This window comes from Gouania willdenowi, chromosome 9 (genome assembly GCF_900634775.1).
Source record: "Gouania willdenowi chromosome 9, fGouWil2.1, whole genome shotgun sequence".
Taxonomy (NCBI): Eukaryota; Metazoa; Chordata; class Actinopteri; order Blenniiformes; family Gobiesocidae; genus Gouania; species Gouania willdenowi.
This window is the reverse complement of record NC_041052.1, coordinates 41054101-41174020: the sequence shown is the minus strand read 5'-3', so window position 1 is coordinate 41174020 and position 119920 is coordinate 41054101. Positions and strand designations below refer to the sequence as shown.

Sequence of the window (119920 nt, the reverse complement as noted above, 5' to 3'; positions counted from 1 at the left end):
GACTTGTAGAGATAAGTTTATTTGCAAACCTTCCACTTTTGTCACAATATTGTATTTTGAGTTTATTTTCGACATTTCAACTTCATTCTTGATTTGCCCAAATTTATGATTTTCTCCATCAAAATTGGCCCTAATCCACTTCCGTACTTCAATCAATTTATCGTGCAGCCTTATTTTGTAATAATAAAATGTAAAAATGTTCAACGTGCAGTGTAGATATTCCTCTCCTGACTAAATGGAGTTTGACTAACTACACATTCTTATATAGTTTTAATACTTTGTGAGTATTTTGAAAACAAGTTTCTCTCATAGTTTTATAAAGCATCACAATATTGGACCATGTTTTAACCTGGCTGCAGGTCTGTGGGCTTTTAAAGAAGATCAAATGTTCCAGAACAACCTAAAACAGATTTATTTTATTTTATTTCATTTTCTGGCTCAAATAAGACTCAGAAATAAATGAAGATATTTGGGAAACCTGTGTCTATCCCTGTTTCTCCACCAGGTGGCAGCAGATATTCATGTAGGTTAGTTTTTTTTATAATTGACAAAATAAATACGCAAATGTGTAAAAAAATATTCAGGATTTAAAAAAAAGCTGTTATATATCTTATAGCAAAATAAAACATAAAAAAACAGAATTGAAACAAAAAATGAGAAACCAAGTAAAATGTCTGTATGATGAATAAAACTCAGATAATATATTTTTCACAGAGTTTTTGTTTTGGTCGCTTTGTGGCTTAAGTTTTTTCAATACCTTTTAAAAAAGATCGTAATATGAATTAAAAAACTATAGTATTTGGTCGTTGGTTAGAAAATTTGTTCCAGTGAATATGAAAGTTTTGCTAGAGAACAATCCCCAAAATAATCTATAATCATCTATAATAACACAAAAAGAGCAAAGTGTGACATTTATCTTATATTTGATTAGATTGTGTCGTGTCATGTTCTTCATTGTTTCTGTTTTTTTCCCTAGAAAGAAAAATAGAAAAAAAATGAAAAAACATCACATCTTACAAATAAAGAAACATAACCTTTACAAAGATATTCATTAATTTGCGATTTGTTGACGAAAGTGCAAATTATACCAGGAAGTAGAATACAGAAATCTAAACCTAAATGTTATATATATATATATATATATAGACGAAACAAGGTGCAGCACTTCTCTAGAAAGTTCCCTAACAGCCTCTGTCTACAACTTTTGTCCATTTACTCAGAGTCATTCGACACAGAAGCAGTGTGAGAACATGAGTTTGAGCTGAAACAACAATTGAAAAAATCACACAGTGTCTTTACTTTTCTGTCTCGAATGATATAAATGACTACAAAGATGGTGTCCGGGTTTTTGATATATATATATATATATATATATATATATTAAGTCTTTCATATATACTGTATATTAAGTCTTTCATACATATATATTAAGACTTTCATATATATATATTAAGTCTCATATATATAAATCTTTCATATATATTAAGTATTTCATATATATATATAAGTCTTTCATACATATAGATATAATAAGTCTTTCATATATATATATTAAGACTTTCATATACAGTATATATATTAAGTCTTTCATATATATATATTAAGACTTTCATATACAGTATATATATTAAGTCTTTCATACATATGTATATATTAAGTCTTTCATACATATATATATATATTAAGTCTTTCATATAATATATAAGTCTTTCATATATATATAAATATATATATTAAGTCTTTCATATACATATAAATATATATATTAAGTCTTTCATATATATATATATAATAAGTCTTTCATATAATATATAAGTCTTTCATATATATATAAATATATATATTAAGTCTTTCATATATATATATATATATATATATAATAAGTCTTTCATATATATATTAAGACTTTCATATACAGTATATATATTAACTATTTCATATATATATTAGGTCTTTCATATATATATAAGACTTTCATATATATATACAGTATATTAAGTCTTTTATATATATATTAAGTCTTTCATATATACATATTAAGACAAGGCAAATTTATTTGTATAGCGCATTTCATACTCAAGGCAACTCAATGTGCTTTACATGATAAAACATTCAATTGTTTAAAATCAATAAGAACATTTAAAATCATCAGTAAAATCAATTAAAATCATCAGTAAAATCATCATTACATCAACAACATGACCATAAATCTCTCTCTCAATCATATGCAGTAGAGAAAAAAAGTTCCTTTAACTTTGATTTAAAAATGTTCACATGTGATGCTGATTTCAGCTCTGCTGCAGTTTGTTCCACTTCTTTGCAGCATAACAACTAAACACAGCATCACCATGGTTACTGTGAGCTCTGGGCTCCACTATCTGACCTGTGTCCATAGATCTCAGAGACCTGCTGGGTTCATACCTGACTAACATCTCACTGATGTATTCTGGACCAAACCCATTCACACATTTATACACCATTCATACATATTTGTATATTAAGTCTTTCATATACATATATATAAGTCTTTCATATATATATATTAAGTCTTTCATATATATATTAAGTCTTTCATATACATATGTATATAATAAGTCTTTCATATGTATATTAAGACTTTCATACATATATATATTAAGTCTTTCATATACATATATAAGTCTTTCATTGTCAAGTCCTCCTTAATTTTGTGCTGTTCCTGACTTGATGGAACCTCTCTTTACTGGATGTTTGCCCCGGATTTCACTCAAGAACCAGACGTTCATTTACTTCTTTCTTTTTTATTTCGAAGTAATGGCTTTAGGTTTGCACATCAGCTTAGCCTTAGCTTTAACTTCAGCCTTAGCTTTAACTTCAGCCTTAGCTTTAACTTCAGCCTTAGGTGTGCTCACTCACCGGTGGGAAGGACTTCTATGGGCCCTCCCCTGCCTAGCAGGAGGGTGAGAGGCAGCTCACATGCAGTTTAGCAGAACACCTCCCACTCGGTCTTCATGCAGGCACTGTCGGGAAGGCCGCACTAAACAGCAACTGGAAAACTGCTCATTATAATCCCTTGTTGGAGCTCCCGAAGTCTCCACCTTGTTCCTCGACCGGCAGAAGAACCACCAACCGCCGGACTTCTCTATGAAGTATTGTACTTTGGCAATCCTTTCCCGTGGGTCTAGGTTCTTTGGCGAAAGGTTTCAGAGTCTTTGATGCACACACACTTGGGGAGACCTTTACGTGGACGTCCCGGACGATGCCTTTAGGATCCGCATTCACGCTGACAACTCTTGCTAGTTTGAACCGGCCTCTTAGTGCATTCTGGTCGCAAAGCCAAACCACATCTCCACTGGCAACGTTTCTTTCAGTGGTATGCCATTTACTGCGAACAGGTTTGGACCTGCAAGTTGACTCCAGGACTTCCAAAAGTAGTTAACTTGATTTTGCACTTCTTGCAGCCTTTTGAATGGGTAGGTGGCATAGTTGAACGTTTTGAAGTCTCCACTCTGCGTGGCTCGACCAAGCAACAGGGTGTTCGGCGTGATGTACAGGACGCGATCCTCACGACTCTGTACTCTGGCATCGATAGGCCTCTCATTTGCTAGGTTGGCAGCTAGTTTGAGTGCAGTCAGGAATTCGCTGAAAGTAAGACCTTCTCCTTTACCAAGACTTTTAAGTGCTCTTTTGGTGACCTTAACAGCAGCCTCAGCAGCGCCATTTCGGTGAGGTGAATCGGCTGGAAGGATTCGCCACATCCAGTCGTTCCCACTCTTGGCAGCATATTCTTCAAGCGACTCTTTGTTCTGCTGGCTGAGGTAGGTGTACATCTCCTCCAGGACCGGTTTCGCTCCAATAAAATTTGTGCCTGGATCTGACCAGATTTTCTGGGGATGACCTCGCACAGAAGTGAACCTCTGGTACGCAAGTAGAAAACTTTCCGTTGTTAGTGTGTTTGCTAGTTCAACATGGATGGCTCGGCTTGACATACAGCAGAAGATCACGCCCCAAACTTTCATGCTTACTCTTCTCTTGATATCGTCCTTTACTTGGTATGGCCCGAACAGGTCAACAGACGTGAATTGAAAGGGTGCAGTTGATCCAAACCTCTCTTCGGGCAAGTCTCCCATCACTTGTCTGCAGGTTCTTGCATTTGCCTTTCTGCAAACAACACACTTGTTGACAACTTTTCGGGCTATTATTCTTCCTTTGATGACCCATGCTTTCTTTTGCATCCGTAGCAAAGTTCCTGCTACCCCATCATGTCCCTCATTGTGTGCCTCTCGGGCCAGGAGGGTGGAGATCCAGGCATGGAAAGGGAGCAAGGGGACAGCTTTGCGGTCCTTTTTGAAGGTTTGGATCCTGCCGCCACACATCAGGAGCCCATTTGCTGGATCTCTGTAGACAACCAGCCTGTCAGTTGTTGTGTTCGGAAAATGCACACCATTCTGTTCTGCCAGGCACAGGTTTAGAAACACATCTTTTCTTTCTCTCACTGTGATGACACCAGAGGAAGGTACTACCTCCCACTTTTCTTTGTCTTTAATCTTACCATGCAGGAACTTTTTTGCGGCTCTCCAGGTCCACGCTATTGTCCCGACCAGCCGCCTTAGGTTGCTGAAGCGCTTTACATCCAATAGCTCTCGGACCGCTACTGCTGCCGGTGCATTATTTGAATTGGCCGCTGCCTTCTGGTCACTGTTTGGACTTTGTGTTTTGAGTTGCAGCATAGCAACAAAGGTTTTCTTCTGCATTTTGGTGATCTTGTCTTTAGCTTGAGCAGCGACATTTCTGGCTGATTTCCTTGGCCACTCATCCTCAGGAAGCTGAAGAAACTTTGGACCCATCTGCCACTCGGATTCCTCAGTAAGGTCATTCGGGCTGGCCCCTCTAGTGACAATATCAGCTATGTTTACCGAACCCGGAATCCACCACCAATCTTGAATGTCAGTACTGTTCTGGATCTCTCCAACTCTATTAGCGTAAAAGGTTTGGTAGCCATAACTCTCACGTTGTATTGCGCCTAAAACGGTTTGACTATCAACCAAGTGCTACCATTTCTCAACTTCAATACGGCAGTGTCTCTGGAAGTAGTTTCTTAGCCGGGGTGCAAAGACTGCACCGCACATCTCTGCTTTCACGGGGTCGCCCTTGTGATCAAGAGGGGTCAGCTTGGCCTTAGACTCCACTAGCCTCACGACAACACCATGGCTGCAGCTCCAACGCAAGTACAGTACAGCACTGTATGCATGCTCACTGCCGTCAGAGAAAGTGATGCCACTTGCTTTTGCACATGGATCATTTGGTGTCAGGGGTCTGGTGAATCTGAGTTGGCTCAAGTCTGCATACTCTTCGAGGAGTTTTATGGCGTCTTCTCTGAGTTCTTTTGACAAAGCAGCATCCCAGGTGTCCTCTCTGTGATACATTACTTTTGCTTCTTGAAAAGCCCTTCTGATCAGGATGGCCCCTTTCTGCTTGGCAGGGGCTACCAGGCCAAGTGGATCATAGAGACCAGAAACTTGGCTTAACAGTTCCCTTCTAGTGAGTGGGTCGGGGGTTTGTCTCCTCACTTCCTCCCTCCATAAGTCCAGACCAAGTCGTATCTTCCTCTTCTTCCTGGAGAAATTAACTGCAACCATGACATGCAGTTTGTCACCTCCAATTGTGTAACCCACACCAAGGGCCTTGTTGTCCCCTTCTTTAAGCTGGTTTGGCAGGATCATAGTCTTTGAGTCCATCTTGGTACCTCCCTGAGCCTTCCTCCCACTTTGATCGGAGTAGGCCCAAGGTTTCATGATGAACCCTCCAGCTTTAAGGATCTGCTCCACATTTGAGGTGAGGACTTTCAAGTGGTCAAGGTTATTATGGGAGGTCAGGATGTCGTCGACGTATGTGTCTTCCTCCAGCACACGTTTTTCTTCCTTGAAGTGACTGAATGGGGTCAAGTTGGCAGTCTCTCGCATGGCGACTTGGGCTATGCAACCTGAGGGTGATAATGGCACAAACCAGTGACTGTGTGTGAAGCTGAGGCAGTAGCAGTGCTTAGCTCCAGTGGGAAAGTGTTCTGTCCCCTCACCTGGGACTGAACTTACTGTGAGGTGCAAAAGACTCTTTAAATGATTGGATGGGCAGCTGGTTTTTCACTGTCAAGTCCTCCTTAATTTTGTGCTGTTCCTGACTTGATGGAACCTCTCTTTACTGGATGTTTGCCCCAGATTTCACTCAAGAACCAGACGTTCATTTACTTCTTTCTTTTTTATTTCGAAGTAATGGCTTTAGGTTTGCACATCAGCTTAGCCTTAGCTTTAACTTCAGCCTTAGCTTTAACTTCAGCCTTAGCTTTAACTTCAGCCTTAGCTTTAACTTCAGCCTTAGGTGTGCTCACTCACCGGTGGGAAGGACTTCTATGGGCCCTCCCCTGCCTAGCAGGAGGGTGAGAGGCAGCTCACATGCAGTTTAGCAGAACATTCATATATATATTAAAACTTTCATCTACAGTATATATATTAAGTATTTCATATATATATTAGGTCTTTCATATATATATATATGAAAGACTTTTTATATCTATATGTATGAAAAACTTATTTTATCTACAGTATATGTATGAAAGACTTATATATACATATGAAAGACTTATTATACATATATGTATGAAAAACTTAATATATATACATGAAAGTCTTAATATATATATGAAAGACTTAATATATATATTTATATGTATATGAAAGACTTATTATATCTATATGTAGGAAAGATTTATATATATATATGAAAGACTTAATATATATATATATATATATATATATGAAAGATTTATATATATATGAAAGACTTAATATATATATATATATGAAAGACTTAATATATATATGAAAGACTTATTATATCTATATGTATGAAAGATTTATATATATATATGAAAGACTTAATATATATATGAAAGACTTAATATACTGTATATATATATGAAAGTCTTAATATATATATGAAAGACTATATATATATGAAATACTTAATATATATACTGTATATGAAAGACTTAATATATATATTTATATGTATATGAAAGACTTATTATATCTATATGTATGAAAGACTTAATATATATGAAAGACTTAATATATATATATGTATATGAAAGACTTAATATATATATATATATGAAAGACTTATTATACATATATGTATGAAAGACTTAATATATATATATATGTATATGAAAGACTTAATATACTGTATATATATATGAAAGTCTTAATATATATATGAAAGACTTAATATATATATGAAAGACTTAATATATATACTGTATATGAAAGTCTTATATATATATGAAAGACTTAATATATATATGAAAGACTTAATATATATACTGTATATGAAAGTCTTAATATATATATGAAAGACTTAATATATATATGAAAGACTTAATATATATATTTATATGTATATGAAAGACTTATATATATATGAAAGACTTAATATATATATTTATATGTATATGAAAGACTTATTATATCTATATGTATGAAATACTTAATATATATATGTATGAAAGTCTTAATATATATGAAAGACTTATATATATACTGTATATGTATATGAAAGACTTAATATATATATATGTATATGAAAGACTTAATATATATATTTATATGTATATGAAAGACTTATTATATCTATATGTATGAAAGACTTATATATAAATCCATCAATGTGTGCTGCAGCAGTGGTTTCTGAAGTTCCTGAGGTTAAATCAGAATTAAAATCTTATCTACCGTTCATTACTCAGGGGTATGTCTCTCTTTCCGGTAGTACTGAGCGTGTGCCCGTTAAGATATTGCGGGACACTGGTGCAGTGGATTCATTTATTTTGGCCTCAGTGTTGCCATTTTCTGATGAATCTTATTTGGGCACATGTATACCAGTGGTAGGGATGGGGATGTGTGTGTTGGAAGTTCCACAGCACAAGGTAATACTGTGTTGTGATTTTTTTCAGGGTGAAGTGGCCATTGGCGTACGTCCAGCTTTACCAGTGGATGGTGTCACTATGATCTTGGGCAATGACATCGCAGGGAGTCGGGTCTGGGCTGAGGTTCCCCCACCTGCAGAGGTGATTAATGAGCCTGGGTTGTGCGGTAGGCATGATAAGAACATACCGGTACCTGATGTGTTTGGTGTTTGTGCAGTTACTCGTTCTAAAGGTAAACATGCTACTAATAGCGAAGATGTTGGCATTTCTAACTGTGGGTTTATAGAGCCTGCTACTCCCTGGTCTGTTTCCCATGTAGAGCTGGTGAAGGAACAGAAGGTTGATAACACTTTGAAAGCACTCATGGATGTCATTTGCTCTTTCCCTGAGGTTAGAAATCATTCTCAATGTTATTTTCTGCACAATGATGTCTTAATGAGGAAATGGACACCTCAGTTGGGGTGTTCAGTGGGTGAACCCGTGTTCCAGGTGCCGGAGCATTTTCGTAATCTTGTGTTACAGATTTCTCACGATCAGTGTGGACATCTGGGTGTCAGGAAGACGTATGATCGGGTTATGAGATATTTTTTTTGGCCACGGTTGAAGAGGGACGTGTCGTTGTACTGCAAGTCCTGTCACACGTGTCAGTTGACTGGTAAACCAAACCAGACGCTCAGGCCAGTACCACTTAATCCTATACCAGCAATTGGGCAACCTTTTGAGCATTTGCTCATTGACTGTGTTGGTCCGTTACCTAAGGCTAAGTCAGGGGCTAGTTACTTGCTGACTGTGATGTGTCAGACCACACGATATCCGTCTGCATATCCGTTGCACAGTATTACTGCTAGGTCTGTGGTCCGTGCCTTATCGCAGTTTATTTCTGTTTTTGGAGTTCCTAGGGTCATTCAATCGGATCAAGGGTCAAATTTTTGTTCGAAATTATTTGCACAAGTCCTTAAACAGATAAAGATAAAACATAATTTTTTATCTGCCTATCATGCTCAAAGTCAAGGTGCTTTGGAGAGGTTTCACCAAACACTTAAATCAATGCTGCGTTCTTTTTGTGTTCAGATGCAAGGTGATTGGGAGGAGGCCTTGCCTTGGATGCTGTTGGCTGCACGTGAGGTGGTTCAGGAAAGCACCGGGTTTAGTCCAAATGACCTTGTTTTTGGTCATAAAGTCCGTGACCCTTTGGCACTAGTACACGATGGATGGACTGATGTTGACCCTCCTAGTAATTTAATTGATTTTGTGAATGGGTTTAGGTACAGATTGTATATGGCTCAGAAGTTGGTGAAGGAGAAGCTATTGTGTGTACAGCATAAAATGAAGAAGCACTATGACCTACAGGCTGTGCATAGAGAATTTTTGCCTGGAGACCAGGTTCTGGCCTTGTTGCCGGTGGTTACATCTCCTTTTCAGGCAAAGTTTTCTGGGCCATATTCTGTTGTGGAGAAATTGTCTGAGCTAAATTACTTGATATCAACTCCTGCACGTAGATCGAAAACGCAGCTGTCATGTTAACTTGCTAAAGCCTTATTTTTCCCGAGACACTGTGTTGGATGTTGTAGTGGATCCATTTAATGTTCGTCCTCAGTGTGCTGTTGTGCAGGCTCTGGTGGGGGGAGAATGTGATGACCCACCAGAGCCCGATGAAGCTATAGTGTCTGGTCGGTTGAAGAATAGTGAGTCGTTGAAATGTCTGAATACTTCTCTGCAATATTTAGACCCCTTAAAACGTGCCCAGTTAGTCAATGTAATTGAAGAATTTCTGTGTCTTTTTGGCGATACGCCTTCGCGAACCACTCTGGTTAAGCACGGCATAGACGTTGGTGATTCACTGCCAATCAAGCAGAGGTTTCACAGAGTACACCCCGACAAACGAAAGCTGCTAGACTCTGAGGTGAAGTATATGGTTGAAAATAAAATTGCTGAACCCTCCGATTCTAGTTGGGCTTCGCCTTGTATTTTAGTGCCAAAGCCTGATAACAGTCCACGTTTCTGCACAGATTTTCGCAAAGTGAATGCAGTGTCGAAGGCAGATTCTTTTCCACTTCCTCGAATGGAGGATTGCGTGGATCAGGTGGGGGGTGCGAGCTTTGTGACCAAACTGGACCTGTTAAAAGGGTATTGGCAGGTGCCACTTACAGAGCGGGCTAAACAGATTGCAGCGTTCATTACACCAAGCGGGTTGTTCTTGTATAGTGTGATGCCTTTTGGGTTGAGGAACGAGCCAGCAACCTTTCAGTGCCTAATGAATCGGGTTGTTGGGGGTCTGGAGGCTTGTGCTGTTTACCTTGATGATTTGGTTGTATTTTCTGATACCTGGGAAGAACATTTGTCACGTGTGAGAGCGACGTTTACTCGGTTAGCAGAAGCTAATTTAACAATAAATTTGGCTAAATGTGAGTTTGCTAAGGCCACTGTGGTTTATCTGGGGTGCATTGTTGGACAGGGCAGCGTTCGGCCTGTACGGGCCAAGGTTGAGGCGATTGATCAATTCCCACAGCCCAGGACCAAAAAGGAACTAATGCGTTTCTTAGGTATGGTGGGCTATTATCGTTGTTTTTGCCCAAATTTTTCCACAGTGGTGACACCGCTAACAGACCTGTTGAAAACTAGCCGCAAGTATATTTGGTCGCCTCTCTGTCAGAGCGCTTTTGAGAGAGTAAAGGGATTGATCTCTAATGCTTTGGTCCTGGCCGCTCCTCAGTGGGACAGGGAGTTTCAGGTGGAGGTTGATGCCAGTTTGGTTGGAGCTGGGGCTGTGTTGTTACAGGCAGATCAGTCAGGGGTTAACTGCCCAGTTTGCTTCTTTTCTAAGAAGTTCAACCGTCACCAGTTTAAGTACTCAGTGATTGAAAAGGAGGCACTGGCATTGATTTGGGGCCTGCAACATTTCCAGGTCTATTTTGGTAATGGTCCTGTGGTGGTCTTTTCTGACCATAACCCATTAACGTTTCTCAGCAGTCTGCAGTCACCAAGCCAGTGGCTAGTGCGCTGGGCCCTTTTTCTCCAGTCTTACAGCCTGGAAATACGACACCAAGGGATTGAACAACGTTGTTGCAGACACAGAGTCGAGATCCCCGCTGGACCATGCCTCATTGACATCCGTTCCAGCTGATGGGACTAAAGTGACATCTGCTGCCCAAGCTACTCCAACTGCTGAGCTGAGGGTTCCTGCTGGTGCTGCGAGTCGCATCTTGGGCTTTGCTGAAACGTGCTGACAATGATGTTTGTGCTGAACACATTGTCTTGCCTACCAGAGGTAAATTAGATCGGCTGCCCGTAATTTTGAAATTCTACCAAGAGCCCTAGCTTGGTTTATTAGAAGGCTCTGTGTGAGCCTCTTTTTGTAAAGGGGGAGGTGTTACGGCCCTGTCCTGTACTGTGGGGAGTCTGCTTGTTCTTTCTCCTATTGACTCTTTCATATATATATATAAGTCTTTCATTCATATATATATATATATATATATATATATATATATATATATATATATATATTAAGTCTTTCATACATATATAAATATAATAAGTCTTTCATATATATATATTAAGTCTTTCATATATATATATTAAGTCTTTCATATATAAATATTAAGTCTTTCATAAATACATATATATTAAGTCTTTCATATATATATATATTGTCTTTCATATATATATATATGTTAAGTCTTTCAAATATATTAAGTCTTTCATACATATATATATTAAGTATTTCATATATATATATATTAAGTCTTTCATATATAAATATTAAGTCTTTCATAAATACATATATATTAAGTCTTTCATATATATATTAAGTCTTTCATATATATACATTAAGTCTCATATATATATTTATATAATTTCCTGAAAGGCGTGCCACATAGATATATCACTGAAACCAACGAGCTGATATACTCCACAGCAGCAGTGATCCTAGAGACGCTTGGCTATCGTAAGAGCAACCATGAGATGAAATACCCACCATGGAAAAGAAGGCTGGAGGCAAACATCAAGGCAGCACGGAGAGAAGTGAGTCAATTGACAGAGGCCTTGAAAGGTGCAATGAAAAAGCAAGTATCCAAAAGGTACAGCCAGATGCCCATACCTGAAGCATTGGAAACTGCCAAACAAAGGCTCCAAGCCTTGGCCAGCCGCCTAAAGAGATACACGAGGGACAACGAAGCCAGACGAGTAAATCGTCTGTTCGCAACTTAACCAGCGAAAGTGTACACTCAGTGGCAGGGTAACAATAACAGAGCAGACCCACCAAGGCTGGAAACTGAATAGTACTGGAAAGGCATATGGGAGAAGGAGGCAACACACAACAGTGATGCACAGTGGCTGGTGGCTCTGAGAGAGGACCACAGCAACCTCCCTGAACAGAATCCAGTTACCATCACAGTGGCAGACATCCAAGAAAGAGCCTCAGGTATGAAAAACTGGACAGCACCAGGCCCTGACATGATACACGCCTATTGGCTTAAGAAACTCACGGCACTCCATGAGCGCTTGGCAGCACAAATGAACCAGCTGCTGAGAGATGGGAATCACTCTGAATGGTTAACCAAAGGGCGCACAATCCTGATCCTGAAGGATTCCTCAAAGGGTACAGTCCCATCCAACTATCGACCAATAACCTGCCTCTCCACAACGTGGAAGCTCATGTCCGGCACCATAGCGGCTAAAATAAGCGGGAACATGGATCAATACATGAGCACAGCTCAGAAGGGAATCGGTAAAGATACCAGAGGTGCCAAACACCAGCTCCTGGTAGACAGAACAGTCGCTCGAGACTGCAGAACCCGACATACTAACCTGAGCACTGCCTGGATTGATTACAAGAAGGCCGACGACTCAATGCCACATACTTGGATCATTGAAAGCCTTGAGCTATACAACATCAACAGGACTCTAAGAACCTTCATTGCAAACTCAATGAGGCTGTGGAAAACCACCCTTGAAGCCAATGGCAAGCCACTTGCACAAGTCTCCATCAAATGTGGCATATTCCAAGGAGACGCCCTGTCCCCACTGCTGTTCTGCATAGGTCTGAACCCCCTCCCCCCTCAGCCAAGTAATCAACAAGACTGGCTATGGATACCGACTCAGGAACGGGGCCACCATCAGTCACCTCCTCTCCATGGATGACATCAAGCTGTACGCAAAGAATGAGCGAGACATCGACTCACTGATCCATACCACCCGGATATACAGTGCAGACATTGGGATGTCATTCGGACTAGAGAAGTGTGGTCGGATGGTGACTAAGAGAGGGAAGGTAGTCCACACAGAAGGGGTCTCACTCCCAGAAGGAACAATAGCAGACATTGAGGACAGTTACAAGTACCTCGGAATCCCACAAGCAAATGGCAACCTCGAAGTGATGACAAGGATAGTGGCTACGGCCAAATACCTCCAACGAGTAAGACAGGTCGTAAGAAGCCAGCTCAATGGCAAGAACAAGACCCGGGCAATAAACAGCTACGCCCTGCCTGTAATCAGATACCCCTGCAGGAATAATAAGCTGGCCAAAGGATGAGATACAGACCACAGATGTTAAGACGCGAAAGCTCCTAACCATGCACGGAGGGTTCCACCCCAAATCCAGCACTCTGAGACTGTACGCTAGCCGGAAGGAAGGAGGACGAGGTCTAGTGAGTGTGAGAGCCACTATCCAGGATGAAACATCCAAGATCCATAAGTTCATCAAGGACAAGGCTCCAACTGATGACGTGCTCAGTGAATGTCTCAGACAATGGAGAACAGAAGATGAGGTGCTGGAGGTTCCATCATGGGAGGACAAGCCCCTACACGGGATGTACCACCGAAACATAACTGAAGTGGCGGATATCAAGAAATCCAACCAATGGCTAGACAGAGCCGGACTAAAGGACAGCACAGAGATACTCATCATGGCTGCACAGGTGCAGGCCTTGAGCACCAGAGCAATAGAGGCCCAGATCTACCACACCAGACAAGACCCCAGGTGTAGACTGTGCAAAGAGGCCAATGAGACAATCCAGCACATAACTGCAGGGTGTAAGATGCTGGCAGGGAAAGCTTACATGGAGCACCATAACCAAGTGGCTGGTATAGTGTACAGGAACATCTGTGCAGACTATGGGCTGGAAACCCCAAGGTCAAAGTGGGAAACACCTCCAAAGGTGGTAGAGAATGACCGAGCCAAGATCCTGTAGGACTTCCAGATACAGACGGACAGAATGGTAATGGCGAACCAACCAGACATTGTGGTGGTGGACAAAGAACAGAGGAAAGCCGTTGTGGTCGACATAGCAATACCAAGCGACTTCAACATCAGGAAAAAGGAACATGAGAAACTAGAGAAATGCCAGGGGCTCAGAGAAGAGTTGGAGAAAACCTGGAGGGTGAAGGCATCAGTGGTGCCCGTGGTCATTGGGGCACTCGGGGCAGTGACCCCCAAACTGGAGGAGTGGCTCCAGCAGATCCCAGGAAATACATCAGACATCTCGGTCCAGAAAAGTGCAGTTCTAGGAACAGCAAAGATACTGCGCAGAACCCTCAAGCTCCCAGGCCTCTGGTTGAGGACCCGAGCTTGGAGGAAAAAAGAGAGACCGCCCGCGGAGGGTGAGGAAGAGATTTTTTTTTTATGTTATGAAGCCCATTCCCGCTAGTGAAAACAAAAACAAAAAAACAACGAGGAAATGTAAAATAAAAATAAAAAATCTAAGTCATAATTATGACCTTATCTAATCAATGTTTTTTGTTCTCCTTATCTATTTATGATCATATATTAATGTATAAAGTCCATGATGAAGTTGATCTGAGACAAAGGACAAGTTGACGATGGATGCAGAAGACTTTAGAGATGTTCCAGGTCTAACAGAGATAATCAGCTGAAGTTTGATTGATTTCTACTTCTTTCTTTTTGTCTCTACGGTTAAAGAATGAGAGTCTCACACACACACACACACACACACACACACACACTTGATAAAAAGGCCACATGCATTATTGAAAAGTTGATGCCCTCGCACTAAGGAACGACTAATTAGCTTGTCATCATTAGTGGAGGCGTTTGTGTGTGTGTGCGTGTGTGTGTGTGTGTGTGTGTGTGTGTGTGTGTGTGTGCGTGTGACAGTGGTAAAGCCATTGATCTGGTCAACAATCCCTTGGGGTCAATGATTGACAGGATGAGGGGTCAGCCTCTCCATGGCTCAAGGCTTAGGGTGGGGGGGGGACGCTCAATAATCCTTCATCTACGAGTCACAGGATTTTACACAAGAGCTGCTGTATAGTTAGTATAGTATGGTGTACCATATACCACAATCATCAACTTTGTGAGGAAATTAAAAACCTGGAGATAAACAACAGGTCGTCAGACACTCGCAAATCAAGAAAAACACAATTAAATTACAGTACATTACACTATTCAATTCAACTTTATTTGTATAGCGCAGTTTACAACAAAGTAATCTCAATGCACTTATCAAAGTATAAAATTCATAATAAGAAAGAAAAAACCCAACAAGATCCACATGAACAAGCATTTAGCGACAGTGAGAAGAAACAACTTCCTTTTAACAGGAAGAAATCTCTGTTAGAACCAGGTTCAGAGGTGGCAGCCATCTGCGTGGACTGGTTGGGGTTAGTGGACAGAAGGACCAACAGAACAGGATAGAGAGATAGAACATCAGAATGTTCCAGACTAGTTAAGCCGCTGACAACATGTCTGACTCCGCCGATGGCAACTCTCTGGCTGGTTGCCATCGGCGGAGTCAGACATGTTGTCCGCGAGTCGCGCTATCAACAGTTGATGGGATTAGGCGCACCGATGACGTTGACGGCAGCGCGGATTGATGGAAACGGAAGAGAAAATAGTGCCGATTAAAACTGGAGGTATGAATTTTTTTGTGGGCGGTTTTGTGATGTAAATGAATCAAGCTTTCAAACGCATATCTCTTTTTTTATTAACCAACTTCAAAAGGCCAGAACTCGGACCAGGGAGGTGACCACTGAGTGAAACAATGTGTATGCACTATAGTGATGATGAGGATTGCATACAACGTCATGTCTAAAATAGGCAAACTATCCCTTTAATTTACTGTAAGAGCTCACACTCATCTTCCACTCACAAATCAACATGAATCTAAAGTAAGTAGGATTTTATGAAATTGTTACATTTTAAGAAGAAAAGAAATAAAACAACTGTACATAATGTTGTAGACAAACACATGTACAATCATACAAAGCATTCTGTCATGCCCTCCACCTCTAGCGTCACTTAGGGGCGCTGTTTCCCTGCTTTTCTTTTCTTTTTAGTGGTGCTGTGAGTGAGTGGCCTGATTGCCAACGAGTTCCACCTGCAGGAGACAATCAGCAGCCCATAAAGGCAGCACCCTGGTCTTCAGTCTTTGCCAGATCGTTGAAACACTCACCTCACCCTCGGCCCCGCCTCCCAAGACACTCAGTTGAGCCGCGCTCTTTCTAGCGGACCCCAGGTTTGTTTCCATCCGTTGCTTAGTCCATCACTACCGATTCATATTTGCTAAACCCTTTCAGTGAATCCCTCTCTCCTCTCTTCCACCAGGTATTGCCAACTTCCTCAGTTTATTTAATGAAACAGTTACATTCAGTTCTGCCTCTGTGTGTTTGTCGTCTGCACCTGAGCTTTTACCCATCCCGTAACACATTCCTAGGTGAATGAAATATGTTGAATGAAGTCTGTTTTATGTCAGGTATAATCTGATAATATGTCTGCATATCATAAGATATGGGTTTTAGATGATTTAAAGTTGATCAAGGCATATTATTGCATTGGTAACCTACATGCAGTGTTGGGTAAGTTACTTTGTTACAAAGGACTAGGGTTATTTTCACATTCAGTGCAAATTAAGTCTGTAAGATACATGTAAAATAAATACATGTTTAAAAATAATTGAGGATTATTTTCTGCCTCAGCCTGTTTTGTGTTTTTGTTATTTTATGTCTTAATAGAGTCATTTTGTGCTTCAGTTGTTTATTGTGCAAATTTAGTTGTTTTGTTCTTTTTATTTACATTATTTATCATGAAATAAGCTCACAGGAAATGAGCCTATGACATCATCAACAGTCGGCCTTTGATGTGTATGTTCTGTGATGTTAATGAGGATCTTTGTTGTCCTAATTTATCTGTCACCATGTTTGGCTGTGTGAGGAAACTTTTCAAAAAAAAACATTAATAGAAATAATGATAGCAATAATAAGCCCTCATTTTTACATAGGGCTATTTTTAGCACTAAAAGACACTTTAGGAAGTTTTTCCAAAAGTTTAAAAAGGACAAATCCAAAGATGTGGAGCGGAGCTGCATCCCACAGCAGATACCACAGCAGGAGGATGATGAGCACCATGAGGGAGACACTGAAGACAAAGAAATATTCAGTCAGGACATCTTGTTTCCAAACTTGTCAAACATATCTTCAGACTCATCAGGGTTTGGTTGTAGTAGGACCATCATAAATCCAAAGAGTTGGACCTGGGAAACTATACCGTCTTTACCTTCATCCTCCACTGGTTCAAACTCTAATGTATCTTCAACAACCTTGAATGACTCTTTCCTTAAAGTGCTGGAATATTCTTGTCATCACCCTGATGCCATACAAACAACATTCCACCGCAATTCAGCTGTCCTGAGGAGCAGCGAGGAGTTCACAAGCAGGTACAAAGAAGAGAAACTGCTCGGTGAAGGTGGATTTTCACAGGTTTACGCTGGAGAACGTCGGTCCACTTCTACACCTGTGGCCATTAAACACATCCGCAAAAAGGATGTGCAGCTTGTGAAAGTGAACTGTCAGGGTAATGTTTATGATGAGATCTTGGAGGTGTTCCTCATGGAGCAGGCGGCCGGTCGTCTCTGTGACGGCAGCTTTGTAAACCCCGCCGTGATTGGCCTCATGGACGTCTTTCACCTGGAGACGGAGGTGATTATCGTCATGGAACGACCGCCGGACACAGTGGACGGGTTAGGTTACTTATTTGAAGTAAAACATATACCAGATGACCTGGCCAAGGTCATCTTCAAACAGATCATCAACACTGCATTGCTAATGCACAAAAATGGCGTCTTCCACCGGGACTTGAAGCCTGAAAACTTCCTGGTTAATAGGAGCAAAGGAACTCCTGAGATCAGAGTCATAGACATCGGCTGTGGGGATTTTGTAGAAAACGAGCCCTTCAGTAGGTTCTATGGAACTCCAGAATATGGACCACCAGAACATATTCGTGGGGAAACTTACATGGCCGAGGCTACAACGGTATGGCAAATCGGAGTCATGCTTCATATGACCTGTACTAGGGTCAATTTTGATACATCAGATTACATGAAAAAAGACAAAGAGGTGCTGAAGAATGTATCAAAAGAATGCAATGACTTCTTGAGCCAGTGTCTGGCCTTGGACCCAAATCAACGTCCAACCTTAGAGGATCTACTTCTACATCCCTGGCTGGAGTGAACTGGTCCCCACAAACCTAAAAGTTGTTTGCAACGTGGCAGACACCGAGGGTGCTCCGTCATGTAAATCATAACACCACCAAGGAGGTGGAGTTATGATTTAAGCAAAAGACACTTTTAAATGTAATGAAATAAAAGTCACAAATGACAATAAATTGGAATTTCTTTGCTTAAATGTAACCATGTCACTGCAAATGTCTTTTACTTTAGTTATTTACATTAAATGTTGATTTTTATGAGAAACTAGAATTGTTACTAAAACAATGAAATCATAGCAAAGAGGTAATAATTATGGGTGACTTAGACATAAATTGGGATGTTAACCAAGGAAGGAGAAGTTTGAAAAAGGTTGTGGATGAAATGAACATGACTCAGGTAATTAATGGCCCAACAAGAATTACAAAGTCACTCAAACTGACTTAGCTTTTACTAATAGGCCAGAAAGGATCATGAAGTCATTTAATATGCTCACTGGATTGTCTGATCACAATTTTATAATGGTGTCTAGAAAATTAAATGACCACTGGCTGCTACTGAATTTTTAAGAATACCTAAACATGAACAAAAAAACTTCAAAAATGAAATCCAACAAACAAATTGGGATGAATTGATCAATGGATTCAATTTAGACCATGACTGTTCAAATTTTTCAGACAAAATTCATGAAATTATTACCAAATTTACCCAAAAAATTCAATTAAAGGCCAAGAAGAACTGTCTTCCTTGGTTAAATGAATATTTTCTAAATGTATTGAAAGAACGGGACAAGGCCTTAAAGGTGGCTGTCAGAACTGGATCCAGGCTTTAGTTTGTCTCACTGAGAAACAAGGTGGTGAAAGAAATGAGAAAAGCCAATTTATTTATTGCAGCATTGAATTCTGTGCGAGGAAATTCTAAAATGATTTGGGACCAAATAAAAAAAATGACAGGTGATCACCACAAGAATAAATGTAAACAAATGGAAATGAATTTCAATTGAAACTTCTTAAGGAAGCCAAAGTTAATCTGTAACACAATCCCTTTCCATTTCAAACATAACTGAGACCAAAAGTTAAAAACATTATCAGGGCCCTTAGATCATCTAAAGCTAAGGACGTCTTTGGGATCGATACCAGCGTGCTTAAAGAGCTTGGTTCAGCTTTAGCTGGTCCCATTGCCTCCATTATAAATATCTCTGGACAGTTTAAATGGACAGTTTCCCAATGCATGTTTCCCAATGCATGGAAATCGGCAATAGTTACACCAATATTTAAATCTTACTAACTTAAGCTCGTTAAATGACTATCGACCCATAAGCATTCTCCCAGCCATCTCTAAAATAGCAGAGAAATGGGTATCAGAGCACATAGTCCAACATTTAAACAGCAGCTCCCCCTCTCTCCACCACATGCAGTTTGGCTTTAGAGCCAAACACTCAACAAAGATGGCCACTTGCCTATTTATTGAGAAAATAAAATCTTTTCTGGACATGGGTGGTGTCGTAGGGGCGGTGTTCTTGGACCTCAGGAAAGCTTTCGATACTGTAAATCATGCTGTCCTCTGCTCAAAACTCTTAGATTTCAATTTCTCTGATATTATGGTGAATTGGGTGGAATCTTATCTGCGTGGTCGTACTCAGTGTGTGGCAATTAATAACTGTAAGTCTGAGCCACTTTTGATTGCCACAGGAGTACCACAGGGATCAATTTTAGGTCCCCTTTTGTTCAGCCTTTACATTAATGATCTGCCCCGAAGTCGAGTGCATAATGTACGCAGACGATACGGTTCTATTTTGTCATGGTCGCTCCAAAGATCTTGTTGCAGCCAAACTCACCAAATCAATGGAACACGTTACATCTTGGCTGAAAAAGTGCTGCTTGCAGCTTCATGTTTCCAAAACCGTTTCCATGTTTTTAGTAAAACCAAGAATTCTTGCCATGATCCTGAAATTTATGCTGCGGGGGAAAAACTACTGACGGTCCCCAAATATAAATATCTTGGACTGGTGATTGATTCACATCTCACCTTTAAAGCGCACGTTGATAAGATATGCAAAACAATCAAACTTAATCTTTCAAATTTTAGATCAATCAGGTATGAAGTGTCAACTGAAGACTAAAAAATGTTTTTACACTCAATGATTTTTAGCCATTTTAATTATTGTCTAACAAGCTGGTCCCAAGCTAATCAGAATACTTTAAGGCCATTAGAAACCTTATATAAGCAAGCTATCAAAGTAATGGACAAAAAAACTAAATATCACCACCACTGCTTGATTCTGGAAAAGTTCTGGCCAGATCTTCACAAATTTGCAAATCTATGCTTGATGTTCAAAGCAACACATAGTTTGGCTCCTGTTCCCCTGTGCAGGTCTCATCAGTCAGAGGAACTGGGCTGGTACTGTTTACATTACATTACATTACATTACAATATACTACGCTGCACTACACTACATTACATTATATTACACTACATTACATTAAACTACATTACATTACACCTCATTACATTACTCTAAATTACTCTACATTACATTATATTACACTACACTACATTACATTACATTACATTACATTACACTACACTACATTACATTACACCACATTACATTACACTTAATTATTCTACATTACATTATATTGCATTACTTTACACTTCAGGAAATACCAACAATCACATGTTCAAATAGTCATCAGCAGCTACAGCACGGGTTTTAAACCTTGGTGTCGTGGCTCATAATTCATTGATTTGGGTCAATTAGTATTGAAATTTTGAATTGTTTTTTTTTTTTTTTTTTTTTTAAATAAAATAAAAATAAAACTTTTTTAATTTAAAATAAAAATAAAACCTAAATGAAAAAAGAAATTACATTTTTTTAAATTTCATTTAAAAATTTAAAATGTTTATTTTATTTCAGGAATTTTAATTTTATTTTGAAAATTAAAATTATAATTTAAAATTTAATTTAAACATTTGAAAAATTTAATTTATTTAAAATGTTTAAATTTATAATTGTAAAACTTTAAATTGTATTTTTGTTTCCATTGATCTATTTTACAAATTAAATAAAAAATACAATACATAATATCACAGATATAGCTTTACAGTGCAGGAAGAGGCAGTACGGAGCCCCTAAAGGGACATAGAAAAAAAAAGTTAAAATACATGTTTCTAGAATCTCACCTGTGCTCATGAAAAAGTATCTGTGTTTTTTTTTGTATTTACTTTTTTTTGTGGTAGTTTTGTTGGTTGTAAGTATAAACATTATTATTCTGTCATATTGTGCCTTTTCTTTGGGGGCTGCACAAAATTCAACCAAAAGACACATGTGGTCCATGTCTGCACCAGATGATGTGCCATTGGTCAGAAGATCCAGTTTCTGATACAGGTGGTGTTGGAAAATCTTTCATAAATCTGTTTACAGGATTATGAGATCATTCAGACCTTCATCAAGCCTTCATCAAGCCTTCATCAGACCTTCATCAAGCCTTCATCAAGCCTTCATCAGACCTTCATCAGACCTTCATCAGACCTTCATCAAGCCTTCATCAGACCTTCATCAAGCCTTCATCAAGCCTTCATCAGACCTTCATCAGACCTTCATCAGACCTTCATCAGACCTTCATCAGACCTTCATCAAGCCTTCATCAAGCCTTCATCAGACCTTCATCAGACCTTCATCAGACCTTCATCAAGCCTTCATCAGACCTTCATCAAGCCTTCATCAAGCCTTCATCAGACCTTCATCAGACCTTCATCAGACCTTCATCAAGCCTTCATCAGACCTTCATCAAGCCTTCATCAAGCCTTCATCAAGCCTTCATCAGACCTTCATCAGACCTTCATCACGCTAACTTCTGGGACTTATTCTGCTGTACTATGACTTTGGTTAACTTTTTACTAGGGTAAATCTCCATGGTAACTTCAGCTGAACCTCTAACCTGGTCATAAGTAGGTTAATTGATAGGATAAGATTGGAGTCAGCATAAAGCTCCGCCTCCTGACCAATCAATTAGAATAAATGGATCATTCTGAGAACATGTCACTGCACGATCTGATGTTACAGCTGAATATTTATGAATTGATTTACCCCATGACATCCTATAGGAAACATATATTTTTATATCTGATGGACTGACTTACATTAGTCAGCTGATAAAACCTGTGAGTTTCAGACCCATTCATTCATTCATTCATTCATTATTTCATTATTTCATTATTTCATTGCTCATTTCATATCATTTCAACACATTTTCAGTACATCCCACACACTTCAGTCTCAAAAAATTGTACCTTAATATTTCAATATTGCTAATGTTTAGTTTGATCTGATTAATACTTTTTCAGATATGGACAAATTAGTGAGGGTTTGTACTGTATGTGTCCTTATTTTTCTTCCATGTTCATCTTCCAATATATCAGGATCTCCATCACATATAAAGGTAAATATGGTATAGTAATAAGCTCCACCTACTCTCTCAGAATATAGAAATAGATCTGCTATACATCCTATCTGATGGACATGTCAGCTCCTCTAAATAGTCACAAAGTCAGTGTGTGTTTGGGTCTGGAACATGTTTGGGCCTTTAGTAAACTACTTAGCATATGTCTCAGCTCCCTGTAATGTGATCAGCTTAGAGCTATGAACATAGACTGTTCACATCACTAATGATTAGTCACAAATATGCATTGGTTTTTGGGTCACACGCTCTGTAAATTTGAAAAAATACTATTTTTATTGGCCCATAACTGCATGTGGGAATGTAGGAAAACAAATCTGATCTCTGTTTTATTTTATAGTATAAAGGTTACTTATTTTACATTTAACATTAAGATTTAACATCAAACATTTAGATTTACATGTTTTATTTGGATTCATATTGAACTTTTACATTAATATTAAACATTCACATTAAGATTTTTTTTTCATGTTTACACATTTTTAACAGAGATATGGAACATGCTGTTTTACATTAATTAGTTTCAAATGAAAGAAAAAGAGATAAATGTTCAAAATATGTCAGTTATGAAACAATGAGTTTTTTTTTCTTTTGGCACCCCATAAAGTATCTGGTCAATAAATTCATGAATGAATTCATGTCTACAGTATGGAAAACACCCGACACAACTGACTAATGTAGGTCAGTCCATCCAATAAAAATCTATATGTGTCTATATGATGTCATTGGTAAATAGAAAGGATTGAATCTACCCATTAATATCATGTCAGATCAGAAAGAAATGGTCTGGTTTTTAGAGGTTTGTCCATGTTTTGTGCAGCCTTACTTACTTATTTGTCCTCCTAAAAAGACAATCCCTTATTTATTTTCTTAAATTATTATAATGAATTAATAAATGGGCCTGAATAAAAATAAACAAGTGAACTGTAAACAAACATTGTGTGACTGTCAGTGAGAAAAGAACAGCAGAGACAAAGACAGTAGAGTGAACTGCTGCAGAAGCTGGGTTGCCAGGTTGGCTTTAGAGTGTCAGAAGGAGGCAGCATAGGCTACGTTTTTCAACCATGGGGTCGTGACCCAATGTGGGGTCGCCTGGAATGTGTCAAAAAATAATTACTGATTGAAAATATATATAATTAAAATAAAAATAAAAACCATTATTCCCTTTTCAAATTACAGCACAACACACGATTAAACAAGTGTTTTTCTATACTTTCACTTTCTGAAATATAAATCTTTTCATTTTGATAAACCTTTTATTTTATACAGATGTCTTTGTGTAAAATAAATGAAGTTCCAATTGTGGTAGATTTGGTTTCTTCCTTTTTAAATTTCTACATGAGATGTTTACTGTATGTAAGGAAACCGTACCAAGATTTATTACCAAAAATAAATGTGGGGGTGAAAATAACTAGTAACTTATACTTTGATTATTATTTAATTGAGCTACTTTTTACTTGTACTTAAAAAAAAGAAGCTCCATTTATGCCCTTTTTATCCCACGCTACAAAATGTGGAAGGGGGATATAAGTTTGAGCTCTGTCCGTCCGTGCGTCCGGGTATCAATACCTTGATGGAGTTCGAAAATGAGAAGCGCCCAATTATTTTTTCCGGAGTTATTGCCCTTGTTCTGTTTTTTTTTTGTCTCTGTTCGAAGTATCTTCAAAGTGAAAAGCTTTTCTGAGAAAACGTTTAAGATCGTTAGTAATTTTATATTCTGATATAATCATATTTTCTTATGTATACATTTACATTCTTAGATTTAGGACATTTAGGAAAAGGTTGTGAGTTATAATGACAACCAATCTGGCGGGGAATGTTGTTTAATCTGTTTAATCTGATTGGTCGGCTATGATGTGATGCATTTGATTGTTGTCTGGTCATTTCATTTTTTTTTTGTAGTTTGACAATGTTGATCATTTTAAAACAAATATAATAATTCACTCAGTAACGGTTGGGTGTAGAAATGTAACTAATTACTTCAGTAAAATTACTGATTTAGAAATATATTTAAAAAAAAAAAGTACCCATAAAAGCAACTCAATTACAGTAACGTTAGAACATGTAATCCATTACTTTTACCTCTGAGTGCAATAAACTTTCAGCTAAAAGTCATAGAGGACTGATGTAGTTTAACAAGGTCTGATGTGCTTCACTGACACCTAGTGGCCGAGAGTTTACGTGCTTAATTTTTTTGCTTGTTAAAAAACATTTTAAAAAATGGATTTGCACATTTTTTTTTTTTTTTTTTTTGGATTGATATGATAATTGTGATGTGAAATATTGCAATATATTTCTTACACCCTCACTGGATCATGTGATGTCACCACAACAAAAACAAGTTTAAAGGGCACAAATGTGTAATAAATACAGTTTGTGCTGAGCCTGGGCTGTAGGGCTGGGCGATATATCGATATTTAAGATATATCGAGTTTTCTATTTTGGTGATATAGAAAAGTACAATATCGCCTATATCAATAAATACTGTTATGTACGTGCTCTGCTTTTTGTCTGCCATCCTCCTGTCCCAGAAGGCCACGCCCCTTTTCCCCACCCAGCTGAGGCAGGTGCAGCTGATCATCCATTGATCAGCTGATCATCCATTGATCAGCTGGTCTTCAAACGCTCACTAGAAACCACAGATGAGCAAAGATGCATCACGTGCAAAAGTGAACATACTTCATTTTAGTGTTTGAATTATTTTATTAATGCTTAAAGAATATATTTTACATTGTTTTGTACAAAAAAAAAACACATTTTTGATTGACAAATAATTGTGATTTCAATTATGACTAAAATAATAGTGATGTAATAGTTATTTTGAATATTTAACATTGAACATTTATGACCAAAATTGTTATTATTTTAATGTTGACTGTGCATGTGTGGAATTTTGCATCAGCAAATAATTTAACCCTGAATTATCTTTGTGGTCAAACTTTATTTGAATTAAACTTATAGAGATTTATATCGTATATCTGAATTTTGAGAAAAAATATTGAGATATGACATGAGTTTTGGTCCGTATTGCCCAGCCCTAGTGGGTTGTCCTGCACCGAGGGTGGAGGTGGAGGTGAAGGGTGTAGGGGTGGAGGTGGAGGAGGAGGAGGAGGTGGTGAAGGGTGTAGGGGGTGGAGGTGGAGGGTGCAGAGGGTGGAGGTGGAGGAGGAGGAGGAGGAGGAGGAGGAGGAGGTGAAGGGTGTAGGGGGTGGAGGTGGAGGAGGAGGAGGTGTAGGGGGTGGAGGTGGAGGTGGAGGTGTGCCCTCCTGCTCTCTGCCTCCAGAGGTCATTCTCAGCTCAGTTCCCACTTGTTGCTGCAGCAGAGACACAGAGAGGATCTATCTGATGTGGATCAGCTCTGAGAGCCTGGATCATTGTGCTCTCTAACTTCATCATCATCATCATCATCATCATCATGGTGGACAACACGATAGTCAAGTCTGCTCTGGTAAGACCTGCTGCTGCTGTTTATTGGTTTTTCCTTGTTTTAGTGAGTGTGTCACTGTCAGTGGGACACGAAACTTTCTCAGGTTGTTCCAACATCTCTGAGATTCTTCTTGTTCTTCTCCTCCTTCTTCTCTGCCCTCCAGCTCGGCTCATTCCCCCCCCGGACCCTCCCGCTCTCCGCTCCGGTCCCCGCCTCCTCCCTCGCCTCGTTCCCCGGGACACAGGCTCCTCCGGCGGGCAGCGGCGGAGGGCTGAGGCTGGAGGCGGTCATGGAGAACCTGCAGCGGCAGCAGGCGGCCCGGCTGGCCCTGGAGGAGAAGCAGAAGGACCTCCGCTCCATGGTGGAGTCTCACATCCACCAACACGCCCTGGCGTTCAGACACTACCAGGCTATGGCCATGGCCCCCGGCACACACAGGACCCCCAGGACCGGCACCGACCACCTGGAGGACCGGGACGAGGAGGAGGAGGAGGAGGAAGAGGAGGAAGAGGAGCAAGACTACCGGCGGCCACAGGCTCCGACCCCCGGGGCTCGGCTGTCCCCGCACACCGCGGCTCTGAGCCTCATGGCCCGGGTTCCACCGGGGGTCACCTCGGGTCGGACGGCGGAGACCCCCCCAGGGCCAGGGAACCCCCAGAACCAGAACCATGAGTGGACCTATGAGGAGCAGTTCAAACAGGTAGGACCACAGCTTTAAAACCATCCATTTAAAGCTAAAGTAGCGCAGAAAAGTTTATAAACCACACAAACTACAGCACTAATTATATTAGAATTTATAGACGTATATGTAGAGCCAATATACTATTTATTTACCCTAAAAAACCCTAAAAACTAGAAGTATTTTATTTATTTTTTTGGGGGGAAAGAATCTTAAGAGATTCTTTGTCATAATTATATATATAGTTTAATTACACTTATATCACCTAAACTATTATTATGGAAGCCCATTCCTGCCAGTAAAAAATAAAATAAAATGAAAGTAAATAAAAAAAATCTTAAGTCATAATTATGAGATGCTTAGTCAGTGGTTCCCAACTTTTTTGGATCAAGACCCCCATTTTGATATCAATGATTTCCCGGTGACCCTAAAGACAGAATTAATTTTTGATCATTTGTTATAATGTATTAAAAAATGCAGAGTAGCCAGGATTGCATTTTCAATTTATTATTATTATTATTATTATTATTATTATTATTATTATTATTATTATTATTATTATTATTATTATCTAGATTCATATTTGACAAAGTGAAAGTACAGAATAGTTGTTTAAGATTGTATGTTGTTTTAATTTGAAAAAGAATGATATATTTATTTATGTTTTTAATTTTAAACCATATGTATTTATTTTTTTACATTTTTATCAATTACTAGACAATCCAGGTGACCCCACATGGGGTCCCAGTCCCAAGGTTGAAAAACACTGCACTAAACCATAATTATGAGATACTAAGTCATAATTATGACTTTAGATTCCTGTGGGGTGCTAAAATATCTACACACTCCCAGTGAGAGTCAGTGTTTCAAAAACAGCTTGTGAGCGTGCACGGTCACCTATGTCATAATTATGAGATTATGACTTAGATTTTTTCAATTATTATTATTACTTTACTTTTCCTTGTTTGTTTTTTTTGTTTTTTTTACTGGCATAAAAGGGCTTCAGGATGAGAAACGTTCTAGAAATTTTGCAATAGAACTCATATATATGTGTATATATATAGTGTGGCTCAGCGATGTCAAACTCATGATCTGATCTGAAGTGAGCCACAGATTTAATGCTGAAAAATGAGTAATTTCAGCATTATTGTGTCTTAGTTTACACTTCTATGTATACATAAAATACAAAATATGTGAAGAAACTGACCATACAGTATCTAAGGAATAAGTGACTCATATCAGTCACAACCAGATCTACACTTTAAATTTCACAGATTTTTGACCAATTTCTATTTAAGTAAGGGAAATATTATGTCATAATTTAAGAATTTTGTAAGACTTTTGAGTTTTTTCAAATTAAAATAACCTGGGAAAACTGTGAACGCCTGAAAATATTGTTGGTTTTCATTCACACAATGATTTATGTTTTCTCTGTCATTTTTACTTTCTCCTGTGAACCGAATATGATGCTCCAAAGGGCCGGATTTGGCCCCCAGGCCTTGAGTTGGACACTAGTGTTCTAGCTGTATCTCTGTTTCTGCACAACTTCATCTACTTTAACACTGATAACTATTACATTTCAAATCAAAGTGAATTCATGGATATTTCTGATTAATGAAAGTCAAATTTGAACTTTGATGATTTTGAGAATACTTATCTTGGTGATTCTGCAGTAATATATTTAAAATACACTGAGAAATATTAATCAGAAGAATTACAATCTTTATTTTGACCGAGGGACAGAATAAAGGTAAATAATGCATTTAAAAGCTACATATTCATTGGTAATGATTACATTCTGTCTGTAGTTTAGGTTCTGTCAGTTTATTTGATGCACCAGGCAGAGAAATACATGCCTAAACATCTCAGTTGGTTCATCAGCTGGTTTTATGATGGAGTTGACCCGTGTGTTAGCGTTTGGTCACTTCTCTATGAATGATACTGATGCTCTGCTTCATCTCTTATTCATGACGGATCCTCCTCTGACTTTCCTAAACGTGATGTGTACATTAGTGACTGCATTAGTGCTGCACATTAAAGCAAAGAACATAGAAAGCAACATAAATACTGGATAAAACCAGCTGATGATGATGATGATGATGATGCATCAGCTCCTGAGTAGGGCTGGGCAATATATCAAGATTCAAAATATATCAACTTTTTTATTTTGGCGATATAGAAAATTACAATATCGCCTATATTGATATATATATATATATATATATATATATATATATATATATATTATTTATTTATTTTATAGCAGCCACACTACAGAACTCACTCACACATGCTGTCCCTTAGAGGAGAAAAAGCCCAAAGTGTCACATTTTGTGCAGCTGTTTGTTAATAAATCTGCAAATTTAACCCAGAATTGTCTTTCTGATAATTATATTGTATATCATCAACTAAAATTAGAAAAATAACAGAAAAATACACAAAGTGACCTCGAAAATATAATAAATGTCAACAAAATGACAGAAAAATTCACTAAACAACAAAAAGAAAAAATTACAGAAAGACCAAAAAAATGGCCCAAAGACATAAAAAAATGTCAACCAAATGAGAGTAAGCAAAATTACAAAAAAAATACATCAAACAACTACAGAACTCACTCACATGTGCTGTCCCTCAGAGGATGAAAAATCTAAAGTGTTACATATCGTGCAGCTGTTTGTTAATAAATGTGTCTGTGCATCAGCAAATTGAACCCAGAATTGTCTTTCTGATAATGATATTGTATATCATCATCTAAAATGAGAAAAATAACAGAAAAATACACAATTTGACCTTGAAAACATAATAAATATCAACAAAATTACAGAAAAATTCACAAAACAACAAAAAGAAAATATAAAATTACAGAAAAAGACAACAAAATGACCCGAAAATGTTAACGAAATGACAGAAAAGTACGCAAAATTATAAAGACTACGTTAAAACGACAACAGAACTAACTCACACGTGCTGTCTTTTAGAGGAGAAAGAGCCTAAAAGTGCCACATATTGTGCAACTGTTTGTTAATAAATGTGTCTGTGTGGAATTTTGCATCAGCAAATTTAACCCTGAATTGTCTTTTTGGTTCTACTTTATAGTTAAAAATATTGAGATTTATATCATATATTGTCATTTGGAGGAAAAATACAGAGATAAGAGTTTTGGTCCATATCGCCCAGCCCTAGTCCATATTGTTTGATCTGCTCAGGTTTTCTTCATGATCGTTGATATCAGAACTTTCACTTTATTCTGAACCTTTTCTGACTGGAACCTCTCGTGTTCAGAAAGACGTGACGTGTGTAAAAGCGGGAATACGACACACTTGAAGGATTCCTGAGGATGTGCAGCAGTGATTGTGAAGGCCATTTGTGTGTAGTCATTGAGTGTAATGGTCACAGGACAATAAAAGGATGCTTATGGCGCTGTAGGCAGACAGAGCGGAGCCAGCATGGTAAGCAGCCAAAACAAAACCACATTTGAAGGCAGTAAATGCATCTTTGGAAATAGGAACAAGATGTGTGCTAAATATAAAAAGGAAGGCCCGTGTGAGGCGCACACAAACACAGCAGCTGGTGTTTACAGCAGAGTGATACAGTTTATTTACCTTCAGGCTCGTATTAATCATATTTTAGAATAAAAAAGAAGAAGAAGTGAAAAGGAGTTGGAACTAAAAACCTCCTTCAGACTGAATTAGGGCTGGGCAATATATTATGATTCAAGATATATTGAGTTTTCTATTATGGCGATACAGAAAATTACATTATTGGCTATATAAATATATATTTTTATTTTATATCTCATTTTGTATTGAAATACATGTTTTAGGAGTCGCTGCTTTCGCTACGTCTCAGAACAGCATAAAAAAGCATAGTTAGATGGTTTACTGAGTGTTCTAACCCAGACCTTCATCTAAACAAGCCACTCTACAGAACTCACTCACACGTGCTGTCCCTTAGAGAAGAACATAATAATATAGATTCATTTTATTTAAAAAAATAAGGACACTTTACAATAAAAAACAATGCAATACATTAAAATCTGTGTAATACAAAAAATAAGACAAAAGAAAAGCAATGTAGGACATTTTGTTAATAAATGTGTCTGTGTGGCATTTTGCATCAGGAAATTTAACCCAGAATTGTCTTTCTGAGAATTATGTCGTATATCAAATAAATTAGCAGAAAAATACATAAACTGACCTCAAAAACACAATAAATGTCAACAAAATGACGAAAAAAACGAAAAATGACAGAAAAATACCAAATTGACCCAAAAACATACAAAATGTCAACGAAAAGTCTGCAAAATATACAAAAAATATGTAAAACAACTACAGAACTCACTCACATGTGCTGTCCCTTGTGTGTGTGTGCGTGTGCGTGCGTGAGCACAAAAGAGCTTGAATAAGAAAAAGAAGGCGTTTTTTCATTTTGGTTTTGGAAACAAATGTCAAATAATGAGTGTTTTTTTTTTCTCGTGTTTTTGTTACATAATGAAAAACTAACGAATGAATGAATGATACACGGATTGAGAGTAAGTGGTAACTAACTTCACTTATCAAAAACAAGTGGTATGTTTTTCAAACTGTCAAATTACATTTTTCAAAACAGTTTCCATTCTGTTAAGTTTTTAAAATAAATAAATCATTGAGGACTGTGGTACATCATGTACATGAACATCTATAGATCATAATGATGGAATGAATGAGTGATACACATTTTAAAGAATATCATTTAGTGAAATAAAACAGTATTTAGTTCAGTGGTTCCCAATCTGTTTTGATATTTAGAACATTTTTTTTCTAGAAGTAATTTTTGATCATGTTTGAGCTCAGATACTTGGTTTTTTATATTTCACAAAGGTAAAGTATAGAAATACAGTTTAAGATCATCTGTTGTTTTAATTAAATTAAAAAAAACTGCCATACATGTAACACTTGGGTGACCAGATTTTTCAAACTCAAAACCGGGACAATCATTTAACCAAAGAAGAAAAAATAATATTTGCATCTGATTTTATTTGTAATAAAAAAGTTAACATAAATTACATTTCTTATTTCTTTCTTTTGGATGAAATGTATTATTGCAACGACTGAACCAGATTTAAAGTAAAATTTGAAGTTAACATAAAATTGTTTTGAATAATCAAAAAACGTTTTTTTTTGTCATGTAAGCATGAGAGGAAGCAAACGAGTAATATTGTCAATGCCATCGACCAATCAGCATCGAGATGCCAACGCGTGGAAGACTTTTGAGCTTTTTAAATTGTTTATATTGAAAGCGTTACTGTGGCAACTGTTGTGATTGACAGCTCACAGTCCATGAACAGAGATCACGTTTTGAAGCTAAATGTGCTGCTGTTTATTAATAAACTGGACAAATGGGGCTGAGGTTGTGAAAAATTGGGACAAATCAATGTTTTGGGGGAAACTGACTGTGAGGCGGGACGTAACTCTGAAAACCAGGACTGTCCCAGGTAAACCAGGACGTCTGGTCGCTCTATAACATACAGCAAATGCTTCTTTTTGTCTGATTTTTTCAGAGGAAATGCAGTAAATAATAATAGTTCCTTGTGTATCTCATGCTGGTTTCACCTCTGGGTGTGGGGGTGTGTAGCCGCTCCGCGCAGTCTGGATGACAGTGTGGTGGGACTCTGGTTGGCTGTGGATACAATGCTCTATTGAGACATCCATGTTTTTTACTGAAAGCTTCTTCCCTTCTTCTCATTAGCACCACCACTGGGCTAGCCTATTCAAACACCCCCCCTCGTCCTATAGGTGGGTGTTACTTTTTAATCGCAGGGGCCTGGAATTTCTGCAGCTGCTTGCAACCCCACCACACCCCCCCCACCCCCATATTTACGAGATCCAACTGTTGGACAAACATTGGCTCACCGCTATGTTTCCATTCCACTATTGTTGGGGGGGGCCCCAGGATCCCCCACCCTGTACATGGTGGTGTTTTTATCGTTGGTGAAAAGTGAAACACTGAAACATCTTTAAAGACACATGAACCCAATTAATGTATCTATGGTTTTAAAAGGTAGAAAAGATGCTGGATTTTCTAATATTGTCTCATACTGTGGTCATGATTATTTATGATAGAAAGCAACTGTTTGGATGTGTTTTCATTCTCAGTTACAGAACATTAGAGGAACGTTAGGAATATGTTGGAGCACATTAGAAAATACACAGCAGAGCTTGTCCCAACCTTCACAGTATTTATGCAGACAATTTATGGCAGGGGTTCTCAACCTTGGGGTCACAAGACACAGAGTGTAGGTCGCCAGATGCCTTCAAGAAACTAAGAATATTTTTTCAACAATTTGAGCCCATTTTTGCTTATTTTTTTATTTTTTGTACCCTTTTTCTACAACTACACCAAACTTGCCACATTTTATCTTATTTTCATCACTTTTTCTTGCCATATTTTTGCTTTTTTTTTAATGTATTTTTGCGACATTACTCCCATTTCTGACACTACTTATAGACCTTTTCCACACATTATTTGTCACATATGTTGACCCATTATCATCACCTATTTTCACCATATTTCATGATTATTTTTTGCCAATTTCACCACATTCATCATTTTTCATGTCCATTATTTGCCAGATTAAACTAATTGTTCCAATATTGACACTTTTAACCACTTTTTCTGCCAATTTTTGTCCACTCTAATTTATAACTTTTAACTAATTTCTGTGTTTTTTTAAAATCCCATTTCACCTCCTTTTCCACCATTTTTGCTCACTTTGAACCCATTTTATTTGTGATTAAAACCAGGATTTCCATCTTTCAGATGACTATAATAATAATAAACGTTCCTGGATAACAGTGGATATTATTCAGATGAATAAATAAATGTGGTTATCACAGATTCATAGAACAATGGACCATCATTTTACTGACTTTATGGATGGACCCCAAAAATCTCTCCCCTTTATTCCCCCTTATAGATGGTCCTGTCTCCACATGACTGTTCTTCAATGTTCATGTCTGTGTTCAACCACCTTCAGCTACAGTGGGGGTCCCTGCTCTCTGGGACCTTTATTTTAGGGGTTGCAACCTGAAAAGGTTGAGAACCACTGATTTATGGTATTGATATGAATGAATAAACTTCCATGACATTTGATAAAATATAATCCCTGTTAGAAGACACTCAGTCTCAGCCCTTAAACAACAAACACCTACTTTACTATTAAGAGAAGAGATAAAAGGCTGAATTGTTACCAAACCTTTAGAATTAAAATGGCGATAATTGCACTTTTCTATAAAGTTTGATTGTTCCCAACATTTAACAGTCATTACAAAGACCAGTTGTTTTCTGAAGGGAGATGATGTTACACATGTGAAAAGTGTAAAAACCTGTAAAAAACATCTCAAAGTTGTACCGGATCCTTCACAGAGCCTTTGTAGGACCTAAAGCTCAACACGTTGGATTGCTGCTCATCATTCTGTCATGGTCTTTGTTTCTATGATGGATGAATTTCATTTTTCATGATTTAATACTAGTAAACTTTTATTCAAACAGGCAATATTTTAGGAGATAATATTCACAGATACACCACAGCATGTGATTAAGTGATAAAAAGACATCTTTACGGTTCGTTCTTTCTCATTTTGTGTGTGTGTGTGTGTGTGTGTGTGTGTGTGTGTGTGCGCGTGTGTGTGTGTGTGTGTGCATTCACACAATGACTACAATCCCATTGAAGTTGAGTAATTGAGGTTTCTTATATTCTGTTGCTAGCCAACACAGCCACAGTGTGTTTGAGTGTTTATGCCTTAGCTCCAGATTGAAGGGTTAATCTGGACTTGTCCATGTTGATCTGTTCAGTTTAACAGGCCACAAAGCTCAGGTGTAACCGTAGATAATCAACCTCTCACTAATCCTGCTCACGGGGGACTTCTTTATTTACATAGAGCTGAACTACAATCTCTAGCCGTGAAAACACAAAGATGGACCAAACCATGTGAACCAGTGAGACCTTCACTTGGTTTTTTGTCTGTCGTCTAACATGGCTGCTTTGCATCAACTTTGCACACCGTTGATGTTTTGCATAAATTTTGTATATCAGTTTTTTGCTGTGAGCACATTTGTGTTGCATAAATATAACCTCAGCTCTTTTTGTGTAAGAGAAGCTCAAAGCCTTACTGACATGTAAATCAGTCAGTCACTGTTACTAGGGTTAGAGTCAATTATATTATAATTGTGTAATTGATAATTAAATAAATGTATGGTGTAATTGTAATTGTATTTATAAATATTGACACATATGATTGATCTATTGTTGGTCATTGTCAATCGCTACATGAGCCAGGCTAGGGGCGGGGCCTCATGGGCGGGACGGGCATAGACAGGTGGCAAAAAATGGTCCAAAAGCAGTCGAGTCGCAAAAATATGGGCAAAAAAAGGAAAGCCGTGGTATGTAATAGCAAAAGGTAGTTTAAATGAGCAAAATGCAGGAAACAATAGTTAGAAAAGATAAAAATGTGAAACAAAAAGAGGAAAAATGTAGGGAAAGAGTATTAGTTAGATTGGAAAGGTATTTATTTGGCAAAAGGTAACTTATTTGGAGGAAAAGTGGCCAAAAAAAAGGACAAAAATTAGGTAAAAGTGTCAAAAAGAACTTGCAAAATTTGACAAAAAATAGGAAAAAGGTGAAATTTATTGGCAAAAGATTGTTAAAATCTAAAAAAAGTGTCAAAATGGGACAAAGAAAGTTCATCTCTGCAGAAAGTCTCATAATTACCTAACTGATGGCTTCCTATTGGTGCATTCTTGAAATACAGTAGCGTTGCATACAGTGCTTAAAACACTTGTTTTCCAGAAATTAAAAGTTAAAACAATAGATATCTGCTTCCTCGTAAAGGAAATATTTATTTATAGGAAGCAATTTGAAGAAATATTCAACCTATGTTGTTGTTTAATATACATTAGCTGGAACAGAGTTGCTTATACATTCCATTCATATTGCCACGGCACAATAAACTGATTCAGCTAAAAACACAATGTATTGTGATTAACTCAGAAAAATCAAGATTAAAACTTTGAATCGGTTGACAGCACTAGTTCAGGGTTATTATATTTTGATTTCCAAAAAAGATGGACGCATGGGCCGACCTCTTCATACTCAAAGTAGTCAAGGTTTTCTTGAATCTACCTTGTAACAGTTTTTTTCCATAAGGTTTAAAAATCATAAAAACAATGTACACATGTAAAGACTAGCTACAGAAAAGCAGAACAACATTTATTCATCCAGAAATGGAACTTGTTTTACCTCTAACTTCTTACATTCTTCCAGGTTTTATCATTCAGGAGGATCTTCATGATAATATGTTTTCATTAAATCCACTAGTATTTGGCCTCTTTCAGTCTATCTAGGACTTTAGTGTCCTTTAGTGTCTCGTCAAAACAAAGCAGCATATTTCATGATTTTGTCAAGTGTGAGTAAAATTACTTTAATGACACGATATCAGCTTTAAGTAGCAACTCCTTAGCTTTCAGAAACTGGTGGAATTGCTCAGATAGAGCAAATATTAGTGGAGTTACAGTCTTTAACAAGTTCCAGAGATGGGTTTTCACAATCTGGCCGGACGATTCAGACGAGACGTAAAAAGAAGACATGTCCTGATAAAACCGGACGTATGATCACCTTACGCTAGTTTAAACTCTTCAAACCTGCAGAACAGGAGCTCATTTCTGTGAAAAACGGGAGAATTCAACGCGTCGGATGCTGAGCTTTTAGCCGTAGGTGTAAATAGAAGCTTGTAGGTGAATTATTTTGATCTTTTCTCTCTTCATCACATTGAGTTTTATCTCTCACGGTTATGTGGACAATCAACGAGGTCAGAGACTTTCAGCTTTTCTTGAGAGTCGAGCACCACAGGTTTGAAATGCTAATGACATCAACAGTCTTTAGTCAACAGTGTGTTGATCTGCTGTCTACCCAACCTTCACTAGACAATGGACTGTAGAGTGGCTTCAGTGACCTTCAGTGGCTGTGATTTCACTCATCAAAGCAGCTTCTATACCTTTGAATGTAATCATGAAGAACTTTTTGTTCAGGCAGCTCTCTGAACACCTTGACTGTCTGCAGGGGTCAGGGACGCTCGTTCAGATTAACCCTCAGGTTTCATGGCTTTTCTCAGCTCATAGTGTTCTAGATCAGGGGTTACATGAGAACATTACAGGGGTTATATACCACACAGTAACAAAATATTAGCATCTCTCTTTAATAATCTTTATCTTTGTCTGTCAATATTTTATTTTATACATGGACTAAAGAATCTTTCCATCAGACCAACGACAAATCTGTTCTTCCTCTGTGGAGACACTTATTTTTCTTAAAGAAAATAACAATGAATTTAGAAAAAATGACCAATAGATTTGCTGTCGACTGCTTGTAGGTGATAAAGTAATGCCATCTGCAGACACTATATTTACCTCCTTATATACAGTAATGGAGGCTTTGTTAAAGCAGGACAATCTAGAGTCCAGCGGTAATCATGTTTGTTAGACATGTAGTTTACTCACTCAGTGATGTAATCACTTTATTTTACCATCTTAAATCACAACACACACACACACACACGCGCACACACACACACACACACACACACACACACACACACACACACACACACACACACACACACACACACACACACACACACAGATATGCTGGTGTCCTGTTTCTCTTTATGTCCAACCACATGCAGAGTCATGGAGGCTGTGATCATTGGAGTCTGTTTTGAATTTACGCGCCTCACAACCTCACACACACATCCCCATCACGTGGTCATGAGGCCATGTGACCCATCTATCCTCTTGTCCCACATGCACAAACACACTGTAGACGTGGACCGGGACAAAAATTCAGCCCTGGCATTTTGTGTCTAGACTAGCCCACTATATAAATATTATCAACAGACACCATGTCAGTGATGCTCAACATATGGCTCTTTATGTCTTCATTTTAATTATTATTCCCCCAGAAAACCTTAAGAGGGGGAACTTTTTAACCCCTTTTTACATATTTCCTTTGGCCATTTTGAAACTTCCTTTGTCTCATTTTCAAAAAGTTCTGACACTTTTTAGGCCGGGCTACTGGACTCAAAACGCCACTCACTTTGTTGTCGTGTACACTAGTTAAAATCGCTACTTCTCTGTTATTCGTTAACAAATCGGGCTGAAATTTGGTAGGTATAATCTATAGATGTGTACACATTGACGCTTGGAGCCCGATTTTTTATTTGGGGCCCCCCCCCAAAAAAAAACAAAAGTCGATTTCTCATTTATTTGCCCGTCAAATATTACGATAGTTGGTGGTACCGAATCAATGACACATACCAATATGTAGATGGGGTTCATTACCCCATACGTGTCACGGGGGCGCCAGGGGCCTCATTTTTCAATTGACTACTCCTTCGTTAATGCTCGTTGAATTGGGTTGTAATTTGACATGGATATTCTGAGAGGATGTCAAGAGCCTCTTTGTCCATTTTTGCAAGTTTTTTTTGACACCTTTATTCAATTTTTTTTTTTGGCCATTTTTCTTCCAAGTAAGTTATAAATACCACTTTTTTTCTTTTTGTCCTTCATTTTGCCTCCTTTTGGAATGTTCCTCTTTATTTACCCATTTTCTGGCCACTCTTGACTGCTTTTGGCCTATTTTAGTCACTTTTCACTTTTTTCTTGCCATGTTTTGGCCACTTTTAGACAATTTTTGGTCACCTGTTACCATGTCTGAGTCCAATCTCTCGTCAAAAAATAAAACGTAGCGGACCAGACTGGCCCGCTTTGGGTCGACAGCCCACTGGGCCGATGCCCGGCATGCCAGATGGCCAGTCCACCCTCTTATAATTAGTGCTTTTTATTGTTTTAATAAATCGTTGTTAACCTTTGTTGTTTCATGTCGAATGTGGCACTAAAAATTTTTGAGGCCAATGTTAAGAAATGTCTGGGTCTCCTCTTCTGTCCATACAGACCACATTGTGTTTTCTCACAGAGAGGTGGTCATGTGACCAGGTACGTCAAAAAGTGTTTCCATAGCGCTTTTGCGATACATTTCAATATGGAAATTTTTGGATTTGTTTTTAACACAAATGTACACAAAGGTATCATCAGCAAAGAGCTTGATTCTCTAGCTGTGTTTCCATTACACTTTTTCGTAAAAGCATTATTTCTAAAGTTTCCACAAAGTCTAATGTCTCTTTGAACGTGTTTCCTTTGAACGTTGATGAGGAATTGCGTAAAAAGTGTTTCCCATTATGCTTTTGTCATACATTTTAATATGGAAATGTCTGGAAAAACCCTAAACACAAAAGTTAACATTAAAATAAATTAGTAAATTCTATACATTTTGGTTATTGATTCTTGGCTTTAGCAAGTTGTGCCCTGTAATGATTAATTAGTCAATACCTAATTCAAGCATAACACTATTTTCTATTGATTTATGAGTTTGTGCATTTTTTAAAGATTCACTTACTATTTATCAACCTAATATTGGAGATTATTAATGTTTTAAATGCACACAGAGAGATTTGAAGTCATCAAAGCATAAAACCACAAGTTAACTTTGGTTCTGATTGGATTTCGTCCCATGTGACGAAATTTTAGGTTTGTTTTTATTAGTCGTCAAAAATATAAATATATTTTTATATAGTTTTAATTAGCATGTATGTTTTTTCAAATAGTCATAGTCTTGTTATTGTCACATAAAACAATGCAGCCAAGGTTTTTGCCTTATTCCCACACTGTAGAAAACACACTGGTAGGCTACAGTTGGCAGTATTAGTCAGGTCTATGTAAAATACTGTCTAATCCTCAGTGTCCTACTGCGTATTAGCCTCGTATTTAAGCCATTAACACCTTGTGATCTTAGCAGAAAGAAACACAAACACTGGAGCGTAAACGCTGGACAAACAGGTCCCTCTGTGTTATTTTAACTGTGGATGACTCGCGCCATGAATGATTTGAGTTTACAGCATCAAAAAGCAATTCACTGAATTCATGCTGGAGTGGAACTGAAATCAATACAAAGCAGATATGGTTGGTAAGGTGCTTATGGACTCCACGGTGCGAAAAAAGGAAACGCTTGTGCTTCCCGTCATTGTTTCTTTCTGTTGAGATTACTTGAGAAAACATGCTGTACAAACAGTGGAAAGAGCGTAGAGAAGCTTTAATTTATGGTGTGCTTAGTGCGGCGGCCATGGGGAAATAAGTGGGTCACTTTGATTCGGCCCACAATAAGAGCGCTAATGAAAATGTAGCTCTTTATTAAGGTTGTCCCTTATCTATAAAGAGAATTCACACAAACAGCTGCTGCTTACAATTGTTTCCTATATTCTCTCCAAAGTAGGAAACAAAATCAACTTTTTATTCTTTGCTCATCAAAGGGCTGGAAAACATGGTCAGAGAAGGATATGGAAAATAATTTAAACCAACACATCTGTTTATACTGTAATCAAAACAAAGGTCTGTTGCATCTAAAAATGCATTCGGACAAAAACATGGGGAGTAGCTATAAGAGTAAGTAACAAAGTACTGCTAAACAAGTGGTTTTGGTTATGTCATTGCCTAGGACATTTACGTCTATATAATAGATTATGTAGAAAGTTATGTTTCCACCTATTTTATTCACAAATCACTTCAAAACAAACAATAGAAAAAGCAGTTCAGTGGAAAGTTACATTCCCTAAGCACAAACACTGGGGATTAATGTAACATCTGTATGTAGGGATGGGTACCTTTTTACTAGGGCTGTCACTTTTACGCAATAGTTGCGATTAATTCATTATAGGAAAATATAATGCGCAAAAAAATCCTAATCGCATAAAGCCTCGTCATTACACTCTTGTGTGTGCAATGTTGTGTTCAGGTACCTCATGGGAAAGTGCCTGCTCTTCCACTCCTTCACAGTCACAAAGATGCGTTTAGTTACCGAAACATGGTACCGTTTGATTTTACGTGAATCGGTTCCAGGTAGTACAGAATGAATTTGGTCGGTACCGAAAAGGACAGAATTTGGTACCCATCCCTAGATGTATGTATGCATTACATTGCATAAGAACACCTTCAATAGCTGTGTTTGCATTACCTTTGGAAATGCAAAAAATCTAAATAATGCAATAAAAACTGATAATCGAAACACCTGAATTTTGAAAAAACACTCAGATATCGCTAAAAAGTTTCAAGCTTTCATGAGGAGGTATTTAAGTCACATGACCACTGCTCTCCGAGAAAACATGACGTGGTACGTGTGGACAGAAGAGGAGACAGGGTTCTCGCAGATCCTTAAAAAGTGTTCAAAGGCATTAAATTCATGAATCTAAAAATAAGGCCTTAATTGTCATTAAAATGTCTTATATCAATGTTTCAGAAGTCTTACATTTTAACATAGTATGATTTTATGATTGTAATTAGTCTCACATTTCAAAATAAATGGTAACATTTGTTTTAAAAACACAGGAAAATGTACATTTAATGACAATTGCCTGTCCAACAAAGACTTTACTTAATGGCTTTTCTTCCATCCATCCATTCATCTTCATACCCGCTAATTCCCGTTTATCAGGGGCGCGGGGGTCTGCCGGTGCCAATTTCCGGCTCTCACTGGGCGCTGGGCGGGGGTACACCTTGGACAGGGCGCCAGTCCATCGCAGGGCGACATAGACAGACAACCTCTCACTCTCTCATTCACTCCTATGGGCAATTTAGAGACTCCAATCAACCTCAGTCATGTTTTTGGATTGTGGGAGGAAGCCGGAGTACCTGGAGGAAACCCACGTAGCACGGGGAGAACATGCAAACTCCACACAGAAAGGACCCAAGTGTCCACCCCAGGGCTTGAACCTAGGACCTTCTTGCTGTGAGGCGGACGTGCTAACCACTATAATGGCTTTTCTTAACGGTTTAAATTTTTTGTCTTTTTGTTGTTGTTTTATAGATTTCTGGCTATTTTTGCAGTCATCTTGGGGTAAGCTACAAATCTAGATTACCTCTTATCGCACTAACTTCCAGGATTTAACTTGTGTGTGCGCTGGCCTACAAAGCTCGCTGAAGCTGAATCACTATGGCAACTAGTCTTTCACAGCTAACCTGGTCCCGACCAAGTTTTTCTCTAGCTTAATTGTTAGCTAGTGATAAAGTCCCGCCTTCTGACCAATCAGATCTCTTAGAAAACGAGCTGTGCAACGAAAGGTGATGTGATCATGTCACTGTGTGGATCTGATGTGATGCTGATCATAGACGGTAAAAAAAAAGACGCTGACAGGAGAGAAATGCAATCCTTTCATTTACCGATAACATCCTATCGTAAAAATAAGATTTATATCTGATGAACTGATGAAATAAAATAAATCAGCTGATAACACCTGCTTGCATCGGGCGCTTTCACACCAATAAATGAATGAATTCATTCATGTAATCTGAGGTAATACTGAGAGCCTCAGTCCTGTAGATAATGTATAAATATATTCCACCTTATGATGTAGATCTGTATGAACACAGGATCACAGCCACAGTAACACGTTACAAAGAAAAGAGAAAGTGAAACTTATCAGAATGTCCGTTTATAACCTCACAAATGTAAACATTAACACTCTTGTATTAATAACTTTCTGCTTTTACTGCAGCACCAGTGGTGTTTTTGGTCTGACTTGTGAATTTAAATTTTTCATATTTTTAAACTTCAGCAACACGTAACCGATCGGGACCAGGTTATGAAATGGATCAGATCCAATAGCGAGTATAAAAGCTCCGCCTGTTGCTCTTCCCTGTCATCATGGATTTATATTCATTATATTTAAGACGCTCTGCCAGTTCTCTCCATTGATTGGTCAGACGCTGCAATCTCCACCTCTTTCACGTAAGCGCACACGTATGAGGATGAAATCACTTGGTTTAAATGTGTTTTAATCGACGTTTGTAGTCCAGCTCATATCTGGAAAGAAATGTTTGGTTAGTTTAAGCCAGCTAACGGAGATTAACCCAATCTAGATTTGTAGCATACCCCCTTGTGTTTTGGGAGTGATTGTAATTATTTTAGTCTGTTTTTTTGTGTATTTTACTGTCATTTTGTGTATTTTTGTGTGTTCACTTTGGGGGCCATCTGCACTAGACACTGGAAAAAAAATACCCTCACCTTATGTAATTGATGTGGCTTTTTCCCCAATTGTGTTTACTGTGAACAAGTTGGTTTTATATTTCATTTAAAATGGCATTAAAATGTCTTAAAAAGTGTTGACTAAAGCTGTAGGGACCCTGTTAGTGCCACATTAGACGTGAAACAACAAAGGAACGCAGAATGTTCTAAGGAGGTTTGGAGCTTCCGTCTTCCTGCAGAGAAGTCTCACGGGATGAGATTTCACCAGAGTTACCAGGCTCCAAAACAACCTTCATTGAAAACACCTTAAAAAATTAATTATACTTTCTTTATACTTCGGAAATGTTGCTTTTATTTTGCAAAAAACTCCTATGTAAACACAGCTAGAGAGTCAAGCTCTTTGCTGATGATACTTTTGTAGTCATTCATGTTAAAAACAACAAATCCAAATGTTTGAGAGCATTTAAGCAAATATCTACATGACAATAGTGACAAGATTATCATTAGCTGTGTTTCCATTACCCTTGGAAATGCACAAAATTTAAATAGCGCAATAAATACTTGAAATGGAAAAGTCTACATTTTGAAAAAACACTTGAATATCACTACAAAGTTTTTACGTTTTCATGAGGGGGTTTTTCCAGACGTTTCGATATTGAAATGTGTTGCAAAAGCTCAATGCAAACACTTTTTCCGCAAATACACGCCACAGAACTCTCAGAGCATCTGTGTGGTCTAGCTTTATTTCCCGTTGTAGTTGTGTTTACAGATTAACCTTCTGCCACTGACACAAAAACTAACCACAGCGTCTCTGTGGTTCTCCTCCTAAGACACATTTAGCTCAAAATTAAACAACAAAACTTTGACTCAGTGTGTTCTGAGAGCTTCTCTAGTGTGAATAAACGTGTCATTTGTGATTCTTTCCTGTGTGAAAGCAGAAGCGGGGGCCGTTGTGCGTAATTTGAAGAATGCGGCCCACTGTGTAACGGGATCCCCTTTAATTGGCGTGCACTGCTGTGAAATCTAACATGAGCTCGCTGACACTCTTTCTATTTGGCAGAAGCTCTATTAAGACGGCCTCTGACCTACTTCCTAGTCCCACATCACAATGCTGCTTAGCAATCCCATTATATGGCTCCTAGGTTGGCCAGAGATCGCCAAGGAGATCACCTTCAGATTAAAACTACAGATTAGAGATTGAGATGTCTATTATAGAATCATAAAAAGTCTACAAGTAAGATTTTTCAACACTTAATTAGAGTTTTCATCCATGTTCCATGTTGTCACGTTGAAGCTGCACCTGCCTACGCACCTGGTTAGTGGTTATACCTGGTTGTTGTCCATATGGTTATTATCACCTTATGGCAGATTATCAGCTTGCCATAGTAATCTTAGATCCCATTCCAGTGGTCCTAAAGCCCACGGGGTGAGTGACGCAACACCATTGATCATGGAAGAATTTATTTCCAGACACCTGTTGGACCATATCTCCAACACAGCAGGGTAGCTGACATCACACGGCCTTCTTCTTCTTCTCAACAGCTGAATCTACAGCGTTAAAACATTTATTACAGAGCGTGTAATAAATGAGCTTAATTCTGCATAATGTGAGGTCAAAGGCCAAACTCTGACAGTTATTGGCAGTTGTGGCGTAACGGTTGAGGGTCACCGGTTCTAATCCAACCTGGTCCATCACTGTGGGATGTAGAGCAAGTCCCTTAAGCCCAACTCCTGGTGTTTGTACGTCGCTTTGGATAAAAGCTAAAGATCTTGTAATCTTGTAATGTAAATGACTGGTGTCACATGACTGTTAAGGTTGCCGGAAAAAATCGATTGACGTCCCAATTGCGATCCTTATTAATTAAGATTCTGAATCAATCCTAAATATTCAAGAATCAATTTTTCAAGCCATCTAAGTGCTTCCATGTTTGTCAGGTAACGGCCTCCGTAGTGGATTGGTCCATTTCACATAAATGTTGCACAGAAGAGAGAGAAACACTCTCTGCTCTGTCTTCACTGAAGGAAAATGTTTGGATGCTTTTTGGATTCTACAGTTTCTCATGTAAGAAGGAGCTTGACATGACATGTGCAGTTTGTGAACTCTGCAAAAGGAAAATCAAGTACTTCTGGAACATTTCAAATGTCAGAGCTAGCCCACATTTTACGCCGTCAACTGCCGCTACCAATTCAACAGCGCACAGTCCATCACTTTACTAAACTTTGTTTCTGTCTACTTTTGTAGTCTCAAAAATTGAGATGTACTTATTTTTTTATATTTAAAGCTGCTAATAAACGCTGTGGGTGTTAAATGTCAGATTTTATCTTTACATTTAAATAAAAATGTTCACAAATGTTTACCTTTGAAGCTAAAAAGTGGGTATTCATGTTTACAGAAACTCAACAGTTAAACATGTATTTTTGGTACTGATAAATAATTAATTTTGTCAATTTCTTTTGTTGTAAAAAGCATTTTTATTTGTTGATGTTACTGAATTGTTAAATTTTGTTGCCACAGAAACTTGAAAAGTCTTTATTTTCAAAACCACTATTGAGTGGCACAGCAATGTAAAATTTACTTTTGTAAAATTTGCTTCTTATTTTGAACGAAGGAGAGCTGAGTGCATGGAAGCAAAGCAAAGACACGTCAGTATTACCAGGAGAAACGTGATATGGGAGGAAATCAGTGAGAGAGTTATTGCTGTGGGGGAAACTAGGAAAACAGCAGCTGAAGTAAAGAGAAGATGGCAAGATATAAAGCACAGAATAAAGGAAAAGGTTGCTTTCAATATAAATAAAACCAGTGGAGGAGAACCTGCTGTCAGAAATAACAGATAACAGGTGTCAAGGAAGGATATGTTCACCACAAACACTCATTTATTTTAGTGAATTTAAGGTTTATACATGATATTTATCCAGTTATTTTATCTGATAAAAATGAAATTATTGTTACTTCCTATTTTGGTTTTATTACAAAAATATTTGCCGACGTGTAATCCAGCCCAAAAAAGAAAAAGGTACTGTGTGCCATCACTCCGACAAGTTTTGACAGTTACCACCTGGTTGTTGGTCGTACACGTGCTACATTTACAGAGAAAAACAGGTCCAGGTTTGATGAACTGCGTTGCATCCGCTGCGTTAACTTAGGCTACGTTCACACTGCAAGCTTTAATGCTCAATTACATTTTTTTTTTGCTCAGATCTGATTTTTTTTTGTTTGTCCATTCACATTACCATTTAATGCGTGCAAGAGACAGGATCTATTTACATCATTCACTTATCAAATATAAGGATAATCCATGTTCTTGTGCAGAAAAGGGATTTCTATCATGGATGCTTAAAGCCTGTCCCTCTCTGGTCCATGGTGATCAGAGGTTAGTGCACAGCCTGCAGCACACCACTCACTGATCCAGCTGTTAATAATGACGTCAACGTATCAAACGCGCATTAAATCTGCCTTGGTCGTGGATAAATGCGACCTGTTCACACTGTAGTCACATGGCAAAAGATCGGATACATATCGGATTTAGGACTATACTGTATATCTAAGTGACCTGGGTCATATTTGAAAAAATCAGATTTGAATCGTTCAGACTGCCATAAAAAGATCAGATGCAGGTCACATTGGGGCAATTTTTTTAATTTGAGCACTAAGTCCTGCAGTGTGAACGTAGCCTTATTTCCATTTCCCCTCCAATTTTTTGCTCCCCTTATGAGATCCGCCTGCTTTACATATTCATCAGAGGGAAACGCGCTAATGGGTGCATTGTGACGCGCTGAACACACGCAGTCCTGATTCGCTGGAGTTTGTACCCCTTATTAGTGCGTGGAGTGACGTTTGCACACGTTTTAATACCCCTAAACCTTTAGTGATTGATTGTGAATTAAGAATCGCTTTGAATCTAGAATCTGTTCTGAATTGAATCGTCACCCCAAGAGTCGGGATCGAATGGAATCATGAGTTGTTGGAAGATTCCCATCCCTAGTGACCATGGCTCAGTTGGTAGAGGGGCCGTCCTTGGATTGAGGGTTTGATTCAAGGCAGTAATTGGTAGATTAGCCCTAGGATTGCAGCTCAGTCTCCACTGGTGTGTGAATGTGGCTGATATTGTAAAACACTTATGGGGGGGGGGGGTGATAAAAACCAATATAAATCAAGTCCATTTTCCACATTACACTTCACACTTAAGTGTTCAACTGGAACTAAAGCTTCACAGGTCCTTTAGCTCTGCTGGTGCCACACACACACACCACACACACACACACACACACACACACACACACACACACACACACCACACACACACACACACACACACACACACACACACACACAACCAAATGAAACCAACATGAACAGAACATCCAGAGTGATGTGGCCTGAAAAACCAGTTCTTCTTCTACCTATGAGAAGAATTTGAGGTTTTTCAATTTGTGTAATTTATTGTTTTTTCTTTCTTGGTCATTTATTTATCACACACAGGGCGGGAGGTTTTTTTTTCACAGTTTTTCCTCCATCTTTGGCACTAAAGACACTGATAAAACAGCCGAATTTTCCCTAGCCCCTAAATCTGAATTATTCATTTAAGAACAATTGTGAGTTTGAGTTTTACTTTAGGTAAAAAAAATATCTAAATTGAAGTGAAGTTGTGTCACCCAGAACACATTGAAACAAAGTCAAACCATATGTTATTGTCAAGCTACTACTTCTAAACTACAATCAAAATGAAAGTGGAAATAATAGTTCTTATTACGTGCTTTTCTATGTTGTAGCCGAAAAGGAAAGGTTTGGTTTTTTTTTTTTGGTTTTTTGATTGGCATCATACGTCATGTTCGCCCCCTGACCAATCAGAAACCTTCCCGAAACGTGGACCTAAAGCTGAAATAAAGGCAAATCAACCTGTTTTCAATCTAAACGTCACAATGACTATTTCTACGTAAACATGAAGCAGAATACTTTAATTCCAAATGATTTCAATCTGAAGAATTGATTCTGAATAAAAAAAAAAAAAACATCATGTAACCGTGGTTATTGTCTTGCTGTTGACTTTTTAATCAGATTAAGTAATTTATCCAACAGATGTTTCCAAATCTCACCACAAACATAAATCATGAGCTACATTGAAGGAAACAGCTGAGCCCTGGTCTTATTTTAGATAAAGAAACCTAACAGATGACCCACAACTGCACATCTACAGGAAAGTATAGAGAAGAGACGTATACAGACGGGGGGGGGGCTGAGGAATGGGGTTTGTGTGTGTGTGTGTGGGGGGGGGGTTAAATGTATGCCTTTAAGTGCCACATCATCACACAGAGCTGGTATTTCCTGCCAGGACTCCAGGCAGCTCCGATCAGCTCTGTGTAAGCAGATAAACCAGATACTGCTCTGTTTATCACACACACACACACACACACACACACACCCTCAGCTGTCCCTACAGGATGTCGCTGCCCTTTCTCATGATTATTTCAGGATAAATAACATTGAATTTGCCTGTAACTTTTTCAAAAACAGTAATTGTTATGTGGGAATTTTATTGTTGGAAATTTTCTATAAAAAAAATGAAAAAGAAAAAAAACATTGCTCAGTACAGATTGATCTTCAGCTCCCTTCAAAGCTCTTTTATTTGATTCTGCTTTCAGTCTGGGGGTTGGGAAGGTTCTATTTGGACAGGGGGAGAACGTGAACGTTCCACGTTGGTCCGCTGAGCAGGAGAAGGAAATAGGAACTAATCACTGGAAAATAAATCCCAGTACAACTATTGATAGAGCAGCTTGTGCATGCAGTACGGGGCTGCATTTACTCCGTCTCCAGGTTTTAGTGTCACCTGTTCGATAAAACCAGCTCTGTTTGCCAAGGTCTGTGTGCGTAATAAGTCTGTGTGAATGTCTGCATGTTTGTGCTTCTGTCCATCCACTCTTTTCATTATATCCATGTCTTTTAAGGCTCTTATTAAATAGTGTCGGCTCTAATCCGGGCGGCCATCTTGGATTGTGTCACCACTAGCACGTCATCGCAGTAAGTTGCGCATGCGCAAAACGACCGGAATTAACTTAAAGTGGAATTAAGTGTTTACAAGTTGGAGTAGATATTTAATTTGGAATTAACCAACCACCTAATTCAGATTTAAGTTTAATTCAGAATTACATTTGCATTAGTAATTAAGTGTTTACAAGCTCAGTTTAAAGAGGAATTAAATCTCCCATGTTAACGTGGCCAGTGTCACTGGACACTGAACTACACAATACTATCAACAAGAGCATTAAATAAAATACATCTTTCCAGTTTGAATGATTTTTGTCATGTAAATCAGTATTTTATTCTGAAATTAGATCTTTGTACTTTGATGGTTCTGAATGATTGTATATCAGCTTTGCAGCAATTTACAGTAATTACAGTAAGAACATTTGTGCTTCAGTACCTTACAAAAAATATAAAGACTACTGTAAACTGAAACTGCAGTGTAAAGTGTTGTAATACTGTAAAGTCAGAATGCAGAATCTCAGATTTCCAGGGGTAGAATTAAAATCAAGAGATAAAACAAAAAATAACACGTTCTACTGTAACATTCACACCCCGTTGTCTGCAGTCAAGTTCTCTTTGTGACATTTTTATTTAGTTTATTCAGTTTTCATTTTGTTTTGATTGTGTTTTTAACTGTTTTGAACAACGTGTTAGCAGTTGAAAAATGTGCTGTAAAAGTTGAGTGTTTTTGCAGGTGGTGAACTAATTCTAATAATTAATAATAATAACTAGTTCAAAGTGGAAAGGGGGATATAGGTTTGAGCTCCATCCGTCTCTTTAAGATAGTAAAATAGTTATTAATTTGATATTCTGATGTGATAATATTTTTTCATGTTTACATCTAAGTTCTTAGATTGAGGACATTTAGGAAAAGGTTGTGAGTTATAATGAGAACCAATCATGTGGGGGATGTTGATGACGTTGATCTAAATGGGCAGATCTGTTTTTTGGCCAAACATGTTTAAAGCTTTTGCACCTTGGCAGAATTAGGTTGAGTGTTGTGATTTCACTTCTAATTTTGAAAAGTATCTTGTGAAATGAAATGTAAAGCTGTTTTCAGCTTTACATTTGGGGTCAGCTACAGTATAAATGAGCAGAACGTCTGAAAGCACTGTTTGATCTTAAGGAGTGTATTGGTTTTCTGTTGGTCCCACCTTATCTGATGCTGTGGGTCAGATTAGCTGATACGTAAATAATTGAGTTTCCTCTCAGTATCACACTTAGTGATGGCTTCAGACGAATGTGACGAGAAAACCATCTCAATATTTTCACGCTATATCACGATACATGATAAATGTATTGCTAGTTTAACGCAAAATGAGCTATATCGATATAAACTATCTTGTCCCGTGTGATAACGTGCTTATAAATATATCGATATAAATTAAATTGATATATTGCCCAGCATTAGGATGAGGTGAAAAATGTGATCATTCTGGAGAAATCTAAAGTTAATAATAGGCACAATATCTTCACACATGCAGTGTAACACATTCAGTTAAAGTGACAGGAAAGTTACGCAATGACCCGAGAACCACAGATAAAAAGATTTGTGTGTAAACATAAATGTGTACATGTACAGTACATCCTCAGTTGAAGGAAATGCCTTTGAAAGCAACAGTGAACCATGTGGCGTTAGAGGGCGGTTTGACTGCTCTACTAAACCACTGCTATCATGGGAATGGAAGCACTGTCTTTTTACTGCTGTGGTTAATGAGACACACAAACACACACACGTACACATTGAACACACTCCATCAGATATGGTGTTAGCCTACATTGACCTGCTGGTGTTCCACCATCCTACAGTGGGCTGTGTTGACTGGTCCCCACTCAGGGCTGCCACGCTAATGCTTCACCACCTCCAAAATAAAAGCTTGATAACCTCTGAGGTAACGCTCACTCCACGCTCCCAAAATAAAATCACTTCCAAAGTCACTACGCATTTTGGAAAAGGTTAGATTAGTTGTTCATGAAATCATTCTAAAAATTAAGTGCAGCATTTAACATTAGCACCTGGCACTCGCCAAATAAGGGTAAAATTATGTTTTGGTGAGTAAAAAATATAAAATAAACTTGCAGTTATCTTTACGATAATTAGTGTTCCAGGAAATTAGTTGGTTAAGGCAGGGTTCTCACCGATCCTTAAAAAGTCTTAAAAATCTTAAATTTTAACACATAAGAAGTATGATTTTATGATTGTAATTAGTCTCACATTTCAAAATAAATGGGAACATTCCTTTTTTTATTAAATGTTTAAACATAGAAAACATGGGAAAATGTAAATTTAACAAAAAAATTGCCTGTCACACAAATATTTTTCTTCATGGCTTTTGTTTTTTTTTTCATTGTTATTGTTTCATAGTGGCTATTTTTGTAGTCATCTTGTGTTTTTGGAGTGATTGTAATTATTTTAGTCTGTATTTTGTGTATTTTTGTGTGTCGCCAGTTGCACGTCTGCGTTAAACACTGGAAAAACAATGACCCTCACTCTATGTAATTAATGTGGCCTTTATGTTTACTGTGAAGTTGGTCCGAAATTTAATTTCAAATTTAGTTTGACTAAAGCTGGAGGAACCCTTTAAGGTTGTGGTAATAAAAAATATTTTGGCCGGTAAAATTAGATTTGAATCTAATTTTATACCCTGTGTGCATGTAATAATGATTATTAATAATAACGACGACCTTTACATTGCAAATCACCTAATAAATTGTAATAATACCAAAGAAAAAACAGAGGTTTTCTTGAAGGAGAAAGATAAAGATAAAGGCCCCTATTTTGGTGATCTAAAGTGCAGCACTTACGGGGCCCCGAGAGGACAATTTTTTAATTATTCAAGATGTAAGCAGAAGGACAGGTGGGGGGTGGGGGGTGGGGGGGGGGCACCTTAGTTTGCACTCAGGATTATTCCTACACAGGAGTGTAATTATATACGATACAATACGAGATATTGGAATGGGTGGTGCTCCACAGGGATGGGTTAAATTGCAGAGAACAAATTTCAATATATATGTGTAACAATATTTATACATGACGAATAAAGGCTTAAAGCCCAGTTTAATAATTTTAAGATCAATACAATATTGTTAATTATCATCTTATTTACTAAATCAAAATATATTTTGATTCTTAGCTCTGTATGGGCTTTTCAAGTTTTAAACTATTATATATAGAACAATAAAATAAAACATGTCATCATCATGACAAACTAGTGTAAATGTCATACTTACGTACTACTCATACTAACGTACTACTCATCCTAATGTACTACTCATACTAACGTACTACTCATACTAACGTACTACTCATCCTAATGTACTACTCATACTAACGTACTACTCATCCTAACGTACTACTCATACTAACGTACTACTCATACTAATGTACTACTCATACTAACGTACTACTCATCCTAACGTACTACTCATACTAACTTACTACTCATACTAACGTACTACTCATCCTAACGTACTATTCATACTAACGTACTACTCATCCTAACGTACTATTCATACTAACGTACTACTCATACTAACGTACTACTCATACTAACGTACTAATCATACTAACGTACTACTCATACTAACGTACTACTCATCCTAACGTACTACTCATACTAACTTACTACTCATACTAACGTACTATTCATACTAACGTACTACTCATACTAACGTACTACTCATACTAACGTACTACTCATCCTAACGTACTACTCATCCTAACGTACTACTCATACTAACGTACTACTCATACTAACGTACTACTCATACTAACTTACTACTCATACTAACTTACTACTCATACTAACGTACTACTCATCCTAACGTACTAGTCATACTAACGTACTACTCATACTAACGTACTACTCATCCTAACGTACTACTCATCCTAACGTACTACTCATACTAACGTACTACTCATACTAACGTACTAATCATACTAACGTACTACTCATCCTAACGTACTACTCATACTAACGTACTACTCATCCTAACGTACTACTCATCCTAACGTACTACTCATCCTAACGTACTACTCATACTAACGTACTACTCATCCTAACGTACTACTCATCCTAACGTACTACTCATACTAACGTACTACTCATCCTAACGTACTACTCATCCTAACGTACTACTCATACTAACGTACTACTCATACTAACTTACTACTCATACTAACTTACTACTCATGCTAACGTACTGCTCATGCTAACGTACTACTCATGCTAACGTACTACTCATGCTAACGTACTACTCATACTAACGTACTACTCATACTAACTTACTACTCATACTACTCATACTAACGTACTACTCATGCTAACGTACTACTCATGCTAACGTACTACTCATGCTAACGTACTACTCATACTAACGTACTACTCATACTAACTTACTACTCATACTAACGTACTACTCATACTAACGTACTACTCATGCTAACGTACTACTCATGCTAACGTACTACTCATACTAACGTACTACCAGTGTTGAGAAGGTTACTTTCAAAATGTAGTCAGTTACACATTACAGATTACATGCCCAAAAATTAAAATGTAATCTCTTGACATTCGCCCATAGAATGTCCATGTCAAATTACAGCCCGATTCAACGAGCATTAACGGAGGAGAAGTCATTTGAAAAATTAGGGCTCCGGGGGCCCCCATGGCACATACGGAGTAATGGCCCCATTCATATATTGATATGTGTCAATGATTCGGTACCACCACCTGTGGCAATATTTGACTCACAAATAAATGAGAAAGTTACTTTAATGGAAATTACCATTAAATTACCTTTGAAACGATATGTCACATGACTATTTTCTTATAAATTTGGAAATTAACAGAAATGGGGGGTGGGCCCCCGGGCCCCATTTCAAAAAAAGGGCTCCGAGCATCTCATCATATTCATTCGTAGAGTATTTATACCAAACTGCATTCTGATCTAACCAGAACTAACGAAGGGGTAGTCATTTGAAAAATGGGGCCCCCGGGGGCCCCCGTAACACGTAGGGGGTAATAGGTATCATTCATATATTGTTATGTGCCAATGATTTGGTACCACCAACCGTCGTAATATTTGACCCGCAAATAAATGAGAAATTGACTTCCGTTTTTTTTTTCTTTTCGGGCCCCAAATCTAAAGTTGGGCTCCGAGCGTCGATGCGTACACATCACACAGTGTTCCATAGCAGAGAGAAGTGCTTGTTTTTCCATGATTTTGAGACCGAATTTAATTTTTTCATCTTTTAAATTTGGTTCAGTGGTCAATGACATGTTTCTGTGGTGTGACAAACTCATGACACACATTTATTTCTGCTTTACACGGACTTTAAGAAACTAGGAATATAAACAATTCAAGCCCATTTTTGCTTATTTTTACCCATTTTCTGCAACTACACCAAATTTGTCACATTTTATCCTATTTTTCATCACTTTTTACCTTATTTTTGCGCTTTTAATGTTTTTTTGCTACATTACTCCCATTTCTGACACTTCATCACATTTCAATGCGTTTTCTGTACATTCTTTCTACTTTCAAGACATTTTAACACCTTTAAACTCTTTCCACCACTTTTCCACCTAATGTCACATATGTTAACCCATTATTGTCACTTTTAACCTTTTCACCATATTTCATGCTTATTTTTGCCAATTTAACCACATTCACCCTTTATCGTGATTTGCCAGTTTAAACTAATTGCTTCTATGTTTGAAATGATATTGAATGTTCATGTCTGTGTTCAACCACCTTCAGGTACAGTGGGGGAACCTTTATTTTCAGGGTCACAGGCTGAAAAGGTTGAGAAGCACTGCTTTAGTGAGTCAGCCAACACTAACAGTTACGTCTACACACACTTTCTTTGACCCTTCTACTGGCGTCTTTGGCACAGCCTGAGTTGGCCTGGATCCAGCTGGCTGCGTCCCATCACTGTGCTTAGAAAGCATGAGTGCTGGATCCTGGGTGAGCGTGAGGTTAGAGTGTAACAGCTTAGCTCTTTCTAGTGATGTAGTAGTCCAGACCGGTCTTGGTCTCGTCACCGGTCTTGAGGCCAAATTTTAAAGGTCTCGGACTCGGGATTTTGCCTCTAGACCGTTGGAGACCAGCACTAATTCCTGCTATTTTTAAACTTTTTTATAATGTGATGATAACACGGAGAAGAACGGGATAAAACAATCCTTTATTAATTTTTTAATCCACCCTGTATAATGACCACAACCCTCCTTAATGTGACTGAGTGACGTGTGACACACACTCACACACACAAGCAGGAGAGAGAGGCGGAGCTAAACATGTCCGCTAACTTGTTGGTTGTGAAATTTGGTTTCACGAACCACAAAGAATACATTTGTAAAAGCAGAGCAAAGAGGAAACACTCTGTGGTGTGTAGGTGACCAGACATGTTATTTCTTAGCAGAAACACTTGCTGTACATTCAGCTGACATAAAAATATTGTTTTCAAATATGTAGAATAATTGTGAATTTATCAGTAGCAGTAGCAGTTTTAATATTTTAGTTAAAACTAAAGAGAGAATGTTATTTAACTGTCGAACCTTGTCATGAATTTATTTATTTATATATTTTTTTTAATAAAATTTTTTTTTTTATGGTCTTGGTCTCGGTTTCAGCTTGTCTCGGTCTTGGTCTCGGTGCATTCTGGTCTGGGATAGTGTGGTCTTGAACACAACATTAGCTCTTTCTAATAGCACATTATCAGTCATACCCGCTGCAAATTATGAGTCGATAACTTTATTCAACTGTAACTAGGAAATTAAAGATCATAAAACATCTTAAACTAAGACTGGATGCTATTTTTATAATCGTGCTGGGCGATATGGACCAAAACTCATATCTCGATATACTGTAAATCTCTATATTTTTAACTCAATAAAGTCTGACCAGAAAGACGATTCTGGGTTAAATTTACTGATGAAAAATGCCACACAGACACAGTTATTAACAAACAGCTGCACAATATAGAATATAGTAGAAAAAAGAATAAAGTTTATTGCCATATGTACACGTTAAAAAAGACAACAGAATTTTTGTGCGTGTTCCAGAGTCAGATAAAAAAATACAAACAAATCAGCCAAGAAAGTTTAAGTACAGGTGCAAAAACAAGGAAAGAACAGAAGTACACTCAACAAAAAGATACATAAATAAAAATAACCAAAGTCTGTATTTTATATAATTAATATGTGCCACTTGTGACTTTTTCTCCTCTAAGAGACAGCACGTGTGAGTGAGTTCTGTAGTGTGGCTTGTTTAGGACTAGGGCTGCACAATTATGGCCAAAATGATAATCACGATTATTTTGAGCAATATTGTAATCACAATTATTGATCATTTTGTCTTATTTTTACCCTTTTTCTGCAACTACACCAAACTTGCCAAATTTTAAACTATTTGCTACATTATTCTCATTTCTGACACTTCTCCATCACATTTCAATGCTTTTTTCCACTTTCAAGACATTTTCAGCATTAATAAACCCTTTCCACCACTTTTACACCTAATGTATCAATAAAGTCTGATCAGAAACACAATTCTGGATTAAATTTGCTGATAAAAAATGCCACACAAGCACATTTATTAACAAACAGCTGCACAATATTTGACACTTGTGACTTTTTCTCCTCTAAGGGACAGCACGTGTGAGTGAGTTCTGTCGTGTGGCTTGTTTATGAAGGTTTGGGTTAGGACTAATTCTGAAGAATTATGGCCAAAATGATAATCACGATTATTTTTTATCAATATTGTAATCACGATTATAATCACACTTATTTATGATGTTAAGAAAAATAAAATCAGTTTTTATTACACTACTTTTAAACAAACAATATGTGTACAGTTTACAGTGCAAAATTAATAAAGCTTTAAATAAAAATGATACTAATTTTCTTTTTTTTTTAATTAACCCAATAATCAAAATGTACCAAAGGCTAATGAAATAAATACATTATTACAGAGTGCAGAACCTGTATTTTAAATGTAGACGACCAGACTTATTTAATTGTTTCAACCAAAATCGTGGTCACGATTAAAATGTGATTAATTTTGCAGCCCTAGGATGCACTCAGAAATACATCTGTGCTTTTCTACTCTGGGAATATATATATACATATATATATATATATATATATATGTATATATATGTGTATGTATGTATATATGTATGTATCTTGAATCTCAATACAGCCAAATAGTTCAAAGTGGTACTTTCTCTCCTCCAGAGTTTTTGGGGTCTCTGGGTCTTTTCCTGGAGGAGTATTTAGGTTCTGCTACTATTATTATTATTATTATCCCCCGTCAGTTTGTGAATAGATGTTGACATATTGTTCCTTGATCCTGAATGTTTCCTTCCTCTTCAGCTTAAGAGCTTTAATGGCTCCAATGGCACCAAACGTGCAGCAGCTTGTTTGTGACTGGAATGGAAAACAATGAAGAGTCTGTGGAAGCACTGGGAATGTGTTTTAGCTTGGAAGTGTTGGACAAATACCTTTCATTTAACCACACACACACACACACACACACCCAGTGCCCTAGCACCCCACAGTTCACCTGTAACACCCTAAACATTCTGACCCTCTACCAGCTAAACTCACTGTGCTATGGAACAATATTTAAGTGGTTTTTATATTTAAATAAAACAAGCACCAAGTGCTGGTGCTGCCTCGTTCAACCTCTGTTAACCCTGAAAACTATACCAGTATATTATGGGTTTTTTTAGATCCCTGCCACAAAGTGTGGAGAGAGATATAGGTTTGAGCTCCGTTCGTCCGTCCATCCCTCTGTCTGAAGTGGACAGCTTGTCTCAGAAATTGTTTAAGATAGGATAACCAAATTTGGTGTGTGGCTTCAGGGTATCAATACCTTGATGGAGTTCAAAAATGAGAAGCGCGCAATTATTTTTTACGGAGTTATTACCCTTGTTCCGTTTTTTTTTACTCTGTTCCAGGTATCTTCACAGGGGACAGCTTTTCTTAGAAACCGTTTAAGATAGTTAGTACGGTAATTTAATATTCTGATGTGATAATAATTTCTTTTACATACATCAAAGTTAGATTTAGGACATTTAGGAAAAGGTTGTGAGTTATAATGAGAACCAATCTGGCGGGATATGTTGATGATTGTCTTCTTGTTATTGATTAGCTTAAAAAGCATTTTCAGAAAAATGAACCTTTTAGGTCAGAGCACAGAGTGCAAACCTCCACCAAGCGCTTAATACTGTATGTTCTTTGCCAGATATTCCCAGTTATTAGCAGAAATTAAGAGCATTAAATTATTAGACTGCCTTAAATATGGACCGGGAACAAAATGTAACGTGGAAATTAAGTTAAAAAATAATGTTTTACATCAGCATATTCTTCATCTGAGGACGATAAACAAACTTCCAATAGCTGATTTAAAAATACTTTTTGTCACAGATTTCAACGTATTTATGAAAATATGTGACTTGCATGATGGTTAATGGACTTGATTTTATATAGCGCTTTATAACCACTGAAACAGTCTCAAAGAGCTTTACATATCAGCTCATTCACCCAATCATTCACACACCAGTGGGACAGGACTGCCATGCAAGGCGCTAGTCGACCACTGGGAGCAACTTAGGGTTCAGTGTCTTGCCCAAGGACACTTCGACACATAGTCAGGTACTGGGATCGAACCCCCAACCTCTCGATCAGAAGACGACCCACTACCACCTGAGTCACGGTCGCCATGATGAAACATGATATTTGTTCGTTCGTTTCATACGTGTACTAAGTTGAGTTTTTTGTTTTCTTAAGTTTTTTTGCACATATTTCAAACAAAGTTTCATTATTTCCTGTATTTTTGACTGTTTTTTATGCAGGTGATTTAGTTTTAGATTTTCAAATATGTTGCTTGTTACCTGTTAGAAAATGTGTTATTTGTCAGGATTATTTGACGGACAATGGGTGCATTACCTCATAATTGTAATTAATTACCAATTACACAATTATAATTGACCCCGACCCTGGACAGCTGTAACACAAACCTGAGCAGCACTCATGGTATTAATGCTAAATTAGCTTTTTATATCAGGCTAGTGTGATCTTTTACTGGTTTGAGTATGGGGGTGTTGGTCCTGTTGGGACCTCCATGGTGCAGCTCTGGTGGGATATTTGATGTCATAGACTCGTCCACATTGGGGGAGGGGCTGTTTGCGGTTTATGGCTGCACATACACACCCTCCTCAGTGGAGACCAAAGGACCATTTGGCTGATGAAAGCAGTAATGCTATCCCTGATCCTTTAATTAGCGAGTATCTCGTCCTCTGGAACCGTTTCTCCACTCAAAGCATGTGTTTCTGTGTCTGGGACTAAAAGTGACTGACAGAACGTAAAGCTTGGAATGGAATACCATTAAACTAGGCTGTTTTTTTTTTTTAAAGGATTCCAGCGTAGCATCAGGAGCTACTTACACACGTCTCTGCTTGTCACATGTTCCACTGTTCAACCAGAATGGCACTAATGGTTAGAATCTGAATCAAAAACACATTTTCTGTCTCTTTCTATGAAAGGTTTGGATTTTGTTTTGTTTTTTTACACAAGCATTTAAGGCTGTGCAATCAATCGAAATTCAATTACGTTTTTGATTATTACACTCAACGATTACAAAAATAAATAACATAAAATATTATATATGTATTTTTTAAATTACGCACATGTTTTAGTAAAATAATGTTCCACGTTTTAGGATATCTACAAAGAATAAAGCTTGGCACACACAAGAAAAAATTATTACTAACTTTGAGCTGTTTAATGCACGTGCATACATGCTTCTCATGCCCCGCCCCTCTCAAAGTTAAAGCTAAAGCTAAAGCTAGCTTGCAGGCTAACACGAGGAAAGTTGTTGCTAGCGTTCTTGAAACATGGCAGGAAAAATGTTGCAAAAACGCTTGATAAAGAAGAATTAATACTTTACACCTTTTTATTTATTTGCATTCAAATAACATACTGTATTTGATTTTTTTTTTGTTTTGTGTAAAAGTGAACATACTTGATTTTAGTGTTTGAAGGTTTTTATTTATGTTTAAAGTAATTAGGTCAGTGCCCGTAGGAAGTATGTGTTTGAAGGTGGGACGTCAGGAACATTTAGGTTTGTTGTGAAATGTGTAGAGTGATAAACATTATGTTTTCATGTATTTGGGTTTTAGCACGGACACTGTAGGGAGTTGAACCCCATCTATTCACATTCCAGTTTGTTGTCCTCGTGAATCCGGATCTCCTTAGACCAGAACAGACTCGGTCTGGACTCGTAACATCTACTCCGCTCTAGCTCCATTGTGCTGCACTAGTCAACTCATCACTTCCTGGAACTATTGTGAGGCTCCATGAGCCGCCATTGCTGTAAGAAAAAAAAAGAAGGTATATTGGCGTTAACGGAGATGTCGTAACTCTCTCTCTAAACGGCACTGGGTGTGTCGTGGGCTCTGGGTAGGACTGATGACATCATCAACGTGGTGAACAATATAATTATTTAATAAATGCTTTACAAAATAATTTATTAACGGTATCATTGCAGTCCAAACAAATCGGACATGGCACACCCTTGAACCAAGCAGCAGCCATGTTGAAACTCTCAGGACACACACAGAGAAAGATTCTTTGCTTTTATAGAGAGAAATATTTGACATTGTTTTGTACAAAAAACTCGTAACTTTTTGGTTGACAAATAATCATGATTTAAATTATGACTAAAATAATCCTGATCATTCTTTTTCCAATAATTGAGCAGTCCTACAAGCATTCATTGGTGGTAATGGAAATGAAAACAGCTCAACCCTAAACACAGTCTCTCATCCCGTTAACAAACAGCTAAACTAAGTTCTCCATCGTACATTTAAATGTTCTTTTCACCTCTAACTCTGCACTTTTTACAAGGACCAGGTCTAATTACCAGCAGATCTCATGCTGTTACAGGAGGTGTACCAACCTAGTGAAGTAGAAATGTGGAATCCAGATTTGGAGTGGAGGAGTGGGGGTTGGGTTCTGGAATGTCGTAACATATTCTCCTGGAGATCGTTCAGTTTGACGTTCTGAAGCTGGAAAACAGAACAGCTGTAAACACGGTTCATGCATCACATCATTCACAGGATGTAGAGTATCTGTTCTACAACCAATCAGACTCTGAGGAATTTTAACGGTTCGTTTTATTGGCTGGTGTTCAATGAGAAATATAGTTGTTCCAGGTTACTCAGATCTTAATTATTATTTTCTTTTTTTTTTTGCCAAGAGACACATTGAAATAAATATGTCATACGCTGAATGTTCACATATTTATATATTAAGTTAAGCACTTGAATCCATCAGTGCTTAGTTTATTCTGAAGTGGGACGTCTTTCTGAAACCAATGCTTTGAAAGTCCAAAAAAAGTCACATGATCAGTGCTGCAGTAAACGATTTTAGTCACTGATTAATCTAGTTAGTCCTAGTTTCCCAAAGTGGGGTACGGGTACCCCCAGGGGTACGCAAAATTGTCATAGGTGGTACTAGTATTAAGGCTATGCTAATGCTAATGCTAAATTAATGCTAGATAATGCTAACATTAAATGAATGCTAGTGCTATGTTCATGCTAATGCTTGGCTAATGTCAATGTTAATGCATTAGACAAATGCTAATATTATGTTAATGCTAATGTTAGGCTAATGTTAAGTTAATGCTAGATAATACTAACATTAAACAAATGCTAGTGCTATGTTAATGCTAATGCTAATGTTAAGCTAATGCTATGTTAATGGTAATACTTGGCTTATGTTAATGTTAATGCTAATATTAGGCAAATGCTAATATTATGTTAATGTTATTGCTAGGCTAATGCTTATGTTAAATAATGTTAGCTATTGCTAATGATAGGCCAATACTAGGGTAATGCTAACACTAGGCTAATGCTAACGCAGTGTTCATTGGGCCAGCACCTGCATCCTCACTTGCATTTTTTTCAGGAAATGCAAATATGAAATATATTCAGTCCCTTAACAAGATACGTAAAATTCAGGGACAGATTTCCCTGTAGGCTTATATTATATATTACATTACATTATTATGTTTCTTAAGTGTGCAGTATTAGGGGGTACATGGCTTTAGATTAAAAGTCTGAAGGGGTTTTTTATTTCATGTTTCAGTGTCCGAGCTAACGATGGTAAATGGATGTATTTCGACTTAAGTTGAACCCAGTCTAAAGCTACAGGTATATGTGTGTCTTAATGTAAACTAAAACGGTTTTCCAAAATAAAATCCCAACCATATACATCAGTGGTGCTCAAATAATTTTCATTGAAGGGCCAAAAATGTATTGTGGTGGAGGGCCGCGGGCCAAAACTAAACATGAATGTCGCAGTACATGAAATTAAATATGCAGTTTGAAATTAAATAACACTTTTCTTTATTGTGTTTCATGGCATACGATTAATGAGATTTAAAAAAATAAATAAAAAATCACTGTACTGTATTACATTAATTTGTATATTTTAAAAATATAAAAAAATAAAAATAACGGGCCAAAACTAATTGTTTGCAGGCCAACTTTGGCCCTCGCGCCCCAAATTGGACGGCTCTGTTATATATGACAACTTTTCCTGTCCCTTTGATAATCCCATTCTTTGAAATAGATCCTCCTGCACCAGGTTACTGCTGCACTATGTGCTGCTGTGAAATGCTCGTCACCGTCATAAAAAAAGGGGCGTCGACGAAATAATACCGTCATCGTTGATGAAAACAACACTCGAACACATAAACAAAAAAAGTAGAACAGAAGCACAGGAGTATAGTAATAATCTGCTGAACACCCCCCCTACACACACACACACACACACACACACACAAATATTCAGCAAACACCTGGTGTGTGTTGTGCATTCTGTCATTAGGCTCCCAGTGACCCATCAGGTGTATTACAGGGCAGACTGGACACTACTGTCTGATGTCCTGTCTGGGAACCAGTAGATAATAATATTATTATTATATTGGCAGCCAAAGCGCCTTTTTATTTTTTTTATCTTTTTATTTCATAATGGCCGTTGTATTTATATAAAAAAAAAATTTGGCACAATTTTTTTTATGAGAGATCCTATTTTTATTTTTTTAGTTGTTGAACTTTTGTGCAATGACAAATAAAATGATTCTGATTCTGTTGTGGTAAAATAAAAATAAAAGTTGAATTTAAGAGTTAGTCCTTTGAGATTCCAACTACTGAAAAAACACAAAAGTAGAAACTTTTTAACCAATTAATTTGGCTTAAATAAGCAAAGTAACAATGTGTCAATTATTTAAACACTGTTTCCACGACTCTTGGAAATGCCCAAAATCTTAGTAGTGCAATAAAAACTGGTAATGGAAACAACTGAAGAAAAAAACACACAAATATCACTAAAATGTTTTTACGCCTCCATAAGGATTTTACATTTTTTAGATGTTTCCATAATAAAAAGTATGATTAAAGTTCAATGGAAACACTTTTTACACAATTAAACGTCGTATGGCGTGACGTACCTGCTCACATGACCATTTCGTCTCTAAAACATGACGCGGTACGTGTGGACAGAAGAGCAGACATAGACATTTAGCATTAGACGTGAAACAACCTTTGAATACAGAATGTTCTAAGGAGGTTCTGAGCGTCCGTCGTCCCTCAGAGAAGTCTCACAGGATGAGATTTCACCAGAGTTACCAGGCTCCGCCCCCAAAACAACCTTCAATGGAAACACCTTCAAAAATACATTAAACTTTGTGGAAACTTTGAAATGTCGTTTTTATTTTTGCAAAAAACTGTAATGGAAACACAGCTACTATTTATATTTATATTTTTACCAATATAGGTTGATTGGTAAAGACATCTTCAGGTTAATTAGGGGTGTCCCAATCCAATATTGATATCGGATATTGGTTCGATATCAGCCAGAAAACGAATATCGGATTTTATCGGATTGCATCTAAAATCTATAATATAAATTATATTGATTCAATTGTAGAATACTGTAGATATTATGTTGTAGGTTAAAATGCATGTAATCAATAGGTTAATAATTAATGGGTCAGGTTTTCTCATCCCTACTATTGCTGATTATTGTTCTCTGTTTGAGTGACATCACATGATCAAACCTTTTCTAACATTCCACACTACGAAACAAGTCATAAAAGTATGTATGATTTGTGCTGATAACGTATCGTTTGATATCACAAGTGAAAAAGTCGTATTGGGACGTCCCTAAGGTTAATTAAAGTGTTTGTTAAAGTGGCTCAGGGTGGTAGAGGTACATCCCTAGCAGGTTACACGTCTAGCCCATTACACTAACCCACATGTGTCAAACTCAAGGCCTGAGGGCCATATCCGGCCCTTTAGAGCATCCAATGTGACCCGGAGGTGAAAGTTAAAATGATAAAATATTATTGTGTAAATGACCAAATAATTCATTTATATCTATCTCAGCTCCTCCAATGACACAAATTCAATAAAATTCCATGAATTTTGCAATTTCTTTCAAATTAATCCACAAAATGTACCCAAATTAAATACAAAAAAATGGCAAAAAATATCAACGAAATTTGAATAAAATTCTGTAAGTTATTGCTTGAATATTTTTAGTTCCTTACAATATTTCTATATCAATTATACGCGGATGTGCAAACTAAGGTACATTATGTTGAAATTACTTGTTTTCCTGCATAAAATCTGTGGCACACTTCAGATTAAACTGGTCCATATTTGGCTCCTAAACTCAATGGTTCAGAAATATGAACTTTAAAAACACATTGTTAAAGCTGACTCAGCGTTATGGACACTCATGTGACTAATGTGCACATAATTTGTAACGACACTGTTCTCTCTATCATTTTTAAAACCACTCTTTTACCAGTTTGTAAATGTGCAACGACGGATGAATATATTATGTTTTTTATTTGAGTTTTTGTTGTTTTTCTCATATTTTCTGGTCCATGTGTGCTGTGCTCATGTCCTTCTCATGTTGGACTTTGATCAACCTTTTCAGGTGAGCAAACAGCTTTCATCTCCATACTTTCCACATAGTTTGAGAGCAAGATTTACTTTGAGTGTGGACTCAAACAAAAGCTGATAGTGTGTGAATGACACACAGGCTAGTAGAAGATGATGTTCTGCTGAGTCATGAATAAAGGGAGGAATGTTCTACTTTCTACTGGATCTCAGAAAAAATGAGATTTTAGAAATAATTTATCACAAAATGTCATAAAGACTACATTACGACGATCATAAACCCAATTAACAAAGACAGCTCAACAGTCACACTTTTTATACGTAGCGCTGACATCACTCTACAGGTGGACTGGGACAAAAATACATCACTGGCATTTTGTGTCCAGACCAGCCCACGACATCATCACTGCATTATCATTATATTATTACTATATTATCACTATATTATTACTATATTATGACTATATTATCACTACAGTATCACTATATTATTACTATATTATATTATGACTATATTATCACTACAGTATCACTATATTACTATATTATTACTATATTATCACTACAGTATCACTATATTATTACTATATTATGTTATTACTATATTATTACTATATTATTACTATAGTATCACTATATTATCACTACAGTATCACTATATATTACTATATATTATTACTATATTATCACTATATTATTACTATATTATGACTATATTATGACTACAGTATCACTATATTATTACTATATTATTACTTTAGTATCACTGTATTATTAATATATTATCATTATATTATTAATATATTATCACTGCATTAACATTATATTATTACTATATTATTACTATATTATTACTATATTATTACTATATTATCACTATATTATCACTACAGTATCACTATATTATCACTATATTATTACTATAGTATCACTGTATTATTAATATATTATCATTATATTATTAATATATTATCACTGCATTATCATTATATTATTACTATATTATCACTATATTATTACTATATAATTACTATATTATCACTACAGTATCACTATATTATTACTATATTATATTATCACTACAGTATCACTATATTATTACTATAGTATCACTATATTATTAATATATTATCACTATATTATTTCTATAGTATCACTATATTATCACTACAGTATCACTATATTATTACTGTATTATCACTGCATTATCACTATATTATTACTATATTATCACTACATTGTCAGTGAAACCATGTAGAAGCTGTTATTAGGTCAGTGATGCTCAACATGTGACTCTTTCTGTCTTAATTTTAACTATTATTTTCCCAGAAATCCTTTAATGGAAAACGTTTTAACCCCTTTTTACCCTTTGGCCATTTTTGCAACTTTTTTGTCCCATTTTTGCCCTTTTTTTCAAATGTTCTGACACTTTTTTCAGATTTAAGCTACCGTTTGCCAATAAATATCATTTTTTTCTTATTCTTTGTCTCTTTTTGACACTTTTATCTAATTTTTGCCCTTTCTTTAGTTTTTTTGGTCACTTTTCATCCAAATAAGGTCACTTTTCTCCAATAAATATCACTTGTTTCCTTTTTTCTTTTTGCACCACATTTTTGCCCTTTTTCACTATTGTTTGCCACATTTTGCCTATTTAAGCGACCTTTTTTCCTCTTTATTTACCCATTTTTTTGGCCACTCTTAACTGCTTTTGGCCTATTTTAGTCACTTGACACTCTTTTCTTGCCACTTTTGGACCGTTTTTAACCATCTGTTACCATGTCTGCCTCCACGCGCTTTTACATAGAAACTAAAGAAAAACTACGTAGCGGACCAGACCGTTCCACCGGGTCAATGGCTGGTATGCCAGTTGGCCAGTCCACTCCTGTTAACGCTTTCATTATCTGTCATTAGAATTAATAAGGTGTCATGAAGGCTGTCATTAAGTGTTGTTTGCTAAATTATGACACCTTTGGAGCTATGTTGGCAGTTTTTTGGGTTAGGTGGAGAGATCCAATGGGGTTAGGGTAACTAACGATACTTATTGACAGCCTTTATGACACCTTATTAATGCTAATGACAGATAATGGCAGCGTAATGTCAGCCTTAAGTATAAAACTTCAAGTAAAGTGTTACCAACCATTCTATGTAACCTTGAGGTGATTTAGAAGCTGTGAATGCAATAAAATGCACATTAAACACCAGGGATGTAACGATTAATTGTAAGGCAGTTAAAAATCGATTCATATGTATCACGGTTGATATCGATTTTCTGAAAATTGAATCGCAGTACTTTTTTTAAACAGCAGAGGGCGCTATATATTTATCCTTCTCTTGTCTAAATGCTGAGGTGGCGGGCGGAATCTGCTACCCCTTTAGCACCGAAATAATATATGTTATATTAAGTGAATATCTGTAAAAGTCACGTTTTTCTATTAGCTGTGTCTGCTAGCATAGCATCTCTTCTTCACTGCACAGATTAGCTGCATTACAACCGACCACTGGGTTACCAGCGCCCTCTGCTGGTTCAAACAAATATCTGACGCAAATACAGTGCAGACTGTTTTTTTTTTTAAATCCAATTGTTAAGGCACATAATACATTTTCAGTTCCACTTTTAAAAATAAAAATAACTATTATGCAGTTTTGCATTGTTTACTATAGAACCAGAATTTAATTTAATAAGCTTCTTCTTCATTTGTATTATTCCTTTAATTATTTCTTTCAAGATTTATTCTTAGTTAAATTGCATTGTTCTGAATAGTTTATCACGGGATTCTTTTGACAATGAAAATAAAAGGGAAATAATACAGTATTTTCTAGTTTTTTTTCCCAAAAAAAATGATTGAATAATTTTCAATCATCAATTGTCTACAGTCCCATTTTGTAAAATAAATCGTGAGAGAATCGTATCGTGAACCCAGTATCGTGAATCGAATTGTATCGGGAGTTGAGTGAATCGTTACATCCCTAATAAACACAGGAGGTCGACATGTTTGAAAACCTGTAACGTAGTGCTCTATGTATTTATTTAGTTATTGTATTGCTATGTTTAAATATTTTCAACTAATTTGATGAGGTTAAAGGCCTCTGATGGTAGCGTAAACTTCCCTATTTTAAAGTGTCTTTCTTGATCAGCTGGAAGTTATGGATCTGAAATCAGATGTCTGATAATGACCTGATTTACTAAGATTTAAATGAAATAATATCAAATGTTGTGTGGATGTGTTATTTCTTTATCTGCAGCACAAATCAGTTCACTTCTTTGTACGCTGACATTTTTTCAAGCAGTTTTTCTCTGTGAAATTGAAATTCTCAAGTAAATTTTTTTTTTTTGTTTTTTGTTTTTGTTATTTATCATTTATCTTGTTTAAAGCTTTTAATTTCGCACTCTGTTCACATTTTGTTTGTTCATTAAAAATATAGACATGATGAATGATTGTGATTAATAATCGTGAGTACATTATTTATCCAAATAATCACTATTATAATTTTGGCCATAATCGGGCAGCCCTAGACAGCTGTATATTAAAATGAGGATTTTGTGCGTGTTCAACACAATGAATGTAGGAGAGCTGAGTTTAAAAAGCAGCAAATGAAATATGAAGTCTTTAAATTAAAGATGTGTGAGTGCAAAGATGAATAAACTGCAGGTCCAGCACAAACACTGATTTATTTTATTAAATACTTTGATTTTATTCAATTATGTGGCCCCAAATAAATATACTGTAGATGAAATGAATTAACTTTTATCACAATTTATTATTGACTATCTAAGCATTTCATCATCATTTGCCAACGTGAGTGGTCCTGAGGGAGGGACGGGTGAAGAATTTGATGGCCTTCTGTTGGACCCGTACCTCCCATTTAGAATCGTAATCGTGCGTCAACAAAGAACCTAAAATAATCCTCATGTGTGATGGTGACAATGACTGGAGTGATGACGGAGCTTCTGATTGTGTGAGTCAGCAGATAGCGGAGTGTGTAGTATTATGTTGGATATAATCCCAGTTCCACCTGTGTTTGTCATGGAGCAGGTGCCTCTGGGTAATGTGATCATCTTTAATCCTACACATTGTTTGAGTCCTCTTTGTGTTTTTAACGGTTTGTTCATAGTAGTTAATAAATAAGCTCAAAATGTTTGTTTTGCATTCATCAAAAGTCTGTAGAACTTGATTGAAACTCAGTGTGTGAAACAAATGTGAGTTCACAATGTGTCGTATCAAATATTAGTATCTGACCAATCCTAGCATACGATTGATCGGGTGTTGATAAATGCGGCGGCTGAATTGGATCTTTATTAACATGTTATGCCCTCAAATATTCCTGGTTTGTAAGCCCCGCCCACTGAGGTCAAACAAACACTGCCAAAGAAATAAACTGGAATCTAAGGAGCTCATTTTAAACGCTCTGTTGAAGAGAATAACGAAGGAAGTGAACAGCATTTCTGTACGAACTCAGGCTGAGTTTTGAATTAAATTCTCAATAACTAACTTAACCAATGCTTAATAATGGTTTAAATTAAATGCTACTCATCCACAGCCTAAAAGCATAAATCTATGCTATTTAATCAAGACAATTCTATACATTTTGTTCATGAAAAAGTAGCCGAGTCAGGATGGTGAGCGCGAGCCCCTGAACTGTAGCTAAACGAGGGCTAGTGTGTGTCACCATCATGCAGACACAAACACAACCAAATTACAGATTTTGTGTTTAATGTTATCGTAAAGTTATACGTTGTCATTAACAGGAGATATTAAACTCTAACAAAGAGAGAAAAGCAAAGAAAACACCTTCAAATGATATTTAAAACACATTTAACTTCACTTTATCCACACCAAACAGACTGACTGCGGCTCCGCCCCCTTTTGTTCCTGGCCCTCCCAGGTGATGTTCATCCAATAAGCAGCTCGAGGAAAGCTTTAAGTGAAACTTTCTAAGCCAATCAGTGACTTGTACCCCCATCCTTCATCATTTTATGTAATTATATTATTTAGTCGTTATCTGGTCCCTTTGGCATGGTGCGCGGTTTCAGCCATGTGTCTTCTTTTGTTATGTTACATAAGATATTTCAAAACGTTAGCTGTCACACATCAAAAGATAAAAACATACATTTTATCTGAGCCAGGCAGAAATTAAAAAGTTTATATCTAACATTAGTCGTTAATTAGAAGGTTTTTACATTGAGAAATCAAACGATCAGTTATTATAGTTAATTAACTAAGTCAGTGCCAGCCTTTTTAGAGCATTTTGATTCATTTTTAAAGACCCACAGAATATTTTGACGCCAGATTCTGTCTCCTAGCAACCCCAGCTGAAAAACACAATTCACGTCTATAGACGTCTATAGACGTGAATGGCACCCAATGAGTTAAAGATGACATTTACTGCTGATTTAAAACAATACAAATTACCGACAAGATTATTGATTGATCATTTATTATTTATCATTGATTGGTCCAAGGAGTTTGCTTATTTGGGTCTGGACACATTGGGTTGATGCAATGGTGGCAACAGAGCAATGTGCTGAGTGTGCAGATGTCACAAAGATGACTCTTTAAAGGAGGCCTTAGAGAAAAGCCTTAGTTATCTTTAATCTCTCTCTCTCTGATGTGACAGTAGAAGCAGATGATGATGATGATGATGAGGAGGAGGAGGAGGAGCTGAGTGTCTGCTGTGATTTACTGGACCTTGTGGCTGGAGGCCATGTGGGCCTTTGAGGTGATGCTAATGGAGAGTTTCTATCAAACATGGAGGGTTGACTAGAATAGCTGGTCATTGCTAACGATAGGCTAATTATTAATTAATATACACAGACTATGACCTTGTACTATTGACCGGAAATGATAAAAACTATAGAAATAAATCTATTCAGGAGCCACTAAATCAGTGATTTTCAACCTCGGTGCCGGGACTTCAAGTGGGGTCGCCAGGAGTTTAAATGGGGGTCACCTGAAATTTCAGAAAAATTTGAATAAATTTTTTACATTTTTAAATTTTTTTTTTTTTTTTTAAATTAAAACCCACAATCTTAAACAACTGTATTTTTATATTTTCACTCTGTGAAATATAAATCTACTCAAACAGGATCAAAAACTGATTCTAGAAAAAAATTTCTTGAGTTGCCAGAAATTCTTTCTTTTTTTTTTTTTTTTTTTTTTTTTTTTTGATTAATACTAAAATTTCTTGATATCAAAATGAGGCCACGATCCAAAAAAGGTTGTGAACCACTGCATTAAATACTGTTTATTTCCACTTATTTACAAAATCATATTATATAAAATGTTCATCACTCATTAGTTGTTTTTCGATAGTTTTCTAAGCAAAATGTTGTGGTCGGACAAAGGGTACTTGGAGAAAGGGGGGTACTTGAGCCAAAAAAGTTGTAGAACCACTGATCTACTGGACCAGACACTGCAGCACACCTTCAGCATTGCTTTTAAAAGTCAATTCCTTAACCTACACGATGCAGGTTGTTCATAACCATATCGTTTTTCTTGAAAACTACCTGAACCCCAAAACCTTCATACACAAATGTATTTGGGTATGAAGTAATGTTGTTGATTGATTCTCGTCCAACTCTTGACATTTTGGTCAAAGCATTAAAATTTGGCGGCTATTATAATAAAATTTTGCTATTGACTGAGAATGGTGACGTTTTGGTGATGTCACATGTCACTAACAGTGGGCGTGCACTGTAGCTGTTCCCACTCAACGTTCTTAGGGGCAACATTTACGGCTGACAATCATTCAAAATCCCATTTTTTAACCTGAAAAATGAGCACTTGAACACAATGTCGGATGATAATAACTAATGATCACAGCAGAGTTTAGCTTTGGAAAAAAATTATGCGCGCGTATTTTAACTTTATGCTGCGTTCACACCTGACGCTTTTTGGCCGTCAAAATCGCAGTTGGACGCTTGTGCTCATTGAATCAGACGTGTCACCGAGGGTCGAAGACGCTCTGTGAGAAAAGTTGTGAAGAAAGCGCATTGAGCGCGTTTTGGGGAGGGGCTTCTCTGTTGCCGGTGAAAAGATTAAATAACTTACCGAGACACCGATCTCCTCACTAACCCTCCTCCAAGCAAAGTCCTTTCTATTCCTGTCTCTATAGTAACAGTCATAGCCCGCTGGGTTATACACAGCGTAGTTGTGTTGGCTTCCTGTTGTCATCTGGGTCCTACAGTCCTGTCACGAAATAAGTCACTACAACACTACGTCACTACAACACCACGTCACTACAACACCACGTCACTACAACACCACGTCACTACAACACCACGTCACTACAACACCACGTCACTACAACACTACGTCACTACAACACCACGTCACTACAACACCACGTCACTACAACACCACGTCACTACAACACCACGTCACTACAACACTACGTCACTACAACACCACGTCACTACAACACCACGTCACTACAACACCACGTCACTACAACACCACGTCACTACAACACTACGTCACTACAACACCACGTCACTACAACACTACGTCACTACAACACTACGTCACTACAACACCACGTCACTACAACACCACGTCACTACAACACCACGTCACTACAACACTACGTCACTACAACACCACGTCACTACAACACCACGTCACTACAACACCACGTCACTACAACACCACGTCACTACAACACTACGTCACTACAACACCACGTCACTACAACACCACGTCACTACAACACCACGTCACTACAACACTACGTCACTACAACACCACGTCACTACAACACTACGTTACTACAACACCACGTCACTACAACACCACGTCACTACAACAATACAACACTATGTCACTACAACACCACGTCACTACAACACCACGTCACTACAACACCACGTCACTACAACAATACAACACTACGTCACTACAACACCACGTCACTACAACACCACGTCACTACAACACTACGTCACTACAACACCACGTCACTACAACACTACGTCACTACAACACCACGTCACTACAACACCACGTCACTACAACACTACGTCACTACAACACCACGTCACTACAACACTACAACACTACGTCACTACAACACCACGTCACTACAACACCACGTCACTACAACACTACGTCACTACAACACCACGTCACTACAACACCACGTCACTACAATACCACGTCACTACAACAATACAACACTACGTCACTACAACACTACGTCACTACAATACCACGTCACTACAACAATACAACACTACGTCACTACAACACTACAACACCACGTCACTACAACAATACAACACTACGTCACTACAACACTACAACACTACAACACCACGTCACTACGTCACTACAACACTACGTCACTACAACACTACGTCACTACAACACTACGTCACTACAACACTACGTCACTACAACACTACGTCACTACAACACCACGTCACTACAACAATACAACACTACGTCACCACGTCACTACAACACCACGTCACTACAACACCACGTCACTACAACACCACGTCACTACAACACTACGTCACTACAACACCACGTCACTACAACACCACGTCACTACAACACCACGTCACTACAACACCACGTCACTACAACACCACGTCACTACAACACCACGTCACTACAACACCACGTCACTACAACACCACGTCACTACAACACCACGTCACTACAACACCACGTCACTACAACAATACAACACCACGTCACTACAACACCACGTCACTACAACACCACGTCACTACAACACCACGTCACTACAACACCACGTCACTACAACAATACAACACCACGTCACTACAACACCACGTCACTACAACACCACGTCACTACAACACTACGTCACTACAACACCACGTCACTACAACACCACGTCACTACAATACCACGTCACTACAACAATACAACACTACGTCACTACAACACTACGTCACTACAACACCACGTCACTACAACAATACAACACTACGTCACTACAACACTACGTCACTACAACAATACAACACCACGTCACTACAACACCACGTCACTACAACAATACAACACTACGTCACTACAACACTACGTCACTACAACACTACGTCACTACAACACCACGTCACTACAACACCACGTCACTACAACACCACGTCACTACAACACCACGTCACTACAACACCACGTCACTACAACACTACGTCACTACAACACTACGTCACTACAACACTACGTCACTACAACACGTCACTACAACACTACGTCACTACAACACTACGTCACTACAACACTACGTCACTACAACACCACGTCACTACAACAATACGTCACTACAATACTACGTCACTACAACACCATGTCACTACAACACCACGTCACTACAACAATACATCACTACAACACCACGTCACTACAACACCACGTCACTACAACACCATCTCCAAAAGCTTCAAAACACGCCACACAGGAGGTGCGGGACGGGCAGCGGGACCTCTCGATGCACCTAGAAGTGCGTCCACCATATATTGTGTTTGTAAATCTGACGCTGTTTTACTGCTGCCAGTAAGCAGGGGGAGCTTTAAAAAGAAAAGCTTCACTCCACTGGGGAGCTTGTCCCGTCCATTCTTTTTACAGTTTATGGTCACTAACAACAGATTTCCACTGGATCCGTAACATCTCCGTCTCCACAATGGCTGGTTAGCGAGGAGAAAAGCCAAAAGTGTCCATCAGCCTCAGCTGACCCTGCTGACTGACACCCTGAGAGCCTCCAGGGTCAGATAAACCCAGTGTCTTTCAGCGTGCTGCAGCCTGCCTGCTCTTTAACTGCTACTACACACACACACACACACACACACACACACACACACTAGGAGCAAACAAACAAAAGCTCATTAAACAGGCTTTTAGGTGACTGGAATGTTCCTCAGTGACTATGTGATGACTGATGATTAAAAAAAAAAAAAAACCTGCTGTGACTCTTAAAAACGTATTGAATTAAACCTACGGGAACGCACGCACTTCAGTCTCAGCTATTTTTTATTTTTACGTTACTAGTGAAACACTAAGAAACAATAAATGATTATTAGACACAGAGCCAAACTACAATGACCTCATGTAAAGGATTTTCATTATCAGCGTGTGGTGAAATAACACAAAGTTGGGGTTGTAAATAAAAGTGAAGAAGTCACTTAGAGAAAGAGTAACATTCATACCAGTGGTGGCTCAAGTCCCCCTTTGTCTGACGACCACATTATGCTCAAAATTCTATGAAACAACACCTATAGATAATAATGACGGAATGAATGAGTGATAACACACATTGTAAAGAATCTCATTTTGTAAATAATAGAATGAAACAGTATTTAATGCCTCCTGAATAGATTTATTTCTATAGTTTCTTTCATTTCCCTCCTGATGTGGGACCAACGCTGACCTCTATATTTTCGTGTTCATGCTGTAATTAAAATCATTTCTATCATCGTTTTGTGTTTTGTGTTGTTGTTGTCTGTTCTTTTTAATTTTCAGTATATTTTTCTCTCCTTTTGTGTGTTTTTGTGTGTTGTTGTTGGTATTATTTAAGCTAGTCTCAGTGTGTGCTTTAAGTGTCTTTTGGTTGTTTCTTATATCCTTTTGTTCGTTTTTCTCTTATTTAGTGTGTTTTTTGTTGTTTTGTGTGTTGCTGGTAATAGTAAGTATTTTTCTCTCTCAGTGTTTGTGTGTTTTTGGTGTAAATCTGTGTATATATTATTTTTTGTTGTTTGTTTTTTTATTATTCAGTATATTTGTCTCTTATTTTTGTTTTGCGAGTTGCTGGTAATATTTAGTATGATTATCATTTTTAACTAAAAACAATGCATTTATTGGTTCATTTTCCTCTCTCTGTCTCTCTCAAGTACCCCCTGTAGTGCCATCGCGTACCCCTAGGGGTACATGTACCCCCATTTGAGAAACACTGCTTTATAGTTTAAATATATATATATATATAATAAAAATAGAGATTAGATGTTTTCTTACATTACCACATGGGCCAATGAAAATAGTAAAAAATTGTATATTTTCATATTTCCAGAGCGTTTTTCCTAAAAACCAATGCATATCTGTGACTAATCATTAGTGATGTGAACAGTCTATGTTCATAGCTCTAAGCTGATCAAATTAGAGGGAGATGAGGCATATGCTAAATCATTAGTGAGTAAATTATTATTTTTTGTTTTAAAATGATCAACAGACTTTGTGAAACTAGAAAAAATCAAATAACCAGACAACAATCATTGCTGACCAATCAAATTACACGTAATGCATGGCACCAAAACAGCATTGAATAGAGATTATTTTCTTATTTTTAGAGTTCATAAATCTATCTATACTTAGAGAATGAGATTTTTTTTATTTTGAATTTAATTCATTGGTTTTAATTATTTATTTATTTTTAAATTGTACATTTTGACAAACCTTTTATTTTATACAGATGCCTTTGTGTAAAATAAATATAGTTCCAATTGTGGTACATTTGGTTTCTTCCTTTTTAAGTTTCTACATGAGATGTTTACTGTATGTAAGGGACTCGTACCAAGATTTATTATCAACAATAAACAAAGTAACTTTTACTTTGAGTTTTATTTAATTCAGCTACGTTTTACTTCTACTTGAGTATTTTATTTATAACTTACTTGTAATTGAACATGATTTCAATCAAGTAACAGTACTTGTACTTCAGTAGATGTATCAATACTCTTTATATCAATAACTGAACTATAGGATTGTGATGTAATGATCATGTGATGAATTAAAGTCTATCGTTCTCAAAGCTGTTTCCTATTTTTGAAAAACTAAACTTAGATGTTTTTGAAACTATTTACTGATGTTATTAAAGGTGTGTGTGTGTGTATTGTATCCTCCACATGCCCATCATTGTCTGTATGCGTGTGTGTGTGTGTGTGTGTGTGTGTGTGCGCTGCGTGGGCCTCCCCATTGATCCTCTACATTGTCGTCTCCTGTGCATTTGGGCACTTAACATTTTTGCCGTGGCTTGCTGTTCCTTTACCTTTCGATATCGCCTCACCACGGACCCCCTGCAATGCAGCCATTCACAGCAGCACCCCCCCCCCAACACAAACACGCTGCACCCACCTCCGGTTTCCTCCTGAGTGCTGACCTGCACTGGTGCTTTAAAACTGGGGACAGCTAATACACTTGTAAATGATCAGTTATTATCTCACTGGCCCCACTGATTCCAAAGGTCACCCCTCTGTCTTCCACTATTGATCGGCTGGGCCTGTTAAAGCAGCTCCGGTCCGCACTGAAAGTGAACATTGCCACTAACATGTGTCCATCACTTGTTTCTGGCTGGTTTAAAAGGCTCTTTGACTTGTTGCTGCCCCAGTGAATAGAAAAGACCAGGATGAGGAGCATAATGGATCTGCCAATAAGGAACTAGAACATGCTGTGGGCCAAAGGATGGATGGATTCAACAACAGCACTCAGTGTTAGTCATTATTAATGATCATAATTATCATCTTAATCCAATTAGATAAATAATAATACAATTAGGGATGCAACAGAATGAACATTCTTGGCCGAACCCAAAACCGAAATAAATTATGCAAATAATTAGTCCCATTGCATTTATGGGTATAAATGTGTACGACCATCACTTCAAATAAATTGCAGTTGTATAATAAAGGGTAGTAATAATAATAATAATAATAATAATAATAATAATAATAATAATAATAATAATAACAATTATAATAATAATAATAATAATTTTTTAAAGGAGACTCAAAGCGCGTTACAGAAATTATTATTCATTCACACCAGTCTCTAATTAATTAGATTAATTATTTTAATTGAGTCCCACCACTAGTTTAAACATTTTCCTGATAATTTTGGGACTGTTCAGTGTGTGTGTGTGTGTGTGTGTGTGTGTGTGTGTGTGTGTGTGTGTGTGTGTGTGTGTGTGTGTGTGTGTGTGTGTGTGTGTGTGTGTGTGTGTGTGTGTGTGTGTGTGTGTGTGTGTGTGTGTGTGTGTGTGTGTGTGTGTGTGTGTGTGCGTGCGTACAATGGCTCTGTAATGCAAAAAAACCCCAACTATTTCAGACCATCAAGCGTTTTCCTGATATTGTTCAGGCTGTGGTTGTCATTGTGCTGACGGTGTATGCCCCCCCCCCCCCAGTGATGATTGACAGCTGCTATTTGATGCATTCATTCACTGAGCTCAAGGTTTTCCTGAAGGAACTCATTGTGCCCGTTTGCACGTCTGTAAACATCTGGACGTCTAACTCAGACTCACCCATGTTGACTTAGTGATTTGTGACAATGAACCATTTCAGGGTCTCTTTGTTTCCTCCACAGCTGTACGAACTGGACGAAGATGAAAAGCGCAAAGACTTCCTCGATGATCTTTTCAGTTTCATGCAGAAACGAGGTATGTGGTTTTGTTTTCTCTGAGAGTGAACAAAAGTTGATAGTTCAGTTAGAGCAGAGGTCACCAAGCTTTGTGAAACTGTAGCTACTTCATAGGTAGTGGATAGTGTGAAGGTCTAACAGTTAGAAAAGCACTAGAATACAGACACGTTTCATTTTAATTAGAAGCTAAGATTATAATCAAGCTACTGCAGTAACTTATAAAGGTTTAAGTTTCAACATGTAACACTTTATTTCTCCTAATTTATGCAATTGTTTCATTTTCAAAACATTTCATAGAAAATGATCATCTTCCTATTTTACTAGCTACTAACAAACAACTTTGAACTTAACCTATAGAATAGAATAGAATAGAATAGAATAGACCTATATCCCCAGAGGGGAAATTAACATGTTGCCGCAACACAATAAAAGAGCAGACAGTAAGAACAAAAATAAATACCAAAACAGGATGATAATGTAAAAAAACAATAAAAACATAGCATAATAGTGCAAAAAAAAACATAGGATAATAGTGCAAAAAAAATCTCTTACATGTAACATTTCTAAAATGTAATAATTAAGTCATATTTTATGAAAATCCACCGTGCGTTTTTAAAAATATATCTTACATATATTATGTTTTTATTATATTATGTTATACACAACACAACATAACATAATGTAACTCATACACCAAATCTACTGCATCACTTAAAAAACATTTGTCACAATGTTTCAGTTAAAATAAACATTTAAAGATGCTTAATTTAATACTAAAACTTTAAATTTATAAGTACTAATTACATCTCTCATGTATTTATCTTTGTTAGTTGTTGGCTGGATAGTAAATGATATTTTAGATGGAGCTCATTAGTGAGGGCCCCTCACATGGTCAATGTGGGCTATCTGGGCCCCGCGGGCATCGTGTTGGGGACCCCTGAGTCAGGAAGTATTTTATATGTTTCACAAACATACAAGGAGGAGGAGAAGGAGCATTTCTAGCTAGATCAGGGGTCATTTCAACATAAATGTTCTCACGTTTGCACTTCCAGTTATAAATTAGACATAAATTATGGAAGGCGTCAACAATAACTGATCAATATGTGACAGATTATTAAATGTCTTTTGATTTGTTTATTTTTGGACCAATTTTTGTTTAATTTTGGAAGATTTTGTCAATTAACTTGAGAAAAATTGCATGAATTTTGGAAAAATTTAGTTCTTTCAACAACAATTTACAACTGGATTAGTTGGTAATTTACACAATTATTAATATTTTCACTGTTATTTTCACTGTCTCCTGAGGGCCAAATTGGGCCTTGAGTTTGACACATATTGTACATGATAATTTTACCAATAAACTACTTCTAAAAATGTGGAGCAAAGTGAAACTGGATGTTTTTATGAAACGATGTTGTTTTATTGGTGTTTTACAGGATGTTTCTACCACTAAGGATTCCTGGGGATTTATTGAGGAAATAGATTTTGTTTTTAGAGCTTTTCATAATATGAGGAAGTTAACCAATGTGACCACAATGCCAGTTTATTCTGGGAGCACAACGTTAGCGTGCCATGCTGAGCTATGTTGTATTCTTGGCTCTGTGCTTTTTTCTTAGATCTCTGAGATGTTTTTGCTTTTGTTTTATGTCTTTGACTTATGATACATTAGCACAAAACCATGGGAAAAAACACACGAGACGACTTCTTTATATGTTCTTTGAGATGATCAAGATAGATGATAAATAATTGATAATTGTCTAAATGATGCTTTAAAAAAATAAACATAGAATCATTTGAATTAATCAAAGCTTCAGCAAATGTAGCTGATTAGTTTAATGTTTAAGTATAAAAAGGTAAATATTGCAGATATACAGTAAGCCTTTTCACATTCTCGCTCTCGTTCAGTACTCGCGCATGAGGTCAAAGGTCAAGAGGGATAAACTCGCCATAGCTGATGATGTAAACAGTGTCTGACAGAGATTTAGATTATTTTTCCCCTTTGATTCTGCAAAAGAAAAAAATTGCGGAAACGTGTCATCGGTCTCCAAGGTAGAAATGGCGAGTTAGTTGCTAAAGCTAATGCTGCTAAAGCTAATGATGCTAAAGCTACTGCTGCACACGAGCTAAAAATTCAGGTTTTTCCTGACTTTTCAACAGTGATCAATCAGCTGATCAGTGAGGTTTCACTTATCGGCCTGTTTAGTGTCCATCTTGTGCACTTCCTTCAAATTTGTAAATTGAATTGAAATAATAACTTAATAAAATAATCATGGACCTGGTTAGTGAATGGTGGACCTCGTGAATTTACCTTTTCAAAGTGAGAACTCATACTGTGCTTTTCACACTCAGAAATCTCGCTTTACCATCAATAATAATAATACAAAAACTCAAACACACATTACAGTTCTTCAAACAATTAAACAAGTCAAAAAAGAAACTACCAACAATAAAGGTAAACAGAGAAAAAATGTTTTATTAAAGTGCTCAGATATGAGCGTCATTCCCGGGTAGAGTCCAAATTCCACCCGCTGGAGACCAGGGGTCACCTGTGTGGAAGCAAGGAGACTACATTGCTTCCATTCTGCTGCTGAGCTGCTCCATCGCTTTTTAAAAGTGCTCAGATTGACTGTAAGTGACATCAGCAGAAAACCCTGGTGACCTCCTCTAGTCTGAATATGTGTAATATTAATAAAATAAACACTAACGATCTCTGGAATCACATGTTAGGTTGGAAATATCAACAGAGTGGACGAGCTCGTTTATGTTTATATCCCTCTGACCTATGCCCCCCCCCCCCGGTCGCACATGCTCAGTTCCAGAGTGTGAAAAGGTTTAATGTAATGGTTTCTGGTGTCGAAATCAGTCAGAGTGGTGGGAAACAAAAAAAACTACAACCGAAATTAATTTACAGACAAATGCATACATAGTAGAAAAAAATCAGTTGTATGTGTTTTAATTTAATGTCACTTTTGAATTGGACCTGAGCCTGTGTGTTTGGATGATTGTGTAATGATCGGCACATCTACAATCATATGTCACTACCCTTCAGGCCTCACTTAGTGGAGGTTTCATCACGGCTATAAGACGGAAACCTTTCCACGCCTCTCACAGGGGCGTGTGGTCGGACGGCTGGGTGTTTGACACTAGTGATGCTTTCAGGAAACATTGATCGGGACATTTGGAGCAGCCCGTTGTGATCAGCGCTGTCAGGAGCTAGAAGTAGAGATAGGATGAGGATGATCTGCTCAACACTGGGAAACGTCTCCTTACTAAGTCCAAAATCAATGTCTAATTGAACAGTCCCACAACAATCTATACGGCGTCTAAACCCAAGTGATCACGTAGCTACATCATTACTTCATCAACCAGTGCTTTGCACAGCCACCTGACGCTCTGCCTTTAACATCACCACCAAACTACGCTACATTAAATAAATTCAACTAAGAAATATAACATGCAAATAAAAGTTTATGGCAGCGTTTTTCAACCTGCAATATGGAGTGGCCTGGAATTAAAATGTGGTCATCTGAAATGTCTAGTAATTGGTATAAATAAAATAAGTAAATAAACGTAGGTAAAAAAAATTTATTAAAATTATTTTTTTGAATTTTTTGAATTATTATTCTTTTTCAAATACACATAATACAATAAACATCAACACAAACCCTGTCTCCTACACAGAAACCAACCTCTGTATTTATAACATACTTTAATAAACTAATTCTAGGGGAAAAAAAATCTTTTGTAATGTAAAAATGGGGCCACGACCCGAAAAAAATAAGAACCACTGCTTTATTAGAAAAAGTCCTCTGACGATGTGTATAATGTGGCATGTTTTCATCAGACTGCTGTAATTTAACATTTTATTTAACAATAAAAGGAAGTGAATGTCTGCAGAGGTTATAATGATCCTGTTCTTAATTCATGTCTGATCAAAGTCTGAGAGACAGATTCACTAAGATCTGAAATAAAGGGTCGTAAACCAAGATTGCAGCAATGATTAGTGCACGTGCAGAACTGGTGCAGACTGCCCTTATTTAAATGAGCATTTTGAACGTGTTGTGTTGAATATAGAGCGTGAACATGAGCGTGCGGAAGCGAAAATATAAATGTGATGCAGCAGAATTGGAGGTGTTAGTAGAGAAAATGAATAAAAAAATAGATGAATTACAGCAGATAGGTAGATAGATATTCTTTATTCATCCTGCAGTGGAGAAATGTGGTGGATGTTACTGTGAGTGACAGATGGGTGATCGCGTGTGTGTGTGAGACAGTGATTGGTGGAGGAGGGATGTGCGTGTGTGCAGCTTTTTTCCTCTCTCTTTCACACACACACACAACTGGAGCCTTTTTTTCATCTCTGCTGTGTTTTCTGTCCACATTTACTGCAGTGATGATCTCTGTGTGTGTTTGCACCTGCTTCTCAGTTGTACTATTTTTCCATACTAAAACTATCACCTCAAACAGTTCCAGATTTCATGAATCGCATTGCTCCCCCTGCATACAATTATTTGCATTTCCTCCTCCCATATTTTTGTGCCCCCTGGGAGATCCGCCTACTATACATATTCATTAGGGGGAGACACGCTAAATGGATTGAAGGCATATTGGGAAGCGCAGAAGCGGCGCGCTCCTCATTGGCTAGGCTTTGTACTCCTTATTAGTGCGTGGAGTTACGTTTGCACACGTTTTAATACCACTGAACCTTTAGTGATATTAGGTTCTCAATTACGTCAATGGATCACAATTACTGAGCCTTTATTAAATGAATCAATAAAACATAATCTTCCTCTTGTGTTAGCTCTTTGTTAGCATCTCTAATGAGAATGGGTAGTCACGGTGGGCACACGAGTCATACTCAACCGTCCCATGATGCATTGGGAGCTGAATGTAAAATGGTCGTGGGACCTGCTTCAAGCTAAAAATCAAACATCCTTTTTTCAAAATAAAAGTGTGAAATGTGTGAATGAAATGTGTCTACGTGAGTTTTATGGATCAAATGAGCACATGTTGATATTCTACTTTGTCACTTTCTCACTTTAAATGTTTTCAGAACTTTCAAAGTAAAGGTGAAGAATCAACAGAGATATTTAGCCTCAGTGTGAACAAGGTTTTTAACGCTGGAGGTTCCAAATGCATCTTGGGAAACTTGGAAGTGGGAACGCTCATCATCCTAATCATACTAATAGTATGTAGTAGACAGTATATACTCAGGGAGTGTGTAGTTTGTAGAGACCCTATTGGTGGCCAGCGTGCCATCCAGAACCCTAGAGAGCAGCTAGGCAGGCAGGAGGGCAGCTCCAGAGGGGAAACAATGACCTCACCACACCCCTAGTCGCCCCACAGTTCCCAGGACACACCCTAGCACACCTGAGCGAGTCCATAGAATCATGGGCCCAGCACCCTCCACAGCCCCCCACTAGGACTAGACGATATGGACCAAAACTCATAAATCTTGATATTTTTCAAATAAAATCAGACCAGAAAGACAGTTCTGCGTTAATTTTGCTGATGCACAAAATGAATACATTTATTTACAAACAGCTGCACAATATGTGACACTTGTCTTTTTCTCCTCTCAGGGACAGCACGTGTGAGTGAGTTCTGTAGTGTGGCTTGTTTAGATGGAGGTCTGGGTGAGGACGCACTCAGTGATCATCAAACTGTGATTTTCATGCTGTTCTGAGAAGTAGTGAAAGTAGCGACTCCTAAAACTAGCATTTTCTTACAAAATAAGCTATAAATAATTAAATATAGATCAATAACGGCGATATTGTAACAGAGATGTCCAGAAGAAAAATAGGTAGAAGGCTAAAAATTGCGGCAAGTTGCCGCCGATGACGCACGACACCTAGGGGGGTTGGGGGGCTTCTGGACATCCCTGCTCAACATATACATATATTATTTCACAAAATAAAAGCAATATTTCTAAATGTTGACATAGTGTAATTGTTCTTTAGACGTGTTTCCATTAAAATGTTGTTGTGGAGCCTGGTAACTCTGGTGGAATCTCATCCTGTGAGACTTCCTTAGAACAAACACTCTGCATTCCTTTGTTGTTTCACGTCTAATGTGTCACTAATCATTATTAAGTCTAATGATAAGAAATGTCTGGGTCTTCTCTTCTGTCCACACGTACTATGTCATGTTTTCTCACAGGAAGTGGTCATGTGACCAGGTACGTCACGTCCTGTGACGTGTATTTTCAGAAAAAGTGTTTCCTTAGAGCTTTAACCGTACATTTAATATGGAAACATCCAAAATTCCTCCTCATGAAAGCATGAAAACTTTTTAACGATATTTGAGTGTTTTATTTTTTAGAAATGCAGGTGTTTCCATGGTGTTTTTATTTAGATTTCAACGGGTATTGGAAACACAGCTCGTGTGATAGATGATGAATGGATGGATGCGTCTGTTTTAAGATGTGTTCAAGTTCACCAGTGGTGATGTGTTCAGGTATGAACGGGTCAGGTTGGAGCTCTAAACGTGTCTGACCTTGTCGTCACACGCTGGTCTAAATACAGCTGCTGGGTAGGTGGGTCAAAGGTCGCTGATCTGTCATAGTGACACTGTGATTGTACGTCTCGCTAAAGGAGCTAACCTGATACAGTGTTAGCATGCTAGCTGCAATCACGTGCATTGATAAAAGCTGCCTTCAGGGACAGCGTGTGTGATTCTCAATCACTGGGAAAAAAGAAGATGGTGTTTGAAGCATGTGCTGACAGCCTGGTGTCAGGTTACAGCCTTGGGCCAGTCATTTATACAGGACGCACCTCTCTCTGCACCCCTTTGTGTCATGAGTGTGTGGAAGAGTTAAACCTGGGTCGGTTGAACAGATGAAAAGGAAACCTGTTCCACTCAGCGTAATGTGCATGGTGTGAGTGTCTGCTATGTATATCCTGATATGTGAAGCTGCAGGATAACGTTACCTGTGCATAGATTCATCATCAGACTAAGCATTTAGACGAGTGTTTGTAAAGATTAGCAAATGTTGCGTTTAAGGGTTGTTTTTCCCCATGGAAACATTAGCGTTAGGGAAGCCCCGTGTGTGTGTGTGTGCGTGTGCGTGTGCGTGTGCGTGTGCGTGTGCGTGTGCGTGTGCGCGTGCGCGTGTGTGTTTTAGATGATGTGTAGAGGTTGAAAGCAGATTTGATGGATGGACCTGGAATGGACAACTCTAGATCACATGTTTTGTTATGCTGTCCCAAAGAAAAGGAGACCCCAGTTCAGGGTTCACATTGCACAGGCTCACTAGGGAGGTGTGTCTTTGGCCTATTGTTTATTATTATTACCAAACTTGCTTCAGTTGATGTTCATACATTAGTTCAATTATTTCTGCTTTTATAGCCTTTGCTCCTGAGAATTGGCGATTTATTTGATGTAAATCTTGAGGTTTTTTTGGACGGACTACAGATTTTGGAATTTAAAACATGATTTATTGTCACTCAATGTCATATTTTTCCAAAATTTCACATCATCTGTAACCACTAAGGGTCCTATTTCAATCTGAACCAACATTAGCCATGTCGGTCATGTAGAAGCTTAGAAAAACAGTATGTGATTTTTGGAAAAAAGTGGCTGGTGCTTAACAGGTTAAACTGACCTTGTAAACACTTAATTGCAAATTAAAGAATGGCCTTTCCGATTAAACTTAAATCAAAAATAATTTTTTTCAGATTTTAATTCTGAATTGAATTAAAATACTCAATCTTGTTAACGTTTCCGCTTTAAATTAATTCCTGTTGTTCTGTGCATACTCGTCCTATCGATGATGGTGACGACATAATCCAAGATGGCCACCAAAAGCAAGCATTGCACTCCAGCCGAGAGTATTTATTTAATAAGAGCCTTGTAAGACATGGACATAATGAGAAGAGGTAATGGACGGAAGCATAAACATGAGGACATTCACACACACCAACCCCCAGACCAAAAGAGGAATTGAATAAAGTCGAATAAACCAGTTTTCTGTGTATACCTCAATTAGGATTGTTATTGCCGTGTACAGACGAAGCAGAACACTTTCGGAATTATTTAATTCTGAATATTTAATTCAGAATTAAAAAAAACATCATGTAACCATGGCCAGTGTTTAGTAAGACGTCCATGCTTTCTGGGTGGTGTGGGAGTGTTTTTGTCTGCTGAGGTGTTGCTGAGGCTTGTTTTCAGTAATATGTCAAACCACATTATTTGACACGTCCTCATCCATGACTGAACACACAGAGTTTCCTTTGAGGCCCATTTAATACCAGTTTAGCTTTTACACTTGATTGTTTGCGTTCTTGTCTACAGATCAACTTCTTTAACATCTGTATCTGTGACCATATAACAGACATAGGCAACTGGCGGCCCAGGGGCCACATGTGGCCCTCTGTCTAATTTTTGCGCCCCCCGCCAAAACAAATCCTCAAAATATGTATTTCAAGTAGTATAGAAATATATCCAACATAGTACACAAAATATGCACAAAGTACTCAAAAACCACACAAAACAAATTAAAAAACACAAAAACAGACACAACAACCACTCAAACAAACAAAATGACGACGAAAACACAAAAAAACAACAACACATTACAGAATAGCTTCAAAGACAGACAAACTGTAAACCAAATTACACTAAATGACATTAAAATACAGAAAACAACAGCAAAAATACAGAAAGTGACCCCAAAAATGCACCAATCGACAACATTAATGCAGAAAATGACAGAAAAATACGCACAATTACAACAAAAACACATAAAATAACAAAAATACACATGATGACCCCAAAAACACACAAAATGACTATAAATTGACAAAATGACAAAATCACAGACCTAGGGAAAAAAAAACTGACTGACTGTTGTTTCCAGTGAGTTTAGCTTTTTTTAAATGTAGTCAATAGGCAGGACGAGGTTATTTAATTACAGTCAGGCAGAGCAGAGTCCAAATAACAGGCCTCATCCAGAGCCAGAGGCCAAAAGTAGGAGGAGCCAACCAGGAGCAAACAACAGGGGCTCACTGAAAACCTGGGGCCACATTTACAAATGTTACACACACACAAAAAGGGGTCTGAAAAATGTACACACACCAAAGTTTGTGATTTGTAAAACTTAGAAATGGGACTTAATTAAAAAAAAATCCAATTAATTAGAGACTTTGTTATTAATCAAGATTAATTTAGATTTACCTTCATTAATCTAAATGAATTGCGTAACAATATTTGACACGAGAAGCAACGTTTTCCACGTTTTGTTTTTATTTAAACTAAAATTAAAGCCCACGAAGCAGAGCAACGACTTCTCCTCTGGTTTTCCTGTTTGTTCCTGTTTGTTGTGTTGTGCTCTGTGCGTCAGTGTTATGGGTATGACGGGAACTCGTTAAATAAGAAAGGTTCCGTGATGTTTGGAGTGCAAAAAACTAAATGATTATTATTATAATTTTTTTTTTATCTGAACCCTTTTTAAAATTCCCAAAAAAAAACAGATTTTAAAATTCTTTCCAGACGGTCATAACCTCTGTGTGGTGTGTGTTTTTTCCACTATTGTAAAGAAGACACTCTATCTACAGCAGTAGACAATGGCTGTGATGGCCTCCTTTGTGTGCTGATAAATACCTGGAATGATTTAGTGTTGCCCTTGTCCTGTGGTTATTAATTGATTATTATCTCTGAGTCCAACCATCAGCACTTTTTTTATTTAAATAAGTCCACTTTTGTTGCTGAGCTAACAGCTTAATGAAGCCTTTATACTGTGGTAGAAGACACGTTTACTGAAGGGTCGCCTTAAAATATGGCTCAGCCTTCGATTTCTGAGACAATGCTTCTGTTTCACTTCACTTCCCCAGTGTGTGTGTGTGTGTGTGTGTGTGTGTGTGTGTGTGTGTGTGTGTGTGTGTGTGTGTGCGCGCGCGCGTGTGTGTGTGTGTGTGTGTGTGTGTGTGTGTGTGTGTGTGTGTGTGTGTGTGTGTGTGTGTGTGTGTGTGTGTGTGTGTGTGTGTGTGTGTGTGTGTGTGTGTGTGTGTGTGTGTGTGTGTGCGCGTGCGCGTGCGCGTGCGTGCGTGCGTGCGTGCGTGCGTGCGTGCGTGCGTGCGTGCGTGTGGGTGTGTGAGTTAGACCCATTGGACCTGTGGCTCCTTCAGGGCCTGCAGGACAATAAAACACCAATTCCTAATGTGATTCCCTTCATGCGTTTGTATGATTTTGTTATTTAAGAACATTTTTCATTTGGACTCTCAGAGAACATTCTACTTTTTGTCAGAAACAACAGAGTAAATCCTGTCCCGTACTGCATTCACAGGCTATAATATCATTAAGTTTATCATTTTACCAGTTGTTAGAGCTACTTTCTTTAGGGTGCTTATATTTATTCCTGCTTGTTGTTTTCTGGTGTTTAATAAAGCTTTATTTACCGGCGATTAGTTCCTTCTGCATATTTACAAGTTTGTACATTTCATGTTAATATATTGTTCCTGTTATGAACATGTATGTACAGCTGAATGAGATAACCTTTAAAAAAAACACAGCTTTCTAATAATTAAAAAAAAGTTACAAAGACAAATCTTTAAAACATCATTAAAAATAAGACGGTTTTGTCTTTTGTAATTACTTGTGACCCACAGTATCAGCTGGTTAGATCATGTGAATTACTTTGTATTTTTTCCTAGTTTTGTACAGTCAGTTTAAAACCTGCTTTTTCCCCTCACCTCTCCTCCTGTTGTTTTCCCTTTTTTCATCTAAATACGGGGCGCCACCCATGCCCATGGTGACCCACAGTTTCTCCCGTTCTTGTCCTCCCATGTTATGTGTGATTGCCTTTCCATGTTTCTTTGGACGGATGATTCTGAAATGTTTATACAGCACTTTGTGGTTTTTTACTTGTGAAAAGCGTTTCATAAATTAAATACTTACTTATTAAACTGGTTTCCATGTGTTTTCGAGCAGTAGGAAGTAATCACCAGTAAATAAATCCCAATAATAGGTAACAAAAATAAAAGTAACTTTTATATGTAGTAGAGTAAACGTAAAACTGCCGATTAAAAAAAAAAAAAAACTCAGTAACGTAAACTTAACTATTGTCTGTCGATTTCCCCCAAAACCATTGATTTGTCCCGTTTATTTGTAAATTAACGACTGACATAAAAGACCCTGAAAGCAGCAGCACGTGATCTCTGTGGACTGTGAGCTGTCAATCACATCCGTTGCCATAGTAACACTTGTAATATAAACCAATCAAAAAGCTCAAACGTTTGTAACTCGATGCTGATTGGTCGATGGCATTGACAATAATACTCATTTGCTTCCTCTCATGCTACCTTAATTAACTTAAAATGTTTTTTTCTGATGAACACTTTAAACTTGGTTATAATGCAATGCAATAATGAATTTCAACCAAAAGGAAGAAAAATGAAATTTTCATTACAAATAAAATCATATGCAAATAGTTTCTCTTGAAAATCTGTCGTTGTCTTTGGTTAAATTATTGTCCAAACAAAGAAGTACATTTACTTTTTTACTTTAAACCTCTGATGAAAACATTCCCAGTATCAGTCATTTATTGCTAAAAAGCGAATTTTCGTCCCATTATCGGTTTGGAGCTGCAAAGCGATGACGAGGAGCATAAAGATGATTAGTATTAGTGGCCTTCATAGATGAAGTGATGAAGGTGGACTGTTCCATTTCTCACTGCCATGATGACACTCGGCCTGATAGGATGGTTTGTGCTGACAAAAGGAGCTCTTTTATTCCTTCTATCTCTTTCAGGGAATCACACAGACCAATCCATCAGCTCCAGTATTGAAAGTTCATTCATCTTGTTTTAAGAGGTTAGAACGTGCCCAACAAAAGCCTTTATTTATTACCTCTGTCTTTGTTTCGTCTTCTACTAATAATAGTTTCATACAGATGCATGGTTTAAATAGTGCTGAATCATCTCAACACTGCCTTTAAAAATAAATCATTCAAAGTTTGATAACTTTAGAAAAGTTGATCCAGTCTTGGACATATTTAATATTAAGGAATAATTCATTCATTAAAAATGAGTTTTAGTCTTTGTTGGTTTGAGTAGAGCAGAAATGTTCCTGTGTTTGATTCTCGGGGTTAAAACCTAAGATCTGTGTAGAGTTGATAAAGAATGTTACAACGATGTAACAAAATGCTGAACCCAAGACGTAAAAAAACTTCAACGCGTCAGTGTCTGTTATTACTCTGGACGTCCATCAATCATTGACTCACTCTATAATATATTAAATATATTACATTATTAGGGCCAAAATATTTTGCCAGCCCCACAATGTAAGAACAAACAAAGAGTTTTTATATTTTGGGCTCAGTATCCTGTTTTATTATTGACCAGTTATTACATTTCAGGTTTTATTCCATTTTTTTTTAAGGCGGGGCTACCGGACTCTAAACGCCCTCACTCTGTTCTTCTTCTTCTTTTTCTTCTTGTTGTTGTGTACACTAGTTAAAATCACTACTTCTCTGTTATTGATGAACGGATCAGGCTAAAATTTGGTAGTTATAATCTATGTATGTGTACGCATCGATGCTCAGAGCCCGATTTTTGATTTGGAATCCAGGGGGGCCGCAAGGGACCCCAAAAGAAAAAAGAAATGAAAGTAAATTTCTTATTTATTTGCGAGTCGAATATTACGACGGTTGGTGGTACTGAGTCATTGGCACATACCTATATGTAAATGGGGCCCATTACCCAGTACGTGTCACGGGGCCCCCATTTTTCAAATGACTACTCCTCAATTAGTTCTTGTTAGATCAGAATGCAGTTTGATATGAATACTGTATGAATGAATATGATGAGACGCTCAAAGCCCTTTTTTTTAAATGGTGCCTACCCCCCATTTGCGGTAATTTCCAAATGAAGAAGAGAAGAAGAGCAAAAAATCCAGACTTAAACCATTAAACCACACCTTCAACCATTTCTGACAAGAACACTGGTTCTTTACATCAGACAGATTTTACTTGGGTCAGCATTAATGAGCAGCAGTGGATCCTGGTTGTCTGTATTTACAGCACTGAGCTCTTCTTCTCTTCTTCACGGCGTCTATGAAACAGCAGAGTTGTAACTGTCGCCCCCTGTGGTCACAGATTTTGTTTATCAAATTTCAGTAAACAAAAGAGGTTTACATCGACTTTTTTTAACTTTTACTGATTTTTAGATCAACACAAAGCAGCACAAGTTGTAATATTGACTGAAAAAGCTGCTAAATGATCCTGAATGTTTCACCTACTATAGAACTCAATGGACTGAAAGTGGCGATTGGCGTCATCAATGACGTCATTTCAACATGGCAGCGGACAGGCTCTCAAACAGTAAACTAGTCCCATTTTTAAATGTTAATAAAACGAATATGGTGCAAAATAATGTGTTTTGTTAGACATAGATCTACTAATAAGGATATTTCAAACATTTGTAAAAACAGTGGAGGATCTCTTTAAGAATTGAACAGTTTATTTGACCTGACTGTAATTCCTGTGAAATGGATTCAGTGCAGTAGATACATTCTGAATTTATTTTCTGAGTAAAATGTGGTACTAGTTTGAGAACCACTGGTCTGAATCACACCTGACGTGTGGGTAAAAACAGAGGAACACGTTTTATTATTTTATTCCAGGTTGAACGTTAGCAGCTTCTTTGTGTGGTGAGGAAGAGGAGGAGGAGGAAGAGGAGGAACATCAATCTTTTCTTTAATAGTGTCTCATCCGTCCACATGCCATCGCTGCAAAATGAAGCAATAATTACTGGCCTTAATTGATGTGGCTTTGCTACCTCAGACGATGCTTCAGACCCCCCCCCCCCCCCACACCACTGCTGTTGTTTGCACTATATTTCTGCAGCCATTGATTGCTATTATGGTAAATCCGATGGGCACAATGAAACTCTGTCAGCGAAATGCAGGTTAATTATCTCAGGGTCAACCACTCTGGAAGCTTCACAAAGAGCCGGCGCTTCTCTCTTTATGCAGCGCATTAAATTACAAATAGAAATTATTATCAGCGCCTCTCATTCTGCTAATAAGCCTCATAAATAGACGGCCTTGGTTCTCTGCTGATTGTGTTAAAGTTTTAAACTGCTCCAGACTCATTGATCACGGATTCTCTTCTGTTCTTTGATGATTTATGAGCAGATCACGGGAAAAAGGCTCGGATCAGATCTACGGGAGAGGATTAGGGACAATTCTGATGGACAGAATAGTTCTGGGCAAATCAAGAATAAAATCAAAAATAAACTCAAAATACAATATTGTGATTAAAGTTTGACATTAAAGTGAAATCTATAGAAGCCAGGGTTGGGGTCAATTACATTTTTCCATTACAATTACATCTTCAATTATCCATGTTCAACTACAACTCAATAATGATGACAATAATCAGCATTTTTTTACATTCTCCATTACTTAAGTTCAATAACTGAGCCTTTAATAAATGACCCAATAAAACATAACCTTCCTCCTGTGTTAGCTTTCTGTTAGCATCTCTAATGCTAATGGCTCAGTTTGACTCATGTCTTAAATCAGCTGTAAAATACACTAATAAATATTATCTATCATCTAATTAGTTTTTAATCACTTGGTTACATTGTTAGGATTCCTAATCAATGATAATATTGGTAATAATATTTTTGGTTTGAACAGTATAGTCCTTAAACTTTTTTATTTTATTGTAAAATGATAGTGAAGAGAAGTGACAGGTAGTGGGAAAGGTTAATAAGAAACATACAGTATTTTAATAATTATAAACTACGTATGTGTACGACATAGAACTGTTCCATGGTTCCCCAGGTTTGGGTTTAATTAAATGTAATTGTCAGTTTTTGTATAATTTCCATGCCAATTACAGTCACAAAGTCAATTATCTGAACTCAATTACAATTCAGTTATGTTTACAACAGCAACAATTATAATAATACGACATCATTGTGATTAATTATCAATTACGGCCCTCGTCAGCTTCCGTAGATTTGACTTTATTATCAAACCTTCAACTTTTATCACGATTTGGTATTTTGAGTTTATTTTTGAAAATTCAAATTTAATCTCAACATTTTTACTTTATTCTTGATAAATGATGAATTTGGCCCCAATCCTCTTCCGTAGTTTGTAGATGTCACCTGCTTTTATATATTTTTATATTCATGCATTGATAATGTTTTATTTATGCAAATATTTTTCATCTTATTTTGAAATTTTTGGTGCTTTTTCTTCCAGGTAGTTCTTGATTACTGGTTCTAAACTATTGGGGGCACTTGGTCACATTTCAGGGTGTAGATGAAAAAAATTCAATCTATGTTTAATAAATCAAATATTTGAATATCGGCTTACGTAGATTTGACTTTAATTGCAAACCTTCCACTTTATATTGTATTTTAAGTTTATTTTCAAAATTTCACCTTCAATCTCTACATTTCAACTTTATTCTTAATTTGGCATGAATAATTTTCTCCATCAGAATTGGCCCGAATCTTCTTCCGTACAGTTCTCACTTTCAGTTCTTTGTCAAACTTTTAGAGAAATAAAATGTGATGTTGTGTAAATCCAGACGCTTCATGTTGTTTATTCCTCCATTAATGTCTATGTTTTACACTTTTAAAAGTCCTGTAAATCTCTCTTAATCTTTCTGTCACTCACACATTGACGCGTTTCCTTATGTAATGAATCGACTTAACAGTTTATCTTTCATATTTTTCCACTAAACTGCCTTTCAATACATGCTGTCAGAGAGAGAGCCGTGAAAAGACGTCCCCAAACTTTGTTGGTAACTTGTGTTTCCTGCTGCTAACAGAGCTGTCAGACATTTGAGTGGCTGGAGATAAATTGGTCTTATAAGAAGGTGCAGAGGCGTATTGATGGAGGAACCAAAGTTAATGGGATTGATTGTGGATATTGTGTTTGCTTTCTGCAGGGACTCCAGTGAATCGGATTCCTATCATGGCCAAGCAGGTGTTGGATCTCTACATGCTCTACAAGCTTGTCACAGAAAAAGGCGGCTTAGTGGAAGTCATCAATAAGAAAATATGGCGCGAGATCACCAAAGGTCTTAACCTCCCTACCTCTATCACCAGTGCAGCGTTCACTCTGCGAACACAGTGAGTACGAGCGCCCGTGATAACGTCACATGACTGATAACCTGCCCACGCTTTCAGATCCTACAGGGTTCTGTTGATTTTATTGTTTTTAAACTGTTCTACATGTCGTTTTATGGAGCGGCTCCAACATGGTTATAGTGTCTGTTCACACCGTACCACGTTCATATGTCAAGATAACAAATAAATCCATTTCTATTTCATTCTATTTTTTAAAAAAAACTCAAAAAGGTGTAAAATAAGTGTTTTTAATTACATTCTATAGTATATAAATATAAATGTTAAAGCTAGGGTAGGCGATTTTCTCTAGATACTCTTTTTGGTTGAAATTGTCTTTATGTCCTGACAGAAATGAAGATCTTATGTGAAAATCTGTCTCTAGATACTCTTTTTGGTTGAAATTGTCTTTATGTCCTGACAGAAATGAAGATCTTATGTGAAAATCTGTCATCTGTAGCAGCTGTAAATCTGTAATAACTTTGACCAATGGAAAAGAAAACAAAAGTCACGTTTTATAACATGTATAATGATAAAGTTTAGAGTTTATTTACTGCTGAATGAGACATGAGATGACACAATACAAGTGATGAGATGAGCTCGTCTACTGCAGCAGCTGTGAGCATGCATGTGAGTGGGGGGAGTGAGGAGGCGGGTAAAGGCGGAGCCATCAGGGAGGCTACGTTAAAAATAATGCTAGCTTTTGAAAATCGTCTATCCTACCTTTAAGTAAGGTTGTAAGAAAAAATTGATTTTGAAATATATTGCGATAGTTCACTCCGCGATAATCGTATTGATCCAAAAAAATTCAAAAATGTATTTATTTGAAGAAATCATGTTTGTTAATGTAAAAAAAACATTTAATGTCGCTAAAATTAGCATAGCACACAAACTCCCGGTTACTAGGTGTCAGTGAATGCACAAACAGACCTTGTTAAACTACCTCATTACTCGATGACTTTTAGCTGGAAGTTGATTACACTTTATTTTCATAAAACATACAGGACAGTTTTAAAAATGTATGTGGATACTTTAGAAAAAAAATAATAATTAAGAACTGAATCAGAATCTGTTGTAGAAGCAAAAGTTAAACTTTTTTGAAAAATGTAATTTTTGTTTTTGATATTTGTGCATAAATTACAGTTAGTTACCATGTACTTGTTCTCGGAAGTAAAAAAAAAAAATTAAATAAATTGTATTTCATACTACTTTTCTAATTTGTAATTATTGATATCACAATGTCGGAATGTGTCGTATCGTGACATGCAAATCGTGAATCATATCGTCAGATTCATGGTAATGTACATCCCTACTTTAAATACAGTATCTATAAATTCTCTGCAGGTATATGAAGTACCTCTACCCGTACGAATGTGAAAAGCGGGGGCTGAGCTCCCCCACTGAGCTTCAGGCAGCTATCGACAGCAACCGGCGGGAAGGCCGCAGGCAGAGCTACAGCTCCGCCCTCTTTAACTACTCCCCTGTGGGCACCCCCACCCTGATGTCCTCACCAAAGATCCACATGTCCCACCTGCCCATGACCAACAGCCACCTGGCACATGTGCCCGTCATAAGGAAAGGTAAGAGGGACAAATACAAATACTGCATTTTAATAAAAAGCTACTTTAGTTTGAGTTTCATCATCACACTTGTTATTCCACTGGTTCCCAAACTGGTGGGCGTGTCCCTTAAAGCAGTGGTTCTCAACCTTTTCAGTCCGCAACCCTCCAAAATAAAGGTCCCAGAGACCGGGGACCCCCACTGTAGCTGAAGGTGGTTGAACACAGACATGAACATTCAATATTATCTAAAAAGTTGGAAAATAAGTTTAAACTGGCAAATAACGGTCATGACAAATGGTGAATGTGGTTAAATTGGCAAAAATAATCATGAAATATGGTGAAAAGAGGTTAAAAGTGACAATAATGTGTCAAAATATGTGAAATTAGGTGGAAACGTGGTGGAAATGGTTTATAAGTGCTGAATATGTCTGGAAAGTGGAAAAATGTGTAGAAAAGGCATTGAAATGTGATGTAGAAGTGTTAGATATGGGAGTAATGTAGCAAAAATACATTAAAAGGAGCAAAAATATAGCAAGAAAAAGTGATGATAATATGTTAAAATATGGGGAGTTTGGTGGAGTTACAGAAAAATAAATAAAAATGTGTTCAAATTGTTAAAAAAGTATTCTTAGTTTCTTCAAGGCATCTGGAGACCCCCTCCCTGTGTCTCGTGACCCCAAGGTTGAGAACTCCTGTGACCGGGGGGTTGGGGGTTGGGGGGTGTGGGTGCGAAAACGGACACGCTGAACATTGAACCTAAACGATGTCAAAATCAGTCTGAATGTTTCACTCTAATAGAAAACAATAGGATGTTTACAGGCAGTGGGGCCATGTGACATCATCAATCACATGATTTCAACATGGAGGAACACATTTTTGCTTAGACATAAATCTACTAATAAGAACGTTTCAAAGATTTTAGGCCACATTAGTAAAAACAGTTTAAGATCCTTTTGCTGCACCATCAGCTGATTGATCTGAGGTGTAATGATATTTGATAGTGTTGTACATTAGCTGAACTTGTATTTTATTCTGCATGTGTTTGTGTCTCCAGAGGAGCCCATAACCACCAGTTGCCCGTCCAGCCGGGCGGCCCTCCCAGTGTCCCCCAGTGGCCATCATGCAGCAGCGATGGCGGCCCAGGCGGCAGCAGCAGCTCAGGCGGCCGCTGCGTTCCAGGCCGCCGCTCTGGAGCAGCTCAGGGAGAAGCTGGAGAGTGGTGAACCACCAGAGAAGAAGATGATGATGGTGGCTGACGAGCAGCAGAGGATGATGCAGCACACTCTGCAGCAGAACCTGCTCGCCATGGCAACCCAGCTCCCTCTCAACATCAAAGTGAACAACAGAGGTCAGACCATTTCATATCAGACACAAACAATAGGAACTATTACAGACCCCCAATGTCTGTCTTAACCCTCATATTAACTTTGGGGTCAATTTAACCACATTCATTGTTAATCATTCATAAAATACTAACGTAGTTGACTTTTTTTCCATTACTTTTCCTAATTTTATGGTTACAATTGATTAATCATAGAGTTATCATGCTAATAATTTTTGATGAACACATATTGCACGTATTGGTGTTCCTCAGGGGTCAAATTGACCCCAAAGCAACAGAAACAAACGCCCATAAACTAAAAACAAACTGATTCTGCCACTGGAGAGTGAAACTTTATAGTGAATCACCCCAAATCTGTTCCAAAAATAGAGATACAAACTAGTCATTAAATATGTTTATGAGAGGAAAGAGAGGGTCACAAACATCAATTCTGTGAGAATTATGAATGTTCACCCCCAAATTAGAAAAGATTTGGATGAAAGAGTTTCAGGATTCACTAACTCTAAAAATTATTGACCAAGTTTGTTTCTGTCAGACACTTTGTTTATTTATTTATCCATAAATAATCCTTTGATAATGAAACCCTCACCTGTTCTCTAGCGCCATCATCAGGACAAACCTCAACACAATCCTCAGTCTCAGACACATTCAACCCAACGTCACTTTCACTGTGAAAGAGCTGTTCCAAAACTTCAGTAAAACCTTTCCATTTCCAAAACTTTTCCAGATGTCAACTCAAAAGTATCAGCTGTGCACCTGCAGGTGTGGAGATGTAAGGTCACACACATACAGACACGTTTCACACAGCTAAAACAGCGTGGGGTCAAGTTAGACCCCAGAGGAACACCAATGCGTACAATATGTGTTCAGCACATTGCAAAAATATCATCATGAGAATTTTATTCTTAATTGATTGTACCCATCAAATTAAGAAAAGTCATGAAATATGGAGCAAAAAAAGTCAATTATTACATTGAATGGGGTCAAATTGACCCCAAGGATAACAGGAGGGTTAACATGGTTAGGGGCTCAGTGTGGGAGTGGTCTCCTGATGTTTACTGTGACTTCCTGTCAGGTGGAGTCTTTGACTCCAATGACCCTGTGTGTTCGTCACAGTGCCAGACACAAGTCTAATGGCTAAGTGCTAACACTGCTAATGTGTACGTGGCTCATTTAAAGCTGGTCTCCACCACAGACACCATCCTCCTCATCGTCACAGTGAAAAAATGTCCGTCTGGTCGAGGCTGTGGCGATGCAGTGCGTGACACGCCATAAGTCACATGTGAGCTAATGATAGAGGCTAAAGGAAGAATAAGAGCCCATCACTGCATCACTGCCTCTTTCATATTAGTCATAATAGTGGGCTGTGATCCTGATTCCTGATGGAAAAATGAGTGAGAATCTTCCTGTGGTTAATTCCCACGCTGGCCCTCACACACACACACACACACACACACACACACACACACACACACACACACTGTCATTTAGGATTTACTCCCAAACACTATCATTTACCTCCAGCCAAACCCCAAACACACTGAGACCATAAATCTGTGTTTACACAGGGTTTGATATCATAGCAGCTCAGATCAGTGTGTGTGTGTGTGTGTGTGTGTGTGTGTGTGTGTGTGTGTGTGTGTGTGTGTGTGTGTGTGTGTGTGTGTGTGTGTGTGTGTGTGTGTGTGTGTGTGTGTGTGTGTGTGTGTGTGTGTGTGTGTGTGTGTGTGTGTGTGTGTGTGTGTGTGTGTGTGTGTGTGTGTGTGTGAGATATCCAGTCTGCTCTGATTACATTAATGCCAAATATGGTCTCAGTAAAAATACAAATCAGTTTTATGTTTCTCAGATTTGAGCCATGTTAGCATGTTAGAGAACGTATATGCAACATTGACCCAAAATAATATTTAAAAAATGTAATATGTATGTATATATATATATATATATATATATATATATATGAAGGTAAGAAAAAAAAGTTTGCATTTGTCCTACATTTTTCACTACTATCCTATGTTAGTTTTTATTTATTTTTTTATGTTTTGGACTCTTGTTACATTATTGAACAGCTGTAACATTGCGGGTTTTGTTACATTTTAATTTTGGTCTTGTTACATTTTGAGCTCTAACAAAGGCTGTTTAGAAATAACACATAACACACATTATTATAGACACATACTGTATAAGCTTCCTTGCTTCAGCTTTCTGCTTTTAAGCTTCCATTACTGTGTAATTATGTGATTACTGTAAGTAAATGAATGTAAACAGCTCAACTAAACTAAAGTAAACTACCAGACAATAAGGACGTGTTGATTCACCACCAAGTTGATGACTTGATAATGTTTTTGTTACACCTTTTTACTGTAAATGTTCAGAAAACCTTAGTAAAAAATAAGGTAAAAAAAGATCAAACAAAAACACAAAATGATGATAGAAAAGGTCAGTGTTAGGCAGGAGGGACGAGAAATGATCAAAACTATAGAAATAAATATGTTGAGGAGCCACTGTTTCATTCACTTATTTACAAAGTGAAATTATTTAAAAGGTGTTTTATCACTCATTCATCTTCTCATTATGATGATATTGTTTTTTCACAGAATTGTGAGTAAAAATGTTGACGTACAGTAAGTGGGTACATGGATTCAGAAATAAGAGAAAGGGGACTAGAACCGAAAAGGTTTGAGAACCACTGCTCTATCTTATATAGTTTAGTGCAGAGGTAGGCAACTATTATCTTATTTGATCAGAGGGTCACATGATCAACATTCATGACTCAGCATTTAGAATAATGAGTGATCTGAGCATTAATACAGGAAAGAGTTTTTATAAATATTTTGTGTGTTTTTCTCTCATTCTGTGTTTGTTTGTTGTTGTCTTGCTTGTTGTGAAGCATTTTGTGCATTTCTGTGTATTTTCCTGTAAAATACATGTTTTTTGGAGTCTTATTGTGAATTTGTGTGTGTGCCGTTTTGAGCTTTTTTTTTTAGGAATTTTTGTGTATTTCTGTTGTTGTTTATGTTGTTTGTTAGTACTGTGGGTTTTCGGAGTCATTTTTTGTGTTTTTCTTGTCTTTTTGTGTACTTTTGTTGTCATTTTGTATATTTTTTGGAGTAATTTTGCATATTACTGTTGTGGTTTTTTTTTATTTTTGTAGTAGTTTTGTGTGTTTTTGGAGTAATTTCTCTGTTTTTCTCTTGTTTTTTTTACTGTATTTTCCTGCAATCTTGTAATTCTTTATATTTTTTAATGTATTCTTGTTTTGTGTATTTTTCTGTTGTTTTGTACATTTATTTTGGAGGTCGTATAAAATTAGACCGAGGGCTGCATGTGGCACAAGTCTAGTTTGTTCTGTTGGTTGAAGTCTTATTTTTTTATGCTTCCATTTGTGTCTTTTTACTCTGCGTTTGCAAAGCTTATAAAACTGTTTTGTTTTTTTTAAAAAAACTGAGACATTTCTTTTTCCCACACATTCACATTAATCTAACCAAGTTTCCAGGCCGTGTGTAGAAGACAGTAGACCGATCCATGCAGAATGGACATGAACAAATGGCTGTAACATGTTTTGACAGTTTTCCTCCCAGAACTCTTTAATAAAGCCCTTCTTATCCTGTCACTCTGTGAATTATCACCAATACTCGCCTTGCTTCTTCTGTTCCTTTTCTAAATGCTCATATTGAGTTTTTCCCTCTCCTCCTGTGCCTCCTCTCTTGACAGATGATAGACAAGAGACCGCATTGAACCTGTCTACCAACGGCATTAGCAGCATCAACATGTCAATAGAAATAAATGGAGTTGTCTACACAGGTAAATAGAGCGCTCGTTTGCTGATGTAATTGCAGGCAGGAAATTCAATAAGTTATAACAGCACCCTGGTGCTTAGTCCTCTGTGCAATTTGATGTCTTTGCTATAAAATCCATCGTAATGAAGTGGCAGTCCAATAGAGTTAAAAAAGTTAAATATCTCAAAATTGGGCCTGTGGATGTGGGGTCGATGAGGCTTGTTGTCTTATTTGCCTGTCGTGTATTGTGTGTGTGTGTGTGTGTGTGTGTGTGTGTGTGTGTTTGTGTTTACTCCTGCTCCTGTTTAAGCGTATGCTGCCTTTGTGCATCCTAAATTACTCTCAACAGTCCACAAACATCAAAAACCAACTTTAAAATGCATTAGATTTAATGTTAATCACAAATATTCATGATCAATGTTTATTTTTCTTTTTTTTTCCCCCTTTTCAAAACTTTCTTTATGACACATTTTTGCCACTCAATAAAGATTTCCACATTTAGAACAGTAATTACGTGCATTCAAATAATTACAACAACAAAAAACAACAAGATCAATGATACAGCAAAAAAGTCAACAATAACAGTTGCATCATAATAATAATAATAATAATGACACTTTTTTTTTATTTAAAAGCGTTTTTCAAGAAACTCAAAGATACTTTACAAGTTAAAACAACAACAGATAAAACAAAGAAATGTAAATCAGAAAAAAGAAAGAACATCAGTAAAATGGATGATATTAATAGTGAGAATAAAAACAACAATAGTGTTAAACAAATAGTCAAACAAAATAAAACAATAGATAATGGATACGCATGAAATTAAAAAGAAGAAGAAAAAAATAGGTGAACAAAATATACTAAATAAATCAAGTAAATAAATAAAAAACACAGCATATTGATATTTAAAATATAAATAAGTAGACAAAATTTAAATGATATAAATAAAAAAACTAAATAACAAATTACATTTAAATAAAATTAAACTAAATAAAAGTTGGGACATGTTAGATGATAAATGGAGGTTCATCAACAATCATATCAGTCATAACGTACCAATATGTGCAAAGATTATGTACGATACACATCATATAAAAACATAATAAAGATTCCTAGAGGAATCATTACAGATAAAACTCTTATTCTAGGTTATTACAAAATAATGTCTGATGTTGAAAAAAATGTAAATATATATTTTTTATGTTTTTATTGAAGCCGTGACGTTTCCTTTTCTCCTGATTTTAGACAAATTAAGCAAAATCAAATAAAAGAGAAAAATGCTGATAGAATGAAATCCATAAAACACACGTGAATATTTCAGTCTTAAATGTTAAGACTTTTTTTTAAATTTCATGTTTTCAGTTATAGATAATATGTTAAGGTTTCATTTATTCAGAAAACTTTTTATTTTTTTACTTAGTTGACAGTCAAAACATGTCAGGAGATCTGACAGTCTTCCTCAGAGGCGTCTGCTGATCGTTTTGATGTGTCGTTATAAGTCGTTTTTTTAACTAGACATGTCAGGAGATTATTAATAATAATAATCATAATAATAATACATTTTATTTAAAAGCGCTTTTCAAGAAATCCAAAGACACTAAAAATTAAGAGCAAATATAAGGATGAGAACAAAGAAATATAAATCAGAAAAAGAAAGAACATCAGTTAAAAAATAATAATAATAAAGAATGTCATAAGAATTCCTGAAAACGGTTAAATAATAATAATGATAAATAAATGAAACCTTAACAAAATGAACCTCCTGGAATCTTTAATAGATATTTTGTATGTTTTAAGAAGTGAACTTTATTTTGATTGTAAATTAATTCTTACTTTTAAACAATTATTTAATAATAGTATTTTTATTATTTTTAACTCATAGAGATGTCATTTCAACATTTTAATAATAATAATAATAACTTTAATTTGTAAAGCACTTTACATTTAGTAATTTCAAAGTAAAAAAAATCAGAAAATGGACAAAAAAAATTCTACAGATAAAAGCAATAATAAAACCAACAGTGAATAAAATCAATAAAACATAATTTAGTGAAAACGTGTTGTGAAACTATAGGTTTTTAGGCTTTTTTTAAAAAAAACATTAATAGTTTTTCTCTGGGGATGGACAGATGTTTTCATCTGTAGTTTTTATATTAATCCTGTAATGATTGTATCATGTTTAAAATGTGTGTGTGTGTGTGTGCGTGTGTGTGTCTGCATGCGCGTGTGCGCGTGTGTGTCTGCGTGTGTGTCTGCGTGTGTGCGTGTCTGTGTGTCTGTGTGTGCGTGCGTGCGTGCGTGTCTGTGTGTCTGTGTGTGTGCGTGTGTGTGTGTGTGTGTGTCTGCGTGTGTGCGTGTCTGTGTGTCTGTGTGTGCGTGCGTGCGTGCGTGTGCGCGTGTGCGTGTGTGTCTGTGTGTGTGCGTGCGTGCGTGTGTGTCTGTGTGCGTGTGTGTGTGTGTGTGTGTGTGCGTGTGCGTGTGTGTGTGCGTGTCTGCGTGCGTGCGTGTCTGCGTGTCTGCGTGTGTGCGTGTGTGTGTGTCTGCGTGTATGCGTGCGTGTGTGCGTGTGTGTGTCTGCGTGTGTGTGTGTGTGTGCTCCGTTCTCAGGGATCCTGTTTGCTCGTCAGTCGGCCGTAGCAGGAATGACCGGGGGTCACCTTGGAAAACACAACAGATTCCACACTCAGGGAAAAATCAGTCCCACACAGTTCCAGTCCTTCTCCTCTTCCTCATCATCTTCCTCTTCCTCGCTCCACGGACATAGAAATTCCTCGCCCTAAGCTTTGTTCTCGTCCTGTTGTCCCACCATCAGACTCCCCTCGACGTTCGTTTCATTCAGATTCTCCTCAAAGTTCTCCCTGTGGCTCTAGAAATGCTTGATCTAGAGTTTAAGGATTCATCGTTTAGTGTTTGATGTCTGGAGAGGAACAGGAAGGAACGTCTGAGACCATCGTCAACACTCGCTACTTTAGAGCAGATACCAAAGAAACACCTGACATCACAACTCCACAGCTGCAAACTTCCACGAGCAGAAAAACCTGAAAGACCAAAGCAGATGTTGGATTTCAACATGAATCACTTTGATAGAACATCAAGTCATCGATGAGCGACGTCTACAATCAAACGGTGACGTTAGAAGGAAACACATTTCAGCTCCAAACTTTTGGAACGTGTTGAGCAGCCGTTGAGGACAGTTAGTCGAACCAAGAACCTCCTGTATGCTGTAGATGATCATCTGCTGGAGGTCAGACCACTAAACAGTGTTACAGTAGAAAAGAACCTCTGTCCTCATATGTCTATTCTACTTTCATTCAATCTTCTGTATGTGTGTGTGTGTATGTGAGTGTGTGTGTGCGTGTGTGTGTACTTGTGTGTGTGTGCGTGCGTGCATGTGCGTGCGTGTGCAGGAGGTTTTATGAAACTGAAACTGATTTCATCTTTGCTGAAGAAGAAAAATAGAAAAGAAAAGAAACCAAAAAAGAATCCACCAAAGCACAGAGAGATGTTTCTCCTTCCTTATTAAAGCGTACCTGTAGTGGAAATGTATATAACAAAAAATGTGTTTAATGTATTACCAATAAACTAAATATGTTTTATTAAAAAAAAAACACATTAAAAGGACTTTTTAGAACAATTTTATAACTTGGGGCAGAAACTAGGTAGAGTCACCATTTTGGACAGGATATAACACACACGTTGGTTGATTCCTGTTAGCTGTTGGAAGGCAACAGTGTTCTGTTGTTCTACAGTTTCTGAACAATAGTGGAGTGTAAAGCCAACGGTTACTATGACAACAAGAGAAAAAACCCAGCAGAAGCATCTCTTTTTCCACCAATGGCACGTTTCCATTGGCGGTATCGGCTCTACACGGCTCCGCACTTCTCGCTTTCGGGACCCGATACTGTTTTTCCGGAGCGTGTCCATTGAGCACCAACCTGACACGCAAAACTTTTTGCGTCCATCCTCACAAGATCGCCAACAAATATCAACGGTGGCCAAATGGTTCCTCTCTGTGCATGAGTTGATGACTCTACGCTGTGATGATTCTCTGAACCAATCAGTGTCTGCTTTGTGCCTACGTCACATTTTCAGACCAGGGCTTGTTTTTTTGGAACCTCAACAAAGGAGGTTCTAATAAAAGCAGTACCAGGTACCACAGAGGAGGTCCTTTGTTTCAGTGTATACGCAGAGCAGATACCGCCAGTGGAAACACGCCATAAGTCAGAGTTATTCAGATGTTGGCTCCATACTATCAATACGGGATACACACTTAAAATGAGGGATGTGTGGGCTAAGCTAATGGGCTAAGCTAAAGGGCTAAACTAATGGGCACCAAGCCAAAGTTACCAGATGGGGTCTTGACAGAATTCCTTCTCAGAAAGTGGTTGAATGCAGCTTGTAAACATGTCATGGCACTAACCACACCCCCACCACATTGTTCCCTTTTATTTTCTTGTGGCTAAATGATGAACTCTGTCAGGAGAACCTAAATGTTGGTTCAGGTGCTGATCCTCATCCAATCAATGAACAGATATCCTTTCACGCAGCTTTTATCACAGTTTTTAACCATATTTGTGCACTTCCAACTCCTAACTACTCAGCCATGACTCGTTTTGTTAGGTAGTTGGTGAGAAAGTTGATATTTAATCCTCTGCTAACATACAACCTGGATGCTGCACTTTAACAGACATGTTTTGCCTCTACCTCCCACAATGCAGCATTTATTTAAAGCCACAGGCCATTCTGACCAATGAACACACGTGTCATATCCTGACCAAAATGGCGACTCCATAGTTTATGCCCCAAGGTATAAAATCATTCTAAATGTCCTTTAAATGTGTTTTTTTGCACATATTTAGTTTATTCCACTACAGGTACTCTTTAATACCACCGGCCAGGAGCTGTTTTCCGTACGCTGTGGCCGAACATGCAGCTCTCCACCGCATGTAAATGATCAAAGACAAAAGCACAAAGCTCGTCCTCCAGACTAAAGAAGTGTTTGATTCACTAATCTCTCTCTCTCTGACAGAACCCTAATCCTGTTGATATATGATGCACACAGAGTTAAAAAAAAGATTGTTTTCATGCTGAAGTTGATTTTACGTCATGTGATCAGCCAGACTTTTCTATTGTGATTGATTGTGACCTTTCTGGGTCATTCTATGTGGTTTCACACAAATATTCACACATTTTTGTCTCAAAAAAATCTGAAATTTTTAGCAATTGTTCCTTAATAACTCAATAGGCAGCACTGTAAATGTTTAGTTTGATCGGATCAGTACTTTTTGAGATATGGTCAATTTAGTGAGGTGGATATGTGTTGATTTTTGTGTATCCAGTGACTTTTTACTCGTGAAAAATTTAATAAACAATAAATAATTATCGGACACAGAGCCAGGCTATAAAGGCCTCATGTAAAGAATTTTTAATATCCCCGAATGGTGAAAAAACCAGAGGTGGCAAAAGTACTCAAGTAAAAGTATAGATACATGAATAAAAAATGACTCTAGTAAAAGTAAAAGTATTAAAGTTGCTACTTGAGTAAAAGTAAAAAAAAAAAAAAAAACTACAAGCTACTAAATGTAAAAAAAGTAAAACACATTTTTAAACCAGCAGATTCCATATATTTAAATTTTTTAAGAACTTGTAGAAAACCTTTACATGGAAACAAGTTCAATTTAGAATTTAGCACTAATTATAGATAAATGCTCAGTTAAACCCAGTTTAACATTTATAAAAACTTTAAAATAATAACCATAAAACTAAGGACCTGTCAAACTAAATTACCAACATTTAGCGTCTTTTTACGTCGTGACGTCATCTTAGAAGGTCTGAAACGTAACGAGTTCATTTTTAAAATGTAAGATGTAGAAAATACAGATATTTGTTTAACAAAGTAAGGAGTAAAAGTAAAAAGTAGCCAGAAAAATAAATACTCAAGTAAAGTACAGTTACTAGAACAAACTATGTATTTGTACTTTGTAACAAGTTGGGGTCCAAAATTAAAATTAAGAAGTCTCATAAGGAAAATGTGTTTTTCATCCCAAGAAAGAGTAACATTTATACTATAAATTAAAACAGAGCACACATGCAGGTATAGCATATCTGTGACTAATCATTAGTGATGTGAACAGTCTATGTTCATAGCTCTAAGCTGATCACATTACAGGGAGCTGAGACATATGCTAAGTAGTTTATTGAAGGATAGGATGTATAGCAGATCTTTTTCTATGTTCTGAGAGAGTGGGTGGAGCTTATTACTATACCATATTTACCTTTCTATGTGATGGAGTTACAGACATATTGGAAGATGAACATGAAAGAATAATAAGAACACATACAGTAACAACCCTCACTAATTTGTCCATATCTCATAAAGTATTTATCAGATCAAACTAAACATGTACAGTGTGAATATTAAATTATTAAGGAACAATTGGTAAAAATGTCAGAGTTTTGTTCGACCAAAACGTGTGTGTGTGTGTGTGTGTGTGTGTGTGATGTCCTGAAAATGTGTTGAAATGACATGGAACGACTCTTCTATTTGTTGTCGTAATGCACTTGTATCTATTTTCTTTCCTGTCATGTGTGATGATCTTTCTGTCAAAGGGAATGATTAACAGTGTGCAAACCTGTTTTTCTAATCAAGCATTTAATAGATTTTATTTATTGACTTTTATTTTTTTGCAAAATGTTCATCTCCACTACTTTGGTTCCAAAAGTCCTTCTTGAATGCAGATACCTCACTGATCTACTAGTGTATATAGTCATAGTATAATATGAATACCAAATATACCTCACACTGTTATTTTTTATTGTACATCCACTTGAAACCAATGTTTGACTTCAACAGATCACTGGATTTGTTTCGCCTACATGTGTGGTGTGATGATACCAAAGCAGAGGATATTTTATTGACACACATCTACCTCATTTGTTAGAAACGGTGCCAACTCACATGTCCACTACTCTAATACTGGCCAGTATATCCATGACGCTTCATGCTCATGTACCTCATTAAATACATATATATATAAAAAATACTCAACAGAAGGTTTTTACTGAAGAGTTGAGTGACAGTCAAAGTGCTTTTTTTACGTTTGGTGTTGTGCCGGCGCAACTAATTAGCTTTTTTTGTGTGTGACACTGTGATAGAAAACATTAATAAATCAATCTGCATGAAAAGGGACGTGAGGAGGAAGACGTCAATTACATTTTTCAGTTACAATTACGTTTTCAATTACCCATGTTCAATTATGATTAAAGTGACCATAATTTTTTTCTCAATTACAGTAAATTACATTTATTTTTTATCCTCAGAAAGTCAATTACTATAGCTGCATTTCCATTACCCTTGGAAATGTGCAAAATCTAAATTGCACAATAAAAACTGGTAATGGAATCAAATATTTTTAAAAAGTTTTGACGCTTTCATGAGGAGGAATTTCAGACGTTTTGATTTTGAAATGTGTCGCAAAAGCGCCATGGAAATACTTTTTCCGCAAATACACGTCACACGCCGTGACGTACCTGGTCACATGACCACTTCTATCCGAGAAATCATGGCGCAGTACGTGTAAACAGAAGAAGAGACATTTCTTAGCATTAGACTTAATAATAATTCGTGCCATATTAGACGTGAAACAACAAAGGAATGCAGAATGTTCTAAGGAGGTTTGGAGCGTCCATCGTCCTACAGAAAAGTCTCACAGGATGAGATTTTACCAGAGTTACCAAGCTCCGCCCCAAAACAACCTTCAATGGAAACAAGTTCAAACACACATTAGACTTTGTGGAAACTTTAGAAATATCACTTTTATTTTGCGAAAAACTGATGGAAACACAGCTAGAGAGTCAAGCTCTTTGCTGATGATACCTTTGTGTTCATTTGTGTTAAAAACAACAAATCCAAAGGTTTGAGAGCGTTTAAGCAAACATGACAACAGTGACAAGATTATCACAAGCTGTATTTCCATTACCCTTGGAAATGGACAAAATCTAACGCCTGAATTTTGAGAAGAAAAAAAACACTCAAATGTTGCTAAAATGTGACGTACCTGGTCACATGACCACTTCTCTCTCAGAAAGCATGGTGTGGTACGTGTGGACAGACATTTCTTAGCGTTAGACTTAAAAACTATTACTACCACATTAGACGTAAAACAACAAAGGAATACAGAGTATTTTAAGAAGGTTCTGATCGTCGCGGGATGATTGCGATGCTCCTACCCAAAACAACGTTCAATGAAAAAATGTTCAAAGCGCAATTATACTTTGTTGACATTTAGAAATAGCGCTTTTATTTTGTGAAAATCTGTAATGGAAAACCAGATAATTACATTCTCAATTACTAAAGTTCAATTAGAATTATTCACAATTACTGAGCCTTTAATAACTTAATAAAAGTTAACCTTCCTCTTGTGTTAGCTTTCTGTTAGCAATCATCTCATTTATTTCCTATCTATTGATTACCTTGTTAGGCTTCTTAATCAATGAAAATATTTGTATTAATATTTTTTATGTGGATGACTGAGACTTGTTTTTTGTTGGTATACCCCTAGATTTATTTTTTTAATGTTAAAATGTGGAAAAGCTTGATATGAAACATTTTTTTAATAATTATTAATAACTACATATGTGTAGAACTGTAACATGGTTCTCTAGTTTTGCGTAAATTATAATTGATAATTTTTATTGGATTTTTATGACAATTACAAAGTCAATTATCTAAACTCAATTACGATTTCATTACAATTACGACAGCAACAGAATTTTTAAATTACAATTACGATCACACCATAATTGTAATTAATGATCAATTACGTGATTACAATTATAATTTACCCGTGTGGGTTCGAATCCGTGTTTTTATTGCACCAGGATGTCAGAGAAAATGAGAGAATCCATGATTATTTTCCTCGAGCCAATCATATCTCCAGTTTCTTTAGCTACGCTATGTTAGCCTAGCTGCTAACCACTAGCAGCACCAGTTTATTCTACAAAAAGGACTTGTTTTTTGCTTTTGTATGTTTTGCCCCAAAACTGCCACATTTAGAATGGTTTGAAACATGTTTGAGGTCAATTATAATTTCATCACAAAAAATTTAAAAAACTCAAAGCACTGGGTTCTTGTACTTTTATGATTTTTAATCTTTTTTTTGTTAAAAAAAACAAAAATCACCCCATTAATTTACTTAGACTTTGAACTTCAGCTGTTCAACCATTCTTCAACACATTGCTACCATTCGACTTTTACAATATTCAATTGTCTGATGGCTAATGCTAATGCTAGCTAATGATATTGCTAAGTCAAGGCTAGGCTAATGTTAGGTTAATGCTAGCAAATGCTAATGTTGGGTTAATGCTAGCTAATGATAATGCTAGTTTAATGTTAGACTAATGCTAACGTTTGGTCAATGCAATGCTCATGTTTATGCTAGCTAATGATAATGTCAGTTTAATGTTAGGCTAATGCTAGCTAATGCTAATGTTAGGTTAATGCTATGCCAATGTTAATGCTAGCTAATGTTAATACTAGCTAATGATAATACCAGTTTAATGTTAGGCTAAGGCTAGGTAATGCTAATGTTAGGTTAATGTTAATGCTAATCCAAATTCAGTGTTCATTGACCCTCACTTGTATTTTCTTTAGGAAATACAAATATTCTAGTTTTAATTGAAAAAATCTATTGCTGTTGTAATCATAATTGAAATGTAATTGAGTTTAGATATCTGACTTTGTAATTGTAATTCTATGGAAATTTCATGGAAATTCTACAAAAACAGTTCATTACAATTTAATTAAACGGAAACGTGGAACCATGTTACAGTTCAACGTCCTACACATTAGCATTATTAAAATGTATTTTCTATCTGTCACTTCTCTTCAGAATAATTTCACCATTAAACAGTTCAAATCTATGGGTATCGTGAGTGACAGGAAAAAAGGCTCAGACACCCACACCAAAAATATTAATACCAATATTATCATTGATAAGGCTAAAGCAGCCTGTTTATTAAATGTGTGAGTATTTACTAAGTTTAATACATATTGATTTAATATTGTTTTTTCCGTGTACATTTGTGCTGAAAATGCCGTGTCACTAATATATAAGGTAATTTCAGCACACATCATTCCTCCTACTTGCATTTACTCAACAAATGCATGTTGTCGACTTATTAATATTAAGTAAATTGCATAAATAAATTGTAGAATCGCTGTTTTACTTTAAATGTTTTCAGTCACAGTTTTTGCTTTGACATAATTCACGAGTTCAACAGATTTTTGCATTAAATCCCAAACGTCACCAACACTTGAATGAAATGAAACCTAAACAGTAAATATGTGATTATATAACAATAATAAAATGATTACAACTCATAACAGTGATATATTATTATTATATTTTATTGCTGCATTTGTAACGCATCAATGTGACGATGTTATTTTTTTTTAGTAATGCAATGATTACAGACGTGCACAGAAATGAAGGCGCTGTGCCAGTGAGTGTAATGTAACTAAAGATACTGTAACACAGTTAGTAAACCAAAGAAAAAGTCCTCGTCCTCACCGTCTCAGACTCTTCATGCAGATTTCCCAGAGTTCCATTGTGCTGTTGTAGTCCTAAAGGCTGCTTTTGTTGTGACGGTGTGTATCAGTGGTGATGTTCTAACTTTATGAACCCTGTGGAGCAACAGAGGACGTCCCTCATCTATGAAGATTACTGCTTAGCTGTCAGACCTTGTGTTCACTCATAATGGATCAGAACGTTGCACTGGTGTCAGAACATTGTACTGTTCAGTTGAGGTTGATTTTTCCTTTGATGTTTCACTTGACTTCCAAGTAATACTTTTACAAGGAAGTCAAAGGAACCATCAAAGGCAATCAGCAGAACTCCTCTGACGAAGACGAGCAGTTGATAAACATTTCATGAAAAACTTTGTCCGAATAAACCAAACCTCAACTTCACATACTGTTCAAAAAGACGACAAAATGAATGTCGCTAGAACTAGAACGTTGTAATGGTATCACATGTATTTATCTGACTGCTGTAGAAAAGTGGGAGAAGTTCTCACAAGACTGTGAAAGTTTAGAGTCTGTTCCCTGTTGGCTCTGTTAGGTCTAATAATAATAATCATCATCATAATAATAAATAATGTATTTATTATTATTATTATTATTACACAAGCATCTTTTTACGAGTAACAAAACTATTTCAGACCTAAAACGTAACTAAACGTTTTGGCTAAATTTTCTGAAATTGATGTTGATCTGTTACCTTGGGGGCGTGGCACCTGGAGCGATTAAGACACGCCCAGTCAGGGCTAACAGTGGTTGGCTGTGCTCAATGAGATCATACTAGATATAGGCAACTGGTGGCCCGGGGGCCACATACAGCCCTCAATCTAATTTGATGTGGCCCCCAAACTAAATGTACAATTGACATAAAAATCCACAAAACAAAAGCAAGAATACATTAAAAAAATATAAAGCATTCCAACATTGCGGGAAAATACAGTAAAAGACAAGAAAAACATATAAAACTACTACAAAAATGAACAAAACAACAAAAATACACAAAATGACTCAAAATAATGTACAAAATTACAGAAAATTAAAACAGAAGTACACAAAAAGACAAGAAAAACACAAAAAAAAAATACTCTGCAAACCCACAGTACTAACAAACAAGCAAAATGATAACAGAAATACACAAACATTACTGCAAAAAACACAAAATCACAACTCAAACAAACACATTTTGTCCAACATTACGTCCCTCCATTGACAAAACTTCCTGTTGACTTCAAAACAAGAGCCCTATTTACAAAAGAGTTAAGAAAAACTCATGGAAGACAAGAAGAGATGCTTTTATTTTGAAAAGGGGATGTTTGATTTTTAGCTTGAAGCTGGTCCCAGGACCATTTTACATTCCTCTCGCAATGCATCATGGGACGGTTGAGTATGACTAGTGTGTCCACCGTGCATAAATGTCCCCATATAGTATACATCATGGTATTTCTCGCATACTCAATGTGTTCATACTATCTAATGACATCAGACTTAGTATGAGTAGTACATTAATAATGTGATATTGAACACAGCGTCACTGGCCTCCATCTCAGACAAAAGCAACATTTGATTGTAATAGTAATCACTTTCAACCCATAGAGGGCAGTCACGCTTACATTTTTACAAAAAAACAAACACCAAATGTAAATACTTTGACTTGGAGTCGGGACCCTACGTGGGGTCACCTGGAATTGAAATGGGGTCACCTGGACTGTCCAGTAATTAATGTTTGAATTATTATTGTTTTTCAAATTAAAACATTGCACACAATGAACATCAAACAATTGTTTTCTATACTTGAATTTTCTCAAATGTGAATCTAGTTCAAATAAAAATATGTAAAGTGTTGCACCTAATCCTGGCTACTCTGTGTGTGTAACACAATTTAATAAACATCATCAAAACTATTTCTAGAAAACCAGAATGTCTCTGTGGTCATCAGACATTTGTGATTTTCAAAATGAGGTGACGACCCAAAAAAGGTTGTGAACTAATGACAGGAGTGAAATGATGCTGATATAATCATGTGGTTCAGAGGTAATGAAGGTAAACATGACATTAAATCCTCTTCTTTCTCCTTCATCACCAAACCAGTAAAACAAACACTTTAACTTTTCACTGGTTGTTTTTGTTAAGTTACATTTGTTGTGATCTGCTATGAGATTGTACATGTGAGAAGTAATCATTTTTACAGTGAAACAGATAAATGTTCAGATATACTGGTGTAATTTCATGTGTTTCAACATCATTTGTTGGAAGGTGCCCCTGTTTGTCAGTGTGAACCTGTGTTTTTCATTTTAATGGATTTAAAATATATATAAATTATGTGCATCCTAATCCTCAGTTTGTGAGCTATGTAAATGTGGCTCTTTGGGAATTAAAAAAATGTAAAAATTCCACCAATCCCAGTGGTTAAATGTGTCATGTGACTGTTTTCCTGGATCGTCACACTGTTCGAATCGGATTTTAATTTGTTAATCGCACTCGTCAGCAGAGACGGCCCCGGCTCTGCATGCACATAGAAGATAAAAATAACTAATGTAATCAATATCATGTCATTTAATTTGTAGTTTTAGACACCGATGGCATATTTAGCTGTGTATGAAGCTTTAGATGTTTTTTATTTCCTTTTTTGTTGGATGAATCCAGTGCATTATGGGAATACTGGATTGTGGTGCTCAGGGGTTCATATTGTACAAAAAAAAAGGTGAAAGAGGTTTTCAAAATTGACCATTTGACTTGTAGCGTATTTAGAAATAAACTTGCTTTTAACTTAAATAAAACGTTGTCTGCATCTCATTTGTTTTCATTTATACAGAATTACGACTAGTTAAAGTGTAACAGGAAAGAGAAAATATTAAATTACACACACACATTCATTTCTTCCTGTTATGAATCATTATTTTATCACACACACACACACGGTGCCGAACTCAGTCACTGTTTCATAACCAACATATTTTGAACATTTAGCTCATTTTTCTTTCATTTGAAAAATGTATATGAAATTTATATTTAAATTTAACATTTATATTTATATTTAACATTTATAGTTAATATTTATAGTTATTTTTTAACATTTATATGAATATTTAACATTTATATTAAAATCTAACAGTTATAGTTACTGTAGATTTAACATTTACATGAATATTTAACATTTACATTTATATTTAACATTTGGCATTAACATTCACATGATTATTTACAATTAAATTTAACATTTAGATTTAGATTTATATATTTAGATCACACACACACATACACACAGGGTCACTATTTCATAGCCACCATATTTTCTTTCATTTGATACATTTATATGAGATTTGTATTTAAATTTAACATTCAGATTTATATTTATTTACATTCAATATTTATAGTTATTTTTTAACATTTACATGAAGATTTAACATTTACATTTAGATATTTAGATCACACAGAGGGTGCCGAACTCAGTCACTATTTCATAGCCGACATATTTTGCATTTAGCTCATTTTTCTCTCATTTGAGACATTAATATGAGATTTATATTTAAAAGTAACATTTAGGTTTATATTTAACATTTATAGTTAGATGTAACATGTACATGAATATTTGACATTTACATTAATATTTAACATTTATAGTTACTGTGGATTTAACATTAACATGAATATGTAACATTTATATTTAACATTTAGCATTAACATTCACATGAATATTTAACAATTACATTTAAATTTAACATTTAGTTTTATACATTTAGATCTCACACACACACACACAAATTGTGCATTTAGCTAATTTTTTTCAAATTGTTTTTCATCTCTTGGTTACATTGGTAATTCTTCCAAATCAATGAAAACAATGAATATATATATATATATATATACATATATATTTTAATAGTGAAATGATCCTCATGAGAAGCAACTAACTACGTATGTCTAAGACATAGAACTGTAAAATGGTTCCACAGGTTTGTGTTTAATGAAATTGTAAATTATAGTTTTTTTATAGAATTTCCATGCCAAGTAAAATTACTAAGTCAATTATCTGAATTAAATTATAACTCACTTATGATTACAACAGCAAGAGACTTCTTAAAATTACAAAAATAATTAAAGCTGCAAGCAGCGATATATGAGCCCTCGCAACCACACGCATGTTTTTAAAGCATATATCACAAACTTTCCTGCAATGTTCTGTGTAAATATAATGTCTATGATTTCCTTTTACCAATAGGTGGCGCTATGACTATGAATGACAGTTGGGTTAATCCATAACTCATTTATTGGGCATACCAAATAAAAGCTGTTATAATTAATTAGCATCTATTTAGCTCTACAAACTCATCCAACATCATCCAAGTGAACAGGCTGCTAAGAGGAATATTTACATCTATAAATACTCAACTTTATTGTCTAGATTGTTTTATAACACAACCAAATAAACATGTGTTTAAAATAAAAAATATGAATGTGTGAAGGACTATAACAGTGCAGTGTTGGATGCAAGTTGTATCTCACTATAAAAGCAAGGACTGTCTGTCTGTCTGTGATGATGATGATGTCATCACTGTAGAGAGTGATGATGTCAGAATTTTGCAGAAGTTTCACAGTGATGATGTCATCAGTGCCAGCTGGGAGCAAATACAATTTTCAAGGGGGCGCCATTGAGTCATTTTTCCATTCTCACGTCTAATTCCCCCAAAATATCACATATTTCACTAGTCTGAATATATGTTCAAATATTCATGAGTTTTTGAATGTGTTTAGACCCTCAAAAATGTGAATAATAATAAAAACGAGGTGTATTACAATAGGGTCCTAGTGCTCGGGCCCTAATTACCTAATATTGGTAATTGTAATGAATTGTCAATTACGCTATTGTAATTATAATTGACCCCAAGCCTGATTAGTTTAAAGGCTAGTTTATGCTGTTAGCATGTTAGCTAATAGAATAAACTGTTATTATTTATTTCACAAACAGAGACTGTATAGAAACTTTGGTCGACCAGAAAAGTGAAAAATAAACTTGTTCTTCTTGAAAATCAGGTGGAAAAGTGTAAAGTGGTATTCAGCAAACGTTGAGCATTGAGCAGGTAAACCTCCGTAAAGATTGGTTAATTAAGTCTGAGGATCCTGGTGTAATTAGGTGCCGTGAAGATTAGTGGCTGTCAATGGAGTAAAGCAGGATCTGCAGTGATAGGCTTATTATGGAGGCTTGCTAAATGTTACTTTATACTCGTGGATAAACAAAAACAAATTAGCAGAAGTGCTCCAGTAATGGGTTATCTTGTCAGGATTGGACAGAAATCCATGCCTCGATAACACAGTGTTAATTTTATGCACCACTGACAAGCCCAATGGGAATCAATGGGACTACGATAAAATGAGGCAGAGCATCAATCTACAGTGAAGGTGTTGGATGGAGCGGAGTTTTACTCTGTGTGTGTGTGTGTGTGTGTGTGTGTGTGTGTGTGTGTGTGTGTGTGTGTGTGTGTGTGTGTGTGTGTGTGTGTGTGTGTGTGTGTGTGTGTGTGTGTGAGAAAAACTGAGGCAGCACTAAGACAGTGGAGTGCTGAGCTCACCTTCATCACCTTCATCACCTTCATCACCTCCAACCGTCTCACTCTTAACTCAAAAAGACAATTATTGTTTTATTTTAATGAAATCTAATTATTACAAATGTACATGTTTTTTTTCCAGCATTAGGCCCTAAATGGAAAAACCGTGTCTATGAAGGTAGATATGTTGCAAAATGGGAGATCTTGTATAGAACGTAATGTGAGCTTCTGTATGAAAAATGAATTTCACGTCATAAATAATGGGAAAAACGTGAACGTGTAAAGTTAAACTTTAAACCCAAAGAAAATATTCACATGCATAGACTGATATTTACACAAATAAAATGACAGCTGCAAACTTACATGTTTTTTAATTTAACTCTGACGCTACAGAAACACAAACTACTTTTCTCGTGTGAACCTGTGCTGCTTGACTTTTGCAACACATTTTACGAGACGCTTGTGACCATCCCAGCCTGTGATTGGCCGATCTGGTTAGAACTCTGAAGCTGAGCAGGTCAGGGCCTGGCAGCTGTGGCTACAATAGTAGCTTACCACCACTAAGTGTGAAGTGACAGAATAATGCCTTAATTCTGTAAAGTGCTTTGAGTGTCTATGATGAAGCTCTATATAAAATCCAATGCATAATTATTATTATTATTGGAACAGATTTGTACCTGTAGCAGAGGACGACGTTTCATTCACATTAGGTCACTTTCAGTGCATTACATGTTTATTGGTCAACTAAATGATTCCTTAACGTGACAGATACAGGGCTCTACATACTGTACCTGATGACCAGCGGCTTTTCCCGGTCAAGTGAAACCGGTTTAATCCATTTCCGTGACCTTTCCCAGCAGTTCTGTACAGAGCGCGTGCGCTGAGGCCTATGCACTCACAGATTAGTCCATCACGGAGTAATATGTAGAAATGACATCTGTTTGTGGATGGTAGATACTGTATGTGTGGAACGGATCTAGCCACCAGCGTGCAAAGAGCGGCAAAGACCCACGCATCCCCCCGCCCCAACCCACCCCTACAAAAAACTCATCGGATCTTTATGATTCACATAAATGGCCTATTTTGAGCTCAAAACGGCAAATTTTGCCAAAAATTGACTGATTTCAATGCATGTTATATATAAGTGTGTTTTCTCATTCATAATTTGGTAACTTTAATTCCAACCTGGCAACGCAACTTTTTTCTCTCCGTTGGGTTTTTCTACTTTTCTTTCATACTTTTTTCACATCTACGTAGTTTATTTGTTTTTTATTGTTTACCGTTTGTTATGTGGCCTTTTTTTTTTTTGTGATATGCAATTAGATGAAATAAAAATAGAAATATTTTCTATAGGAAGACGGATAGGCCGTTCCAATGTGATACCAGAGGTGTGCTCCCCCCGGTCCCCTCACTGTAACCATGTTTGAGTTCTAACATCTAGAGCGAGACCCCAGAAGCTTAACATCCTAAAGGTCAGATCAATAAAATCTACAGAATCATGAGAGATACGGAAATAACTGCTGTGCAATAAAACAAGCGTTGCTTCTTTCACTCATCTTCTTAGTGGCCATTGATTCAGGGTGTGACCTTTGACCCCTCCACCATCAACGTGTGGATTTGCACTAGTGATCCAAACTGCATGCATCGCATCATCAATACCAATTAGTAAGAACAGCTCACTCCTGCAGCGCTCTGGGCTAACGTGTTAGCCTTAGTCCGAAAACAACATTTAGCTCAGAATTCTGTGAAAAAACACTATAGATCATAATAATGGAATTAATTAGTGAAAACACACATTTAAAATAAGTGAATAAAACAGTATTTAGTTCCTCCTGAATAGATTTATTTCTATACTTTTTATATATTCCAGTCATCTCATCTCCCTCCTGATGTGGGACCAAGTTGTTTATCTGTTCTGTTTATTATTCAGTATATTTTTTCTCTTATTTTCTGTGTTTTTGTTGTTGTTTGTGTGTGTTGTTGGTATTATATAAATGATTCTCTGTGTGTGTGTTGTTGGTATTATAAATGATTCTCTGTGTGTGTGTTGTTGGTATTATATAAATGATTCTCTGTGTGTGTGTTGGTGTTGTTTTGTCTGTTTCTCTATTATTTTTTGTGTATTTTGTTGAGATCCTGTATATTTTTCTCTCATTTCGTGTCTTTATCTTTTAGTGTATTTTGTTGTCGTTTGTCCTTTTTAATATTCAGTATATTTTCCTCTTGTTTTGTGTGTTTTTGTTGTTTTGTGAGTTGTGAGTTCCTGATAATATTCAGTTTTAACTAAAAACTCAACATTATAAAACCCTATATTTTTAATGCTTTTATTTGTTAATTTTCCGATAGAATATTATGAATAAAAAAATAAATAAATGAATACATATAAAAAGCATGCATTATTGAGGAAATAAATGAATGAATATAAAAATATGGCAAAGACATAAAAAAATAATAAAGTAATTATATATATATATATGTATGTACAGTGTATATGTATGTATGTATATGTATGTATGTATATGTATGTATGTACAGTGTATATGTATATATATATATATATATATATATATATGTATGTACAGTGTAT

At 36.9% G+C, this 119920-nt stretch overlaps 1 protein-coding gene across 1 annotated transcript; it reads left to right on the top strand.

The window, feature by feature from the left end:
- The first annotated feature begins 26205 nt into the window (after positions 1-26205).
- On the top strand, positions 26206-103991 carry arid3c (AT rich interactive domain 3C (BRIGHT-like)). Its single transcript, XM_028458138.1, has 9 exons — positions 26206-26307; positions 26450-26986; positions 78397-78469; positions 94354-94537; positions 95876-96111; positions 97148-97441; positions 101147-101236; positions 103819-103844; positions 103926-103991. The coding sequence occupies exons 1-9, from the start codon at positions 26275-26277 to the stop codon at positions 103989-103991; spliced, it is 1539 nt and encodes a 512-aa protein (XP_028313939.1). The 5' UTR covers positions 26206-26274.
- The last annotated feature ends 15929 nt before the right edge of the window (positions 103992-119920 follow it).

What these genes read in the sequence shown, in the direction of transcription:
- arid3c (XM_028458138.1), top strand. Translation starts at nt 26,275, where the DNA reads ATGGTGGACAACACGATAGTCAAGTCTGCTCTG. An exon ending in CAGTTTCATGCAGAAACGAG is followed by an intron (nt 78,470 to 94,353) that starts GTATGTGGTTTT and finishes TGCTTTCTGCAG; the next exon opens with GGACTCCAGTGAATCGGATT. An exon ending in TGTGCCCGTCATAAGGAAAG is followed by an intron (nt 96,112 to 97,147) that starts GTAAGAGGGACA and finishes TTGTGTCTCCAG; the next exon opens with AGGAGCCCATAACCACCAGT.